At 55.6% G+C, this 139,679-nt stretch overlaps 4 protein-coding genes across 8 annotated transcripts; 2 read left to right on the forward strand and 2 right to left on the reverse strand.

The window, feature by feature from the left end:
• Positions 1-15,271: 15,271 nt before the first annotated feature.
• On the forward strand, positions 15,272-21,540 carry ANKRD9 (ankyrin repeat domain 9). Of its 2 annotated transcripts, none has more exons than XM_081104927.1 (4): positions 15,272-15,440; positions 16,335-16,388; positions 16,947-18,190; positions 20,466-21,540. In XM_081104927.1, exon 3 carries the CDS (start codon positions 16,997-16,999, stop codon positions 17,924-17,926), a length of 930 nt encoding a protein of 309 aa, XP_080961053.1. In that variant the 5' UTR covers positions 15,272-15,440; positions 16,335-16,388; positions 16,947-16,996; the 3' UTR covers positions 17,927-18,190; positions 20,466-21,540. The 2 variants fall into 2 exon arrangements, with proteins under 2 accessions (XP_080961053.1, XP_080961052.1); XM_081104926.1 differs by having other exon boundaries at positions 15,279-15,440; positions 16,947-18,004; positions 20,466-21,033.
• On the reverse strand, positions 21,482-88,624 carry TECPR2 (tectonin beta-propeller repeat containing 2). The gene is made up of 20 exons (XM_081104944.1): positions 88,585-88,624; positions 86,417-86,707; positions 77,850-77,978; positions 71,404-71,535; positions 66,921-67,078; positions 63,868-64,180; positions 62,870-63,002; positions 60,724-61,041; positions 58,314-59,305; positions 56,625-56,808; positions 54,773-54,946; positions 51,401-51,581; positions 50,122-50,263; positions 47,935-48,175; positions 47,187-47,276; positions 45,771-46,004; positions 39,038-39,186; positions 25,972-26,113; positions 24,901-25,050; positions 21,482-24,619 (listed from the first exon to the last, which is right to left on the reverse strand). Exons 2-20 carry the CDS (start codon positions 86,633-86,635, stop codon positions 24,468-24,470), a joined length of 4,233 nt encoding a protein of 1,410 aa, XP_080961070.1. The 5' UTR covers positions 86,636-86,707; positions 88,585-88,624; the 3' UTR covers positions 21,482-24,467.
• A 148-nt stretch (positions 88,625-88,772) lies between these two features.
• Positions 88,773-96,213, forward strand: CINP (cyclin dependent kinase 2 interacting protein). Of its 3 annotated transcripts, none has more exons than XM_081091156.1 (5): positions 88,773-88,821; positions 90,720-90,888; positions 92,665-92,794; positions 94,498-94,627; positions 95,579-96,213. In XM_081091156.1, exons 1-5 carry the CDS (start codon positions 88,815-88,817, stop codon positions 95,779-95,781), a joined length of 639 nt encoding a protein of 212 aa, XP_080947282.1. In that variant the 5' UTR covers positions 88,773-88,814; the 3' UTR covers positions 95,782-96,213. The 3 variants fall into 3 exon arrangements, with proteins under 3 accessions (XP_080947282.1, XP_080947284.1, XP_080947283.1); XM_081091158.1 differs by having other exon boundaries at positions 88,776-88,821; positions 94,498-94,653; XM_081091157.1 differs by lacking the exon at positions 88,773-88,821 and adding an exon at positions 89,880-89,956.
• A 6,949-nt stretch (positions 96,214-103,162) lies between these two features.
• Positions 103,163-114,774, reverse strand: ZNF839 (zinc finger protein 839). Of its 2 annotated transcripts, XM_081086036.1 has the most exons (8): positions 114,453-114,774; positions 110,187-111,044; positions 109,681-109,845; positions 107,105-107,197; positions 106,379-106,528; positions 105,010-105,135; positions 104,744-104,862; positions 103,163-104,019 (listed from the first exon to the last, which is right to left on the reverse strand). In XM_081086036.1, exons 1-8 carry the CDS (start codon positions 114,645-114,647, stop codon positions 103,917-103,919), a joined length of 1,809 nt encoding a protein of 602 aa, XP_080942162.1. In that variant the 5' UTR covers positions 114,648-114,774; the 3' UTR covers positions 103,163-103,916. The 2 variants fall into 2 exon arrangements, with proteins under 2 accessions (XP_080942162.1, XP_080942163.1); XM_081086037.1 differs by lacking the exon at positions 104,744-104,862.
• Between the last annotated feature and the right edge of the window lie 24,905 nt (positions 114,775-139,679).

A 139,679-nucleotide genomic window follows, 5' to 3' on the forward strand; every position in this document is an offset into this window, starting at 1 on the left:
CAGGACCTCCTGGGACAGCCTTCCTCCGTGCAGCCTGGGGGTGTGCACTGGGCAGATGTCGGAGGGCTGGGGGTGGGGCTCGCCTGCTGGGAGAATCTGGTAGGGATGGGGTTGCTGAGGAGGGGGCGCTGGTCTCTCCCGGCCCGGGCTCCTGCTGGGACCCCTGCCGATTCCCCTTCCACCTTCCCCCCACCCAGGCCTGGCAGCCTCCCTTCACAGCTCACAGTTGAAAATAAGTGGGGGGACCCCCTGAAGCACAGCCTCCAAAGTGTGTCAGAAACTCCTGTGAGCCCTTGGGGGCCTGGCGCCCTGAATCCCCCTGGCCTCAGTTTCTCCCAGGAAGGCAGGCCTAGAACCAAGAGGAACCCGTGCAGAAGGTGGCTCCTCAGGCATGTGTGCCCCGCAGGGGCCTGGCAGGCCATGGGCGATCTGGGCAGGAGCCAGCAGTCCCAGCCTGGAGACGACTGGGGGGGGCGGCGGGGAGGCAGCCAGCCCCGTGGAAGGAGAGCTGTCGGCTGCCCGAGGGCCTCCATTGGCGGGGCAGCAGGAAGGCCCTGCTCTCCCCATGCTCGGCGGGGCGCCTGGCTCCCCGAGGCCAGAGCCAGAGGAGGTGCCATCGCTGGGGCTTCTCCAGACTCTGACATGTGTTATCACAGTGACACCTGGGGCGGGGTTAGGAACAGAAACCCACAGGAAAAACAATAAAAATAAACAAATAAAAAACAACAAAATAAAATAGGAAACAAATACAAACCAAAGAAACCACAGAAGGGCTTGAGAAGAGCGGCCACCGGCCATCCAATCCCCCCTCCCCCCGCCCCGTCCCCCCAGAGCCATGTCAGCGCCCGTGGCGACGCCCCTCCCTCCCGCGGTCCCTCTTCACCAGCCCCAGTCCCTCCCCGAACCCATCCCGTGTTGGTTCTCTCTCCCTGGCACCTCCGTGACCCTGACAGAGACATCTGTCCCTCACTCCCTCCCGTCTCAGGAGGACCCAGGGGGTCCCCAGTGAACGCACCCCTGCCCGGCCCGCATGTCTTCAGGACTGACTGTCACTCTTCGCTCCTCCCGGGTGCGTTCCAGGCGCAGCTGCCCCCGCCCTCCAGGCCTCCATCAGCTGGAGGTAGGAAGTCAAAGCTCGGTGCTCTGTGGGCCCGGCGGCCTGGACCAGGGAGCTCTGGGGAGGAGCGGTTTTCTCCTTTTTGTTAACTCTCCGAGGACACTCTTCCATTGATTCTTAAGGAGCGGGGAAGGGAGGGGGAGAGACAGAGAGAAACATGGGTGTGAGAGAAACACATCAAGTGGTGCCTCCTGCACGTGCCCCGACCAGGGCCCAGGGCCGGGGAGGAGCCTGCAACCAAGGTGTGTGCCCTTGACCAGAATGGAACCCAGAGCCCATTGGTCCGCAGGCCGACGCTCTACCCACTGAGCCCAACGGGCCAGGGCGAGAGGAGCAGTCTCTATCCTTGCTCGCTGCCTCCCCGGACTCCCAGCTGCAGGGGCACAAGACGTGGGGGCAGGGCCTACACCCTCAGTTCACAGATGACAGGAGCTCAGCGAGGGGGCGGGCTTGTCCAGGGCACACAGCTCGCAGCTGGCACCTGGGTCAAGCCCAGTCCCCGCCAGGCTCCTTCCCCACTCTCCGCCTTTCCTTCACCTCCCCCTCCTGGGCTTCCTGCAGCGCCCTGCCCACCCGCCTCCCCCACGGATGAGCAGGACTCTGGGGCGAGGGGCCTGGGAGGCAGCCGCAAGCAACACCCTTGCTGGCCCGTTCCAGGGCCCAGTGAGTCACCAGGAGGCGTGTCACAACAGACACTGTGCTTTGTCCCCAGGTGGCAGATGTGACCGGCCTTCTCCAACCTCTCCTCCGCCGTTTCCTTCATCACGGCGGCCAGTGCTGACAGGCCCTGCTGCCGGCACAGAGCGCCTCGCTCCACTGGAAAGCCCGGGGCGCTGTGCTCTGTCCTGGAACACGGGGTGCTTGAGCCACACACCTTAGGCTCTGCATTCACCCCTTCCCCACCTCCCGCCCCAAATGCCGGTGCTGGCCTCTGGAAGCCGACCGTGTCTACACTGCAGCGACTGCCCTGCCCCACAGGCACCCACACTCTCCTCGCTGAGAGGCAGGCTCAGTGGGACCCACCCTCCAGGCCCAGCTCCTGGACCAGGAGCCTCCTTGAGGCCACTGGGCGGGTCCCTCTCCCGGCAGGAGGCGTCTCCTGGGCCCACCGGGAGAACCATCTGGCCCGGTCAGTGTGGCTCAGGGGCTGAGCCTCCACCATGGACCAGGAGGTCAGGGTTCGAGTCCCTCTCAGGGCGCACGTCCGGGTTGGGGATTCCATCCCAGTGGGACGTGCAGGAGGCAGCTGATCAATGACTCTTTCTCATCATTGATGTCTCTCTCTCTCTCTCTCTCTCCCTCTCCCTTCCTCTCTGAAATCAATAAAAATATATTTAAAATAAAATAGTGGTAAAACAGCCGAAACCGGTTTGGCTCAGTGGATAGAGCGTCAGCCTGCGGACTGAAAGGTCCCAGGTTCGATTCCGGTCGGGGGCATGTACCTGGGTTGCGGGCACATCCCCAGGGGGTGTGCAGGAGACAGCTGATCGATGTTTCTCTCTCATCGATGTTTCTAACTATCTCTCTCCCTTCCTCTCTGTGAGAAATCAATAAAATATATTTAAAAAAAAATAGTGGTAAAACACACATAACATAAAATCTACCATCTTGCTGGGCCAGCGTGGCTCAGTGGTTGAACGTCGACCCATGAACCTGGAGGTCAGGGCACAGGCCCAGACTGCAGGCTCGATCCCCAGTGTGGGGCGTGCAGGAGGCAGCCGACCCGTGATTCTCTCTCCTCGTTGATGTGCCTGTCTCTCCCTCTCCCGTCCTCTCTGACATCAATAAAGAGATATTTTTAAAATGAGAGGAGCATCGTTTGACGGTGGCGAATTCACTTCAGTGTTGGACCAAGCCAGTCACAGCGCAGTCAGACGTGAGCGCCTGGGGCACAACCACAGCAGCAAGGCCGGTTGAGGGTGTCCAACAGGGTGAGAGGCACCACTGGCCGCTGGTAAGACAGAGCTGGGTCAAGTGGAGGCGAAGCCCACCCTGCCCCCCAAGGCCCTCAGCCTCAGCCAATAGCACGCAGGGCCAGGGCGTGGCCCCACAGGCCCAAATCCCAGGGTGGCGTCGCTGGCTCTGCTGGCCCTGGCCACCCCTGGTAAGTCGCTGGTCACTTATGGACGGGCTCTCCTTGGTCAGCTGACCATGCCTGTCCACTCGGTGGTGGGGAAGGCTCCGTGGCGCCTGGGCACCTGCAGGTTTAATAATGCATCCCCCCTCCCCCCAGACCCCACCTGCCCTGGCCGGTCTGGCTCAGTGGATAGAGTGTTGGCCTGAGGACCGAAGGGTCTCAAGTTCAATTCTGGTCAAGGGCATGTACCTTGGTTGCAGGGTCCTCCCCGCCCAGGCCCTGGTCGGGGTGCATGCAGGAGGCAACCAAAAAAAATACAAATAAAGCCCCCACCTTGGTCTGAGGGGGGCTGCTGCAGGGAGGGGCCTGAGAGGAAGGTCAAGGTCTGAGCTGAAGGCCAAGGCCTGGGAGCCCCAAGCTTGAGGATACTGAGGGCTGGAGGGGTGTTGGGGGACGGTCCTGCCCCCACCCCCTGGGCTGAGACCTGCCCGCACCCCTTCTCCTAACTAGGCTCCTGGGTCTTGGAGCTTGGGGAGTCGGTTGGAGCCGGGTGTGTGGGGGGACCCAGGCGCTTCCCCTCATCAGTCAGGGCCTGAGCTTCCCTGTCCTGGCCTCCGTGGGGGCTGGGACCCTCCTCAGGGCTCTGTGGGCGCCTCTGGCCTCTGGTTCCAGGCTCTGGTCAGCCCAGCCCTGTCCCCACGGGGCACAGGAGGGGGTGCGTGGCAGGGCGTGGTGTGTGCCCGCTCCCTGCCAGGCACACACTCCACTTCTCCCGGGAAGCTCCCTCCTGGTGCCCAGGGCCCCGCCCCTGGCAGAGCAGGTCCCTAATCACCGGCTGCTAACTGCCTGGGGGGCCTCCCCTGGGCCCCAGCTTGTTATTGGAAGGAACCTGATTCCCCCAGTTTGGCAGAGTTCTGACTTGGGTGTTGAACGTGGAGTTGGAGCTTTTGTCATTCAAAACATGCCTCCGGGACCCTTCCCCTCCCCACCTGGGGGTCTGTGCTTGTTGTTCAACAAATCTCCACCTTTGCTGTGCAAACACCCCAAACAAAAAACAGAAAACACGCCTCCCTCCCTCCCAGCTTCTGCAAACAACTCACCAGGCACCCCCCATCCTCCGCTGGCGCCCCTGACCCGAGGGCACCCCAACACCACCCCGGCCCTGAGGGCTGGGAGGCTCGGGGCTGCCGGGCACCGGGGGTCTTCCCTTCTTTCCTGAGGCTGCGCTGGGGCCCAGCTTATACACCACGAAGTGCCCGGCGGGAAGGGCACAGCTCCCGCCTTTCAGCAGCTTCCCAGCCTGTGGGACGCCAGCCCTGCCACCCGCTCCCCGCGCCCACCCGCTCCCCGCGCCCGTGGCTTGTTCTGTAAAAGGGGGCAGGCAACCTGGGGTCACTGGTGTTTGTTTTTTTTCTTTTTTAAAAAAAGTCTCCCTGTGATGAGGACACAGCCGAGCCGCCTCCCACACGGGTTGCGGTGCAGGGCCTCCCGGGCGGCCGCAGGCCGTGGCTTCCTCCACGAGCGTCGCAGCATCGCGTCTGGGTGGAGTGCAGACCAGTCCGCGCTGCGTGGCTGTGCCACCGCCTCTGACCTGTCACCGTGGATGGACCCGTGTCTCCGCTTCCTCGTTGTCAGTAAAGCCGCTGGGAATGTCCGTGCACAGGCCTCCGGGCGAGCTTTCCTTTCTCCTGGGTAGAAACCTCGGCGTGGACCTGCGGGGTCACGGGGTATGTTCAAGAACCTACCAGGGGCTGAGCATCGACCTATGAGCCAGGAGGTCATGGTTCCATCCCCCGTCAGGGCACAGGCCGGGGCTGCGGGCTCGGGCCCCAGTGGGGGACGTGCAGGAGGCAGCCGACCCATGATTCTCTCTCATCACTGATGTTTCTCTCTCTCCCTCTCCCTCTCCCTTCCTCTCTGAAATCAATTTAAAAAACTAACAAAAAGAAAAGAAAAATAAAAGAAACGACCAAACTGTTTTCCAAAGTGGTCTCGGCCTTTGCCACCCGCCCTGTGTTCTTGCCCACAGAGCACAACCAGACACTGTCCCGTGTGTGTCCCTGTTCGTGGTTGGTTACCCTGCAGCCCCCGTGGGACGTGGGCAGGAGGTGGACAGGCTCCCAGCCCGTCTGGCCAAGTCCCTCCTCCTTCAGGGAACTTCCTTGGCTGTCATGCCCCTGAAGTCTCCTGCCGTGTTCATGCCTTCCCCGCTGTGGGAGCTGGAGCGCGGTGGTCCCCAGCCACCCATGCTTCCTGGTAGTCATGTGCTTCCACACTGACTCTGGGCTTGGCCATGTGACTTGTTCTGGCCAATAAAAAATCAGCAAGGGGCCCGGCCAGCGTGGCTCAGTGGTTGTCAGCCTATGAACCAGGTGGTCACAATGTGATTCCAGCCAAGGGCACAGGCCCGGGTTGTGGGCTCGATCCCCAGGGTGGGGTGTGCAGGAGGCAGCCGACCCATGATTCGCTCTCATTGTTGATGTTTCTCTCTCCCCCCCTCTCCCTTCCTCTCTGACATCAATAAAAGTATTTTTTTAAATGAGCAAATGTAAGAGAAGTGGAGGTTTGATTCGTTCGTGCACATCGGGCCTTGCTCTCCATGGACCCTGGCTGCCATGCTGCGAGGAAGCCCACGGCCGACAGTGGGCACCCATGGCAGCCGCGAGGGGGAGCCCCTGGAGCGGCCCCCACCTGAGCCTCCAGGAACTGGGGCGTAGACAAGTCTCAGCAGGGGCAGCGGCTGTTGCACTGCTCTGGCCCCTCAAAGAGGACTGTCCAGCCAGCCCGGAGAAGGGGGGAAGTAAGACACCACTGCGGTCCAAGCCCCTGTACACAGCAGCAGCCAGCAGACACGCGTGGGCATCTCATTCCTCCGGGGTTCACTGGCGTAACTGCAGCCCCACCCGCCTCCCGCCCTGTCCAATGCTCCTGGGAGCCACCCAGCCCCCCAGGCCTGCCTGTCTCCTCCCCCCCACTCCCTCCACTGGGCGTCAGGAGCTTAGGACTTTAGTGACGCCTGGCAGGGACCTGGGGCACCCATGGGGCCTCAGCTCCCCACTGGACAAGGGGTGCCGAGTGCGGTAAGGCTCCCCAGGGAGCTGACCCCCACGCAGACAGCACTGGATCCTCAGTGGCTCCACAGGGCATGTGCTTGGGGGTAGGTGGGGCGGTCCCTAAAGTGGAGATGAGGGCAGACTCGGGGCGCGGTGACACTGGGGTGTGCAGCAGCGGGTCACTGTGGAAAGCTAGGTTCCCACCGTGCCTGTGCCAGCTCCTCAGACCGCTTAGGACTTAGTGTCTGCATCTGTAAAATGGGCCCATAGATCGCACCCCGGGCCTGGCCAGCACTTAGGAGCCTCACAAACGGGCACCTGGGGAGGCGGGGGGGGGGGGCCCTGGGGGGGGCTCTTAGGCCGCTTGCCTCAGCAGCAGGCCCCGCGGGGCGGCCGGTGGGTGGCATTCCAGGCGGAGGAACAGCCAGTGCGAAGGCCTGTTCCCGGGGAAGGTGGGGCTGTGCAGAGGGCTGGGGGGCGGGGGGGGGGGCACCAGCGGGGGCACTGAGCCTGCAGGCGCGGGGTGGGGGGTGGGGGGGAGGCTGAGGCCAGGGGGAGGCCGGGAGGGGGGCTTGTGGCTGTTTCCCCGAAACTGAAGCTCCCCTCGGCCTCTTCCGCTCCGGAGAGCTGCCCTCCCGACCCTGCGCCCTGCGGGGGCCAGAGGACTTCCCCGGGGGTCACCGGGGAAGCGGGGTGTGGGAGCCGGAAACCCGCGGGCTTCCCGCCCCGCCCCGCCCCCTCCCCGCCGCGGGACTTCTGATTGGCTGATGGAAAGGCAGGGTCTGCTACCCAAGGGGGCTGAGGGGTGCGCGCAGGTCTGGGGCAGGTGGTGGCTGTTTCCCGGGGAGAAGGCGTGGCGAGCAGGGGGGCTGTTCCCGCGCAGACCAAGCCCGTGGACCCGGCGCCGGGCCAGGCCCGCACGCTCGCGGGGCCGTGACTCACCGCGGGTGCGAGGACGCGCGCGGCCGCCAGGGGGCGGTGTCGGCCCGCGCTGGGCGGCGGGAGGCGGTGGGGCGGGGCGGGGCTCCTGCGCTGGGGAAACTGAGGCCGCCCCCACCCGGCTCACGCGGGGTCCGATAAAGGGGCGCCTCAGGTCCAAGCCCTGGACCCTCCCGTCCCACACCTGCTCCGGCCCTTGCCGGGGAGTCCCGCCTCCCGGCACCTGCTTCCCTCCCGCCACCTGAGCGGTGGTCGGAGGGCGCAGGGCCTTGGGAAGGCGGAGTCCCTGCGGCTGCCAACTTCCCCTCCTGCCACCGAGGCCCAGGCGGCGGGGCTGGCCGCTCCCCACGAAGCTGGTCTGTGGTCCTGGGCTGGGGAGGGGGATGGGGGCAGGTCCTGGGCTGGGGAGGGGGATGGGGGGCAGGTCCTGGGCTGGGGAGGGGGATGGGGGCAGGTCCTGGGCTGGGGAGGGGGATGGGGGCAGGTCCTGGGCTGGGAAGGGGGATGGGGGCAGGTCCTGGGCTGGGGAGGGGGATGGGGGCAGGTCCTGGGCTGGGGAGGGGGATGGGGGCAGGTCCTGGGCTGGGGAGGGGGATGGGGGGCAGGTCCTGGGCTGGGGAGGGGGATGGGGGGCAGGTCCTGGGCTGGGAAGGGGGATGGGGGGCAGGTCCTGGGCTGGGAAGGGGGATGGGGGGCAGGTCCTGGGCTGGGAAGGGGGATGGGGGGCAGGTCCTGGGCTGGGAAGGGGGATGGGGGGCAGGTCCTGGGCTGGGAAGGGGGATGGGGGGCAGGTCCTGGGCTGGGGAGGGGGATGGGGGGCAGGTCCTGGGCTGGGAAGGGGGATGGGGGGCAGGTCCTGGGCTGGGGAGGGGGATGGGGGCAGGTCCTGGGCTGGGGAGGGGGATGGGGGCAGGTCCTGGGCTGGGGAGGGGGATGGGGGGCAGGTCCTGGGCTGGGAAGGGGATGGGGGGCAGGTCCTGGGCTGGGAAGGGGGATGGGGGGCAGGTCCTGGGCTGGGGAGGGGGATGGGGGCAGGTCCTGGACTGGGAAGGGGAATGGGGGGCAGGTCCTGGGCTGGGGAGGGGGATGGGGGGCAGGTCCTGGGCTGGGGAGGGGGATGGGGGGCTCTGACCCAGCCGGGAAGAATCATGGGTTCCCTGCCCTGCCCAGGGCACCCCTTTCTCCAGCACCGCCCACACCCCCAGGCTGACCAGGCCTGCCTGCCCTGCTCCCGCCTCCCCAGCCTGATGACTCCCCCACTTAGCCATCAGCTTTTATGGGCACCTGTTCTCCTGTAGGGACAGGTAGGCCCCCTCTGGGGGCTGACCCAGGAGGAACCCTCAGGAGCAGGGACACTGCTCCCCAGCTCTTTTAGGCAGGTGACCCTGAAATGAGGCCATGCAGACCTGGGGCGGGGGGCGGGAGTGGGGGGCGGGCAGGCAGAGGGAACAGCAAGCACAGGCCCCGAGGCCTAAGGCCAGGTTCCCAGTGAACGTGAAGGGTCTGGCCTTGAGGCTGAGAGGTGGGCAGGCAGCAGGTCTGAGCAGAGGAAGGGCCAAACTGATGGGTTTTGCCAGGACCCCTCAGGCTGCAGGCGGTGGGGGGGCGGGGGGGGGGGCCTGGGAGGTGGATGGAGCAGTGACAGGGGGGTGAGGGCGTTTGGACACAGAGCCTTCCGGACTCCATTTGAGGGGCGCAGGTGCCTCCTCTCCTGCCCACTCACCCCGGGTCCTCAGAACAGGCTCAGGGGCCAGTTTGTTGACTAAATTAATGGGTGAGGCTGCTCAGAGTGCTGGCTGACCCTACTTCCCTGTCGGGGATGGAGGGACCCACCCACCTGCAGCTGACCCCAGTCCTGAGAGTGGCGGTGATGCTAGGGGGCCTCACCAACTTGCACAAAGTGGTCTGAAACTCCAGAGCTCAGGAACTCCCGACACCAAAGCCTTCCCTCATAGGTTCCACCTCCGTGTGCAAAGCCATCTCTTCTCCCAGCCTCAGTTTCCCTACCTGTAAAGTGAGCTGACAGTCTGACCTACCGCACTGGGCAAACCAGCGAAGCAATGACCTTGAGGCAGCATTTTGCCAATGGGACCTGCCTCTTTAAAAACCCACCTTAGCCAAAAACCCACCTTAGCCAAAACCGGTTTGGCTCAGTGGATAGAGCATCGGCCTGCGGACTGAAGGGTCCCAGGTTCGATTCCGGTCAAGGGCATGTACCTGGGTTTCGGGCATATCCCCAGTGGGAGATGTGCAGGAGGCAGCTGATCGATGTTTCTCTCTCATCGATGTTTCTAACTATCTCTCTCCCTTCCTCTCTGTAAAAAATCAATAAAATATATTTTAAACAAAACAAAACAAAACAAAAACCCCACCTTAATTACACAAATAATATGTGAATATGTGTCCTTTGTCAAAGGTTCAGAATGAAAACTCCCAGGAACCCTCCCTCCTCTTGCTGACTCTCCCCCCAGGGGCACTGCTGTCAACAGGCCAGTGGGTGGCTTCCAGCATTTATAAGACAATATGGATGCTTTTCCTTTTAACATGTTCATGTTGAAATATTTAAAAACTAGAGGCCCGGTGCATGAAATTCATGCACAGATAGGGTCCCTAGGCGGGGCCGGCAATCAGGTCCAATCAGGGCCTTCCTTCCCCCTGCTGCCAGCTGCCAGCCAGGGCCTTCCTTCGTCCTGCGCCACCCCCTGGTAGTCAGCACACGTCATAGCAAGCGGTTGACCTCGATGTCAGTTGAACTCCCGAGGGACAATTTGCATATTATCCTTTTATTACATAGGATGAATCCCAGCAGCTCAGGCACGAAGGCCAGCCCTTGTGGGCACAGCAGGTCCCTAGAGAACTCCTTCGGTGGGTGGCTCTCTGGGGCAGGCGCCATTCTCATCTGCACCTGACAGACTGGAAGTGCCAGCTCTCTGACTTTGACCTTGATGGTGGCTGCATGAAACCTGTACATGCATGTCCCGCAGCTGCCATGTCATTTCCCTCATAAACCTGGACCTGCTGAGCAGGAAGGGGACATTATAATCCTGCTGGGAGGACAGGGCCTGCCCCAGGTGGATACTCGAATGAGTTAGGGCATTTTTAAAAAGAGAATTTTGCCCAGCCGGTGTTGCTCAGTGGTTGAACGTCGACCTAGGAGGTTATGGTTTGATTCCTGGTTGGGGCACATATCCGGGTTGTGGGCTCAATCCCCAGTGTGGGGTGTGCAGGAGGCAGCCAATCAATGATTCTCTCTCATTATTGATGTTTCTATCTCTCTCTCCCTCTCCCTTCCTCTCTGAAATCAATGAAATATATATTTTAAAAAATAAAAAAAAATTACCAGCTCCTTTAATGAGACAGTCCGAGTCCTCAGGCACAGCTGGATTCAGAGATCCTACAAGAACCCAGAGTTCCATGGAGACTGCCTCCCTTGGGTGGGGGGTGCGGAGGGCAGGTGAGGGGGTGGTACCAAGGCTCCAGGCTCACACAGTCCCCTCAGAAAGGCCTGCTGCTGAGGGACCAGATCCCACAGGGAAGGTGCGTCTGGTTACCTTCCGCACTCCCTTTGGATGGCCACCCAGCTGGCTTCTGGGTTTCACTAGTAAAAGCACAGCGCGAGCCCTGGCCAGGGCTGGGTTGGCTGGGCGTCCTCTCCTGCACCAGGAGGTGGCCGGTCTGATTCCAGTCAAGGGCACGTGCCCAGGTTGCAGGCTCGATCCCCAGGAGGGGGCGGACAGGAGGCAGCCGATTGATGTTACTACGCTCTTAAATCGATGTTTCTCTCTTGATCCTTCTCTCTCTAAAAATCAATAAACTATTATCAAAATAAAACCAAAACACAGCTTGACCCTACCTCCTTGGTAGCCACCTGAATTCTCTGCAAAGGTTTAATTTTGAAATAGTAATAAAACATAAAATCAGAGTGTACCTAGAGGTCAGAGTGGGACCATCCAGTTTGCAGCTCCGTGGAACCATAAAGGACACACTCAGGGGGCAGACTCAGTGACCACCAAAGCCCCACTGAAGCAAGTCTTGCCCCAGAAGGGTGTCTCCAGCACAGAAGTTCTCCCACTGCAGACACAGCTGATTCTCACAGCCAATTGGCCTGGAGGTCAATTCCTCCCAGTGATACCTACAACAATCAAGGCTTAACTACAACAAGACTGTGCACAAAGCCCACAAGGGGGTGCACCAAGAGTGTCCTCCTCAGGTAATTGGGGAGGCTGAACCACTGGGCCCTAGAGGACATGTAGCACAGAAACCACTTTATCAACACAGGTAAGCATAACAAATGTGGAGACAAAGAAAAAGGACACAAATGACAGAAATGGAGGAAAGCAAACTACTGGATATAGAGTTCAAAACCACACTTTTAAGGTTTTTCTTTTTTTATTATTAATTAAATCTTTATTGTTCAGATTATTACATTTGTTCCTCTTTTTTCCCCCATAACTCCCCTCCACCCAGTTCCCACCCCACCCTCCTCCCTCACTCCCCACCCACTGTCCTCATCCATAGGTGCACGATTTTTGTCGAGTCTCTTCCCGCATCCTCCTCACCCCTTGCCCCCCCAAGAATAGCCAGTCCACTCCCTTTCCATGCCCCTGATTCTATTATAATCACCAGTTCATTCTGTTCATCAGATTATTCACTTGATTTTCAGATTCACTTGCTGATAGATGTGTATTTGTTGTTCATAATTTGTATCTTTACCTTTTTCTTCTTCTTCCTCTTCTTAAAGGATACCTTTAAGCATTTCATATAATACTGGTTTGGTGGTGATGAACTCCTTTAGCTTTTTCAAGAACTTTCTAGAAACTGCTGATAAACTTAATGAGACCTACAAGAAATCTAATGAGACCCTCGAGGTTGTGATAAAGGACCAACTTGAAATTAAGCATACACTGACTGAAATAAAGAATATTATACAGACTCCCAACAGCAGACTAGAGCAGCCATGGGCAAACTACGGCCCACGGGCCGAAAATGAATAAAACTAAAAAAAAAAAAAAAGAAGACCGTACCCTTTTATGTAATGATATTTACTTTGAATTTATATTAGTTCACACAAACACTCCATCCATGCTTTTGTTCCGGCCCTCCGGTCCAGTTTAAGAACCCATTGTGGCCCTCGAGTCAAAAAGTTTGCCCACCCCTGGACTAGAGGATCACAAGAATCAAGTCAACGATTTGAAATACGAAGAAGCAAAAAACACTCAACTGGAAAAGCAAAATGAAAAAAGAATCCAAAAATACGAAGATAGTGTAAGGAGCCTCTGGGACAGCTTTAAGCGTACCAACATCTGAATTATAGGGGTGCCAGAAGAAGAGAGAGAGCAAGATATTGAAAACCTATTTGAAGAAATAATGACAGTAAACTTCCCCCACCTGGTGAAAGAAATAGACTTACAAGTCCAGGAAGCGCAGAGAACCCCAAACAAAAGGAATCCAAAGAGGACCACACCAAGACACATCATAATTAAAATGCCAAGAGCAAAAGACAAAGAGAGAATCTTAAAAGCAGCAAGAGAAAGACAGTCAGTTACCTACAAGGGAGTACCCATACTACTGTCAGCTGACTTCTCACCAGAAACTTTGCAGGCCAGAAGGGAGTGGCAAGAAATATTCAAAGTGATGAATGCCAAGAATTTACAACCAAGATTACTTTATCCAGCAAAGCTATCATTTGGAATTGAAGGTCAGATAAAGAGCTTCACACATAAGAAAAAGCTAAAGGTATCCTTTAAGAAGAGGAAGAAGAAGAAAAAGGTAAAGATACAAATTATGAACAACAAATACACATCTATCAACAAGTGAATCTGAAAATCAAGTGAATAATCTGATGAACAGAATGAACTGGTGATTATAATAGAATCAGGGGCATAGAAAGGGAGTGGACTGGCTATTCTCTGGGGCGGGGGGGGGGGAAAGGGTGTGGGGGATGCAGGAAGAGACTGAACAAAGATCGTGCACCTATGGATGAGGACAGTGTGGGGGGGGGGTGAGGGAGGAGGGTGGGGTGGGAACTGGGTGGAGGGGAGTTATGGGGGGGAAAAAGAGGAACAAATGTAATAATCTGAACAATAAAGATTTAATTAATAAAAAACAAAACAAAACAAAACAAAACAAAACAACATAAAATCAAGGCTGCCCTGGCTAGTGGGATCAGCTGCCTCCTGCACGCACGACCGGGAATCCGACCATGCCTCCTGGTTCCTAGGGTGACGCTCAAGCACTGAGCCACTCTGCTGGGCTATTTTTTGTGTCTGAAATAATTCAGACTTCCGAACGCTTCCTGCTTCAAGTCCTCAGGAGCTCCTTGCCCTGTGATTCACCCCATCGGACCTTTGCAGCCTCCCTCCGCCTCTCCCAGACCTTTGCTCCCTCCAGCTGGGTTCCCCCCTCTCCCCCCCAGAATGCCTTTCCCCTCCCCACCTGGTCTTTCTGGCTAAGTCCACTTCCTCGGCAAGCTCCTAAGCCAGTGGTTCTCAACCTTGGCTGCACATTAGAATCACCTGGGAATCTTTTTAAAATCCTGATTTCTGGGCCCCATCCTCCGGAAATTCTGTTTCTTTGTTCTGGGGTGGGGCCACAACATCAGTAAGAAAGAAACAGAATTTCCGGAGGAGGAGGCCCAGAAATCAGGATTTTAAAAAGATTCCCAGGTGATTCTAATGTGCAGCCAAGGTTGAGAACCACTGTCCTAAGCAGTAGAGAAATGGGGTCAGATATGACTTTTAGAAAGGGGCTTCTGGGAACCCCAGCAAGGAGGGCATGGAGGCACGGAGAGAGCTGCCTGGAAGCCAGCTGTATGCCAGGCACCCACAGCTGATGCCCTTTCACCCTCATTCCACTGCTGCCATGGAGACGCCTGAGGCCTCCACTCCAGCCCTTGTCTTCTTGGGGCCGAGGCAGCAGGGCGGCTGCAGGCCTGAGCCACCAGCTCCCGAGGCTGTCTCCCAGGACCTGGGGCTCCCAGAGGCCAAAGGTCAGCCCCAGGACCACCATTCCTTCGGACCCCATCCTATGCAGAGACACCTGGGACAGGGGAGGGGAGTGGGATAGGGAACGGGAGCTGAGAGAGGGGAGGAGGTCAAGGCTGAGGCCAGGCAAAGTGGAACCCAGATCCAGGCAAGTGAATTAGTGCTCCCCGGAGTGCGGCTGCCGCCTGCGACCCAGCTCCTGTGCATCTGGCTGCCATGGGCCCCGGGAGGCATGGGAGGGCCTGCAAGGCCACACGCACTGAGGCCAGGCAGGGCTTTGGGTGAGGGCGCCTGGGTGCGTCTCCGCGTGACCTGTGCGGTGCCCCAAACCTCGGGCCCCTTTTCCTTGTGGGAAAGCTGGGGCCCAACCCAGCACACGTCTGAAGAAAAGCAGGGGAAGCGCCTGGCTTGCGTCCTGGCTGCTGCTGGTTTGGAGGCCACCCTCTGTGAGCCCCAATTTCATCGCTCCCAGCACTACCGAATGTGAACATGGCACACAGCAGGTGCTCACGAATTGCTGTCTGCACCCGATCCTCCATTCCCTGGGAGCGTCCTCGGCGCCCCCAGCCTGAACCCGAGCCTCTGACCCCGAGGGCCCTACCCCAGCCGGCAGAGGCCCTTAGGGGTCACAGCTCCCGCCTCCTGACCCCTCCGCGTACAGATGTCTTCCCAAGGTCACAGGGTCATTGCAAAGGGGACCTCGACTACGACTCATGGGGCGACCAGGAAAGTCCCGGTCGATGGACCCGGGGCGTCCACGCGTGCGCCGCCCCGCACGCAGGAGCCGCCACCCCGCACGCAGGAGCCACCACCCCGCACGCAGGAGCCACCGCCCCGCACGCAGGAGCCGCCGCCCGGGGCCTCCACTCCCCGCGGCTCCGTTTCCCGAAGCCCCGCCCCGCCCCGCGCGCCCTCAAGTTTCTCCCAACTTTTCAGCAGGTCCCGCCGGGCGCCCCGCCCCCCGCCGGTGACGTAACAATGGTGCAGCGCGACGGCCAATGGGCGGCGGCGGGGGCCGGCAGGGCGGGCCAATGGCGGCGGCGGACGGCCCCGCGGTCCTGCCCGGCCCGGGCCGCACTGCGCCGCCCGCCGCCCGCCCGCCCGCCCGCCCGCCGCCGGCGCCCGCACCGCCTCCCAGCGTTGGGACGGACCGCGGGGCCCGGAGAGCGGCTGCGGCGGGCGCGGGCGGCGGCAGCTCCCCGTCTGTCCGTCCGCCCTGGGACCTTCGCCTCCGCACTCCCCGCGCAGGCCCGCGGCCACCGCCCCCCACGGTGAGTCCCCCGCCGCTCTCCCGGCCCGCAGCCCCTGCGCCGGGCGCTCCCCCCGGGCCGCCGCCCCCCTCACGCCCCCTGGACACACGCACACGCAGGTGCCGCCTTCGCTGCGCCAGCCGCCGGCCCGCAGCACCGGCCTCGCCCCCGGCGGGGTCCCCGCGTCCCCGGGAGGGGACCGGGAGGAGCTGGCGGACGGCCCGGGACGCGCCCCTGGGCTCTCTTCAGCCCCACCCCCCACTCACCCAGCCGCGGCCGTGACTCAATGCCCGGTGACGTGGGGCGGCCCAACTTTACGTAACCCGCCCGGCGCCCCACGCTGCCCACACAGGGTCCACCTGGGGCGCAGAGGCCCAGGCGTGGGGGGTGTCTAGTCGCAGTGCCCCCCAAAGGGCGCTGGGCCTGCAGGCCGCCCCCACCGTGCCCATCTCCGTAACTTAGTTCCCGGACCTTTTTGACTTTTGATCTTGGACTTAGCCCTGGGAGAAAGCAGTGGGGACCTTGGGCCGGGGTCAAAGGCTCAGGTGGAGGCTGGGGGCGCAGAGGGCAAGGTCAGGGCTCAGGCTGGGCCCCCTCAGGGGTTGGGACACCCCATGTATGGAAGGAGCCCCAAATGGGAGGCAGGAGATCCGGGCTGGAGGTTTGGCTCTGCCATGGCTTGCTGGCTGGTCCTTGCCTCGCCTGCCCCTTGCTGGAGAATGGCTGACAGCACCTGCTTCCCCTAGTGGCTGGGAGTGCACCCCAGGCTCCAGTTGGCTTCACCCTCCAGCCCCCTCCCAGGAGCCAGGGGTGTGGACACCCTGCAGACATCATGTTTGGGTGGAAGGTAGCGTCCCGCCCCGCCCCAGACTCACCCTGCTGGGCTCGCGGCCTGCATTCCCCTCTTCCTTACAGATGAAGGCGCAGTGACAGACCCGCGTCTGCTAGGGGATCCCGTGCAGGAACCAGGTAGGTCTGAGTCCAGAGCTCTGCCCCTGCCCTGCCTGGGGGTAGACTCTAGGGGTCAGGGGTCAGAGGGCAGGTCAAGGTTAGGACAGGGATTTGTCCTACCGAAAGGACTGGGCTACAGAAAGAGTTTGGCTCCTCTTGAGATGTGGGTCACTTTCCTACCCGCCACCTGGCCTTTTCTCTGTTGGGGGTGGGTGCGCCTGGCCCAGGGGGGCAGGCACTCTCCCCGTGGGGTCCCTGGGCTGGGGGGCGGGTAAGGTTTCACTGTGGTCATGGGGGTGGGAGGAGCTGCGGGCAGAGGCAGGTCTCCTAGAGATGCCAGAGAACGAGGGGATTTCAGGTCAGGCTCAGGTCAGGCGCAGCTGGAGCAGGAGGTGGGACATAGTGGGGTCTGGAGGGAAGGGAGCTGTGAGGAGAGCCTGGAAGGGCCGGTGAGGCCGGAGGTGGGTACAGTGTCGGCCCTGTGAGGGGTGATCAGATCCCCTCGTAGGCCCCCCGGTTTCCCCCGGCGGTGGGGACAGGGGCCCAGGCACCTCACCGTGTCCCCTCTGCCTGTAGGTGGTTGGCCGCGGAGCCCATGCCCTGAGGCCGGCGTGGCCCCTGCCAGCATGCCGTGGGACGCACAGCGGCCCGGGGGAGCGGACGGCGCCAGCGCAGCGCGCCTGCGGGCGCAGAAGCAGTGCCGCAAGTCCTCCTTCGCCTTCTACCAGGCGGTGCGCGACCAGCTGCCCGTGTGGCTGCTGGAGGACATGCGCGCCAGCGAGGCCTTCCACTGGGACGAGCGCGGGCTCGCCGCCGCCTACTCGCCGTCCGAGGCGCTGCTCTACGCGCTGGTGCACGACCACCAGGCCTACGCGCACTACCTGCTGGCCACCTTCCCCCGGCGCGCGCTCGCGCCGCCCAGCGCCGGCTTCCGCTGCTGCGCCGCGCCCGGGCCGCACGTGGCGCTGGCCGTGCGCTACAACCGCGTGGGCATCCTGCGCCGCATCCTGCGCGCCGTGCGGGACTTCCCGGCCGAGGAGCGCGCGCGCCTGCTGGACCGCCGGGGCTGCGGCCGCGTCGAGGGCGGGGGCACGGCGCTGCACGTGGCCTGCGAACTGGCGCGGCCCGAGTGCCTCTTCCTGCTGCTCGGCCACGGGGCCTCGCCCGGCCTGCGCGATGGCGGGGGCCTCACGCCGCTCGAGCTGCTGCTGCGCCACCTGGGCCTGGATTCCGGGGCCGCCCCTGCCCCCGGGGCGCCCGCTGCGCTCGGGGAGGCGCGCCAGCGCCGCCTGCTGCTGCTGGACCTGCTGGTGCTGTACACGCCCGCGGCCGCCCGCCTGGCCCGCCGTGAGCTGCTGGGCGACCGGCCGCGCTGGCAGCGGCTGCTGGGCGAAGACAAGTTCCTGTGCCTGGCGGGCCTGGCGCCGCCCTCGCTCTTCGTGCGCGCCATGCAGGTGCTGGTCACCGCCATCTCGCCCTGCCGCTTCCCCGAGGCCCTGGATGAGCTGCCGCTGCCGCCCTTCCTGCAGCCGCTGGACCTCACGGGCAAGGGCTAGCCCCGGGCGCCCTGGGACTGGACGTGGGAGAGCACTATTTTCGGAGGTTGTACTGGCACTTTACATACACTGACCGCTGTACGTTAGACTCTGCCTCGTCTGTCCCATCGTGGGGCCGGGAGGGTGGCAGCTGGGCTCCACGCCGCAGGTTTTCTGAGTCGGGCTGGGCTCAGTGCATGACCTCCCTGCGCAGAGCGGGGTTGAGGGATCACGTGGCTCCCAAGAGCAGGCCTTGACCTCAGCTCACTGCCCAGCCTGAGGAAGGTGAGAGCCAACCTTCCTCCCTCATCTCTCGATTCTAGAACCTCCTGGAAGGTTATCCCTCTGGGAGTGACCGCTAAGCTGAGCCGGGCTGTGGACTGACAGCAGGGGGCTGGGTCTGGAGGGCGAGGCGGCCAGGAAGGCTGCTACAGGGGGAGGTGTGACCCAAGCTGGTCCTCCCTATCCCACACTGGCACCTGCCCCCTCCCACACTGGGTGTCACTGTGACTTCCCCACCAAACCTGGTCTCCCCAGGCCTGGCCTCGTGCTGTCACCCCTTTTTTTCTCCCTGAGGATGAGCAGGCACCCAGCCTGGGCTCCTGGCCCAGCTCCACCCCCTCAGGTGGGTTGGCTGTGCCTTGACCCGCCCTCAGTCCCCCAAGGTGGGCCTCCCAGGGGGTGTTAGGTGGTGCCCAGGGTGGTGTGGCTGCATCGCCCAGTGGCAGCCTGCAATGTGGTGCCTCCCCTCTCACCCACGGGCGTCAGTCCCCAGTGAGGCTTGTGGAGGCCATGCCCAGCCAGTAGAGCTGGTTTCCGCAGGCAGGTTCTCAAGGTGCAGACTGGCCAGCAGATCTGTCACAGCCTTTCAGGGAAAGGGGCCCTGGCGGAAAAGCGGGGTCCATGCCCAGGCGCCTTGGACCAGGAGCACAGCCAGGCTGCAGGGCTCAGGAATTCTGGGCCGTGAAATTCAACCCGGGGGTGGCAGCCACGGTGTTCTGCCAGGAGCTGAGGGCTAAAGGTGTGCATGACGTGGTCACCAGCCTGGCGGGGCACCCACTGCCCACCCTGCCCCAGCCTCCCTGAGGGGGGCATGCCTGGGGGCCAAAGAGGCTTTGGTGGCCATAGGACGGGATACAGAAGGGGCCTGGGTGCAGGAAAGTCTTGCTTGTGGGACCTGGTTCTGGCCTGCACCTACCACTCACTCTCAGGGTGACCTGGGACACACCCCTGTATCCCGAACTTCTGTGCCCCATGTTTTCAAAGTGTTTTGGACCATCTCCAAGCTCTGCGTGCCCTGAAAAGGATGTGACCCCAGTTCTAGGATGTGTGGGGTGGGGGTGCACAGGCCTGGTGGGAAGGAGGGGGTAAGGGTGTGCAGCCAGTGGCTGATCCTGGGCTCCGGTGGGAGTGAGGGCCCCTCCCCCCCATGTGTCCTGGGCAGGTTGGGTAGCTTCTCTGAACCTTGACACGGGGCAGGGGGCGGGGGGTGTTGGATACTCACCTCTCCCAACTCAAAACGCCCTCAGGAGCCCCTGGTTCCTCTACACGGCCCCAGTCCTGCCGCTGTCAGGGAGGGGACATTTCCTGAGGGGAGACGGGACGGGGAGCCGAGTGTCTAGAACAGGTCACGGTGGCTCTGGAGGTGAAGGGGGAAGGGGCTTGGAGCCCTGATGCTGGGCACCTGGCGGGGGACCTGGGCCTGCAGACTTCCTCTTAGTTTCCCCAGCGCCAGCTCTGGCCTCCGAGGGGCTGGTCCAGGGCCCGGGCTGAGGTCCCCCCTCACTCCCCCTCTTCGGGGACAACCTCCTTTGTGCCCCCTGGGCTGGGACTGGGGTGAGGCAGGGGCAGGGGGAGCTGTCCCATCTCAGGGCTCCCTGAGGCCCTGCAAGGGGGATGCCTCTCATTGTCAGGCAAGCGGAGGTGGCACCTGGGCTGGTCCTGGAGTTTGGGGCAGGATCCCAGCAGGAGGATGTGGGTGGCACAGAGTGGAGAAGGCCAGGGCCCAAGTGGAGTGGTTTGGTTTGGGGTGAGCAGGGGATTGCACCCTCATTTCTTGGGTGACATTGGGGTTCCATCTCAGCACCCCTTGGAGGAGTGGACAAGGGGGGGGCAGCCCGGGCATCAGCCCAATGTCCTCGCTGAAGGGAGAGGGAGCCCAGGCCAGCTCACAGACCTGTGACAGCCCAGCGGGCAGGGCCTGGTTCTGGGCACAGCCTCCACAAGCATCACTGGGGACTGACGCCTGTGGGTGACAGGGGAGGTGCAGGGCAGATAAGGGTATCTGGTGGCCGCTGCTGGCCAGGAGGGGGGGAGGGTTGGAGGGGAGGGAGGGCAGGCCCAGCTTGGGCTTATCAGCTGGCTGAGCCCTCCAGCCCCCGGGAGGCAGCAAGCGCGGGGCCCTGCCCGTCACGTCACCATGACCTGTCACCATGACCGCCTGGTGATGAGCGTGGAGTCTGGGGACAAGGCGGCCAGGCCCAGCCAGGGCCCCGGGGTGGACAGCAGCTCCACTCTCGGCCCCTGGCCGCGGGCTCATTGGCTTCTCTGCCCACAACAGGCCCCTCTTCTCTGCAGTGAAGTGCTGGTTCGTTTGCCGAGTTCGTCCATTCCTCCAGCCTTTCACAAGAAAATCTGACTGTGGCCAACTCGGTCCCCCAGGCCCATCCAGGGGCCTAGTGAACCCAGCCAGGAGGCCGGAATCTGTACCCTGGACACCTGTTGGTATCATGATCTGCCCAGAGCCTGAAGGGACAGCACAGGACACTGCGTGCTGTCGGGTGGCCTGGGGGGATGCCAGGAGGGCAGGCTGCAAGGCCCTGGTGACGTGACCCTGTGCAGACCTCGCTGTGCCTCTGCAGCCTCGCTCACCCGAGGTTACTCTTTCCCCCATTTCCATCCCGCCCCCCCCCTTCTTCAACTTTCAAATACTGTATTGAGAGCAGTTTCCAGTCACCCCACATCCTGCTCAGAACAAGGCGTGTCCTGGACGTCGGGATGGAGGCTGTGTAGCCTCTGGACCCGATTCACAAGCAGTGACCGGACGGAGCCCGCCCCGCAGGGATTGGTTTTGGCTACATGTTAAATGGAGGCACAATCGATGGGTAATAAATGCAGACTTGGAGTGTATAGTCTGAGGGAGGACAATGTCTACACACCTGTATCCACCCCCCAGTCAGGACAGGGGAAGACAGATTTCTACCTTGGCCGAGTTGAAGGAATTTAGCTTACAGAATCACGCTCACGGCGGACCCCGTACTCTGCAGAGAAGCTGGGGCAGGGTGGGCGGGGCCCGCCTGGAGACACCCACTGCCCAGCCCAGCCCCCAATCAAGAGGCCAACCCACCCCCACGCCCCAGACACACTGCTAGCCTTCGGTGTCGTTCCTTCCTGTGTTTTCCATTGGTGTATATACGGGTATTTTTCCTATGCATGTTGTTACATACATGACACCATGTCACACTATTTTTAAACGCACGCAGCATAAGCTTCTATATCGTACACCCTGGGAACGTGAGTTGGACGAAGTCTTTGGTGGTTATTTCTGAGAGCACAGAGAGAATGCTAGCGAGGACTGCGCTTTAAAATGCAAGTTTTATTACTTTTGGAATAAAAATCTACACGGCTCGGAATTCAACACCTGCCCACAGGTTTGTGCGCAGCAGCCTGCGTGGTGGGCTCGCTCCTCAAGGGCCTCGGGCGCCCTGGAGCGGAGGTTCTCCACCCGCCAGTGAGCGCGCAGCCGCCCCACGAGTGGCCTCCTAGGGCACAGCAGCCGCCCCCAGGAGCCAGGCTGCCCAGTGGACGGGCTGCCGCGCCCGCCTTTCCGAGAGCCTGTGCCGTGGGCTCCAGTCCGACGCGGGCTGTGCTGCACGTCAGGCCGTTGGCCGGCCCAGGACTCGGACTGAGGGCAGTGTCCGGGGTGGAGTCCTGGGCGCGAAGGTTTCGAGGCCGCTGCTGGGCTGCCAGGGGCTCCCCCACCCTCGGCCCCTGCCCCGCCTTTGTCCATCGGGTCTGAGGCGTCCCTCCTCCCGGTGGAGCCAGTGCGAGGGTGTGTGCGCAACACCGCGCCCCGGGTGCCATTTCCCGTCAGTGCACGTGGCTTTAATCTGCACCATTTCCCCTGAAGAAATCAAATCCATTTCCTCTGCGCTTCCCCCGCAGAGGTCAGAGAGCCCTGGCCGCCCAGAAACCGGACACCATTTAATCCACCTCAGGTTTATTTTGTGCCAACAGCTGAGCAGTGGTCCACGGGCTGTGAAGTCTCTCGGCCCCCTCAGCCCGATGCCACCTGCATGGTGCAACCTCTGGGGGCCTGGCTGGGCTGCGGGGTGTCCCTGCCCCCCGCCCCATCCTCACTCCTCTTCCCAGGACAGTGAGAGTGCTGAGTGGGCGGCCGGGGCGCCAGAGCTGGGCTCCATGGCAGCAGAGCGAGTTCCGTGACAGTCTCACCTGACGGCCCGCGGAGGGCGGAGGGCGGAGGGCGGAGGCCGGCAGGGGCGTTCGAGGAGAACAGGCGTTATTTGGGAGCGCCTCCTGCCCCTCCCACGTAGAAACCACGCGGGGGTCCTGACAGGCTGATGGAGGCGTGAGGCCCTGTGGGAAGCCGAGGCCGCAGGGCCCCTCCCCCGCCGGGAATCCGCGGCCCTCCTGCTTCCAGCCCTCCGTCCTCCGTGTCTGCTGACGGATGTGACCTGTCAGCCTCCGGCCCAGGTGCCCTGCCGGCCGGCACGTGGTCTTTCTCCGTGTGCTGGTCCCAAAGGGCACTGCTCACCCTTGTTTCCTGGACGGAGGTTTAGCCCGGGCCTCAGTGCCTCCGTGAGCAGGCGGCCTGCACTCCGCCTCCCGGGACCGGGGCACAAGCCCCTGTGGGGTGACCCCTCCCGCAGGCCCGCCACCCTCGGCAGGCCGGTGTGCATGTCACGTGGGTCGGGGCAGGCGATCACATCCGCTGCACTCTGCGGGCAGTGGGGTGGGTGGGCAGGGACCCCAGCCCCAGCGGGAACATGACCTCCACGAGTGCCCAGGGGACACCTGGTCACGGCTCAGACACAGGCTTGACCCGGCGTGGAAAATGTCCAGTTCGTTGCACTGTCTCAAGCACAACCGAAAGTCAGAACCAGGGAGAAACCGTGCCCAGCACTGCAGCTCTGTGGTCAGCGCATCGAGGAGACGGGGTGACGCGTGGAAGCCCGCGGGCCTGGAGGAGCCTGCCGTCCGTGGAGCGGTGAGGCCCGAACTCGCTGCAGCCCCCGGGCGGCCTCTGCTGTCACCAAACCCTAAGGAAGGACCTACGACAACGAGGTGTGCAGCAGCATCGCCCCAGCTGCCGGTCCGCACTGGGCCCTGCAGGACCCTCTCCACCGCTGCCTGGTGCCCTCGGAGGACGTATCTCCCTGCTCGCCACCCAGGTCCTGGGGGCTTGACATGCTTGCGTTAGTAGGAAACAGGCCTCGAGTGCCTGGGCCCCGGGCAAAAGGCAGCTAAAACCAGCAGCGGCCAGAATGGGCAGCTGTGTCCAGGGGAGGGGGCTCAGGGTGGATGCAGGCTGGGCTCCAAGTCCTACAGCTCAGGTGCCAGCGAGGTGACTGGGCACTGCAGGCTGACCCATGAACTGACGTCTGACGGGGCCACAGCAGCCGACCACAGCGAGCACTAACCTAGGGATCAGCCCAAGTGCCGTGACAGTGCAGCTGCACTGGGAGCCGGCGGCCCAAGGGCTCCCCACACAAGGACGCACAGGCGACGCCCACTGCCGGACGCGGCAGCTGAGGCTGCGGGCTCGGGACAAACCACGGAAGGAGCGAGGCCTTCCGTGGGCTTCAGGGACTAGGTTTCTCTCCTAAATCTGACATTTCATTCCTAACGAGGTATCGTATGCAGGTTTGTACAACAAACAAAAAGGCGACAACTGAAGATTGCTCCTGAGGGTGCCCTAGTCTTGTGCCCTGCAGCACGAGCTGCACAGACTCCTGCTAGCGAGAGGGCGCTGCGCCCGCCCCCCCAACCCCTCCCACCTTCCTGCATCGACCTGCCTGGGTGCGTGCACGGCCAGGTCATCGCCTGCTGGCCTGTAGTGCTGTGGCTGGAGTGTCTCCAGGCAGTGAGCGCATTTTGGCCTGGGCGGCTGCGGCGTGGCCTCCATCCTGGCACGGCCAGCGCCTACCCCTCCAAAGCGGCCTTGGGTTCACATCTGGGCGCCTGGTGTGGAATGTGTGCGGGAACCTGTGTCCCTGGGAGGAGGTGCACCACGTGGGAGCGTGTCCAGTGGTGGGAGCACTGACCTTCGGCCTCGACGTGGCTGCTGTGGCAGCCCACAGGGTGTGGTCAGCGACGAGACCCTGACCACAGCCACTGCCCCACGCGGACGACCGCGCAGGCTCCAGTTACTCGGCTGAGGCTGTAGTTCTGGAACGAGAAGGAAACAAACATGGTGAAAGCAAGTGTGGGGCGTTCAACGTGCCCACATGTCCAGACGCGTGGATGTGGCGTGTCTGAGAGCGCGGCTCAGAACCGATGGGGCACGGCACATCCGGCCGCCCTGAGCGCCGCCCGAGCTCCTTCAGATGACCTCCCACTCGTCCTCCAGGTCCTCAGGGTGCGAGGTGGCGGCCGGGCTGCTCTGGGCACCGTGTGCGTGGCTGAAGGTCCGTGTGAGCCGCTGGAGGAGGTAGCCGGGCGGGCCCACCGCCCACAGCTCATCTGACGCGGTCACTGCAGGGACAAGAGCGGCCACAGTGAGCACCCAGAGCTCCACGTCCTGACGGGGCCCTTCTGGGTGTGGGGCCAGACGCCCCCCACCTGTGCCTCTGTTTCCTCAGGTTGCCCTGTCCCCTCCTGGAGGCCCTGGCAGAGCTGGGTGCAGCTCCCCTCCCTCAGGGTCACCCAGGGGCTGGCTTTGGGGAGAGGGAGTCCGCGGGAGCCGCCTGGACAGCCGCTGACACGGTCCAGAGCCTAGATTCGGAGAGGCCCGCGCAGCCCACACCCGGACCTGCCTGTGAGACACGTGGCGTGCCCGGGCACTTTCTTCCAGTAGTCCCCCGCGGGGTGCTTGTCGGTGACGCCGTAGCGCCGGGCGAGGTCCCCGTTGGGGCAGCGGGCCCACACGGTCCTGGTGCTGAGCGCCAGCTGGCAGGCCTGCAGCCCTGCAGGCAAAAAGGGCGTCCGTCTGTCCTCAGACCCCGGCTGTGGGCGGATGCACCAACCCTCCCAAGAGCCTGCTCTCTCCCGCCACTGCACCCGTCCCGCCACGTGCCCGTCCCATGTGCCCGTCCCGCCACTGCGCCCGTCCCACCATGTGCCCGTCCCGCCGCTGCACCCGTCCCGCCATGTGCCCGTCCCATGTGCCCGTCCCATGTGCCCGTCCCGCCACTGCACCCGTCCCGCCACGTGCCCGTCCCATGTGCCCGTCCCGCCGCTGCACCCGTCCCGCCACGTGCCCGTCCCATGTGCCCGTCCCGCCGCTGCGCCCATCCCGCCACGTGCCCGTCCCGCCGCTGCACCCGTCCCGCCACGTGCCCGTCCCATGTGCCCGTCCCGCCGCTGCGCCCGTCCCGCCATGTGCCCGTCCCATGTGCCCGTCCCATGTGCCCGTCCCGCCACTGCGCCCGTCCCGCCATGTGCCCGTCCCGCCATGTGCCCGTCCCGCCATGTGCCCGTCCCGCCACTGCGCCCGTCCCATGTGCCCGTCCCGCCACTGCGCCCATCCCGCCATGTGCCCGTCCCGCCGCTGCACCCATCCCGCCATGTGCCTGTCCCCACGTGACAGCTGAGGGAGAGGGGGCCCATCGGCAGAGCCACCGAGAGCCCGAGACGGAAGGACAGAGTGTCCGGCGGTGCCACTGAGCCCCGCTGGCCTGTGCACGGCGCCGGGGGCCAGGCTGCAGTGGCACCTCGGGGTGGCTGAGGGGCAAGAAGCAGCCAGGCGACGGAGAGCCAGGGTGCGGGCTGGGCCCTCACGCCAGCAGTCCTCAGGCACGAGGAGCCGGGTGTGAAACCTTGGCTGCCAGGCTAGGCTGATGGCCAGGGCCTGCCTGGGGGGACAGCGCCACGCCACCCACGCCCACCTGGCACGTGATCCCAGTTGGTCCCCACGGGCATCTCCTCGGTGATCCCGACGCGGACGTGCACGTTGCACCGGCTGTCGAGCGCCCACAGCATCTGGTCGTTGGGGCTGCAGTGGACGCTGACCAAGGTGACCCCGGCAGGCTGCGCGTGGGAGGGAAGGAGTGGGAGGGGGTCGTTATTTTTGGACAGAGCAAGGCGAGGTCAGTGACGCAGCAACAGGAGATTCTAGAAACTTTCGCTGATTCCTGCTTGCTAGCCTGCCAGCCACTCAGCCACACGTCACCACCCACACATCCACTCATGCCTCCACCACCCACCCAACAGGTGTACTTGAGCATCTACCACATGCCAGGCACTGTGCCAGGAGCTGGCAATCAATTTTCTTGTCTCCTGGATTTTGTGAAAAAATTTTTTAATGATTTCAGAGAGAGAGGGAGAGGGAGAGAGTGATAGAAACATCCATGATGACAGATAATCACTGATTGGCTGCCTCTTTTAAACTGTTACTGGGGATCAGCCCCGCAACCCGGGCATGTGCCACTGAGCCACACCAGCTGGGTGTCTCCTGGATGTCAAGTCCTGTGAGAGACAGTCATTACTCAAATAGTCACACAGAGACACAGGAGGCCGCCCCAGGCAAAAGCTGCCCAGGTGAACGAGGCGCCCAGACCACATAACTGGGTCAGACCCAGAGGTCAGGGAAGCCGGCCTAGATCCCACCCTATACCAAGATGACAGGATGAACAGGAATGACCCAGAGAGGAGGGCAGGGGAGAGTGTGCCAGGCGGGGGAAGTGTCTGCAAAGCAGGGGGCACGGGGGCACGAGGGGCTGAAAGCCCTGTGAACCACTGGAGGAGGTAGCCGGGGGCCCACTGCCCACCGCTCAGGCGGCTGGAATGGGCGGGGCTGGGCCGGGCAGCACTGTGCAAGGGGCATCTCCTCCATAAGCAGTGGAGGCCTGCTGGGCACTGGGGTCCGGGACGCCGGGGCTGACGGTTCAGGGAGCTCTGGAGACATGCCTGAGAGCAGATGCAGGAAACAAGATGCAACGTGCAAAACTGAGGACGCAGGGAGGTTAGGTGGGCGCACCCCTGCATCAGGGAGGTCAGAGGGCACACCTCATGCATCCGGGAGGTCAGAGGGAACACCACATGCATCGGGGAGGTCAGAGGGCACACTGCCTGCATCGGGGAGGTCAGAGGGCACACTGCCTGCATCGGGGAGGTCAGAGGGCGCACCACATGCATTGGGGAGGTCAGAGGGCACACCACATGCATCGGGGAGGTCAGAGGGCACACTGCCTGCATCGGGGAGGTCAGAGGGCACACCACCTAAATCGGGGAGGTCAGAGGGCACACCACATGCATCGGGGAGGTCAGAGGGCACACCACATGCATTGGGGAGGTCAGAGGGCACACTGCCTGCATCGGGGAGGTCAGAGGGCACACCACATGCATCGGGGAGGTCAGAGGGCATACCACATGCATCGGGGAGGTCAGAGGGCACACCGCCTGCATCAAGGAGGTCAGAGGGCGCATTGGGGAGGTCAGAGGGCGCACCACCTGCATCGGGGAGGTCAGAGGGCGCATTGGGGAGGTCAGAGGGCGCACCACCTGCATCGGGGAGGTCAGAGGGCGCATTGGGGAGGTCAGAGGGCGCACCACCTGCATCGGGGAGGTCAGAGGGCGCACCGCCTGGCACTTGGGAGAATGGGGTTAAGTGGAGGCAACAAGGAAAAGACTGCGGGTGATATGGCAGCAAAGGATCTCACAGATGTCACCCACTGTCTGCCACCCACCTGAGAGCGCCTGAACACGGCCCGAGACATACTGCCTCACAAATGTCACCTGGGAAAGTCCCAGGGCCCTTACTCCAGTGGCCAGGCAGGGCCAATCGGGTGAATAGCTGCAGTCTGTGCAGGCTGCTCTGTACACACACCGGCCATTTTCAAACTAGGAAACGCTCTTGAACCCAAGTCCCTCCAGAGTAAGAACGGCTAGTGGTTCTCAAACCTTGGAGTCCCTGGACATGTGTGGGGCTGTTAAAACGGCACATTCAGGCACTAGCCGGCCTGGCTCAGTGGTTAGTTTCAGCCCACAGTTTGAAGGGTTTGATTCCGGTTAAAGGCATGAATCTTGGTTGCAGGCTCGATCCCCAGCCCCAGGTCGGAGCTGCAGGAGGCAGCCAATCAATGTCTCTCTCTCAAATGATGTTTTTCTGTCTCTCCCCCTCCCTTCCACTCTCTCTAAAATCAATGAAAAAATATCCTCGGGGGAAGATTAACAAACAAACAGAGGCACACTGGGGGCTGGGGCCAACCCTTATGCATCAGACTTTGGGGCTGGGGCCCCGAAACAACCTTGTAGACAAACACCCGGGTGCTTCTGATTCAGGGGCCACTAGGCTCTCCACTCTGTCAAGCACAGGCAAGGCGAGACCACACACACGCACAGACACGCGTGCGCACACACACACATGCACACACGCAGACACACACAGCCCAGCCGGTATTGAGGCAGAAATGGAAAAGCTCATCCTAGAATTCATGTGGGGCTGCAAGGGATCCCGAAGGTCAGAACAGTCTTGAAAGAGAACCAATTTGGAAGACTCGCACTTCCTGCTTTCGGGACGACTCGGACGCTGCGGCGGTCACACAGCGAGGCCGGTCCCGAGACAGGCCCGCCCACGGAGCAGACCTGAGAGCCGTGCCACGCAGCCGAGAGGCGCTGCCCAGGCACCAAGGCTGCGAGTGAGAGAGCGTCTGCCCAGCAAATGGAGCCGGGACAGTCCTTGCCTCACGCCCCCTTCAGAACAACGCGAACGGGTCAGAGTCAGCGTGGGAGCTAGACCTGCCAACGGTCCTTACACGACACCAAAGGCAGCAGCGACACAAAGGTAAACTGGGCTTCATCAAAATTCACAACTTCCGCACCTCAAAGGGCACCACAAGGAAAGTGAAGAGACGCCCGCAGAAGGGGCGAGAACACTTCCAGATCACGTACTGAATAGGGTCTAGGGCAAGGGTGGGCAACCCCTGGCATGCGTGCCACGTTTGGCACGCCAGTAACTCTTGCTGGCACGCGAAACCTTCTCTTATAATCTTCCATTTATAATTTTTTTCTTAATACGACATTTTTATTTTTCAGATAAATTCAGTGTAGGTGCATCTTAGATAAATAAATAATTTTACATAACAAGTGATCTTAAAGACCACAGACATGGACTGACAAGAGAGGGGAAGAGCAATTTCTATGCCTCTGCCTTAACTCTCCCTGCCTTCCTAGATCTGACCAGTGTTTTGGTTTCATCCACATACGCTTGTGAGTCTTTGTTCTCAGTGATGAATTTTGTTAAGTCTCGTCATAGGAGTAGCCTGATGGATGAAAGTGGTAGCTCGTGCATATCTCTGAAGGTCACGAAATAGAAACCTGATGTAAAATCTCTGTCATCAGTGATGCAGCAGCAAAAGCCCCACTGATAATGTCAAAAGGAGTCATAAAGTTTTCTGTCGGACTATCAGTGTACATGTATACATTGAAAAATAAATGTATTTTTCATCATCATATACTGTGTTTTTGTCGCTCGAATAAATTTTATTATTTCTTCAAGGTTCTTCACATACGTACACCTTAAGAGATATCAGGTAGGCGTAACATGTTCTCAAAAAATTAGGGTTGGCACGCAGAAGAATTTTGAGTCAGAGATTTTGCTGGTTTTGGCACGCACTCACAAAAATGTTGCCCACCCCTGGTCTAGGACCCCGAATACAGAACTTTTAAAATCCAACAACAACAAGAAAAACAACCACATTTTTTAAAGGACAAAGGACTCGAAGAACCACTTCTCCAGCCCTGGCCGGTGTGGCTCGGTTGGTTGAGCATCATCCCAGGCACCAGGTGAGGGTTCAAGCCCTGGTAGGGCGAGTGCAGGAGGCAGCCGGCCCATGTTTCTCTCCCTGTCTCTCTTCCCTGCCTTCCTCTCTCTCTAAAAATCAACTAAAACATACATCTTAAAAAAGACATTTCTCCAAAGATATGCAAAGGCCAACAAGTGCGTGCAAAGGTGCTCGACATCATTCACTAGCCCGTGGGAATGCAAGTCAGAGCACAGTGCAGCCCTCCTCACACCCACAGGGCGTCTGGAGAAAGGAAACGGAAAAGAACAAGCTAGGGAGCCTGTGGAGAACAGGGACCCTCCCCCCTCCGATGGGGTGTGAAGTGGCGGGTGTGGAATGGAGAGCAGGCTGCAGGCCCAGGGGGTGAACAGCCCCACCCAGCAGTGCCACGCGGGAACATTTACCCAGAGCACTGGAGCGGACCTCAGACCACAGGCAGGAACGGCCACAGCAGTGGAATTCTTCACAACAGCCCCCATGCCTGCACCGGAGGCCCGGACACAGAAGGTGGCGCCTCGGCGTGCGCCCGGCCCGCCGCCAATCGACACGGCAACAGAGGGAGTCAAGTGAATTGTCGGCTCCCCAGTGGGTTTCACAGTGATGGTTACATTCACTGTAGTCTGTTAAGTGCAACAGCATTACTTAACAACAAACAACCGGTTTCATTCTAGGTTATCGTTACACACTGAGCAAGAAACACGTTACTGCCAAACAATGTTGAGCACCGCCTGAGCCTGGGGAGCGGAGCGTATTGTGCGGGGAGGTCACGCTTGCTGGACGGACACGCAGGCCTGCGAAGCACAGAGACAGAGCTCTGCCTGCAGCGGGATCTCGCTCAGGCCCGACCCTGACACAACATGGGCCTCAAAGCCCGGACAGTACGTGAGCAAAGCCCCCCTCAGGCCGCGTGTCTGAGCCGTTTCCAGGAAGAAAACCCACCGAGAGGAAGCGGGTTAGTGCTTCCAGGGGAAGAGAGGGGGTGGGGACTGACGCTGGGTACAGGGCTTCCTTCTGGGTGATGAGAATGTTCCGGAGCCCTGGCCAGTGCGCCAAGTGGTTAGTGCCGGCCCGTGCACCAGAGGGTCGCAGGTTCAATTCCCTACCAAGGGCATGTACCAGGGTTGCAGGTCCGATGATTTCCGCCCCTGCTCGGGGTACATGTGGACAGCAACCAATCGATGTGCCTCTCACATGGATGTGCCTCTCTCCCTCTCTCCCTTCCACTCTCTCTAAAAATCCAAGGGAAAATTATTCTCACTCGGGTGAGGATTACAAAAAAAAAGAGAGAGAGAATAAGGGACAGAAAAGCATCCCTGCAGATGGTCAGAGAGACATGCTTACAAAACAGACAGAAATGATCACATTAAAAAAAACAAAGCATGTTCTCAGCCTTTCTCATTGCGGGACATGCGGTGGGTCGGCGAGGCCTGTGGAGCAGTGGCAGGTCCCTGGGAAGAGCCCTGGAAACAAGGCGACCGGACGCCACGTACCTCCAGAGGCCCGTCCTCCCTTCCCCGTGTCATTGACCTTGAACCCACCTCCCGCCCGTGCAGGAGGACCGGTTTCCTCGCGGGTTCGGGCCTGCACCGCGCACCGCCAGGCTGAGTGGGGTGTGTCCCGTCCTGCCCCGTGGCCCTGCGGCGGCTGTACTTTCTGACCGTTGGGTCTTCCTGCAGAGCCCCTTCCTGCTCAGGTCTGTCACTTGCAGGCCAGGTGGGACTAGATTCCCCCGGCCAGGCCTGTCTCAGTGCAGGGGACCCTCAGGGCGAGGGGGCGGCGGGCAGGGAGCTGGGACACTTTTTCTCTGGTCAGCCTGTGACCTGGGCTGATCCCTCCCCCACCGTGTCCCCTGCCAGGCTGGGGCGGGTTCTGGCTGCCTGGCCTGCTGGCCGAGCCTCATGGCCGTGTGGACCACCTGGGGGTGAGCCCGCTCTGCGCGCGCTGGGTCCTGCAGGAGCCCCCGATTCCCGGAGCTGCTCCGCCGCCACTGTGGCACCCGCCTGGCTCAGGGCGCTTTCCTGGGAGAAGGGCCCGGCCCAGGGAGCCCCGCTGCGGGCTCGGAAGCGACAAGCTCTCGGCTTCTTTCCTCTCCTGACCGGCAGCTGCAGAGCCGGCGGCCCCTGTGACTGCCCCGCGCCGGGCCTGGGGGTGACTTCAGAGACTGCACCTGCCGCCTTTCCTGCGCGGCCGCCACATCCTGCTCCTCCCGCGTGGAGGCCGAGGCCTGTGACCCTTCTGCCCAGCACCTGAGCCCGTCACGCCGGCAGCACGGTGACCGTGACGCTGCAGAAACTCTCCCTGCGCACTGGCCCGCTGTCTCCGTGGCTGGGCACGCGGCAGCTGCTCAGATGGCCCCGGCGCCCAGGCCCTGCTGGCCGCCGCTGCACACGCAGGCCTGGGGCGGCCTCTGTGCGGGGAAGGCCCGGCTCTGCTCCTCCCCGACTGATGCAGACCCTTCCTGGGCTGGCAGCTTTGGGGAGCACTGGGTCACCCGATGGCAGCCCATCTGTGCCTGGTGGTCTTTGCTGGGAACCACGCCGTCCAGCGCAGGAGACAGGGGCTACGGACACACGCCCCTGGGAAGGGTGGTATTTCTTAGGACCAGGGTTGGAGAAGAGAGCCCCCAAACAACGGTGCTCTAGGAACAGAGGTAACGGGGGATAATGAAGGAAGTGGCAAACACAACCTCATTTTCCTCAAAACGGGGTTGTTGCATCAGCAGCATTGGCTGCCACGTGGGAGGCGGCAGCGCGTGGTCCTGAGCAGCTAACGTGCCGGGGAGCCCAGGAGCGGGGGGGTGACGGTGCCCGGCTCTCAGCACGCAGCCCACGCTCCTGCGCGCTCAAACACCAGCACTGCTTGGGAGACGACTCCAGAACCAACTCACACCTGCCCTTCCCCCCTCCCGAAACACGCTCCATGATGAGGGAGAGTTAAAAAGGTTGGGCCCAGCCAGTGTGGCGCAGTGGTTGAGTGTGCTCACGAGACAACCCCAAAGTGGGCAACACCTTCTAGAAAGTAGGATAAAAGCAGAAAGAGAGGGAAAGCAGGAGAGAAAAGGTAAGCAGAGGCCAGGTTAGGAAGCCAGGGACAGAGCATGACCCCGGAAAGAGCAAAGAGAGGAGCAGGAGGGCCGAGGCAGGAAGGAGGCTGCTACCAGCACAGGACGTGGCCCAGAACTAAGGCCATGGTCCCCTGGCACAAAGGACAGGCCTCCTGGGCACAGCGCCATTTGTCCTCAGAACACGGAACAAAGAGCTTACAAATGTCCAGAGGAGAAGCAGGTCAAATCTCAGGGATCAGCTACCAGAGCGGCTCAGGCCACGCTGGGCGCCAGGAGGCGGTGCAGGAGGACGTCCTGCTTCTCAGGAAACGACCCCCAGCCTGGACGGCCGTGTCCAGCATGGTCAGGGTGACGTGGGAGAGACTTTTCAGACATGCAATGTCTCCAAGAGGTACTTACCACGCACCTCCTCAGGAACGGACTGGAGGATAAACCCCCAAAACAAAGGAAGAGGAAGACGCGGGATCTAGGAGTGAGGGCGACCCCAGCTGGACAGGGTGACCAGGCCGGACCCGAGTGGCCAGAGCGTCCCAGAGGGATCCTCCAAGATGACGACCCGAAGTGTCCGAGGGACGGAGAGGAAACGGAGCTAAGCGCCCGCCCCACGGGAGCCGGAACCGGAGCCTGCTATCAGCAGCTGCGCTCTCCTCGCCCACAGCGGAGCGCTGGCTCCTGTGTCCCCCAGGTCTAAACCCGTGTGTGTGGTGGGCAGGGAGGGAAGACCGATGGGGAGGGGCCTGGAGCAGGGCTGCTGACCCACAAAGTTTGGGTCCTTTGTCAAATATGTTTTTCTCTCCGATTATAAAAAAATGTCCTGCCCATTATAGGTAAATACAGAAAACAGCAATGAGAGGTCATGATCCCTTAACCAAAAATAGTCACTTCGCTACTGATTCTTCGAGGAACGTAGTGGGACTTTCCTGTTTTGGTTTTGGTTTCTGTTTTTCAAAACAGGGAACCACACCACCTTCCTCTGAGCGCACTGTGGGCACAGTGAGAACAGATGCCACTGACCGTCCCCGAACCCTGTGTGCATGTCCCCGAACCCTGGCGGCAGCGCCGGCACAGGAAGCGGGGCAAAGGCCAGCTCCAAACCACTAACGCCCTCCTCCACTCGCAACAGTCCTCCGGATCCGTACTCGCCAGAGCACCATTTCAAAGTGCATCCTCAATTATTTGCATCAGCTGTTGTCAGACCTGCTAGGTGGGCTCCTCACACCAGGCAGGCCAGCGCGCTCACCAGGCGCCCTCTCTCTGGGCCAAGGGTCATGTTTACAGTGACCACAAACGGCTTTGGGAACATTCTGACCCTTTTCTAGGACGGGTTTGTGTTAGCAGGTGACTCAGAGCTATGGACTGCTTTTTCCATCACTGACGTGTGACCCGCAAGATATTCAGAAAAGAGGGGACGACTGAGGGAAGGAGGAGGGGCCTCAGACAGAGCTCCTTTTGTGTGTCGCTGCCTTCACACTTTTCCAACGTGTACGCTCTTAAATGCAAACACAGGCTCATCAAACGTGTTCTGTAGCTGATGCTTCTACCCCAGTGCTTCTGTGAGCACTTCTCCAGGGAACACAGCTCTCGCGCGAGGCCGTGCGCGGCTGCCGTGCGCGGCTGCAGCGGTTTCCCTGTGTGGGTGTCGTCCCTCAGCAAGGCCTCGATACATCCCCTTGAGGAGCAGTGGCCTCCCAGGCTCTGCCCATGCAGCCAGCATTTCTGCTCTCTCATTAAAAGCCAGGGCATCTTGCCCGGCTGGTGGGGCTTAGCATCGACCTATGAACCAGGAGGTCACAGTTCGATTCCCGGTCAGGGCACATGCCCAGGTTAAGGGTTCAATCCCCAGTGTGGGGCGGGCAGGAGGCAGCCAATCAATGATTCTCTCTCATCATTGATGTTTCTAGCTCTCACTCCCTCTCCCCTCCTCTCTGAAATCAATAAAAATAATATTAAAAAAGAAATAATTTTAAAAAAAACCATAAAACCAGGACATCTTGGTACCCTGGGGTGAGATCCCAGCACAGAGGGTGGAGTGACATCGAGGGTTAGGCGGCACTGCCTTAGATCGGGAGCAGAGAGTAGACTTCCCTTCACCTTGTTCTGCTCTGGTGCCGAGACGATGTTTCATTCTGACGGATCAATGGAAGGCCCAGCCCGGGGAAAGGGGTGCGGGGGGGGGGGGGGCACACTCTCTAACACCAGAGCTTCCCCAGCGTCTCCCTGTGGTCGGGCCTGAGCTTTTCTAAGGATCTGGACGTTGAAGTTCCATCGCGTTCCCTCCATCCCCACTAGCAGCACTGTGAGCGTGCGTCCTCAGGTGGTAGCTATGCCCTGTTTGCGTGCTTGTTTTATTTTGTTGCTCATATACTAAGCATAACCAAAGCAGCTGAATTTAAAATAAGTTTTAAGTGTTAGTTTGGCCATTTGCAGTCATATTTGTCTTGGTTTTCCAGGTTTCTGTCTTCCAGGAAAGCTGCAATCCAGGCAGAACCAAGGGCCCCAGAGAAACTGACAGAGCCAGTCCACACGGGGAGTTGGCAGGAGCCGACTAGGGGGCAGAGGGGACCAGGAGGCGGAGGGGACCAGGGGGCGGAGGGGACCAGGGGGCGGAGGTGAGCATAAGGGGCTAAGCAGATCCCTGTGAAAGAAGAGGGGGGCCTGCTGGGGTGTGGGAGCTGGACCACCTGCTGGACCGGCTTCCTTTATCCCCACCCAGCACCAGCAGCGCGGGAAATCCCATCAACTGTGCTCGCTTCAGAGCTAATTTTCAGGTGGACAGAAACTCTCCAACTGATGCAGCAAACTCCAAAGAGATGCTAAACACAATTGTAAATGTTTTCTCCGAATCTTTCTACACGTTAGCAAGTCTGAAAACTGGGTCATTTGTTTGAGTACTTTGTAAAACTTCACCCCAAACTGCTGCGGGAGGGAGGTCTCAGGGCCGAGACTAGGAAAGAGAAACGGAGAGACTGCGGTAACCAGTGTCTGTGGCTCACACGTCGTACCCTTCAGCATCCATCCATCACCTCTTCCATTTGCCCCAAATGCAAACGTCCTACATGCAGACCAGGAAGCGCAGGCAAAGAATAAATAAGACGCCGTAGAGAGGGGTGGGGCGCGGCTGAAACATGTGAACCTGTCTGCATTTGAACATCGGGACTCAACCAAGTCGTCCTGACGTTCTAAGTCCTCTCCATGGACTCAGAACGGGCAGGGGCAGGGATAAGCACACACTGGGAGGGGGGGAAGATGTGCTTCAAGCGCGAGCCTGGCACATGGGAGTGCCCAGCAAGGGTGCCCGTGGCCACTTCAGAACGCAGCAACGAAGTGCTCAGCCCGCTGCCCAGGAGCAGCGGCCCCGCAGACGGTGCTGGGAGAGCAGGCCTGGGGCCCGTCTCGCTCAGCTACTCATTAGGGCTGTGGCGCCCACACGGAGCTGTCCAAGTACCACGCTTCCACTGCCAGGTGGGAGCCACTCCTGCCCTCAGCCCTGGGGGAAGCAGGAGAGGGACAGAGAGCTGGGAGAGCCGCGCAGACAGGCTGGTGCAAGGGCAAAGCCTGGTTTCCCCACAGGAGCCCATTTCCCAGCACCCTGTGTGAGCACATCCCACGGCGCTGTGTACCGAGTGCGACATGGCTCGGCTCAGCAGGCACTCGGCACGGCCACTGCTTCCCACACCGTTAGCGGTCGGGCTTGCTCAGAGCACAGCCTGCAGGCCTCCCAGGAGCCTGTGCCACAGTGGCCACTTCACTGGGCAAGGCTGCTGGTCACTGCAGGCAGCAGCACACTCCAAGTTCAGCTTTCTCCCCCCAGTTTCAGCTCTGTTTCCGAGAGGTTATTCTAGAATCTAAGAGGAGGAAGGAAGAGGAGTGTGTGGTTTCACGGTCTCCCACACAGCCCCATGGATGAGCTGCGGGCCAGCCGAGGAGCAGCAGAGGCAGGCTGGCCTGGCCCTGTGGCCTCGGCTCACTGCCCGGCACGCCCACCCCACTCGGCAGCATCCTCACCACCACCCGCGCTCATCCACCCAGCAGCGCTCCCTGACCCTGGCAGGATTCCATGCTGGGGCCCCACACGCTTTCCAGTCCAAGGTTATTCCAGGTCGTCGACGGGCCTGGGAGCTGTCGGAGGATCACGAGCAAGCAACGCACAAGCAAGTGGGAAGCAAAAGGCTGACGTGACACAGAGGAACTAGAGGATAGAAAGAAAGAGGGAGAGAGGCCAACAAAACCAAAGGAGGGGTTTGAAAGGATCAACAAAATTATCAAAACTTTAGCTGGATTAAGTAAGAAAAAAAAGGAGAAACAAATGACTAAAATCAGGAAGGAAAGAAGGGACATAGCTGCCGACCTTACAGAAATAAAAAGGGTCATAAGGAAAAACACGAACAAGCGGATGCCAATAAACTAGACACGTAGGTGAAATGAACAACTTCCTAGAAAGACATACTGTTCATACTGAATGAAGAAGAAAACAGGAAGTTGTGAACAGACCTATAAGAAGTAGAGACTGAATCAGTAATTTAAAACATCCCTCCAAGAAAGGCCCAGGCCCACACTGATAAATTCTAGCAAATGCTTAACACCCACCCTTCAGAAACTCTTCCAAAAAACATAAGAGAAAAAAACACTCCTCATTTCATTTAAAAGGCCAGCAGCACCCTGATCCCAAAACCAGACACATGACAAGAAAAGAAAACCAAAGACTAACCGCCCTTAGGAATATGGACACAAAAATCTTCAACAAAATCCAGCAAACCAAATCCAGCAAGGTCCACCAAGGCCGCGGCCACGGCCAGCAGGGTCGTCCCAGAATAAAAGAAGGCCCACCGCACAAAGTCGGTCAAATTCGCGCATCACATTCATAAAGGAGAAACCCACACAATTATCTCAGTAGACGTAGAAAAAGTACCTGAAAAAATCCAACATCCTTTCGTGATAAAAACATTCAACAAAAATAGGAATAGAGCCCTAGCCAGTTTGGCGCAGTGGATAGAGCATCGGCCTGCGGACTGAAGGGTCCCAGGTTCAATTCCGGTCAAGGGCATGTACCTTGGTTGTGGGCACATCCCCAGTAGGAGGTGTGTAGGAGGCAGCTGATTGATGTTTCTAACTCTCTATCCCTCTCCCTTCCTCTCTATAAAAAAATCAACAAAATATATTTAAAAAAAATAGGATTGAGGGGAACTTCCTCAACTTGCAAAAGGGCATCTATGAGAACGCTCCCAGCTAGCAGCGTGCTTAACGTGACAGGCAGGATGCCTTCTCCTGAGGCCAGGCACAAGACAGGGATGTCCACTCCTGCCAGTGCCATTTGACACTGTACAGGCGGCTCCAGCCAGGACAATTAGGCAAGACAACAAAATAAAAGACATCCAGATAGGAAAGAAAAAAGAAAGATTATCTCTATTTGTAGACAACATGATCTTATATATAGGAAACCTTAAAGAACCTACAAATAAGTTATTAGAACTAATAAGCAAGTTTACCAAGATTTCCAGATACAAGATCAATATACAAAAACTTAACACTAGCAATGAATGATCTGAAAATACAATTAAATTCCATGTACAAAAGCATCCAAAAGAATTAAAAACATACTTTGAACATCCAGCAGCCCCTCACTACATTTTTCAACAGAAATCCACTAAGCATAGCAACCAGGCCCCTCAGATCTTTAGGGTAACCAGACAGGGCGCCGGAGTCAGACTTCTGCTTCTGACCCAGCGCGGGACAGCCACGGGCAAAGGCAAGCCATTGAGATCACACTGCAAACTGAAATGCGGAGTGTGGGGGCCAGTGGAGGGGGATTTCTTGTGTAAGCCAGGACAGGCTCTCACAGAATGCTGATACTGACAGATTACTTCCAGGACGAGACTTTAGGGGACTTTCACTTTCTTCTCTACACTTCTGGGCACTGGCTTTTAAAAACATGCTCATTTTGCAAAACCCGCGTTTGGGAGGTCAACAGATGTGGCCACCTTGTCCCCCGACACGTCCCTGCCCCGCTGTGGGAGGCCACCTGTGCAGCGAGCGCTTTTCTGACAGCCGCCCCTAGCAACGCCTGTCTCACGGAGGGGCATGTTGGGGCAGTTCCCTCGAGCTTACCTGGACGGGTGGCTCAATCGTTATCCAGGCCGGAAGCATGAGACTGGGGTTCAGAGGCTGGGTGCCCACGCGGAAGTACACGCCGCCCCTGGAATCACAGGCCCACACGTGCTGGTTTCCACACGCCAAGCTTGTCAGTTTTGCAGCTCCTGGAGACAAGGAAACACACAAACACGAGTTACTTCTGTAAAATGACTACTCTTTCACGGACTCTATCAACTTTTAATTTTATTTTGTAAAGGAAGAGATGAGGAGCGTGACCAAGACCACCTGCCAGGCGCCACACAGCAGCCCCTCTGTACCAGGCGAGGCCGTCCAGGTGCCGTCAGCCCGGGGCCCTGAGCCACTGAGCACGGGGACTCGTATCTCCACGTGGGCCTATGGCTAGCGCCTTCAGAGGCGATATTACCAGCAACAGCAATAGGGACGAGCAGAGAGGATGCTCCCTTCACTGCTGACCCAGCTGGAGGTAAGGTGAGCGAACACAGCCCCGGAACCTTCACTGTTCTGTTCCTTTCTCCTTGTGGATTAAGCTGATTTGAAGAGGGAGGGCGGTAGGAGGAGCCTTTAAAGAGAAACCACATTTGATTGACAGTCTCTCTGGCAACCACCAACAGCTGCTGTGGGGCTGGGTTGCAGTCAGGCCCTCACTTTGAACCTCATCCCAGCACCCAGTGTCCCGTCCACTTGAGGCCATCGGGACCAGACATGGAGGCGTGTGCCCAGGGTCCCACGGCGGGGACGTGGCTCAGCCAGGAGGCTGAGGGTGAACTGAGGGTGAAGCCAGGGTGGCCTGACCCCACACCAGCTACCTTGGCCCCTGGGAAACCACATCCAGAGCGCAGAACTCATGGTTCAGCTCCATCAGCTCTGACACATGGACCGACCTGGTCACCCCGTCCTGTCAAGTTATGGGCCATTTTACCACCCCAGAGGGTTGCCTCAGGCCCCTTCCCATCACTGCCAGGCCACGACCCCGTGGATTTCTACCACAGGGAGTCCGGCCTCACCTAGGCCTCCACGGAAGCAGTCCCAGGTGCATGCTGGGTGTGGCTTCTCCCGCTCAGGGCCCCTTTTTCATGGCCGAGGATGATTCCCCTGCAGCAAACACCACGCGAGGCCATCCATTCACCTGCGAGGCACCTTTGGGCCACCTCCGCGCCTTGCTGTTGGGAGGAAAGCTGCTCCGCGCATTGTGGCAGACCTCTGGGAGCAGTGGTTTCTCTGGAGTAACGCCCAGGAGTGGAGCTTCTGGGCCCCAGAACAGATGTTCACCTGGCCAGTGTCCCCAGTGACATGACACCCCCACCAGCATCCGCTGCGGCACCTCTTCTGTCACCCCTTCTAGGTGTGAGGGCATCTTGCCGCGTTTAACCTGCATGTGCCGAGAGCCCTGGTGCGGAGGCAACGATGCGCTTCCGGGGCACGGGTGTGTCTTCTCTTGAGAAGTGTCCATTCAGGTCTTTGCCCATTTTTCAAGCCGAGTGGTTTGTCATCGATGACGAAGCCAGAGGGCGGGTCATCTGGACTTTAAAACTGGGGAAGAGGTGGTGCAGCTGCCCTTGCTGGCAGCGCTGCCTTGGCACCCCACGCAGTTGCCCTGGCATCGGATGACTGCCACGTGTCTGCACCAATGGGCACGGGTCTTGCTGTAGCAATCCTGTCACGTGCCCTTAGTATGAGACAAGCTTAGAAGTAGAACTCCCACAACACCGAAGTCCTCAGCGCCTTTGTGCATTTCTCAAAGACGATGATTTCTCTTATGCTGAAATTAACTGCCTTTTCCTCTCAATATTTTATAGGATGGCTTACCAGGAGTTCAAGAGACTCCCCAGGGATCTAAGTTACGTATTAAAACATTTGCACCAATCAAAGTAAAGGAGCTTCAGCAGTTGCTGGGGTCTGCAGCCGCCCTGAGAGCAGCTCCAGGCAGCAGCTGCCTTGGGAGTCACCTGGGGGGAGGCACCTGGGGGAGAGGCACCTGGGGGGAGAGGCACCTGGGAGAGAGGCACCTGGGGGGAGAGGCACCTGGGGGGAGAGGCACCTGAGGGAGAGGCACCTGGGGGGAGAGGCACCTGGGGGGAGGCACCTGGGGGGAGGCACCTGGGGGGAGGCACCTGGGAGAGAGGCACACTGGAGGCCGCTCAGAGCGAGGGGACACACCATGCAGAGCACAGTCACAGTATCAGGGGCACATTCCTTTAGAACAAATACAGAAGCTGCTGGAACCTCAACGGCCTCAACCAGCTGATCCTGGACTGAAGAGCAGGGAAAAGCAGAGAACGGCCCACGGGGGCTCACTCCGCTCTCCCGGCTCCGGTCCGTCCACAGAGGGAGGGGGAGGTCGAGCAGGTGGCAGACACCCTGCCCTCTCACACACTCCATGGCTCCCAGTCCTGAGTTAAGCAGGGCCCCATCCGGCCAGCGGGCTACGAGCAGAAGTGACTGTCCCTCCTGAACGGAACCACTGGAGCTGGCGCAGGGCCCTCCAGCTGCAGTGCCTGAGGGGCCGGGGCGCAGAGCACCGGGGGGACCAGTGCTCCCACCCCGGGCACGACGGCCCTAAGAGACCGAGGCTGACAGCCAAGCTGGCGGGAGAGCAGGCGGCGTTCACCGTGAAGTCGCTGATACTGGGGCCTGTCGCTACACAGCCCAACCAACACACGCAATTTTCCTGCCACTTTCGGGTTTTTCTCTCCCATTAAAAAAAAGTTTTAATTACTTTATTCAACAGATCAGACTTCTTCCCTTAACAGCAAGTGGCACCTACTTGGTGTTTTACTGTATCGGGCTGCACACTTTCCTGCACACATTTCCAAAGGCATGACTGACACCAAGCACTCCCCATCCCGCGCCGAGACCCGTGACAGTCATCACAGAGCGCACTGTGCTGTCCTGTGCCTGACAGCGCACATGTGCCAGGGCTCTTTAACATCCACAAGGATGCCAACTGTGGGGAGCCGATATAGGGTTAAGCCTCCGACTGACCTGTTGGCAAAGTCACAAACAGGTCTTCCGAGTCTTAACCCAATCTGAGAGGTGGCCGCTGATTTACACGCGTTAGCATTTAATAAATAAAAAAGGGGGAATTTGCCAGAAGCTGGTCCATCCTTGCTGCTTGACAGTCACTGCAGGGAAGAAACATCTGCACAGCATATGTTCCAAGGGACCCGGGGTATATGGCATACTGTTCTTAATATGTTTGCTCCCCTTCTTAGCGCTACGTGTTCTAACCAGGGGTCACCTCTCTGGGAAAGGTTGTTTCCCCAGGTGGGGATTTTTCCCTGGAGTTAGGGATTAACAGGACTAGGGAATCAGTAAAACCCCTTAACTAAGTGCCAGGCGGGTAGTTAATCACCTTAACTACGAACAATCACGCTTAAGCTACATAATCTTTACTTAGGATAATCTCCTTCAGTTACTTCCTTGTAGTTTAACAGAACAATAGAGTAGTGACCTTGGAACGGAGATAAGAAACGCCCTAATCTTTGGAATAGAATGGATAGGATTAAAATCAAATGGTATAAATACAGATGTAATGGGAGAATAAAGGGAGAACCTCACTATGCTGATCAACTGAACGCTGCCTCCATCCACACCTTTGGGAACCTCTGGACCTGCTGGGGCTGGACCTCAACAGCCAATTTGCTTCCAAAAACTAAGGTTGTAATAAATTGCAAATTCCATGCTGTTGTTATAACTGGGCTCAATAGCGAAACATTTAATTTAAGAATTCTCTTCATTTCACCTAAAGCAGCAATTGATTTGGTAGTTTGCACAGGGGCAGAAGAGGGATGCTACCCCTTTAAGAAGAAATTGAAGGCAGAAACTGTGTTCATGACTTGACACTTTGCTCCTTAAAATTGCAACTTCTGTGTGCCATATGGGGAAGACCAGTGACATTCCAGACTTTACAATGACCTGGCACAGCCAAGGTCAATACCAGCACGAGGTAGCCCAGCTCTCATGGTCGGCACTGGGAAGACAGGCTTTCATTTGAAGGCTCTAAGGCCGGGGCACTAGTACCGAGAGGCCAGGACAGAGCAGGGGCCAGCCATCTCTGAGGCAGCTCACATTCCACAGGATGCTCCTGCCACCATCTCTCCGCGGTGGGCGCTGTTCCCCTTAGGAAGGTGAGGGACTGGGTTTAATGGGAAGACAGCAGCTTGCCAGGCCCAGCTCTGGGCACAGCCAGCACTGCCTCTGCTGTGAGTCCCGCTCCTCAGCCTGGCCTCCTGCCACCTGCTGTGTGACCCACTCTGGGCTTGGCTGGATCCTGGCACTGGTTTGCTAAGGATGAATTTTTTTTAAATTTTTTTTTTGCTAAGGATGAATTTGCAGGCAGGAGGCTGGGCGGCACCGTTCTCTGCGCCTGCACCACCGGCAGCAAGCACCCACTGCCTGTGCTCAGACGACCAAGCACATCCCGACTCAGATGCAGCTCCCCCTCAAATGGAGACTCACATCCCCCGAAGCTGTTTCTCCCCAGAAAGCATGGCCACCACCCCAGTGAAGCCCAAAGGCACCGCCAAGCCCTGCCCTGCTCCAGCGGCCAGCTACGCCAGGAGGAACAGGCTGAACATGCAGGGAGGCAGGGCTGTGGGCTGGAGCCTCGAGCAGGGAGGCCCCGGTGGAGCTGGTGCGCTGGGTGGAGCCAGGCACCATGCCCACTCCCTCTGCACCAAGCTCTCAGCGTGGCAGGACACAAACCGCACCTGGGCTTTGCGCCTCCACCAGGAACCTCGGCATCTCCCACACAGGTCTGGCTGGGGCTGTGGGGGTGGGCTGGGGCAGGCAGGAGGGCCACGGCCATCAGTGACAACTAACAACGGCTGGCAAATGCTCTCAAAGGCGGAACAGTGGCCCTGGTGCTGGGATTAGGTTCAAAAGACAGTGTGAGGACGTGTACCCGGGTTGCAGGTTCAATCCTGGCCCTAGTCAGGCTCCTACGGGAGGCAACCAATCGATGTGTCTCTCTCACATCTGTGTCTCTCTCTCTAAAAGTCAAGGAAAAAAATACCCGTCGGGTGAGGATTAACAAACAAGCACAAAAACATGACCCTGGGCGATGCCTAGCTCTGGCCAGAGCGAGCTTGCCTAGTGGAGGGCCGCCGGCTGCTGCAGCTGCAGCTGCGCTGGATGTGTGGGGCCTGGCTGGACAACAGATGAAGGTCTCTGCATGGCACCCTGTGGAGCCACCTGGGCCGAGACCTGCGGTGGGTGGTGAGCGGCCCCTGCATCAGGAGGTGCAGCCTTCTTGCTCTTCCCGCTCCATGTTTGTGTGGAGGACTTGTGGCTGAATTCTCAAACAGCAAGTGCTTGCACAGCAATGCTGGCTGTCAGTTTACCGGGAGACCATATGGCAGAGTATTTCTAGGGCCCATCTGGACCCTCTGGAGCCCCTGGCACACCCTCTGCCTCAGACCAGCCACACCTAAGCTGCCGTTCAATCAAGAATCTGCCTGTAGCCCTAACCGGTTTGGCTCAGTGGATAGAGCGTCGGCCTGCGGACTCAAGGGTCCCAGGTTCGATTCTGGTCAAGGGCCTGTACCTTGGTTGCGGGCACATTCCCAGTGGGGAGTGTACAGGAAGCAGCTGATCGATGTTTCTCTCTCATTGATGTTTCTAACTCTCTCTCCCTCTCCCTTACTCTCTGTAAAAAATCAGTAAAATATATTAAAAAAAAAAAAAAAAGAATCTGCCCGAATAACCTTGTTTGGGCTCATCCTATTACCTCATTTCTTAGAACACAAATGAATGATTTATCAAAGGCACCTGCTGTGTGGCCCGCCCTGTAACCAGAGGAGAGCGGTGGGAGGTGCAGTGTCAATCCCGTCTGACTGAGCACCGAGCCTTGCTAGCTGAGCACCGAGCCTTGCTAGCTGAGCACTGAGCCTTGCTGAGCACTGAGCCTTGCTAGCTGAGCACCGAGCCTTGCTAGCTGAGCACCGAGCCTTGCTAGCTGAGCACTGAGCCTTGCTAGCTGAGCACCAAGCCTTGCTAGCTGAGCACTGAGCCTTGCTAGCTGAGCACCGAGCCTTGCTAGCTGAGCACTGAGCCTTGCTGAGCACCGAGCCTTGCTAGCTGAGCACCGAGCCTTGCTGAGCACCGAGCCTTGCTAGCTGAGCACCGAGCCTTGCTGAGCACCGAGCCTTGCTAGCTGAGCACTGAGCCTTGCTAGCTGAGCACCGAGCCTTGCTAGCTGAGCACTGAGCCTTGCTAGCTGAGCACCGAGCCTTGCTGAGCACCGAGCCTTGCTAGCTGAGCACCGAGCCTTGCTAGCTGAGCACCGAGCCTTGCTAGCTGAGCACCGAGCCTTGCTGAGCACCGAGCCTTGCTAGCTGAGCACCGAGCCTTGCTAGCTGAGCAGCTATTCTATGCTGGGAGGAGACAGTAAACGGGTCACTGATCCTGGCGCAGGACACGCCATTTTTCAGGCTGTAAAGCACGAAGCTGCATGCCATATTCAGACTGGCAGAAGCAATGGCACCAATGGGATTACTTGAAGCAGTTCTTTGCGGCAGCTTCCTCTGAGTCTGCTCCTCCTGAGCCTGAAAACCCCCAAACAAGGTGGGAAGTGAAGCTCTTACAAAAGTAAGCAGCCCATTTAATCTGCAAGAGCAGCTAATCAACCTCCGAAAGCCAGCAGCTTACGAAGTGTCATACGAGAGTTCACACAAGTGGGACCCAGGGGCCCGTCACATCCACAGGCACGACACACAGGACGGCATACCTAGCTGGGCAAGGTCCAGTCGGGTCCAGTGCAGGCCGGTGGGGCAGCTGGTGGACAGCGTCCTGATGAACACCTGGCCCAGGCTGTCCAGCGCCCACAGAGCGTCCTGGCAGGCGGCGTAGGCTCTCATCTCGGTGTCAGGAGGCAGTTGCACCGTGGACGGGCGGGACTGCGCGTGCTGGGCGCCCACGCTGCAGAGGTCCTTGCTGCCCTGGCATAGCCACAAGGAGCTGCCTGCAGAAGAGTTCAGGGGTGTCACTGACAAAAGCAGCCGCTGCCTCTGGACAGCTGACACCAACGGCTCCCTTGCTCCCTCGTCACCGTGACAGAAGCTCCATGTGCTTTAAGGTAGCGTTGGAGGGCACACCACGACTGAGCAAGAAACAAGCCCAGATATTTTAAAGAAGTGAGGGAAAGCAGGGCTTATGGGGTTTTAGGAAGGCTACGATGTTGGCCCAGTGGCTCTGACCCAGGACGTGCTATGATGAAACACTTGGTGTGTTCCCTCCGCGCACTGGAGGGCGTGGGGTCAGAGGGCCTCAGAAGCACAGAACCCAGGGGCTGGCCTGCTCTGCAGGGGCTGGGGCTGGGCCTGCAGAAGCTGGAAAGCCTTCCCTTCCTGTCCCTCCACGATGATCAGATCCTTAGGTGAAGAAGATTCAGCTTAAAATGCGAATAACCCCCAGGAAGTGAAAAGCGTGGGCACATGCATTATCTAAAACACGATCTAAAACCTGTGGCCAGGATGTTTTGGAATTCAAGATTCCTTTGGTTTGAAGACCTAGGGCAGTGATGGCGAACCTATGACACGCGTGTCAGAGGTGACATGTGAACTCCTTTTTTTGGTTGATTTTTCTTTGTTAAATGGCATTTAAATATATAAAATAAATATCAAAAATATAAGTCTTGGTTTTACTATGGTTGCAAACATCAAAAAATTTCTCTATGTGACACGGCACCAGAGTAAAGTTAGGGCTTTTCAAATGCCGACACGCCGATCTCAGAAGGTTCGCCGTCACTGGCCTAGGGCAGTACCTCGGCCTGTGTTAAGTCCAGGCCGGCAGCGCCCCGGTAGCAGTAACACCGCTGCAGCGCGTCAGTCAGCGAGCGCAGGCCCCTGGCTGCTGCGCCATGGCCCGCTGAGATGGCTGAAGTCACTGCTGCCAGCCCCGGCGGCTACTGCATGTTCCCCTCCTCAGGACGTGCTGTCACGACTCACTCAGCTCCACTGCCCTGGATCCTGCTCTCCTGGTCAAGTGGGCCCAGCCCAGGGGCCCTCGGCTCAGCCCACAAGGGCTACTGGCCTGTGACACAAGCCACCTTGTCTCTGTTCACTCAGCCACGCCCTCACCCCAGCAAGGCCACAGGCAGACTGTGGCTTTCACTACCACGGCCACGGCACTGCTCTCCACCAACCTTCCTTTGTGGGAGCAGGGGAGGCCAACACAAAGGCCCATTTGGTAGCAGAAGCTGTCCCGCGGGGAACAACGTTGTTCCAGTGAGTGCCTGGAAAGAAGAAACAGAAGCAGGTGTTAGAGAAAGAAGGAACTAACCACCCCCCAGAGCGTGGGTGCTAGACCACAGCAGGCCCTGCAGCTCACTGCTGGCTCCAGCCTGTCCTTACATGGAGGGCTGAGCCAGCACTCGAGAGCCGGCCCGGACCTCTGTGGACACCGGCAAGCAGAGCCAGACTTGCCCAGGGACGAGGAGCTGGTGAAAACCCACAAAGCAGGGGTGCGTTTACAGGAAGGACGGGTGCGTGCGGACAGCACCGCATTACCGATCTGGCTAGAGCCTGGCATTTTCAACAGCATGATAATGTTCCTCCAGGAAATGGACTATTCTCTCTTCTTAGGCTCTTCAGGTTTTGGGTGGTTTTTTCATTTAAATAAAAAATTATTAATGTAAAACTGAGCTCCATTTGCTTTCTATCATAATAGGTCCCCAGTGGAGACTGGTCGCACACCACCAGACCCTGGGATCCAAGCGGCAGCAACGACAGATGAAGGAGGGAAACGGACAGGCACCAAGAATGCCTCCGTCCCGATCACCCCACACTGGCCTGTCGCCTTCGCAGGCTGAGCGCCTGACGCTTTCCTTGACGCGCCGCCCCTTCCTGAGGGAAGCTGCCTCAGGCGGCGTGAAGTCTAAGCAGTGCACCCACCGATGAGACTCCCCTTGGCGACGTGGAGGTCATTCTTGCCCGAGGAGATCCAGACGCCGCTGCTGTTGACCCCCAGGAGGCTGGGCTGGCACTGAAGCTGCTGAGACCAGAACGCCGTGCGCAGCTTGTCGGCCACCTTTTCCACGGGCGCCTGGGCCGCCGTAGCCACCGAGTGTGTGGCGTGCAGGATGGTCTGGAACAGGCTGCACTGGTCGAACACCACGTAGTCTGTGATGCTCACCTGCGGGGACGGGCAGACACGGTCAGGGCCGCCCTCCCGCCGCGTGCACGTGTGTCAGTGAGGACGGAGACGGTCAGGCCGGACACCACCGAGCTGCTGTCGTGACCCCGGGGGTTGGAGTTAGAGGCGGAAAATGTCACCTTTCATACACTTCTATCACGTGGATCTGTTACAAGCCTGTGCCTGAACATCACGCCCTTACACCTCCACGTCTTTTGTTCCAGTTAGTGAGAGAGAACTGTTTTGTTTTTAAATCTAGGTATTTCTCATGGGCACTCATGTACAATACTTAGACTATACAATAATAAGACTTAAGAAGGTAATATACGTAATAATTTATTATCTAAACCAGGCCTGTTAGTCCTTATGCCAGGCCAACAGCCTAAAGCCCCCTCTTGGATTGAAGGCAGCACCTGGCTCAGATGCCAGGCCCTTGCTTCTCCCACGTGACCTGAAAGGTGCTTTTCCAGGCGCCTCCTGAGGAGACCCCTCCTGCTCTTTCTAAAAGGCTTTCACGCACGTATCTGCCCTGCTGGGCTTGACCACAGGGGACTCGCTGCCCTATTCCTAGGATGGTCTCGTGCAGGTGACGGGCCCAAGTCTCGCACAAGGAACTGTTGAGTGAAAGGGACCTCCATTTACAAACACAGGGACGAAAAGGAGATTCCTGTCAAAGTCAGTACTGGGTGCAAACACTGCCCTTGGTTGGTATGAGCTGCCGCCCTAACCGAAGCAGAAGCGGAGGCTTCACCGTCCGGCCCCCGAGGCCCCGTTCTCAGCCCGAGCCCTCAGAATGCTGGGCCCGCACACGCTGGCGCTGTGACCACTCGGGGAGCCCGCGCTTCCCGGTGTCTGCACCTCGCCAAGGCCACACCAGGTCTGGGACAGACGCAGTCCCAGCACCCAGGACCTGCGGATGAGCAGGATGCATATGTAAATAAAGTTGAGCAGCCAAACAGTGCTGCTCTCATGCTACAAGAGTCTTTAGTAATTACACTAACTGCTTTCAAATACCTCAAAGGTGATTCTGCCGATTAAATTTCTCTAAAGATAATGATCTGAACATTATGATAAAACGTACCTGCTTTCCTCTTGGCTACTTAAAAACAGAATTTAGTACGCACGTACAGGTGAGCGTGTGTGTGTGCATGTGCGTGTGCAACCATGTAACATGGTGACGAGTAGAGAGAAGGTATTTTAAGGCCCTCGTGTAACTCTTTGAGTGGCACCTGGCGTGTAGATTAGAGATGCCTGTACACATACGCACACTCATCAAAGAGCAAACACACCGACTTCCCTGCATTCACACCTCAGGGACCCAGAGCAACAAGGCAGGCCTGAGGCGACAGTGAGACCTGAGGCCGTGGACACCACGCTGAAGCGACGCTGCGTGCTCACAGCTGCAAGGGCAGCGCAGCCTCACCTGCCCCACAGGGGAGTAGACGCCCCTTTGAGAACATCCCAGCCACCTGGCTGGCACCAAGTCACGAAAGGGGGCTGATGACACCCTCCCTTTCGGGAGCCAGCGGAGGGTTCCCCTGTTGAAGTGCCTCCCACTCAGAGGACTTCCGAACAAGCAGAGAGAGAGGGACTGTAATTGTGGGTTGGGTTTCCCAACCCTATTGTCTAGTCTCTTTTCTTGGCCCGTCTGTCAGAATTAAATATCATTATTGCCCAGGTCTTCGAATGGACGCCAAGGGTTTATTTCATGTAAAGTAGATTTCTAACACCCACAGAACCAGCCTGCGCTCTGAGCAGAGCTCCGCAAGGCCCCTCCTCAGGTGGGAAGTCTAGGAGTCTCCAGTTGCTGGGACCCAGCAGTCTGACTCAGTAAACTGAGCACTGTTACTCACCGCCCCCCGCCCAATCTCTTTAGGGCAAAGGGAGGGGCTGCAAGGGGGCAGCAGCCCCACCCCAGGGAGACCCGGGCCGACCGGAACACCCACTTGCCACCAGTGGTCGTCCTCCCCTTGGGGCTTCTTGGGAACAATGCCGGTTCTGAACCACAGGGTTCCGTGGATGTCCAGCGCCCACAGGGTTTGCTGGTCCCCGAGCGCCACACAAACAGGTTCCAAGGCCTGCCTTTCGCTGAAATGGAGGAGGACATGGGAGTCAGCATCCAGGCGAAGCCCCAGAGGGTCTAGGACTGCCAGCAGAGGGCGCCCTGGGGGGTCGGCCTGGGAGAAGACACCCCACCCACAAGACCCCAGGAAGGAAGCCGCATTTTGAGTTAAGTTACTGTGCAACATCAATTGTTCAAACGCATCGTAGCTTCTGAAAGACATACACAGACCCAGAATGACAGGAAAGCTCTTGGAAGAAAACAGCCTAAGAAAAAAGTGGGCAGAGGCCCAGCAGGAATCCAGGCCCCCAGGCGCCTCCCGCTCCCTGTCCCCCCTTCGCTGTGCCAGGCTGTGCCGGGCAGCTGCAGCTGGGCAGACGCCGCTCTCTCTGGGCTTCTGGTGCCATCTCACCAGCCTCCAGGCTCTGCTGGGCTCCACTCTGCGCGATGCCCTCGGCCTCCGCAGGTGGAGCCGGGGCCCAGTGCTTGCTCCGCTCCCTGGTTCAGGAGCATCGGCACTAACGGAGGGGTCAGTTCACACTCCCACTGGGAGCTCTGTGAGGCAGGGCAGGCTCAATGGTCTCCGCACATGCAGTGCAGCAGCTCTGGCTTACAATGGGGACTTGCTCAACTTTCCTGGGTTGCTAAATGCAAACCAATATCCTAATCTAATTTTCTAAGGGCTATTAATAATTTCATATTAGCAAGATGATTGGATAGTAATTCTGTAATTAAAATTTTGCAAGGCATAATGTAACCAATAAATTACAGTTCAGAGGTCAATTTCAATTGACTAGGAGGATAATAAAGAAAAGTATTTGGCTCTACAGCATCCGAGATTCTAAAGAGAACCACCCCCCCCGGCCCCCGACACTGGGCAGTTCTGAACAGACAGTCCTGAGAAACGGGTGGCGTGTGCGGCTCGGGGTTGCACAGGAGGCAGCAGCATTGACAAAGCTGCGCTCTGAGCCAACATGCAGTGCGTCAGAGGTAGACAGAATGTGTCTCCAAGGTCAGGCTGCTCAAACCGGTTCCGACAACTGCAGAGAACACCATTACCATGGAAACCCCCAGGGAACCAGCTCTTCCCGGGAAGGCTCCCCTGGACGCCTGAGGGGCACCCTGCTGACAAGGACCAGAGGAGAGACACACAGGCCCGGTACCTGACGATGTCACACTTCCACTGCTCCCCTTCAGGACAGAGGCTGCTCACACCCTCCCGGTACAGGAGGGCTCTCTGCTCCGTCAGCGCCCACACCACGCTGTTCCGGGCTGTCACCTGGGACAGTGGGTACGGGCAGTCGACCTTTATGGCTCTGGCACAGGGGCGATCCACGCTGAGACCTGCCGGAGAGATGGATAGGAAGCCCCAAGCACACACAATTGGGCTGTCACACCTCACTGTCACGTTTACTTACTATTCTTTTTGGTATTTTGCTATATTCCTTTGTAATAAGTGCTTTTTAAAAGATCTAGTCAGCCCCCGGTTGGGTGGCTCAATTGGTTGGAGCATCATCCACACACAGAGAGGACGCAGGTTTAATCTCTGGTTGGGGGTATGTACGGGAGGCAACCGGTCGGTTTCTCTCTCACATTGAAGTCCCCCCCCCCCCCACTCTCCCTCTCTCTCAAATCAACAAAAACAATCTCAGGTGAGGATGAAAAAAAAATAATAAAATAAAAGGTCTAGTCAATTACCCAAGGGGAGGGAGGTGGGGGGAGGTAAAAGAGGGTTATTGGGGGATAAATGGTGATGGAAGGAGACTTGATTTTGGATGGTGAACACACAATATAATATACAGGTGATGTATTATAGAATAATACCCAAAACCTATATAATTTTATTAACCAATGTTACCCCAGTAAGATCAATAAAAAAGGGAAAACAGGTATTGTCAACACACACGGGGAAATGGTGCTGAAATGTAACATCAGGTGCAGCATTTCAGACGCCCTTGGGAAACCCAGGAGTAACAACCGAGTCTGGTACGTAAGGTGTCCTGAAAGATGCGGGAAGCCCGTGCCAGAGCGAGATGCTAGCCTCTGGCTCCATCTAGTCGCCTGCTTTGTTCCCACGGCCTCTAGGATAACAGCTTCTTGCACACAGATGTGCGAATTGTCAGAGGAATTCTCCTTACCAGAAAGCGCCTCTCCCGAGGAGGTAAGTGAAGCATGTACAGAATTAACGACTATCACAGATTTGCAGGAACCGCATGACCAGACTCACATCATTTGGCACAATCTTCCTTGGACCCTGCTGGTGCCCAGATGTCTTCAGTCACCCATCACCTCTTGCCCCTCCCACTCCCCCTTCCCCAGACATAAAAGAAGCCTGAGCCTCCCATCTTCTAGGCTGGGGACTTCTCCGTAAATAAACCTTTCCTCACCCCAAATTCTGACATTGTGAGTTTGGCCTTTCGAAGCATCAGGCACATGGCCTTTGGACGGGTAACACCCAGAGCAAGAGAGCAGCCAGACCCCAAAGAACGGAGCCCAGGCCGAGAGCAGCCAGCTCTCAGAGATGCCCTTCCCTGTGGGCATTGTGCCCCTTGAGCCGCAGGGTGAGCAGAGGGGTCAGCAGCATCTGAGGCCTCCAGCCACCCTCTCAGAGCAGCTCCAACGAAGGGCCCCTCGCCCTGCTTTTACCTGGTGTGTGTGTGTGGAAGGGGCGCCCGTGTTAACATGAAGACCCCGTGTTTCCTAGGTGAACAGCATGGCCCATTGCTGGGGCAGTACCTGACTCCCCACGGGGCTCTCACCCTGCCTCCTGGCACCTCTGCCCAGCGAGCAGCAGGCCCTCCAGGAGAGCGGGCAGGACCTGCATCCCATATTGCGTGGTCTTCAATGTGCTCCCACTGGTCACACACACATCTTGCTCAATCGCAGGCCTTGGGGTGTACCTCCTCCCACACACTAGGTGTGACTCACCTGCAGGACTTCCTCCCTGAGACTGTAACCCAGTAGGGCTAGGGCAGTGATCGGCAAACTGCTGCTCACAAGCCACATGCGACTCTTTGGCCCCTTGAATGCGGCTCTTCCACAAAATGCCACGTGCGGGCCCTGACCGGTTTGGCTCAGTGGATAGAGCATCGGACTGCGGACTGAAGGGTCCCAGGTTCGATTCCGGTCAAGGGCATGTACCTTGGTTGCGGGCACATCCCCAGTGAGGGGTGTGCAGGAAGCAGCTGATCGATGTTTCTAACTCTCTATCCCTCTCCCTTCCTCTCTGTAAAAAATCAATAAAATATATTTTAAAAAAATACCACGTGTGGGCACACATGTACAGTGTGATTGAAACTTCGTGGCCCATGCGCAGAAATCGGTATTTTGTGGAAGAGCCACACTCAAGGGGCCAAAGAGCCGCATGTGGCTCGCGAACCGCAGTTTGCTGACCACTGGTCTAGGGGGTACAGAGCTCGTCTGAAACCACTGCCCTGGAGACTGCTGGTTATGAGGCCACCCACTCCTCACCCCCAGGCAGGAGCACCAGTTTCCCCACCAAGAACAAAACTCAAATCCCCAGAGCTCCTTCCACTGGAAGGAAGACACAGAAGTAGGCCAGGGGCCAGGGCTGGCCCATGACCCAGGAGCTGCCCCCAGGGCTCCAGCAGGCTTCTGGGATGCGCTGGCCCTCCCACAGGTGGGCTCTGAATCTCCAGGAATCAGCCCTGATAGTTCGTAAGACTGATCACAACATTTGGCGCCAGCAATACTGCTGGTTAGAAGACTGATCTTTATGGAAATCCAATATGGTCTCTTGACAACCAGAAAAGAGCTCCTGGCTCTGGCCGGTTGCTCAGTGGTTAGAGCACCAGCCTGCAGACTGAAGGGTCCCGGGTTCAATTTCCAGTCAAGGGCACATACCTGGGTTGCAGATACCTGGGCGCAAGGTCGGGGCCCATGCAGGAAGCAACCAATCGACGTGTCTCTCTCACATCGATGTTTCTCTCTCTTTTTCTCTCTACCACTCTCTAAAAATCAATGGAAAAATATCCTTGGGTGAGGATGAACAACAGTAAAGAGAATTCCAGCCCCCATCCTCCCCAGTCCCGTGAATCACTCTCTGGGACCCACATGGACACGGACTCTCATTAGACCCCTTTTAATAAACAAGTCCCCCTGCGTCTCCTCCAGCAGCGAAGGTTCCCTCTGGGCAGTTTCCGTGAACTGCCATTTGGAGCAGACGACTCCTCTTTTTTCCTGACCTACATGTGAGTGCGTGCAGGGAAGCGGGCTGCGGCCTGAGAAGCCCAGGCCCTTCTCTCAGACCCCACCCTGTGGGTAAGTGACACGCAGTGGCACGAGGAAGGAGAACAAGGTTCTGTTTCTGCTCCTCACTAAGTAATCCCGTTCGTTCTTGCCCTACATTTGTCCTGGTTGAATGAATCAGTAGCAGGAAATAGCGAGTATATCTGTTGGCAAGCACTCTCTTTTTAGAAGGTGTTAATTTAAATGGCTTTTCAGCCTCTCAGTCATCTGATCGTTCCCACAAAGCAGGGCGCAGACAGCAGCCATCCCACCGGGCGCGCCGTTACCTGTCTGCAGGTACAGGTCTCCGTTGGTCCTGATGACCCAGGCAGCGTCCTCACTCAGTGCCACAAACACGGCCTGGGGCAGCGCCTCGTACCAGTGCCGTTTGCCCTTGATGGTCACTTTGCCACAAGCAAAAGCCCGGTTAGACTTCTGCTCAATCTTCCAGAGGAGGGCTCCTGTGCAGATAAAGCGCCCGTCAGATCATGTGGGAGCCTTCCCCTGGGCGCTGGGGAGAGGGTTCTCAACGCCGCCCTGGCTGCAGCCTCACTGGGAAGAGCCCTCAGTGCCAGGTTGATCTGGGGCCTCCACCTGCCAGTGTGGCTCTGGGTGTCCTGTTATGTAGTGTCGCCCATCTGGTCTCATCTGTGATATGGCAAGACCACATCACCAACACAGCATGGGGCTGGCACCTCACGGCACTCATCACACTGAACAGGGGCGGGGCCTTCATCCCCAGGTGGCCGCGGTGAGCCCCCGTGAACACGGGAGTCGCAGTGGTGCCCTGCCACGGGCGGGAGTCCTGCAGGTGTCAGAGGGGAGTTGCTTCCAGACCAGCTCCATGGACGAGATGCAGAGAAGGAGGCATCTGACCAGGGCTGTGCTTTCTTCACTCAAGGGGTTCTGATGGACATGAAGAAGGGGAGGGACGGCAAAAGGGAAGATGGGGGACCTCGTAGACAGGGGTTGTGGCACAGGCTGGGCACCCAAGTGTGAGAAACCACTGCCCAGGAATGACGGAAAGCACAGCAGCTGGACTAGAGGGTGCGCCTGAGGAGAGGAAGCAGGACAGGCCCCAGCAAAGCTCCCCCTAAGTGCCATGGCTCAGGGCTCAGGTGCTGACACAGAACACCCACCTTCTGGAGGCAGAGCTCTCACTGGAGAACGAGGGACAGGAGGGTTGGAAACATAAGGCAATGAACAGGGTCAGGGAAGAACCGAAGTGTCTAAATGGCTGAGGAGATGAGCCCAAAGGGGAATGACAGAAAGAACTGACACACAATTGTAATGCCCACTGGTGGAGGAGGGGGTCTCAGTCAGCCTCTAAGGAAAAACACTTTTCAAACAAGCAAACCCGACAAGCTAGTATTTTAAACAGTGACAAAGCCCAGGGGGAGCTAAGGGAATCCACTGCGAAGGCACAGAGGACAGTCCAAGGTCAGACGCACTCTAGTAGGACTTCCTACCAGCACCCTAGCAACAAACCAGGTACTGCCGGCAGACACACAGAAACACCTCTGTTCTGCCTGCCCGCCCCCCAACAGGCGAGGTGGGAAACACCACGACTGAACAGCGAGCAGGCACTGCAGCCCAGCGGCTCCTCATTCAGGGATGCCGGCACCCGTTAGGTCAAAGTGGACGATCGTGGCAGCACACAATGGGTGCTTTTTCTTTCTACAGTCAGGGAGCACATCAGTCACCCAGAGAAAATATATACATAGCTCATTTAAAAATGATTTCTAAAAAGGAAACCAAATAGCCTGTACATATCCAACATATGCATCGGTCCATCTCCCTTAGTTCAGCTGCGTTAAAGCAACGCTGAGAAACAGAAATGCACTTTATTTTTATAAGGAGCATGTTAACATCTCCCTCCATATCCTCAAAATTCAAGTTATTCGTCTAGCCTACGAAAATGTTCACATGTTACCGCTGCCATGAATAAAAAACAAAAACTCAGGCCGAACATCCCTTCACGCTATTTAACTGACAGCAAACGAAGCATCTGTCTGGAGAAAGCCCTCCTCCTGGGGGAGGAGTGGGGGGGGGGAGGCCGAGAGAAGCTGGCTGTGGAATGGGCTGCAGGGACCCCCAGTGAGGGTGGTGACCCTGGGGCGGGAAGCAGAGCAAGCGAACCTGAGGGCGAGACTGCCACCTGCTGGACGGCATCTTCAAACTTCTGCCAGCGCAGCCCAGCGCCCCGCAAGGCACTGCAGAACAGGCCGCCTCTGTAGTCCAGGCACCAGACGTGCTTCTCGGAGACCCCCAGGCTGAGTATGCCGTGGCCGGGGCCAGAGTAGCCCATCCAGCTTTCTGCAAACTAAGGAGAGCGGTGAGTTCTGTGCAGAGCACGCGGCTGCGTTGCTGCAGTCACCCCGGGTGGCCCCGTGCTATGCCGTCCTTCCTGACATCATGCTTCCAGGGCAGACCTGGCCCTGCCCCACAGGAACAGCCCACCAACAGACGTGTCTGTGCAGCACCTCACCACCAGCATTAGCAGGAGCAGCTCCGCCACCATGTTGGTTGTGTGTGTTTTCATCAATTTTAAAGGTATTTATTGTTGGAAATATGACAGATATCCATTTCCCCCCACTGACCCCTTCCAGCCCACACTTTTAGTCACTGTCCCAATCCTCGCGCACAAGGCACGGGGTGTGGCTCGTAGCAATCTGGCCAGGATGCTCAGGGGCATGAAGGCAGGAGAAAGGTCCTCAAAGTGCCAGGCGCCCTCTCCTCTGGGGAAGGACTTTTCTAAGCTCTGGCCCGAATCCCCAGAGCCTGCCCCACACCGCGTCCGCCCGGCGATGCCGTTTGCTGTCACGTGCACTGTGGCATCCCCGGCTCCAAATAGCCGGCAGCCGAGGCACTAGAACAGACAGACACGCCAGAGACTGACGGAGGCCAGGCCCTTGGCATTTCGTCCCAGAACCAGGGAGCTGTGCGTCCCACTTTCGGGACAGCAGGTCGAGAGGGGTCTGGGACCAGCCTGGCCCTTCACTGGCTACGCGGAAGCCACTCAGCTGTCCCAAGGCTCAGTATCTCTCTCTGTGGAGTGGGACAACAGTGCCTACCTCCTGGCTTGTTCTGTTTTTAGAGAAGTAACAGGTTAACCTGTGATGCCTGGCATGGTGCCTGCCCAACGGCACCGTTACCAGCGCCGAGAACCAGGCGGGACGCGCAGGAAGCACAGGTGGCTGCCGCTCACACTCACAACCGCACTCACCCCCCTCGGTAGGAAAAGTCACCACACAGGGAGCATTCTGAAACCAAATACCTCTAACAGTAATTACCTGCTCAGGGAAGTGAACGCTAATTAAAAAGCACTTTTTAAATAAATGACCAAGGACGGTTCATAATCGTCTCCTGCTGCGTGGGCTCGGAGGCCCGAGGCACTGGACCCAGCCTGCGGGAGCCGTGGCGCCAGTGCTGCAGGCCGGGCCAGGGCCGGGCTCCTGCAGCCGGTGCCGTGGGCAGCCTGAGGCGGCGGCGAGGACAGTCCCTGCCTCCCCCTGCTCAGAGCCCTCTCCACCGCCAGTGCTGGTCCTCTGCCCACCGGTGTCTGGAATGGCTCGGCCGCGTCAGGCCTCCCCGAGGCGACCAAAACTAGTGCCTGTGCTGGCAGGACGCTGCTTCTGCGGAGACGCGGGTTATGGAGCAGGGACACAGGTCAGCACGAATCCAGGCCATCCGCAGGCCCTGCACCGGAAATGCCCCCACCCAGACTTCAAACACTTGCCCCGCAGGTTTTGCAGTAGAAATAGAACCTCTTTCCATAAAAAGGAACCCAGGTCGCCGATGACGTCCCTGAAGCTGAAGCCCACATACCTGATCGGACTTCAGCAGCCCAGCGTCGTCGTCGGCCGGCTGGCTCAGGTCCTGCAGGGAGCGGCTGCCTCCGAGCTCCGGCACACTCGTCTCCGAGGATGAAGAGGGCAGCCCTTGGGCATAGATGTCCTCCTCGTCGCTGGATGTCTGCACCTGATCCCGTGAGGAATGCTCGGGGCGAGGGTCCTGGGCGCTGGCCGCCAAGGCACAAACGGGAGGAGTCAGCCATCCGCCCACACTCCCCAGGTCACATTCGGAAGCAACCACTGCTCTCTGGCCCGTGCCATCATCAGTGACGGCATGCCAGGGGTCGGAACCGAGGTGGCCAGGAGCCGCCACGTGCATCAGCAGGCCCTGCTCTCCGCCGGTCCCCTTGGCGCTGCCTTTGTTCACTCTGGTCTCCAGCAGCCTGTCCCCAGCACTGGGGGCCCAGCTAGGGCTGGACGGCACGGGGGGCAAGTCCAGGAGAGAGGCTTCAGACACCGTGCACTGGGGATCCTCAGGCTCGCAGCCCCCCTCCTCCTGGGCCTCAGCAGGGCTGTCCTGGTCTTGGCAAGGTGACTGTCTGCTACTGGGTCCACTGTCCGCAGGATGAGGCTCCCCCTCGAGCTCTGTGACCTCGCCACCTTCCACGTCTCCCCTCGGGTGCAGGGGTAGGCGCAACCCGCAACCATGCAGCTCCATCTCGCCTGCCGAGCTCCATCGCGGTATCTCCAATCTGTCATCTTCGCTGAGTAAGTCAGGGGCAGGCTCAGGCGCCTCCAGGACACTGAATGCTTCCGGGTCATCGTTCTCCTGCAGGACACCATTCACCTCGCCACTGAGGCTGCTCTCCCAGTCGGGAGACTCTGTGCTCACCCGATCCACGATGCTGCCCAAACTTGAGGTCGTGGACAGCAGGTCTGTGTTCAGGGACTGGGGACTGTCATCAGGAAACTCACAGCAGGGAGTCGATTCAAGGGAACTGTGCCAGGTGCTCCTGCCTCCGCCTTCTAATTTAAAATAAGAATGTTTAAAATGAGGTATGGTCCTCCATAAAGACACGAATCAAAAACCACAATTTTAAGACCCTGGCCAGGTCACTCTGTTGGTTAGAGCATCATCCCCAATATGCCAAGGCTGTGGGTTTGACCCCGGTCAGGGCCCATAGAAGAAGTGATCCATGAATGCAGATGGAAGTGGGACAATACTTCTCTCTCTTCCCCTTTCTCTCTAAAAGAGTTCTGGCTCGCCCTGACCGGTTTGGCTCAGTGGATAGAGTGTCGGCCTGCGGACTCAAGGGTTCCAGGTTCGATTCCGGTCAAGGGCATGTACCTTGGTTGCGGGCACATCCCAGTGGGGGGTGTGGAGGAGGCAGCTGGTCGATGTTTCTCTCTCATCGATGTTTCTAACTCTCTTTCCCTCTCCCTTCCTCTCTCTAAAAAATCAATAAAATATATATTTTTTTAAAAAGGAGTTCTGGCTCAAGAAAAATATATTTTAAGAAAAAAATGTTTTAAACAAATGAAAAAATACTTTTTAAACTGGCAAAGAACAAACCTCTTTTTTTTTTTTAAAATATATTTTATTGATTTTTTACAGAGAGGAAGGGAGAGAGAGAGTTAGAAATATCGATGAGCGAGAAACATCGATCAGCTGCCTCCTGCACATCTCCCACTGGGGATGTGCCCGCAACCCAGGTACATGCCCTTGACCGGAATCGAACCTGGGACCTTTCAGTCCGCAGGCTGACGCTCTATCCACTGAGCCAAACCGGTTTCGGCAAGAACAAACCTCTTAAGTACAAGTGACACCAACGCAGGGATATTTAAATGGATGCAAACATCCCACATGCCATGGGCTCTGAGGCTTCCCTCAAGACATGTCACTCAGAAAAATAAAAGAACAAATGAACCACAGACCAACTTTTAGAAGTTATGAAAGTGCTGAGGAATCTGGTAAAATTCCCTTCAATACTGCAATGTCTTTAGCTAAGGGGAGTCTGAAGTTGAAGATATTCCATGTAAACCCCGTGTCTGGTAGCAAACACACCCGGCCCGGCGGTCAACATGAATGATCCACCTGGACACGGGGTCACTCTTGTCTCATGCCCTCCAGTGAGGTTCCCAATGTCTCTGTCTAGTAAGTGGTAGACACGAGTAAGCCAGACTTTTATTTAAAGACCAAAGAGCACAGAACCCGGCCGGGAGGCAGGGCGCCCCACGCACAGGTGGGCGCTACTATTTACCCTCACGGCGACGCTTCCCGCGTCAAGGGCAGAACTTGGCAGCGCGCCTCCTCTGGGGGAGGAACACTGTTTTGAGGACCCTCTCTGCTGACCTGTTCTGTGAAGGGCGAGTGCCCACTCAGCACCAGCACTCCCAAGGCCCCCGGGAGCGGAGGCACCAGCGTGTGCCCCACACAGACGTACCTGCCTTCTTCTTCCTCCTCTTCTTCTTCACTTTGAGAGGCTTCACAACGAGCTCCTGGTCGAAGTCTTCCGAGCTAATGACACTGAACCTCTGCGGGGCGGGCTGGCTGCCCCTGCCCAGCTCCAGGGCTGCCTGGGGCCCGGAGCCGCTGTCGGTGGAGTTGAGAGAGCTGCTCCTGCTCCTCGGCTCGCTGGCCACGGAGCTGGCCACGGAAGCGCCTCTGAGCCTCGGCTCCGAGACTGTGGCCCCTGGCGGCCTCTCTGTGTGCTGCGCGGGGACTTGCTCTGTGCATCCTGGCGTCTCCAGACTGTCTCGTACTGAGAAAGAAGAGTTCCGTTTTACCACCATGTATCCAGGAGTCGACGTGCTCTTATGTTAATTTATCCCACACACCAGCCTCTGAATGCAGAGAACTCACAAAACGCAAAGAATTGCACGAATTATTCCAATCAACGGTTCTTGTTCTCCAGGCAGCTCATCTATCAAAGTCTCCACCCCTGTCTCGTCAGTAACTGCACAGGAAGGGACCACCGAGGACAGAGCACCTCTCACTGACACACGAATAACGGACAGAGGAGGCCTGTCTGCAAAGGGCCTGTGCTGCCTGTGCTCACCCCGGGCCCTGGATATCCGTTCATGTGTCCAGGGGCTTTGAAAACATCTGCATGCCTGTCGTGACACTTCTCCACATCAGGGAGGAAAGGCAGGTGTCCACCAGAGCGAATTCAAGACCATGTTCATTAGCCCAGGCAGCGCCCGCTCCAGGCAGAGGCAGGGAGAGGAGCGGCCGGGAAAGCGCCCGGGCTCTGGCCCAGCACAGAGAACAGGCAAGTGTCCCCCTCCACGGCCTGCCCTTCTCTCACTCGACACCAGCAGGTCCCCACGGCCCGAGCGGCTCCAGTCACTCCTCAGCACAGGACCGGGGGCCACTTGGATCTACTGCGTGCCAGACACCGTTCCAAGTGCTGAGACGCGGCCGTCACCGGCAGCCGGCCCTCCTTTCCCGGGGTTGTCCGGCAGAGAGCGGCTCCTGGGGCTCACGGGACCGCAGAGCAGGCCCTGCTGCGTGAAGCCCAGGGCAGGGCGGTGCCTGTGCCAGGTCACACAGCGAATGGACGGCAGCGCTCGGTCTGGTGCTGCGCTGTCCGGCACAGAAGCCACCACCCATGGAGCTGTTTACATTCAGACGAATTAAAATGAAACATTGAAAGGCAGCTCCTCAGATGCACTTGCCACTCAGTCCTCAGCAGCCAGGTGTGGACAGGGCCACCTGCCGGAGAGTGCGGATACAGAGCAAGGGAGGGACAGAGTCACTCCAACCCCTGGGGTGGGGGGGAGGATGAGGAAGGCGGTGGGTGGAGGGGCAGGGGTCCTGCACTTCCTACAGGCTTGTTGTAAAAGACAACAGAACCCCGTGACACTGCTCTGTGACCTCAGAGGCCCCACAAATGCAGGGGCTCTGGGACCGGATGCCCCGTGTTTGGCTCATGCAGAGCAGAGGTGGTGTCTTTGGGCCCCTCGGGCACCTTGTTGAGACTCGGCACCTCCCATGCGGCTGTTCTGAGGGTCTGTAAGATCGGGAATGTTGAGCACTTAGCCGTTCTGGTTCCCACCAGGACCAGTTCCCTAAGCACCCGAGCATTAGTGCTGTGCCGTGTGCCCGAGAAGCCACAGTAAGGTCCTTTGCTTGTGAGAATCTGGGCTCGTGTGAATTACCAAACAAAAGTCAAAGGCACAGAGGATAACAGTTCTACAGGACGAGCTGTGGTAGGTGCATTATGTCCCAGACGACGGGTTAAATGTTGTAAAATCTTATGCAAATCTAGGTCTTTTGCAGCATTAGTCCCACATGCTACCTAGAGTATCAGCGGTCGGTCGAGTGGGCACTGAGTTCTCGCTCCCCCTCACCTGACCTCCCACCTTCCAGACCCATGGGAGCAACTCTCCCAAGGGGAGACCTGCCTGATGCAGGCCGCAAAGTAGGTAGCCTTCAAGGACAGCGGCATACAGAGTATTTTAAGAATCATAAGAAGCCTGCTAGATGCCTTCGTTGTTCAGATAAAGCCACAATCATTTAGCAAAATGGTCAGTGTCATAAATAAAAACTGCCACTGCACACACAGTACCTGCATTTCCAATACAAACCTACGGACGCTAGTCCCTCTGGCCTGCTCGAAATCCTTATGATGTTCCTATCTCCTTTTAGGAGAAATATTTCATTTTCTGTGCAGGAAACAGACACGATATCACCCGATCCTTCCAAACCAGCAATCGTGGCCTGTCCAGAAACAAAAACAAAATCACAACACCAGGCAAGACTGCTCTACTAGACCCGAGCACACCAGCAGCGTAGGGACCCAAGTACGTCCCCTGTGTTTTGTTATGAAACTACATGGAAGTTGGTAGGTGGTCCAACCCACAGTCAGGTGACACTGAGCGGGGTCTGACTTGGAGTCTACTCCTCACCAGTAAATTCACGTGCGTGAGGAGCAGTCTCCCACCTTCTGGCCGCTCTCTGGACCTTGTCTTCACCTGCTCCCCACTCCCTATGACACGGAGCTCCTCCTCCCTGCAGGACCTGCCTGGCGACCTCACACAGCTCTGCTCGTAAGATGAGAAACTGAAACTTTAAGTTTCTATATCCGACTCTAATAGTAATAATCTATTATCGCCATGATTTTTAAACAGAAATGGTAAAATGATGTGTCTCCATTTGGGCAGAGGGACCAAGGGTACGAGAACAGGGTGGAAAGGAAGCTGGAGAGAGCCCCATCGGCTCAGGCCGCCCTGGGGTGGCCGCGGGAGTCACTCTCTGCTACTGTTCCTGCCAAGCTGGCCTTCATTCACACACTCAGCCACTGGCAGTCAGGAGAAACATGACCCAAATAGACTACAAAGAACAAGTTTAATTTTGTGCTTAAGTGCAAAAAACCCCCACCATTTCCTGGCCGGGGGCAGGACTATGAATAGCAAACCAAGTATTTTTTCAAATCTACACAAATAATCAAACCTTCACCTGATTTCCTTGACTGGCCCAGAGGGACATGTAAAGCATGAGAACCTATTCCGCTCCCTCCAGCACCTGAGCGGCAGCCCCAGATAAGCCTCGAGACACCAGGATGGGGTGCAGCCGTGCCACCTACCTGGTTGACAGTGTCTAGAAGGTAAACACTATATTCGTTCCAACTCAGCACCCAGCCTTCCCGGAAGAAGCAGGAAACCAGCCCCAGGTGCCTCTCGGGTACGCTGCCACTTTCCGGGTCGAAGGAGTCCAGGCGCGGGTACAGCTCGAAGGGCTTGACTCCTCCAGCAAAGGCATCTTTTAAGATAAACGTGGCTTGCACAGTCCCCTGGACGTCAGCCCTCCACAGCCGGAGCCCTGGCCGGGATGCGTACAAGGTCAGATCGCTTTGCTTACAAAGTCCTGGTATAAAACAAGCACCAAATTTCCCGGTGCTGGAATTAAAGAAAGAAAGAAACAAGACACGGCTGATTGAAAGCGACCGCTGCTGCTCACTCCAACAGGCATGTTTCTAAGCCTAACAAACAAGACAGATTCCTGAGGACCCTTTCCCGTTTCTCTTGCTAACGGAACCAGCCAGCCCTGCACCCAGCCGACAGGTCTCTCCTCACATTCCTCACGACACCCAGGAGGGTGCACCCATGAGCGCACCTCCTGGTTCCCAGGCCACCGCGTCCTGGGTTCCCTGTGGCGCTGCACCCACTGCTTTAGCTGCACGCTCTTGTGTAATCCCCACGACCCTGCGAGGCAAATATTACGACTCCTGTTCGAGAGAGAACTGAAGCAGGAACTGGCAACTCCGGTCTGCCCGCCGCCCCGGCTGAGACCGCTCCGCCTGCTCACCGCCTCACGCCCACTCCCCACGAACAAGCTTCACGTCTGGAGTCCAGGCCGTCCTTCGGGAGTTTTTCTAATCTGTCAGAGGGACCAAATCTCCCTTCTGAAACCATGAACTATCGAACGCTAACAAAAGAACATGTGTCACACATGTGGCATATTGTTTATGACGCATATACCCAGGAGCCCTCCCTCATGCTCCCGGGCCCCACGAAGTCCCTGCTGCTCCACCCCCAGGGGTGACCGCTAGGCTAGTGCTCCCCGGGCCCTTCCTTTCACTGATGGGTGAGCCACAGCCCATGTTTCCTGAATGAGCACTGTGGCTGCTCTCTGCACACTTCTGACACTTGCTTTTAACATGACACAGGGGCATTTCTCAGATCCGTCCTTCCCGGTAAGGCTGTGGCTCATTCACCGCCACCGCCACACAGTACCCCACGCTGGCTCACATACTCCCATGTGGATGCGATTTGAATGATTTCCCCGTTTCCGTTCTGCACAGCGGCGCGAGGCATTTTTGCACGTGACCTCCAGTACACAGGTGCCAGTTTGGGGAGATCGCGGAAGCGGGACTGTGGGTTGCTGAGTGAGAGAAACTGAAGTCTGGAGACTTCAAACTTTCCCAGCGACCCTCCCGACGACACTCCCACCAGCAGTCTCTGCGTCCTCACTGTTCCACGTTGGCAAACCTCGGCCTTCACCAGCTCATGTGCTAAGAGGTTCAAATCAACCCTAAGTCCTGCTGATTCTCCTTCCAAAATATTCCTCTGGTTTTGAACAGTAGAAAGAGGACTGGCTTGCCCAGCGGCCGCTCAGTGGTTGAGTGTTGGCCCAGACACCAAGAAGTCACTGGCTCAATTCCCACTCACGGCCCATGCCTGGGTTGCAGGCTCGATTCCCAGCTGGGGTGTGCAGGGGGCAGCCTATCAATGTTTCTCTCTCTCTACCTTCTCCCTCTCCCTTCTTCTCTCTCTGAAAATCACTAAAAACTAATTAAAAAAGAGCACTGGCTTCACAGCGACACCTCCTAGCTGTGTGGTGTGCGGCCCTTTGAGACCTCGGTTTCCTGGTCTGTAAAAAGGGAGAGTAACTCCCATCTCCAAGGCTGAGGTGAGGACTGAGTCCCCACAGTCGCTCACCTGCATGCACGCAGCTGCAGGCGCTCACAGCTGGGAGCTGCCCCTTACTCTACCCACGCGCCCAGAGAGTGTCGGTCCTGTGTGCTGTGTCTCCCCACCGCACAGCACCGCAGCACACCCATCCCCGGAGGGGGCCCCAGGGGTCACAGATAAAGTATGTGGGTGCTTCTCTGCCCTTTGTGTCTCGCTAGGTCCCCACGGCACCTCAGTAACGACAACCCTCTGGACAGGGTCCAAGGAGGATACCATGGGTCAAATTCACTTTCAAACGAAGACTATTACCAACTGAGGGTGTCCACAGACACCTCTCTAACCAGCAACGCGTCTCATCACGGCCCTGAGACGCAAAGGAGTTCCAGCAGGGCGGCCACCCCTCCCCTGCCTTTTCTGTCAAATCAATTCTGCTTGGTGATCCCATGGGGCAATCTGCCTTTTCCAGGGCTGGCAGGAGGTCACTGCTATGAACAGACCAAGCTGCTGATGGAAGGGCTGCTCAGCAGGGGAGCGGGGGGGAAGAGGGGGGGGCTGCCCGAAGAACAGAGAATAAGCTCCCCCTGTGTGTGGGGCACAGAGATCAATGCTGGCTGCACCCGCTGACCTCAGCCGCCCTCCCCCGATGGCACCGGCACTACCAGCCTCCCCGGCCCTCACCAGCGCGTCGGTTCCACCACACTTCCAAGCCAGCCCGCTGCCCACTCACCACCCCCCACCCTCTCCTCCTTCCCAGCCCGGGCATCCTCTCCTGGGTACTCGTCCAGCTCCCGCCCACCCTCTCCCACTGTCCCTCCCTCCACCCCTCCTCAGTCCCCCCACCCCCACCCTGCACAGAGTCCTACCAGGGGCCTGGTCACCCACAGGCTGCTGCTGCCTTTTCCCACGGCAGGCAGGCAGGTGGACTTGGCCTAATCCTTCTTGTCACTTTTTCTTTCTGGCATCAGGTCAAAGGAGGGACAATCCCAGCCTAGAATCCTTCACCTCTTCCCCGTCTCCTCCCTCCCTCGCTGCCCCCCCAGACCCTGGCACCCCTGGCAGAGTGGCTGAGGGACAAGCTTCCTCAGAGGCCGGACAGAGGTGTCCAGGGCAGGCTGGGGGCCCTCCGGAACCCCAGGCTTAGAGCCGTGTGGGCTTGCACGTGGCACACCGGAACCCTGGGAAAATGTCAGCCCGTGACCAGCAGGCCGCACTCCGGGAAACTCACCTCTTCCTCGGCTGGGACCCGACCTGGCGGACAGACTGCTCCTCGGTGTGGAAGAGCAGGCTTCGCTGCAAGGTGGACACGAGCAGCACCTTCTGGCTGTAGTCCAGCTGCACGATGGAGGACGGCTCCTCCAGCACCAGGTGGGACTTGCAGACACCCTGGCAGAGGCAGGCCGGTTACCCCATGCAGGGCCCAGCCCCCCACCTCCCCCGACACTAGCAGGCCGGTTACCCCACACAGGGGCCCAGCACTCCACCTCCTCCATGACTAGGAAAGCACCCGCTCTGTTACTTTTATTTAGGCCAAGTTCCTCTTAAAATGCACACTTTAACTCGCATCACATGTGGTGTCAACCCATCTCCCTGAAATTATCTGGAAAAGTTCTTACTAAAGAGAAAACAGTCAATGTTAACATCTATCTCAGACTACCTCAAGCTTGACAGGAAACATTAAAAATTCTGTATATTTTAAAATGTCTCAGTAGATCATTCAAAGAAAAATTCATAAACACCTAAGCAGAAACATGTTGTACCACGAGTATTACTTATCCTACTAGAGGCCCGGTGCACAAAAATTTGTGCACTCGGGGAGAAGGGGGGGAGGGCCCTCAGTCCGGCCTGTGCCCTCTCGCAGTCTGGGACCCCTCTGGGACGACCTGCTGGCTTAGGCCTGCTCCCGGGTGGCAGAGGGCAGGCCTAATCCCTAGGTGCAGCCCCTGGTCGGGCTCAGAGCAGGGCCGATTGGGGAGTTGGGGCGCCGCCCCCTGTCATGCACAGAGCAGGGCGGATCGGGAGGTTGCGATGCCACCCTCAGTCACGCTCAGGGTAGGGCCGATTGGGGGGTTGGGGCACTGCCCCGTCACACTCAAGGCAGGGTCGATGGGGAGGTTGCAGCGTCACCCCCTGTCACGCACAGAGCAGGGTCGATCAGGGGGTTGGGGAGCTCCCCCCTGTCACGCACAGAGCAGGGCCCATCAGGGGGTTGAGGAGCTCCCCCCTGTCACTCACAGAGCAGGGCCCATCAGGGGGTTGGGGAGCTCCCCCCCTGTCACTCACAGAGTAGGGCCATTGGGGAGTTGGGGCACCGCCCCCTGTCACACACAGAGCAGGGCCCATCAGGGGGTTGGGGCGCCGCCACTGTCACACTCAGGGCAGGGCCGATGGGGAAGTTATGGCTCTACCCCATCACACACAGAGCAGGGCCCGTGGGGGGGGGGGTTGGGGCGCCTCCCTCTATCAGCCACAGAGCAGAGCTAATCAGGGGGTTGGGGTGCCGCCACTCTCACACTCAGGGCAGGGCCAATGGGGAGGTTATGGCTCTACCCCGTCACACACAGAGCAGGGTAGGGGGAGGTTGGGGCGCCGCACCCTGTCACACACAGAGCCGCAGGGCGATCAGGGGGTTTGGGCGCTGCCCCATCACGCTGATCCCGGTGCCGGGAGGCCTTGCGGCTCCACTGATCCTGGTGCTGGGAGGCATATTACCCTTTTACTATATAGAATAGAGGCCTGGTGCATGGGTGGGGGCTGGCTGGTTTGCCCTGAAGGGTGTCCTGGATCAGGGTGGCGGTCCCCACTGGGGTGCCTGGCCAGCCTGGATGAGTGGATGATGGCTGTTTGCAGCTGGTCACACACCCTTCTGGGTGGGGGTCCCCACTGGGGTGCCTGGCCAGCCTCGATGAGGGGATGATGGCTGTTTGCAGCTGGTCACACACCCTTCAGGGTGGGGGGGGTCCCCACTGGGATGCCTGGCCAGTCTGGGTGAGGGGCTGAGGGCTGTTTTCAGGCTGGGACTGAAGCTCCCAACTGCTTTTTTTCTTTTTCTTTTTTTTTTATTCTGGGCCAGCTTTAGCCTGGCTCCAGCTCTGAGGCTCAGCTGCTGAAAGCAGGTATCTGGTTTGTTTAGGTTCTATAATCAAAACTCTGTATCAACTCCAGCTCTGAGATCCCAGCTGGCTGAAAGCTGGTTTCTGGGGTTTTGTTTAGCTTCTATATTTGTTACAATGTTTCTTAAACTGCAGGCTCAGAGGCCGGCAAGGCAGGCGGGGAACGTTGCAGTCCTCCATCACTTAAGCAAGCAAGCCTCATGTTCAGTTTAAGCTGCCTGGCTGCCGGCCGCCATCTTTGCTGGCAGTTAATTTGCATATTGCCCTGATTAGCCAATGGGAAGGGTAGCGGTTGTACGCCAATTACCATGTTTCTCTTTTATTAGATAGGATTATAAAGGAGCACACGGTACTTTCCATAAAATTATTGTGATTACGACCAGCTAAGTTCATACTATACTCCCCCCCGCCCCCAGTTCAATGCAATTTTGGGGACATTTTATTCCTGCGGACTGAAAGGTCAGAGAAAACAGGAGGTTAGAAAGAAATTAAAATGGTATTAAATGTATTAAAGAACAAAAGTAATATCTAGAAGGCACTTTGCTGTTAACACAAACTACTTCTTGGTGGCAGAGATCTGCCTGCACCATCACTCCTCTCCTGAGCCAGTTTCTCCGGGAAGAAGTACTGCTGTGCTATCACAGGCCTTGAGGGCCGCGGAGCAGCACTCAGACTCAGACTCACCGACAGGTTTACAGGGGACAATTTGCCCTCCAGACACAGCTCCATGAACTGTGACAGGACCCAGCCGGGTAACCGTCACCACGATGAAGACACAGAAGCCCCGTTCCCTCAAGCTCCAAGGACTGTTGAGGCAGATTTCCCACCCACATTTGCAGTTATGCAAATGGCAGCTTTTTAGTTTCTCACTTACCTTGCAACGCAATGAAATTTACTGTACTGCATTTTACAAAAACCTACATCCTCCTACGGCTTTATTTTTATAAATCTCACAGAGTCTTTAAAAAACAATGATCAGAACCTCAATAAAGCCGGGGAAGAAAGGATCAGACTGCTCAGACACTGCTTCCTGCTGAGCAGTGTCCTGTGCGCTGCCCACAGGCCGGGCCGGCGAGTGGCGGCAGGAAAGGACACACGGGCACCCTCAGCAGTGTCACAGGACAGCTTCCCGCACAGCGGTTCTCCCAGTGCAGCCTGCAATAGGCCACACCAGGGTGTAAGGCTTTTCTGATCAGAATGGCGACACTAACAAAGCTGCTCTCCTCCGTACTACATAATCAAATGTGTCAACACTTGGAAGACTGCCCTCGCTCAAGGGCTCAATATGTTCTAAGTGACCTGTGCACGTTACAAAATCGCATGTGGATCAAAGAGCCATTCTGACAGAAAGACGGACCAGTGGATTTTATGGTAACAGCACAAAAAATTCACCCCACGGCTTCAGTTCCATACTGTAACTAACCTTTCAGGACACTGCCATTAGTCAGTTTGTGACAGAACTAAAGAAGAATACCCACAATTCTCTGGAAAGGCTATTAAAACACTCCTCCGTTTCTAACCACAGGCTGGAGTTTCCTTATGTCTTCCAAGCAAAACAATGTAATTGCGACAGACTGCGGGCCGTCTTCCCCAAGCCAGGTATGAAAGAGACTCGCAAGCATGTAAAGCAATGCCACTCTTTCTACTTGTTTTGAGAATATTTTCATAAGAATGTTATTTACGTTAACATATAACAGGTCTATTATTATTAAAAATAAATTTAATAAATATTTTTTCCTCTCTCAGGTCTGATTTCTAACAGGGTGCACTGAGCAGGTAGAACTCATACAGAAAACAGCACTTTGGGTCCCCACTGTAGGAGTGTGAAGGGGTCCTGAGACCAGACAGTCTGAGCTACTGCTGGAGAGGACCCATCAGAAGTCAGTCTTGGGTCGGAGGGGCAGAGCCACTCCGCTAGTAGCTGCTGAAGTCCTACCCCGCGCTCGGCGTGAAGGCTACCAATAAGAAAATGGAAGGGCCATGCCACCTCGGAGGGCAGACCAGCCGGGCAGGCCGGCACGAGGCCAATGTGCAGGGGGAAGGCAGGCTGGCGGTGGGAGCTCAGTCTGCAGCTGAGCTCTGCCAGGAGTTAGCTTGTGGTCCCGCCCTGCTGACTGTGGCTCTTGGAGTGGTTTCCTCCACTGACTGGGGTGAGAACACAGCTCAGGGGACTCGTGGAGGATTAAATGAAGTAAGAAACGTGAGGGTGGGGCTGGACCTGGTCATCTCACAGCGGCAGGGTTGGGCGAGGGGTGAGCTGTGCACCACTGGAAGCGCTGGCCTCTGTCCAGCTGATTAGGGAGGGCGTCACCTCGTTCCTACAAACCCTCAAGGAATTAGGAACAACGGTGGCTTCTTTTCTTAGTAGAAGAGACAAGAGAATGAAAAAGTGGACGTTCTAATACAAATAAAGGCCATGGCTCTTTTATCACCAAGTAGAGGCTCATGAAACATTAGAAAAGTCCTTGAAAGAAAATGTTCCTAACAATTGAGATAATAGGATGATGATGGAGAAGACATGCTGACTGACTAAAAATGCAATGATGAACATCATTTCCCCAAACACCAGGCCAGCGGTGCTTCTGAACAGAATTTTACCTGGTCTAGGTCCAGAGAGGAATAGACAATTCTCCCTCTGTCGTCTCCAGAGAACAGTTTCATCCCGTTGGGGCTCCATGCCAGGGCTGTGATGCTGTTTTTGTGAATCCCAGCGACATCAAATCTCCGGAGCTAGGAAGAAACAGTCACCGTCACACAAGAGACAGGAAGGATCAGCACGGGGGTGGAGCTTTGGGGACAAGGTGGACGGAACCATCCCATTTATGGGGAAGCTGGGTCCCATTTGCCTATGTGTAGGGAGCGGCTATAGGGTCAAGCCTCAGATTGACCTGTGGCAGGACCACAAACAAGTCCCAGCTTGGAGGGCATAGCCCTCCTAGGTAGCTAATGGGTGTGGGAGGTACAGCAAGTGCTGCTAAAACAAGGTGAAACTCACAAGAGCATTGTAAACATGTTGACCACTTCTCTTGTTTTGCTTTGTGTGCTCTGACTATAAAATAAAGCTTCAGCTTGCAGGCTGGGTCTCTCTGTGTCAGAGATCCACCTACTCCAGCTGTATTCTCTTTGTGTTTTCTGATCCTTCACTGTCCCCCGCTCAGGTTCACCCATGGCTGTGCTGGCATGGCACATATGGTGCCCGAACAGGGACCTGAGTTTGGGAGAACTGCAGTTGTCAGGTGCAAGGACGCTCCCGTGAGGCACCGTGCAGAAAGCAAAAGTAGGGTAGGGAGCGAGGTTTGGTAGCAGCTAGGTGTAAAACATGGGAAATTGAGGATCTCAGGAAAGGGACCTCTAAAACAATGCTCAATGAAGCAATTTTAAATTTCTTAAATTAAGACTGTCCAAATCTGAGGACTACAAAGACAGAGCAGATCCTGAACCCTAGCCGTGCTGAACACGGCATCTGGCACCCCAATAGGAATCTGGAGGAGAAGAGTCACCTAAGCAAAAAATGAAGTGAAAAAGGAAAAGTGGAAATTCACTGGAAAGGTGGGAAGTGGACCGGAAAGATGGGGAAATTCACCGCACACAAAGCCTATGCCAGCTTCGGAGTTGCGACCGTAAGTGAACAAGGAACGTTTAGATTTCAGCCAGGTTATAATGGGGCAGAATTCGAGTAAAAGGCAAAGACATCATTGTAAATTTTTAGCTTGCATGCTCAAGGATAAAGGAATTAAGGTGTCAAAAGGTACTCTCTTAAATCAGGCTCAAGGAAAATGAGTGCCCTGGTCATCTTTAACTAGGTGGGCTCTTGTTTGACTGCATTATGCCCACTTCGTATTGGGGATCAACAGTCTGTCACACCTAAGGCCCCGGACCCTCCACCTCTGGTGGGGGAGGCTCCCCAGCTGGAGAAAATGGGAAAACAGTCCTTTCACAAAAGGGCTCTGATGCTCTGTCTGACAATCATCACCTGACGCCTTGGGACGGGCAGGTTTTAGCTAAAACAACTCTAGATGCCAGTCAGTGCTGTGGAGAGCAGGACAGGGTGAGATCTGTGAACAACAGGCTGAGGTCTAGGCCGCATTCTGGCTGTAACAGGCCATATGAAACATCGGAAAGATCCATGAAAAGAGCTCTGATTTATTAAGTCTTGTCTATGTGTTATGCATGCTTGTCTATTGATTATTGTTTTATCTGTCTTTTTTGTTTGGTTGAATTTGTCTATTGTTAGTCTATTAAGCATGCCTTTATCTTCACAGAAAAGAAACAGTAGGTGGCCAGGCCATTACTAAATTTCTCCAGAGCAAACGGGATGTGGGGGGTGGGGAGAGAGAATATGAGCGATACGTGTGGCCCATAACACAGGACAGGTTCTAGGAAAATTCTCTAGACGAGTGGTTCTCAACCTTCCTAATGCCGCGACCCTTCAATACAGTTCCTCATGTTGTGGTGACCCCCAACCATAAAATTATTTTCGTTGCTACTTCATAACTGTAATTTTGCTACTGTTATGAATCGTAATGTAAATATCTGATATGCAGGATGTATTTTCATTGTTACAAATTGAACACAATTAAAGCATAGCACAAAAACAATATGTAATTATATGTGTGTTTTCCGATGGTCTTAGGCGACCCCTGGGAAAGGGTCGTTTGACCCGCAAGGGGGTTGAGACCCACAGGTTGAGAACCGCTGCTGCTCTAGACAAAGGGAGGTAACTAAAAAAGGCCCCAGCCATTAATTACTAGGTCTTTGGTGATCCTGTAAAATGGACGCCCACTCTCGGGAGTGTTATTAAAAGTCTCGTTTTCGCCATGTTTTTATTTCCCAGTCCGTCATTTGAAATTTGGATGAGACATTTCTCACAATTTAGGGATGCGTCTGGGATTTCTATATCCATGAAGAGAAAAAGGCTAGCTTAAGACAAGGCGCACCCCGCCCGATTTTGGTCGCCTCTTGGCCCAAGCCCCATCTCCACAGATGCTATAGAATAGGCCCCAGACTGTTTTTCTTTAAAAGATGACAAAGGTGACACAAAGAAAATATACAGGCTGGGTTTGGGCAATAAGATTAGTGTTTCCATAATAATGGGTAATTCTTGAATAATAATGGACCTCATTCCAAGTTTGCCTCACAGGTCCCAGGGGCACTCCTGTTTTTATAAAGGAAAATAAAATAAAATAATACTTTAACATTAAAGCCACTCAAAGTCAGTAAGTCATCTCTGTTACAGAATTTGCCAAAGAAAATGCCTTGAGTAATAATAATTAGCTTTAAAATCTCAAAGTAGTTAAGGCAAAATATACATAACTAAAATGAAAGGTATATGGTAAATGTTTTTTAAGTGGTAATTATATATGACTAAACATAGTTTTCAAAGTCTCTGGTAACTTAAAACTTCCGAGTTTGCTGAATTAAATAAAAAATATTAAAATCTAGGTATTTTGAAATAACAGAATACTGAAATATTAATCTGAGTTTTTTCATATGAAAATTCAAGAGGATAGATTTGAATCTATCAATTGAATATGTCTTGTATTTTATTTGAAATATATCCTTAAAAATATAAATATATTACTAATCTGAGAAATGCTAAGTATTTAACTTGCCACCTAAAATTTGAGGCTTCTAAAAGTTAAAAGTTTAATTAAGTTGGGAGAAATTAATATGGTTGTAATAATGAAATGCATAAAGTATAGAAATTCATTTTTAAGAAAAATAATTCTTGTGTGTTTTCTCTGGAGAAATTAGTAGTTCAAAATATATTGTAGTACATGTGGTAAAATTTCAACCTAGGATATAATATTTTATTGGCCTGATTGAAAAGGATTAATTCTATGGTCTAAACCAAATTTTTAATATTAAAACCAGTTTAAATTTAATTGATATCTTTTAAAAACAATTACAAAAAGTGTATAATACAATCTTTGGGTTATGTATATTTGATAATCTTTTCAAGTTAAATTTCAAGATTTTAACTGAGCGATAGCTCTGGGACATTTCAAGGGCCCTGGAATGAGTCAAGGATTTATTCTATCTTCTTAAAAGAAATATTTTTAAACTAAATTAGGCTGATCTAATATACTCGAAATCATGTGGGAAGCTTTATCAAATAAAAATTAATAACTGTGTTCTATTTATATACATATATTTTAAGTGTTATAAAGGTTTCAACCCCTAAGCTTGGCAGGACAAGGTTGCTGAATACTTCGTTGGCTTTTCACAATATAATCAAAGTCTTACATAAACTCAGTTATATAAGAAGCCAATATTTTATAAGCAATTGGTTCTAACAAAGTTCAAAGTAAAATTTGCATACATATGCAAATAAGCACTAGCCAAAAAGAATACAGTTTAAAAGTAAATTTAAGCTTAAAAAGAATAAATTTTAAAATCTGTTCCGCTACTATTTACAAAGTAAACTAAAAGTTATTATTCGGGCATTAAATCTCACCATTAATAAGACACCATAAGTAAAAAGAAAGTTACTTTTACTTGAGATGTACACATTGCAATATTGTCCAGCATGTTTCTCTCCTTCTTGTTTTTCTGAAAAGCAACCAAGTTGGTTGGTCTTTTTAAAAGAAAGTAAAAGTTTTTAAAAGAAATTCCCTAAATGTGGCTTAGAGAATGCTCTAAATACAGTGGGAAATGCCCTTCAAATACCTAGGAACTATACTTAAAAATCAATGTATTAGGCCTCCAAAGGTAAGAAATATGAAAGGATTGCCTCAAGGCCTTAAATGACTTTTAGAAATTATTAGAGGATATTAATTAGTTAAGACCTTATCTAAAAATCTCTAATTTCGTGGCGCGCATGTAACAGCAGTTTGCCAACTATCTAAAAAATATAAATGCCAATCGTTTTGGGGCCATCTGGTAAATCCTATCTTACCTAAACCAAGGACACTTAAAAGTAAGTAATTTGCATTTTGCCTCCTTAAACAAAGCTTATGTCTATATACTCAAAAAGACTGATAGCAGAAATCCAATTAGTGTCATTTACTGTCCACACCCAAGGACAAATGAAGTTAGAAGATAAACCTTACTTCAGACTGATTTAAATTGGCAAATTGAAATAAGTGAATATTCAGGGGAAATTAGTTGTCACCTACTAAAATATAAGTTACTACAGTTTTTATATTACATCCCTATTATTATACCAAAAAATACTAGGCAGGAACCTATTCCTAGAGCATTAACTGTTTACTGATGGTTCATCTAATGGTAAAGTGGCTTATCATGCAATGAATTCAGACCGAGTCATCCAGACTAGTCATACTTCTGTGCAAAGAATTGAATTAGAAGCTATCAAGGCTGCATTGCAGGATATCCAAGAGCCTCTTAATATTATTTCTGATTCTGCCTATGCTGCTGGCCTGGTAAACAGAATTGAGACTGCTCGATTAAAATGACTCAGTGACACAAGCTGTCATTTCCAACAATTCTGTAAAAAATAGAAAATTCAACACATTACAGGACTACCATACAATTCCCAAGGACAGGCAATTACAGAACGCCAACATCAGTGGCTAAAATCCCAACTTGAAAAACAAAAAGGGGGAACAGTGGTGAAATCTCCTGTAAGTAAACTACACCAAACCTTAGTAACTTTAAATTTTTTCACTTGTAAACGCTGATGGCAAGACACCTATGGAATTACACTGTTGTCATAACAAACCAAAGGAAAATGGTTTGGTTAAATGGAAAGATCCTGAGTCTGGTTTATGGAAGGGTCCCGACCCCTTGTTAACCTTTGGTCGAGGATGTGCTGGTGTATTTCCAGAAAACTCCTCCAAGCCCCTGTGGATTCCTGCCAGAAACATGAATCCGCGGAGAAGGACTAAACAAATGAATTAGGACCTTGCACCTGGAGCCTCAACCTGTATCTGTGGCTGCAGACAACTGACTACTACAGCCACAGATAGGAGTAGCCCCAAGCAACACACTGAAGGAATGGGAGGAGAAGGAGACAGAGGAGATGGAGAAGCGGCAACATCTCCTGGAGATGGCGGCTGGAGCAGGCGCAGGGTACCCAGAGAAGCTTCTTGTCCCTCCATTCAAAAGACTGAGAATTGCGATGTGGAGACACAAGGCACCGAGGTGTCAACATGGGGTCAGCTGAAGAAGTTAATGACTGAAGTCCAGCAGATAGTAGAAAAGCAAGAAGTGGAAGCTACTCGCTCAACCATGTTTCTGGCTATGCTAACATTGGTTAGCTGCCAGTCTTCTGTAAAGCCTTGCACAGCCAAGTCCGAGGACTCTGAGTAGATAACTTGCATTTTATAGCTGAAAATTTAACATGTCTGTAGTTTGGTTTTTGCATTGGCATTGTTTTGTTATTGTTTCAATATCCAGAGTTTTGTTCTTGATATTCAAGTTTTACTTTTATGGATATTATAGTAGGTTAAAAACAAAAAAATGGGGAGATGTAGGGAGCGGCTATTGGGCCAAGCCTTGGACTGACCTGTGGCAGGGCCACAAACAAGGCCCAGCTTGGAGGGCAGAGCCCTCCTAGCATAATTCAGCTTAACCTTATAGTCCTCCCTAATTTCTTCCTAAGCTGCTAATGGGCTGTGGGAGGTGCAGTAAGTGCTGCCAAAACAAGGTGAAACTCACAAGAGCATTGTAATCATGTTGACCACTTCTCTTGTTTTGCTTTGTGTGCTCTGACTATAAGATAAAGCTTTGGCTTGCAGGCTGGGTCTCTCTGTGTCGGAGATCCACTGAGCCCCAGCTGTATTCTCTTTGTCTGTCTTTTCTGATCCTTCACCGCCCCCCTGAGGTTCACCCATGGCCGTGCTGGCATGGCACACCTATGTACCTTCAAAACCCAGAGGACAGCCAGAGATTACCCAGTGGAATTTAAATCACCACATGTGCTTTTTGCCAAGTGTCCTACCAGAACAAACATGCTACCTGATGATCAAGAACACAGTGTGAGCTTTCCTGGCCATTGCTGTCTAGGCAGATGAGGATTTTCACTTAAAACCCTGGGGATTTGCCATGATGGTCAGAGATACTGAACCCTGTTGGCTCACCTGCTTGTTCCTCCCGGGCAGCAACGACACCAGCTGGAAGACGGCAACCCTCCCGGAGGCTGTGCCTGCGGCCACCAGGTCATCGAAGCAGCTCAGCAGCTTCACCACCGTGATGGCTTCTGTTTTCCCCTGAAAGAGGAAACATGCAACCACCTGTCAGCAGGCGGCTTCCGGAGAACATCCTGGCGGAGAGGACCCTGCAAAGGCAGCAGCTCTCTACCCCTGGGAAAGTGCACACGGTGCAGGGAGATGACGGAATCTGCTAAACCCTCCTTCCCAGTTCAGGTTTCTAATTGTTGAAATGACAACATGAAAAACTGCATTTCTGATGAAGGAAATGCTGATCACCCAAGTGTAACATACTGAGAGGTCTCCACCCAGACAGGGGTCAGGAGTCAGGACGAGAAGAGTCGCCCAGGCCGAGCTCTGCTTTTTCCTCTGCGTGGCCCCGTCTCTCACACTGTGGGGGCCCAGTCGGCGAGACAGCACCTCCGCAAGAGCTTTGGAAATGACTTCTGGTGCATTCTGGTTCTTAGATCAGTAATCAGCAAGTGACACTGATTCAGGCTTACCACCATGGTTACTACGCAGCATGTGTCCGGCCCTGCGCCAACCAGGCTTCCAGTCCACGTAAGTGATCATCTGTATCCTGAGACCATTCATTCAGAAAGTGACACCCGTTTTGACCTTGCTGCCATGGCGAGATCCCCAGTGTGCCACTGTGACCCCACCGTGGTGATTTAGTGGTGGTCAGCTGGTCAAATGGTACTGAGCCGGGTGCTATGGTAACATAAGCTAAAGCAGGTCGTGGTCACCCTTAAAGCTTTGCTGTGGCAACATGCAATGCCGCCCGCAGGCAGTGGGGAAGCTAATGACTAAGCTCAGCTCACGTTCCTCTGGCCCTTCAGGGCTTTCAGGGGTCCTGGGCTATAAATACCTTCATGGCACAGGGTGCGGGTTTGGGTTGGAAACTGAAGGAAAGAAAGGAGGAGCCCTCGAAAAGTCCCGATTTTGCCAATGCGTCAGTCAGAGGGGATTCGGAGTGGGGTGCAGAGGGGGAGGGCCAGTCAGGAAGACCAGTGGAGAGCCTTTGGGGTCCTTAGGCTGCAGGGAGTATTTGCCACCCCGAGAAGGGCAAACTGAAAGGGCAGAGGCAGTGCCCTTGGTGAAGACAGGAGACCCTCCACACCCACTGAGTGACAGCAGCAGTGAGAACCGCACAGGCCTCTCGTGGGCTGAGCGTGTCCCAGCTGGTGAAGCACATGCAGTGTTGCCGCCTGCAGTCCTCAACCTACCACGTGGGTAGGTGCTGTCCTCACTGCCCGGAGGGTCAAGGGCTTGTCAAAGGCCCTGTGGCCTTGGGGTGCCTCCCGGAGGCCCTGCTCGCCTCGCTGCCTGGGCTTTTTCTGCAAGCGAGTCCACAGGCCCAGCAGCCAAGGCCGGGAAGCTCGTGGGAAGGACCTGACCACCTGGAATGCGGGTGACATGACTGAGGTTCCATTAGCAGAATCCGTTGGTGCTGCTTCGAGGGGAGAAAGTGACAGGACGAGCCCCAATGTTTTAGACATTATGGTTATTTTTTCCATCTTCCTAGTAATTCACTGTAATTTACAAAACTACCAATCAATAATGGTTTGGAAATTAAAAACAGAAAATTGGTTTGAGAGGCACTTAGAGAATATAATTCATGTACTAAAAATATGAAGTAGATCCATATTTATAGATATGTTACATGAAAAAAAAGCAAATAACAGAACAATATAAAGATTTGATTCAATGTGTTTTTTATAAAAACACCAATCATAAATGTAATATTTTTTTTAAATTCTCTATTTTGGTTGTTAGTTCAGTTTGTTCACTGAATTCCACAAATGAGTGAGATCATAAGGTACTTGTCTTTCTCCGACTGGCTAATTCACTGAGCATCATGCTCTCCAGGGCCGTCACTGCTGTGCAAAGGAGAATGTTCCTTCCTTTTCACAGCTGAGTAGTGTTCCATGTGGAAACGTATCACAGCCGTGTTCTCCACTCACCCACTGATGAGCACTGGGCTGCTTTCATAGACATGACAGTCTCGACGTGGTAGCAGGATGCTGGAAAGGGGCTATTTTCCCTGGGAGTTTGTGATTATAAAAAGCGCCACCAGCCCTGGCCAGTGTGGTTCAGTTGTTTGGAGTGCCGTCCTGTACACCAAAAGGTTGCAGGTTCACTTCCAGGTCGGGGCGGGTATGAGAGGCAACTGATGAATGTTTCTCTTCCTCTCTCTCTCTCTTCCTCTCCCTCTCTTTAAAATAAAAATAAGAAACAAAACCACCACATCAGGAATCAAAATCATTTACTGGAAATCTTACCAGGTCTTAGCATAAATTTACAACAGTGTGCAATTTTTCCAAACGGTTTCAAAATAAAACTTGTCACACCTTTGGGCTGAAGCCTGAATATCTGTGTGTGGTGCTCAGATACCTGCTCTAGTAAACCAATGTGCTAAGTCTAAGTTAATATTATTTAATACAATCTTCTATATATATAAAAGGTTAATATGCAAAGTGTCTCCTCAGAGTTCGATTACTTGCTATGACGTGTGCTGACCACCAGGGGCGGCACAGAACATGGCGGGCGACCAGCAGCAGTGGCAGGTGCTGAGGGAGCAAGGGAAGGAGGAGGCGAGGAGGCGGGGAGGCGGGAGGCAGGGAACCTGATCAGCCCTGATCACCGGCCAGGCAGAGGGACCCTACCTGTGCATGAATTTTGTGCACCGGGCCTCTAGACATTAATAAGTGTTACAGTTCTTGACTCAATAACCAAAACATCCCAAGAATCAGATTATCCACATTTAACTACATTTCACACAGAAACAAAATATGAGGCTTCAACTTCTGATCGTATCATCTAGCTATTCCAAAAAACATTTCTCTCTAAATATCTAGAAATGCTGAGTAAGATACATAAAAACATCCTTCTAAATGCATAGCTGATCTCTAAAAAGTAAAAACATTTACAGGAGACAAAATCAAAGAGAATATTGCCAAACCAGGACAGAAGCCAGCCCTGAAGCTGCAGGCTTCCCTGGACTACCTGGCTGGCACCAGAACCTCAGGCTTCAGGTCAGATGAGGTAGAGACTGGAACCCATAACCCCTGCCAAAGCCAGAACCCCTGTGAATCCAGCCCTCAGAGGAAGGGTGGACGAGGGGAATGGACTTGCTGGCAAAGGAGGCTGACAATGAACTCGGCCTTATCTCAGGCACTGATGACAGTGAGTAAAGAATCTTCCCTAAGAATCTGCAGTCACGAGCCTGCCCCACTTGGCATCAGACTTTAAATTTTTCATTCTTTCCGCTAAAAAGAAACTCCGTGCCAGGCAATTTAACTGAAGCGCTTGCAGGTGAGGAGCACACGGAGGTGCTTGGCAGAGTGAATGTAAACCCCACCCGCGTCCCCAGGTCCCTCAGCATCTCGATGTGAGGATCAGCCATGTAATTAGGAATGGCCACAGGGAAACAGGCCCATGAAGAAGAGTCAACTCCGGGAACATCCACCCCAAAGCACCTGTCAGAGGGGAGCTTTGTTCCCAGGCAGGAGGTCGGCCCGCCTAGGTCCTGGCAGCACTGTCGCTGGCCGTGGTCTCAGAACGCGCATGTGGCGGACTGAGTGCCCGCTGACGACGCCCCCACAGCGGGAGAGGATCTGAGGTCAGGTCATTTCCATGCGACACACAAAGTCAGAAGACACTGACGAACACTCTATTTTATTTGAAGAGATCGAATATTTGAGGGTTACTTTTCATGACTGAAGCAGGATGCACAAACCCTTGCAGGGTATCCAAATACTAGGGCTAAAATCCACTATTAGTATCTCTTTCGGAAGTATTTCTGTTTCACAAAACCAATCTTTCACGTTAACACATTATTTAAAAATGGGAATTTCACTGCACTAAGTTCATTAAACTCCAAGCGAGTCTGGTCTCTCACACCAGGCTACAATGAGAGGTGGGCCTCAGCCGCATCACAGAGCTGCTGGTTCCGGTGAGATGGATAGTGAAGGGGTCAGCAGGAAGTGCTCACTATCGGCTTTGCTGTGCTTGTGCAGGGACACCAACAGCCGGGCTGCTCGCAGGGGCCTGACGGCCTGGGCAAAGGAGCAAGACCCACCAGCCGCGCCCAGCGTGTCGGCACCGACACCCGTGCAGGTGGTCTGGGAAGGATGTGGTCCACTCCACAGGGCAGAGCAGGGGAGGGCAAGCACGGTGCTGCCCGTAGGATGCCTCGTGCATGGGACTGTCCTCGTTTTCATTTGAAAATGAGGAAATACGATCACATGAAAAGACAATTTACAACATAACCATACACAGCAGCGTGAAGGGTTATCATAGAACAAGCACCGCAATCCCATCTCGCTTGGGAAAGGGAACATCCAGAACAACTCCGAAGCCCTCTGTGCCCCTGACTCACAACACCACTCCCGAGACTGGGCGAACCCGGCCTCCATGTCCTCACACACGGAGGTGTGGCCCCCAGCCTCCCTGCCTCAATGCCCAATCTCCTTAGTGTCCTGGTGTTGATCAGCCCAGGTAGGCTGCCTCTCCATCACCAAATGCACAAGAAGTGCAAGTTCAAGCCAAATTACATTTTCCAGTGAATGAAGTGGCGACCAAACCAGAATGCTCTGTAGGCACGAGCCATACATTCCTCCTCTACGCCAACGTACATGCGCAGCAAGTTTTAGTCCAAAAGCTGCCTGACAAGCATGGAGCCATTTCTGATGAAACCACTGAAGCGTTCGAGCCAGCACGCTCAGGGGGTCACGACTCCCAAAGGGCCCCACTCTCAGCCGCGGGAACCGGCCTATGCTGCAGCAGGCCGCTCACTTCCTGTCACAGCCTCTTTGCTTTCGGGAAGGGGACAGCTAGTCTTATCCTGGCCTGGGCGCTGCGCTTCCAGCTCGGTCAGGGGCCTGTCCCTCTCAGACCTCATCTACTGTGTCGCCAGCTCCTGTTTCCCTCTTTTGCAACTTCCTCAGGGCACTTGTTGCCTCATTGTGACAACTTAACTTCCTCAAATAAAAGCCAATAATCAAAAAATTTAACAAGTAATTCGACAGGAGCTGGGAATGGCTTCCCGGACAAACACGTCACCATTAGGAGAGCCGGCAGCCCACTTAGGCTCTGGGCAGGCAGCTTTCCCTCCATGCATGAGACAAAACTGCAGGGGGACAGACGTTCAGGGGGACAGCAGTGCAGGGGGACAGGAGTGCAGGGGGGACAGGAGTGTAGGGGGGACAGACGTGCAGGGGGACAGCAGTGCAGGGGGGACAGGAGTGCAGAGGTACAGCAGTGCAGGGGGACAGCAGTGCAGGGGGACAGCAGTGCAGGGGGGACAGGAGTGCAGGGGGGACAGGAGTGCAGGGGGGACAGACGTGCAGGGGGACAGCAGTGCAGGGGGGACAGGAGTGCAGAGGTACAGCAGTGCAGGGATACAGCAGTGCAGGGGACAGGAGTGCAGGGGGACAGCAGTGCAGGGGGATAGCAGTGCAGGGGGACAGGAGTGCAGGGGGTACAGCAGTGCAGGGGGACAGCAGTCCAGGGGGACAGGATTGCAGGGGGACAGGAGTACAGGGGGACAGCAGTGCAGGGGGACAGCAGTGCAGGTAGACAGCAGTGCAGGGGGTACAGCAGTGTAGGGGGTACAGCAGTGCAGGGGGACAGCAGTGCAGGGGGGCAGCAGTGCAGGGGGACAGGAGTGCAGGGGGACAGCAGTGCAGGGGGACAGCAGTGCAGGGGGGGCAGGAGTGCAGGGGGACAGGAGTGCAGGGGGACAGCAGTGCAGGGGGACAGCAGTGCAGGGGGGACAGGAGTGCAGGGGGACAGCAGTGCAGGGGGGACAGAGCGAGCGGAGGAAAGGACCGCTGGCACGTCCAATGACCAAAGGACCTGAATATTCTGAAATATTTAAGAAGACTCAAATAAGATACGAATTTCTTATATATATAAGAATTGTTTTACTGGTTTCCTTCTTTTACTAACAAGAACCACAGTTTAAAGTGTGAATACTTAGCCTGGCTGGCATGGCTCAGTGGTTGAGCATCCACCTATGAACCAGGAGGTCAGGGTTCGATTCCCAGTCAGGGCACATGCCCGGGTTGCGGGCTCGATCCTCAGTGTGGCGCATGCAGGAGGCAGCAGATCTAGGATTCTCTCTCATTATTGATGTTTCTATTCCTCTCTCCCTCTCCCTTCCTGAATTAATAAAAATATCTATACACTAGTATATAAAAGCCTAAGCGACTGGATGACCAGTAGCTATGATGTGCACTGACCACCAGGGGGCATATGCTCAACGCAGGAGTGGAAACCACAGGCATGGAAACATGGAACAAACTGATGAATCTCAGAGGGAAGGGGGGGGGGAGGAAGAGATTAGTCAAAGATCTTATATGCATACTAGAGCCCGGTGCACAGCCTGGCCTGCGGGGATCAGGCCGAAATTGGCTGACATCCCGAGGGGTCACGGATTGTGAGAGGGCACAGGCCAGGCCGAGGGACCCGACTGATGCATGGTATTAAAACAAATAAAACGAAAAACAGTGTGAATACTTACACAATGCTTAATGACCTAAAGCAGTGGTCGCCAACCAGTGGTCCGTGAGGTCCTAAAGGTTGGCGACCACTGACCTAAAGGGAAACAAAGGACCTGCTTTTCTGGACTAAAGCCCTTCACTTCACTCAGAGCTCAGTTCTGACTTATTAGACTCCCAGCTGGGTTCTGATCCAGTTAGACTCCCAGCTCGGTTCCGATCCCTGTTAGACTCCCAGCTAGGTTCTGACTCTCCTGTGAGCCTCCCAGCTCCATGTGGCAGGTACCTGGCCTGTTTTGCGCTCTCCTGCACCCCCAGGACCTCGGATGGGCCTGGCACAGTGAGTGCTGGACACATGCTTACTGATGTATGCACAGGACAGCAGGTGTGGCAAAGGGGCAGAAATGAGGACCAGCATGGCTGTGATGGGCAAAGAGTTATGAAGGCAAAGCCACGAAATCTCAACAACCTGCTGAGTGCTAACAAGGGAGATCATACATTTAATTCCAAAACAGAAAATCAGAAACTCAGGGCACGTTACCTTTCTAATCCATTCCTATGTATGTCACAGTATGTTTAACAAGTTTATAACACTTTTGTACTTATTATTAGCTCCTCACAGCATTTCTCCGTGCTTCTGGCACTCACTAGCAAGAATTTCTTGTGTCACCATCTGCTCTCTCTAACTAACTTGTGTAGAAAAAGAAAAGGTTTCCAAAAAGGATTATTCTTGAAAACACATGCCCACCTCTGCTTATCACGTAAAGGTCTGCTTTCTTCTTTAGGAACATACTTCATTTGAAAAAAGGCTCTTTCAGCCCAGCCAGTGTGGCTCTGAGGTTGAGCATCGTCCCATGAATCAAGAGGTCACCGGTTCAGTTCCCGGTCAGGGCACATGCTCGGGTCGCAGGCTTCATCCCCAGAAGGGGGAGTGCAGGAGGCAGCTGATTGATGTTTCTCTCACATCGATGTATCTATCTCTCTCTCCCTTCCTCTCTCTGAAATAAATAAAAATACGTTTTTAAAAATATATTTTAAAAAATATATTAATATAAACTCTAGAGCCAGTCTGCCCAAGTTCAGACAATATTGCCACCATTCACTAACTCCTGACCTTGGGCAAGTCCCTTAACCTCTGTGTCTCAGTGTCTCCCTGGTAAAATGGGGATCAAAATAACACCCACCTCATCGAATTTTTCTGAGCATATGATGAGTTAATACATATATGTAAAGGTTAAATGATGTCTGGCATATAGTAAGTGCTACATGCATGCTAACCATTTTTGTTAGTTCAAACTGAGTATAGCCCTAGCTGGTTTGGCTCAGTGAATAGAGCAGGCGTCCTCAAACTACGGCCCGCGGGCCACATGCGGCCCTCCGAAAACATTTATCCGGCCCACCGGGTGTTTTTGCCGCCTCTGCCTGTCCTGCTTAGCAGCCAACTCGTCCCGTGCCCGCAGTGCGCATGTGTGGAATGTCTGAGGGACAGTGAGCTGGCCCCCTGTTTAAAAAGTTTGAGGACCTCTGGAATACAGCATCAGCCTGTGGACTAAAGGGTCCCGGGTTCAGTTCTGGTGAAGGGCATAGGCCTGGGTTGCAGACTCGATCCCGATTAGGGGTGTGCAGGAGGAAGCTGACCAATGATTTTCTCTCGTTATTGATGTTTCTATTTCTCTTGCCCTCTCCCTTCCTCTCTGGAATCAATAAAAATATATTTTTAAAAAGCCCCTCCTTCCACAGTTTCCTGCTAAGTATTAAACACTAAAATATTCTCTTTTAAAATGATGCTAGATTTTTCTGGAGGAAGGAGAGAAAAAAACACAATGTTTTAATCTATAGCCCACCTCAACTAAAGATGATTTCAAAGTATTGTCTGGGTGAGAATCTAAGGCCATATGCCAGTAAATGGACAGTAAACTGTCCCACGTTGGAACTCACAAACAAGCAGACATCAGCCAGGGCTCAGGCACGGCGTGCAGAGGACAGCGGACTCACCTCGAAGTTGTACTTCTTCATCCGGCTGAGGCGCCGGCAGTACAGGTAGAGCATGCCGGTGCTGCTGCCCACCGCAATGTAGTCCCCGCTGGTGTCGAGGGCGGTCAGGTAGACCGCCACAGAGCGGAAGCCCTTCTGGATCTTCGTGGGAATGGCGTTGAGGAGATAATACAACGGGCAGAACTCCCTGAACGTAACAGGCTCCGATGGGGATGCCATGGCCACGGTTCCCACGGCTGATCTTCAGGGAGGGAAAGGAGTGTTGGCTTGGCATCTAGGGACACCTGGGGGCTAGAGAACAACGAGAAGTCACGTTGGGTAGTGAGAACAGGAACTTTCAGGCGGGTAGGAACCACCTGGAGCCGCACTAAACAGAGAAAGCATCCAGTGGTCATTCGGACCACTTGTTGTTTGGAGCATTTTAATTCAAAATGCACTTCATTATGTACTGACCCCTGTAATTTGCATTGTGATAAATACTGTGGAAGGGGTGGAAAGAATATTAAAAACAGTTCTTATTCCCAAGTAGCTTATGATCTAGCCAGGGAGCCAAAGAAACTGAAAATATGCAACTCCACACAGGCTCAGGTGTGCATCCGGGGGTCTTGATGAGAAGAGGGAGAGGGGTGCGGTCAGAATGGGACAGGCTTTGCGGAAAACACCCTGAAGGCTGATGTCTGCCAGGAGGATGGAAGGTGGAAGCAGCAGGGACACCTCTGCACTGGAACAGCGGACCAGCCCCATGCAGCAGGCTGGGCAGCCGGCGGGCGGGAAGCCTGCAGGGCCTCTCACCCGTTCCTCCCTGAGACCCACACCTCTTGGCACTTTGGATTCAAAGCTTCCTTAGATACCCAGTCCTTACACAGCGCATTACAACTGACAAAGTGACTCGTTTAATCCTCACCCTACCCTACAGGCCAGGTGCTGGCATCTTCCCCAACTTTATTTTTTATGTATTTTTAAAATTGATTTCAGAGAGGAAAGGAGAGAGACAGAAACATCAATGATGAGAGTGAATCATCGTTCAGCTGCCACCTGCAGGCCTCACACTGGGGATGGAGCCCACAACCCGGGCATGTGCCCTGACCGGGAATCCAACTGGGACCTCCTGGTTCAAAGGTCAACGCTCACCACCGAGCCACACTGGTGGGGCCGAACCCAACTGTAGAGGAAGGTACAGAAGGCCAGAGGCTCAAGACCAAGGGCTGGGACCGGAATCTAGGGCTGCCCTCCAAGTCCTTCCCTTCCCCAGGTCATAGGCACAGCTCTGACGGCAGCTACAGGTGGGCGCTGCGCACCTGACCAGGCTGGGGGGGCGCCTAACCCTTGGGCCCACGGAGACCTCAGGCCCTCGCCGAGGCGCCCGGGGTGCTGGGTCGCAGCCTGTTCCAGCGGTGGGTCCCTCCGTCTGCGGAGCTGACCTGACGGGCTGACCGCCAACCTTCTCCAGTGACACTCGCCAGGGGCCCTGCCGGCCCGCCTTCTCCCGGGATGCGCTCCCGGTCACTCAGCCGCTGCTCCTGCTGCCCAACCCCCGGTCTCTGCGGGAACGTCCCCTCCCGGCCCCCCGGCCCCCTCAAGCGGCTCCTGGGCGACAGAGTCCGTCCCGTGCAGCTCGCCCCCCAGCAGCCCGGGCGGTACCCCCTGCCGCCTGCAGAGCCCGAGGCAGCGGAACAAAGCCCGCAATCTGGCGAGAAAGCGGGGCAGAGCCGTCCTTCGGCACCGGCACACCGGCCGCCGGCGCCGGGCCAGCGCCTCGCCTCCCAGACCCGTCCCCCCGCCACCGGCGCAGCAGGAACGGGCCACCGGTTCCCGGGATGAACTGGGCTCCGCGCGGGGACGTCGCCGCCCGCGGACCTGCCCACCGCTCACCCGCACGGCCCGTCCTGCTCGGCCTGAGCCCGGGACAGAGGCGTCGCTGTGCGCACCCCCGGGACGTGCCGGGGCTGCGGCCCACGAGGGTCCATCCCGGGCCCGGGCGGGGGCGGCGGGGGCGGAGCCGGGAGGGGGGCGGGCGACAGCTGCTGCCAGGCGGCGCTCCGTGTGCGGACACTCAGCCTCGGCGGCCGCGCGGTCGCCACGGGAGCGGGAGAGCGAGGCGACCCCGAGGCGCGGGGCGGCGGGGAGGAGCGCGGGGCGCGGGGCGCCGGCCGCGTCGCAGGACTCACCTCCCGCGGCGGCCCCTCGGGCACTCGGACGCTCGGCGCCGCCGGCGGAAGGGGCGGGTGGAGGCCGGGCCGCGGGGGCTGCCGGGAGCCCGCTCCCTGGGCCGCCGGGCCCGCCCCACCGAGGGACAGCCCGCTCCTCTAGGGCTAGAGCGGCGACGGGAGGAAGTGACGTAACTTCCGGCGGCGTGGGCGGGGCCCCGGCCTCCTTCCTGGGATATCAGCAGGCTCCCATGGAAGGTGCGTGAAACGGGCCGCTGTCCGGGGCGGGTGGGAGGCGGGAGCCGCCCGTGGGACGGGATCCGTGCATGGCCCCAGCCCCGGCCCGCGTGGGCTCCGCATCGGCCTGGGGGCCGTCAGCCTGGCCGAGCCCCGGTTTCCCCTGCGTGGGCTCCGCATCGGCCTGGGGGCCGTCAGCCTGGCCGAGCCCCGGTTTCCCCTGCGTGGGGCGGGACAGTGTCTGCGAGAGGCGCAGGTCCCGACGCTCCCATTGCAATCGTCCTTCCAAATGAGCGTCGCGGAGCCGGTGCCCCGACCTCCCCGGTCCGTGCGGGCTCAGTCCCCGCGCTTGCACCAAAAGCTGCCATTCGCGAGCGTGGTGCTGCGACTACGGGTCCCCCCAGATGCGTACACACACTGTCAGCTGGTCTAGTCACCAGAATGCTTTCCTGAGTCCCGTGAGCCTCTCTAGCAACTGAACTAGCCAAGGGAGGGGTCTTGGGAGCTCCCATCCATAGCAGGTAGGTCGCAAGCACAGGGAACAGCCAACCTGGGCTTGCTGTTGGCATGTGAAGTGGAAGGTTGGGGGAAGGGACAGGCTTGTAGGACTGAGCCCTGAACCTGCGGGATCCGAGGCCCTCTTCGGTGAGTGTCAGAATTGAGGTTACTGCTCGGTGGTGATGGAAAGCCGCATTGGAGAGGTCCTTGCCAGTGCCAGGCCCTCACAGCTTGACATACGTCATCTAATCTTTACATCCACTCTCTGAAGTAGCTGTATGGCATCCCCGTTTTACAGATGAAAACATTGAGGCCCCTCGAGGTTAACTAAGGCGCCCAAGATTGCACCGCTGGCAAGGGCAGAGTTGGGATTCTAACCAGTCAGTATGGTCTTCAGCATCTAGACTCCAAACTGTACCGCTGTGTGTGCTGGACTCCTTAAGGGGCCTCCCACAGAATGTGGACTTTATCCTGTGGACCAGAACCCTTTGAAGGGTTCTAAGGAGGGAGGGAGGGAGGGCACGGGAGGTCTGGAAGAGAGCTGGCTTTTGCCGGTCTGAGGGTTGCTTCCCGCAGGCGCTGGGATGCGGGTGAGTCTTGGAGCATGGGCAGCACTGGCCCAGGAAAGGACAGAACTTTCCAGCAGAAAGGACTGCAGGTGACTCCACTTTCCAGGCGCTGCCAGGAGCTCATTTTAGCTGTAGGGTAAGGGGTTGCGGTGGAGAGGAAGCCAGGTCCCGAAGGACTTGGGACTGCCTCCTGCGTCCTCCGCACCGAGGTGGCCTCTGCATCTCTAGGGCCAGCCTGGCCAGTGTCTGGAGAAGCACGAAGCTCTGATCAAATGTGAGGCAGCAGTGCCTGAGGCAGGTGATGGGAGCCCTGGCTGGGGCCTGGAGGGCTTGGGCAGGAAGTCACACTCTGCCTTATCCCCAGCCTTTGAAAATGGTCCAAGTGCCCTGGCTCGGTTGGAGCATCGTCCCACACCCCAAAAGGTGGTGGGTTCAAATCTCGGTTGGGGTACCTACCCAGGTTTCGGGTTTGATCCCCAGTCGGGGTGTGTGCGGGAGGCAACCAATCGATGTTTTTCTGTTTCCCTTTTCCTCTCTCTAAAAAAAAATCAATTAAAAAATAAGAATAAAGACATTCATTGAAAGTGGTCAAAGTGCTTAAGGCAAAACTTTGTGGAGCCATTAAGTTGGGAAAGGGTCCAGCCATCTCCGGAGAGTCTTAAAATGTAAAAACAATTGTTCTTTTTTGTTGTTCTGGGACCTTCCCCAGTCACCCATTCTTCTGTTTCCACGCTGTCTGTCCAGAAGATGTCGCGTGTCAGGTCGGCTTACAGTTGAGATTTATGAGGGCATTTGCCCTCCAACTACGATCAAGAATTTCACAATAACTGTGTTTCTTTTACTGCCTGTCAGCAAAGACCCTGGGAAGTGCAACGTCCCGGAAACCTGTCTTATCCGTTAGTGCGAGAAAAATTAAGGACAATGCAGCCGATTGGCATAATTTAATCATGAAGTGGGAAACCCTCAATGATGCAGGCTTTGCGACTGCAAACAACATTGCCAACATGAAAATCAGTTTACTGTAAGTACTGCCCGTGCTCCTCCGAGCTCCGCAGCCTTACTGCATGGGCACACGTTTTCAGGGAGGTCTCTATGGACATGGACAAATTAAATTCTATTAAGAAAGTGGTAAAGCAGTCTATGCAAGTGTGAACTATATGTGTACTTAAGTACAGATGACACTACATGCTGACCATGGTTGCATCTGTGCATGAAAGTATTGGAATGGATTGGTAGGACACAGGCTCAGCTCAGGACATGGGTCTCTTCTAGGAAGAATGAGTATTGGGGGTGGGGGTAGGTAAAGGGGACTTTGTCTTCATGAGGTTGCATTTTATCTTGTGCTATTGTGATTTATAAGAAAACCATACTTGGTCTTCCTCCCTATTCCTGATACACAGCTCCGAAAATCCTTATAATTTCCTAGTTGCTAAGAGCAATGGGAGAATGTTTTGTTATAATGTTTGGTATTTTGTCCTCGAATAGTCCCCGTTCCTGAACTAGCTTCAGAGCGATAAGAGTGTCCGCTCATTCGGAACAAGCCCCTTCCCACCACATCTGAGTTTATGTAACTTTTGGTGACTTTTGGAAAGCCCCCAAGGAAGGAGGTGGTTGCCAAGGGAACCAACCAGGCCATTAGAGGGTTGCACTTTCAGCATCACCCCTCCGGGAGGTGAGGGGCTGGAAGTTGAATTAATCACCAGCGGCCAGTGGTCCAGTCCATCCTGCCTGCATCATGCAGCCTCTATAAAGCCCCAAGAGCTTTAGAACTTCCGTGTTGTAAACAGGGTTACCTTGGTGTGTGGGAAGGGTGTCCCAAACCCCAAGGGACAGGAGCTCCCGTTTGGGGCCCCTCTGGACCTTGCCCCATGCGCCCCTTCATCTGGCTGTTCTTTAATACCCTTTGTCATAAGCCTGGAATCTATTGAGTAACCTGTTTTCCTGAGTCCCGTGAGTTACTCTAGCAAATGACTTGAACTGGAGGACAGGGTTGTGGGAGCCCTTGATTTATAGCCTGTCAGTCAGAAGTACAGGTAACAACTTGGACCCCTGGGAGGGTCACTCATGGGGACTGAGCCCTTCACCTGTGGGATCTGTTGCTGTCTCCAGGTTAGATTGTATATATAGATGGTGTCACCAAAAAAGTATACACACACTTTGAACAATTATAAAGGCAGTGTTTTTCATTCTCAAAATTAAGCTATCAGCTGTTCAGTGTGTATGCACTTTTGGGGACAGCCTGTATATATGTTTTCTTAACCTCCTCAACGTCCTAATTACATACGTTTGTTCTCCAGCTCACCTGTGTCCACAGGCGCGTCTAGGCTTCCCTTGCTGGCCAGGCCGCTGGCGCCACCGGAGGCGCTTGGAGCCTCCGCTGTGTTTTCCTGGAGCCGGCTCAGCCGGTCCCAGTGCCCCGCATTCTCCATTCTCTTTCATGTGGAATTTTCTCCTTCCGAGTTGCTTGTGACTCCCTAGGTCAGGGTCCTGCCCCGTGGGCCACAGCCTCAGGCTACACAGGCATCCCCAGCTTGTGAACTCATCTTCCTCACCAGCACCCCACCCTCCACCGAGGAGCCACAGGCTGAGTGTAATTGGCTTGTTCTCCTGGAAATTGAGTCACTGACGGATGTATTCATGGCATATGCCAATGAGTGGAACATGTTGAACGACATGCAACACCTTTGCCGACCATCTGACATTACATGGATATTGAGTGTGCGCGAGTTTACCCTGACGTCTGAGGCGAGCTTAGCTTACGGACTGTGTTTTGTTGCCGCTCTTCCATTTCGTCCAGGAGTAAAGACAAGATCGAGTTGGAGAGCCGCAGCCCGGCTTGCGATGAGAATGCAGAGCAGAGGCCGCGGGAATACAGCGCGGAGCTGGAGGCGCTGTGTGAGGAGCTGCGGGCCACCTTAGACGGCTTGGTAAGACCCGAGGCCCCGGGGCGTGTCAGAGCTGCCTGGCTCTCAGGACACCGAGGGCGGTCTTCCCTGCTCACAAGTTGGATTTTCCCTCCTCGGCCTCCTCTGTTGGTGTCTTCCTCTGCCTGCCCTTTAAGTCTTGACGTCCCAAGATGCTGTCCTAGACCTTTGTTCTCTTGGTCCTATGTGCTGTCCGCTGCCAGGCCGCCCCCTCGCTGGGCTCCACAGTAAACATGCCAAGGCTTGGGGGCCCCCAGCGTCTCTGGTCACCTCTCAGCTCTGTCTGGAGGCAAATGGCGGTAGCTGTGCTGCAGCGAAACCTTATTTATGGGCTCGGAAATTTCAATTTTATGTAATTCTCATCTCTCTCATGTATTCCTCTTGATTTGTTTTCAACCATCTAAAAGGCCCATTCTTGCCCTAACCAGTTTGGCTCAGTGGATAGAGCGTCAGCCTGCGGACTGAAAGGTCCCAGGTTCGATTCCGGTCAAGGGCATGTACCTGGGTTGCGGGCACATCCCCAGTAGGGGGTGTGCAGGAGGCAGCTGATAGATGTTTCTCTCTCATCGATGTTTCTAACTCTTATCCCTCTCTCTTCCTCTCTAAAAAATCAATAAAATATATTTTTAAAAAAACTTTTTAAAAAATAAAAGGCCCATTCTTAGCTGGCAGCTGGTACAGAAGTAGGCTCCATGGGTGGTGGCCAAGGGTCCTGGTTGGCACACAAGAACCGCTTGCAGGGGTTAATGGACTGATGTCCGAAGGTCAGTGTCCCCCATACTGGCCACCAAACGTGGACAAGACACGTCGCCTCTTTGCAGGGCACAGCAATAGGGGTTTGCACGTTTGAACTTGGATAACTATCACTCACCCGTTAACATGAAGTCTTTACGTTTTAACTTCTCCTGATGTGAATGTTTTTTGGTGTGTTGGGGACTTAGCCTTTTCTTTCTTTTCTTTTTTAAAATATATTTTTATTGATATCAGAGAGGAAGAGAGAAACATCAATGATGAGAATCATTAATCAGCTGCCTCCTGCACGCCCCCTACTGGGGAATGAGCCTGCAACGCAAGCATGTGTCCTTGACCAGAATCAAACCCAGGACCCTTCAGTTCACAGGTGGACGCTCTATCCACTGAGCAACACGAGTGAGGACCAGCCTTTTCTGTAGATTGAAATGCAGTACCGACTTCAGACGATGTGCGGACTACTTGTCTCCTCTCAAGGATTAGGTTTTTGTAATTATCTCGTCCTTGGGACTCAGCCTTCCCTCTCGCCTGGAGCTGTACTGTGTTAGGAGACAGAGCAGGTATCCCCCCTCCACCCTCCTCTTCCTCCAAGAGGTTCCAGTAAACTCAGAGGCAGCTGATGAAAGAATCAGAAATGAAATCATTTACTGGCTCCCCCTCGCCTTCCACAAAAGCAGGAACCTGCGTGGGGATTGGTTCCTGCCGGTCTTTGGAATCGGAGTGAATTGGGGCTGGAAATGGGGTAGTTACTGAAGTGATCCAGATGAGTGGCGTCATAGCAGCCATCTGCCTCAGTTGCCTGGATTTGCTGTACACGGAGCCAACAGGGTGGAATTCCTGGACTTTTGGTCTCAACAGATTTACATGTCTTAGCTTTGAAATCTTAAGGAGCTGTTGAATCTGAGACTGGAGTAGATTTCAAATCTTATTCTCATTCCAAATTAATATCGTTTCAGACCAAAATACAGGTGAAAATGGAAAAGCTGTCTTCAACTACCAAGGGAGTCTGTGAGCTGGAAAACTACCATTACGGGCAGGACAGCAGCCGGCCGCCCCTGTTTCACACGTGGCCCACCGCCCACTTCTGTGAGTCCTCTCTGCCTGGCTGTCGGGTGCGTTCGGAGAGCCTTTGTGCCATTTGGACCTGGCGTGCCGAGACGCTGGCAGGCGTTCGGAGGAAGGAGCCTGGGGGTATCTCAAATAAATAGAGCATTTATTCTTGGCTTAATCATTAATCACCTAATCCAGTGGTCGGCAAACTGCGGCTCTCGAGCCACATGCGGCTCTTTGGCCCCTTGAGTGTGGCTCTTCCACAAAATACCACGTGCGGGCACTCACGTACAGTGCGATTGAAACTTCATGGCCCTTGCGTAGAAATCGATATTTTGTGGAAGAGCCACACTCAAGGGGCCAAAGAGCTGCATGTGGCTCGTGAGCCGCAGTTTGCCGACCACTGAAATCAAAGAATAATAAAACACAATTAGAGACCCATGAAGCAGGTTGCCATTAATGGCCCTTTAAACCAGTGGGTAGAATGAAGAAAAAAAAATGTTTTTAAGATGGTTCTTTTGCCTTTTGTTTGGTTTGAATAAGGATAATACTTCAGTGAACCTCATGGGAGAAGACTGCTTGGGCAATGGAACCCTTTGCTTTCATAAGTCCTATGAAGTAAGGTTATTTTTAGCTTTATTAGTTAAGAGAAGGGATAAGCTACTTTATATCGACTGAGATCTCACTTTTCAGTGAGAAGTGGGTAAAACCAGCTAACTGGTGTGTATTGCATGCAGTGTTGTCAGTTTGAGGTTAACCTACCATTTTAGCCTTGCAGGTTCCCAGTAGTTGGGAGGTTACAGTTAGTCTTTGTATCGTGTACTTGCTGCGTGCTCCTGCTGAGGGCCGCAGCCAGGCGTGCACACCTGCCGGTCCTTGACCTCTTGACCTCTGCGCCGGAGCTGAATCTGGCGTTTAGCCAGCAGCTTCCTGCCCAGGTGGTTCCTTGTGTGGCTGCCATTAAAGGGAGACTCGCATTTCTTACAGACGAGGCTTCCCGCCGCCTCTCAGACATGTACGGGGCGGAGCTCCTCCTGAAGCGTACCATCGTGGATGGGCTGGCGCACACCACGGACCACGACCTCTCCCTTACCTACTTGTCGCTGTGGCTGCACCAGCCCTACATACAGAGCAACAGCAGGCTGCTTCTTGAGAGCATGCTGCTCGAGACGGGGCACCGCACCCTGTGACTCCAGGCTTCCCGCTGCTCTCCCGGCCCGCCTGCTCCACTGGCCCCTGCAGCGCCCACGGTGGATTGTCTTGCATGTCATGCCCTGGCCTCTGGCCTGGCCACCTTCTAAGGGTCGTCCAGACTGGACCGGTTCACCAGCGCCCCACGGCCTATGCAAATGCACTGTGTCTGCTGCATACTGTCTGCCGCACAGTGTCACCGGTCGACCCACGGTGAACCCAACACCCCTGAGGACCTCGGCACAAAATAAATGAGTTCAACGGAAGGATGGCGTGATCCTGTTTCTGTAAATCAGGTGTATTTTACACAGGTTGCATTTTGTAGAAAATTCCTAGTTGTAGTGTTTTTACTTTATATTTATCTGTATTGTTTGAGTTTTTGAGTTTTGTAATTACAGCTAATGTTCAAAATAATATAGAGTTTTCCCAGCTGGCAGGGCTCAATGGTTGAGCATCAACCCATGAACCAGGAGGTCAAAGTTTGATTCCTGGTCAGGGCACATGCCCAGGTTGCCAGCTCAATCCCTAGTGGGGATATGCAGGAGGCAGCTAATCAGTTATTCTCTCTCATCATTGATGTTTCTCTCTCTCCCTTTCCCTTGCTCTCTGAAATCTCTAAAAATATATTGCCCTGGCCTGCTTGGCTCAATGGATAGAGTGTTGGCCTACAGACTGAAGGGTCCTGAGTTTGATTCTGGTCAAGGGCATGCATCTGGGTTGCAGGCTCAATCCCTGGCCCTGGTCGGGGCATGTGCAGGAGTCAACCAATCGATATGTCTCTCTCACATCTATGTTACTTTGTCTCTCCCCATCCCTTCCACTCTCTAAAAACCAGTGGAAAAATATCCTTGGGTGAGGATTAACAAAAAAATAATATTTTAAAAAATACCATAGAGACCAAGATGGAGGCATAGGTAAACACCTGAACTTGCTGCCTTGCACAACTACGTCAAAACTACAATTAAAAGACAAAACAGACATCATCAAGAACCACGGGAAGGCTGGCTGAGGGGAAGTTCAACAACTAGAGGGAAAGAAAAATGCATCTAGACAGGTAGGAGATGCAGAGGTGCAGAAGCGCAGAGGTCCAGAGGCGAGTGAAACGGGCTGGCAACTCGGTATGCTGTGGTCTTTTTCAAGCGGGAGATACAAACTCCCTACTACTCTTAACTCCAGTTCCGGGCAAGACTCTGGGGACCCAGACTCATACAGGGAGAAAATGGACTGTCTGGCATCCGGCTGGAACGTGAGGGCAGCTTTCTCTCAGAGGTGTTTGCAGCATACATTGTTCCTGCACGGTGCCGAGGGACACAGAGACCCAAGGACCTATTGGGGCAGGGCCGACGGCAACCATTGCTGTTTGAACCACCCCGTGATTCCCTGAGACCCCACCCCACCAATTTACAATCCCACCCAAGCTCTGGAGCAGAGGCTTTTGCATGTGAATGGCCTGGCATTTTGCAATCTAAAATCTAACAAACTGCAGCTGGGTCAAAGAATCCCAGAGCTTCCAAAAGAAGGCCCAAGGCTTGTCAGCAGCTTGCATTACTTCACAGCTGGGTCTCATCTGGGCACCTCCAAACCCCAAACAAAGAGGAAGAATCTGAAGATCTCTCTGTAGCTCCTGCTGGGTGGCCTCAGGCAGTGGCTGACTTTGCACCTCCTTGGAGATCCAAGAGCCAGTGTACTCTGTTCAGAGTGAGACCACACCAGATTACAACTCTTCACATCCATAATAGACACACTTAAGGAGCAGACTCGGTGATCCCCAAAGCCCCACTGAAGCAAGTCCTGTCCCATAAGGGTGTCTCCAGCACAGCAGTTCTCCCATTGTATACATAGCTGGTCCTCACAGCCAATTGGCCTGGTGGTCAATTTCTCCCAGTGATACCAACAGCATTTAAGACTTAACTACAACAAGACTGTGAACACAGCCCACAAAGGGGTGCACCAAGAGTGTCAACCTCAGGTAATAAGGAAGGCTGAGCCATTGGGCCCTATAGGACACCTAGCACACAAAGCCACTCTGTCAACACAGGGAAGCAGCCAAAATGCGGAGACAAAGAAACAGGTCACAAATGAAAGAAATGGAGGAAAGCAAACTACTGGATATAGAGTTCAAAACCACGGTTATAAGGTTATTCAAGAGTCTTCTAGAAACCTCCAAGAAATTTAGTGAGATCCTCACGGATATGAAAAAGGACCAATTAGAACTTAAGCATACACTGACTGAAATACAGAGATCCAACAGCAGACTAGAGGACCCCAAGAACTAAGTCAAAGATTTGAAATATGAAGATAGTATAAGGAGCCTCTGGGACAACTTCAAGTGTACCAACATCAGAATTATGGGGGTGCCAGAAGAAGAGAGAGAGCAAGATATTGAAAACCTCTTTGAAGAAATAATGACAGAAAACTTCCCCTATCTGATGAAAGAAATAGACTTACAAGTTCAGGAAGCACAGAGAACCCCTAACAAAAGGAATCCAAAGAGGACCACACCAAGACACATCATAATTAAAATGCCAAGGGCAAAAGACAGAGAACCTTAAAAGCAGCAAGAGAAAAACAGTTACCTACAAGGGAGTACCCATATGACTGTCAGCTGATTTCTCAACAGAAACCATTCAGGCCAGAAGGGAGTGGCAAGAAATATTCAAAGTGAAGAATAGCAAGAACCTACAACCAAGATTACTCTACCCAGCAAAGCTATCATTTAGAATTGAAGGTCAGATAAAGAGCTTCACAGGTAAGAACAAGCTAAAGGAATTCATTACTGCCATACCAGTATTATATGAAATGCTGAAGAGTATTCTTTAAGAAGAAGAAGAAAAAGGTAAAGATAAAAATTATGAACAACAAAGTGACAACAAATATATATCTATCAACAAGTGAATCTAAAAATCAAGTGAATAAAAAAATCTGATAAACAATAAAGTGGTGACTATAATAGAATCAGGGGCATAGAAAGGGAGTGGACTGAATTCTCGGTGGGAAGAGGGCGTGGGGGGTGCGGGAAGACTGGACAAATATCGAATACCTATGGATGAGGACATTAGGGGGGGTGGTAAGGGCATGGGATTGGGTGGGAACCGGTGGAGGGGAGCTATGGGAAGAAAAAAGAGGAACAACTAATCTGAACAATAAAGACTGATTTAAAAAAAATACCATAGAGATAATTGCGCAAAGATGGGATCATGAAATGAAAACTTCCTACAAAAAATTTGCCTGTTTGCATACTGAGGATGCCACTAGCTGAGCGAGGTTTCTTCCACATCATTCTTCTGGCGGAAATCCTACAGTTTGGCAATATTTGCAACTGAACTTTGGAGGGGGTCGCTTCTGCCATGCTCCCAGACACAGGTCTGTGGAGCTTTGTGCTATGGGAAGTGGGCTGTAACCTCATGAAACTAAAGTTCGAGGTCCCAGGAGCAAGTGCTTCCTGGGCAAGGAAAGAAAAGTGCCCCAAAGAAACGGCTTCATACGTGACAGGGACTGTCCCGAGAGAGTCATGCCCGTGCTGTGCCGTGGCCCCGTGCTGTGCTGTGGCCTATCAGAGCATTAAAAGTGACAGTGATTAGAGGTTCCCTTGCCTCTACCTGTGCAGTATTTGCTAAAATCTAATCTCACAAAAGCAGGATGCTGCAGCCAGGCCTCTGGCAGGAATGACGTCCTGCTGCCTCAGGGCAGGTTGTGGTCCCAGCCCAGGGCCACGGGCAGGGCCCAGAAATGGGGAGTGAAGGGGACTTAGAGAATAAATGCTCTTCAGTGGAGACATAGAGCAACTTCTAGGCTTTTCTAGGACATTTCATGTCCTGTGATGCCTCATCCCTGGACACCCAACTCGCCCAGAATGAATGGAAAGGATCGATACTTTCCATTAACAAACAGAAGTAAAAGAGGGAAATGAGAAACACATAATCTGGAGGCATTTGCCTGGAGATCTGTCACAAAGCAGAGAGGGATCAAAGGAATGGATGAGCTCTCCAGTGGTTGTTTGCTGATTCCAAAGTCATTGCACAATCCTATCTAATAAAGACAGAATATGCAAATTGACTGTAACTTTGCAACAAAGATGGTGCGCCCACAGCCAATAAGGAGGGAATATGCAAATTGACACAAGGCGAGAGGCAGAAAGGCAGCTCTGGGCTGGAGTGAAGGCGGTGCTGGCAGCCAGGGGAAGGAAGGCTTATTCTTGCACGAATCTTCATGCATTGGGCCTCTAGCTGTAAAATAATCTACAGATCACTTCCTATTGGAAAGAGCAGTGATGTCACGTGAGAACAGTGCTCTCCTCTGCCTCCAGAAATCTGCCCAGTGGACAGTAAAGGAATAGAAAAGGACCAGCAAAACAGAGAATGGTGTTGGGAATGAAGTCATGATAAGTACCTCTGAAGAAAACTAACTCCTGGGAACACAGAAACATACACAAAAGCATAAAAATAACACAACGTACTACACAGAGCTCAGCTGTGGACATTGTGTGTCATATTGAAGGAGGGCTGCTTTTACAAAAATAAGTCTTAGCCCGGCTGGTGTGGCCCCATGGTGGAGTGTCAACCTATGAACCTGGAGGTCACAGTTCAACTCCCTATCAGAGTACATGCCAAGGTTGTGGGTTCCATCACTAGTAGGAGGCAGCCGATCTATGATTCTCTTTCATCATTGATGTTTCTATTTTTCTCTCTTTTCCTCTCTCTGAAATCAATTAAAACAAAACAAAAAACAAAAGTCCTAGAAAGTAGACACTATCTATATGCAGATATGATTTTGTTAAAAAACAAATAGCAAAAAAGAAAGAAAACTAAGCAAATGAAAAAAAAAAACAAGGCAATAATCTCTAGGAAAAACAAAACTCTTACAAGAAAATGTTACAGTAGTGCTCAGGCTCACATGACCCATAGTTACAATTCAGTGCGCGAAGCAGACGCGAACACAGTGTGTGAGGGGCACCTGTGCCGGGGGTGTGGGGGGGAAGGCACACGCCCCAGGTCCCCATGTCTCAGTGGTTTGTCCATGGCTAACATCTAACATGAGTCAGTCAAGCAGCAAGGCAGCCAGGTTCAGACACGAGGAGAAAGGGGGCGGGTACCTCGGCTGGGGGAACCGAGGGCTGAGGTTGGGGCCGCACTGCTCATCAAGGCCCTTCGGTAATGCTTGACATTTATCAACTATGGCCGTGCTATTCCCTGGATGAAAACAAGGATTCATCTTAAAAATAAGGAGCCCTGCCCAGCCAGTGTTGGCTCAGTGGTTGAGCATCTATCTGTCTTTTGGACCAGGAGGTCATGGTTTATTTAATTCCTGGTCAGGGCACATGACTGGGTTGCTGGCTAGATCCTCAGTGTGGGGTGTGTAGGAGGCAGCCGATCAATTATTCTCATCATTGACGTTTCTCTCTCTCCCTCCCTCCCTCTCTGAAATCAATAAAAATATATATGGAGCCGTGGCTCAGTGGATACAGTGTCAATTCCCAGTTGAGTGCACCTACCTGGGTTGCAGGTTCAATCCTCAGTCAGGGCACATGCAGGAGGCAGCTAATAGGTGAGGAGGCAGCTAATGGGTGTGTCTCACATCGATGTGTCTCTCCTGTTCCTCCCCTCACTTCCACACTCTCTAAAAAACATCAGTGGAGCCCTGGCTGGTTTTCTCAGTGGTTAGAGTGTCAGCCTACAGACTAAAGGGTCAGGGGTTTGATTTACAGTCAAGGGCATGTACCTTGGTTGCAGGCTAATCCCCAGCCCTGGTCAGGGCATGTATAGGAAGCATCCAATGGATGAGTCTCTCTCACATCAATGTTTCTCTCTCTCTCCATCCCTTCTATTATGTCTCATAAAAAAGGAAAAAAATATCCTTAGGAGAGGATTATACATACATACATACATACATACATACATACATAACATGGACCTCATCCTTGCCTGGGTGGCTCAGTTGGTGGGAGCATTGTCCCCTGCAACCAAAGGTCACCAGTTCAATGCCCGGTAAGGGCACATGCCCAGGTGGCAGGTTTGGTCCCCGGTTGGGGCGTGTGTGGGAGGCAACAGATGGATGTTTCTCTCTCACATTGAAGTTTCCCTCTGTCTCCCCTTCCTCCCTAAGATCAATAAAATAAGTTAAATAAATAAAAGGACCTCAACTCTCCCAGGACCCTCTTCTTCCCATTCAGCTGTCCCCAACCCAAGACTTCGGAGGTGGGGTGGGGAGGGGAGGGGGCCTGTGCCTCAGGGCCTGCAGGGGTGCAGTGCTGACCACAGCCGGGCACCATGAGAAGTGCTGGAAACAGTCCCTCGAGGCCCACGGGCCCCTACGCAGCACTCAGGGGCATGTGTACAGTCTGTGCTCTGAGGCCTCCATGCCCACTCCTAATTTCAGCCTCTAAACTGTAAGCATGCCCTAACTGGTTTGGCTCAGTGGATAGAGCACCGGCCTGCGGATTGAAGGGTCCCAGGTTCGATTCCGGTCACGGGCATGTACCTTGGTTGCGGGCACATCCCCAGTAGGGGGTGTGCAGGAGGCAGCTGATCGACGTTTCTCTCTCATCGATGTTTCTAGCTCTCTATCCCTCTCCCTTCCTCTCTGTAAAAAACCAAAAAATGTATTTAAAATAAATAAATAAATAAACTGTAAGCACTAGGTAGACAGGAGACAGTTCCTGATGAGGAGGGAATTCCGCTCCCTCTGCCCGCGTGGTGCTGTGAGGATGAAGCAGTGTAAAAGCTGGCTCGGGTTCGGGCCCGCCAACGCTGCCCGAGGAGCGACACAGGCTCCCCGAGCAGAGGCCTGTGGCTGCTGCCAGGGCCTCCTGTGCTTTCAACTACACGATGCAGCCAGGGCACTTTCATTCCATCGTGAAATTCACTGCCCACTTACATCCACAGTGAGGCTCATGCCCGGGTGACGTGAAGACGCACTGGGACATGCAGCAGAGCACCGTCCTATAAGTGGAAAGTAAGTGCGTGTCTGACCTGCTGTTGTGTGAGTTGCCCGACGGGCATCACAGGACGAGGGGCTCCACCTTTTCCGCTCACTCACCTCCATAAAACCAAGCAGAGACCCCTGCCCTCCTGCTTCCCAGCACAGTGCCGCCCGCCAGGAGGGCTCCTTTCCCGCCTGCTGGGGCTGGGGGGGAGGGGCTTTGCCGCCTGCTGGGGCCAGGGGGGGCTTTCCTGCCTGCTGGGGTGGGGGAAGCTGCGGATGGGCCCCTGCTGGGGAAAAGCAGCACATGGCCCTGGGGAAGGGCAGGCGTTGGGGAGCAGGGAGGGCACCCAGGGACGGTGAGTGGTGCTGAGAGGCAGATGGACCGCCCGGAGGAATTCATCACCAATACGCTGCGGCCACCACTGTGATGAGAAGGTAGAGAAAAAGGTAGGCGTGGGGTGGAAAGACATCATTCTTTATAAATAAAAGGCTCCTCGGTGTCAGTATTCACATTAGAAAAATAAACACGCCTTGAAATAGACCCTCTGCATAAAATCAGTCGGCTGTGTTCTGACTCCCTCTCGCCGGGAGGGCTCTGCGCCTCGGTCTCCGGAGGAAGCCCTCCCGGTGGGCCGGCTGCAGGGCAGGCTGCTCCGCTCAGGGCCGGTGGACAATGCCCGCCTCCCAGACACTACGGCGCCCGGAGGGGCCAGGACAGTCACGTGGGAAGACAACAGCTCCTGGCACCCGCTGGTGATCTCAAAGCCACGGCCTCACCCTCGGCGACGACGCTCTCCGGTTCCCTCTGGTCAGTGTGTGGCCGGGTCCTAAGGGCGACTGGTCCAAGCCCCGCACGGGGCCCGAGACCCACCGAGCAGACAGCGGAGGCCCGGCTGGGACACGGGCTGCAGGGACAAGACTCTCCGGCGGAGGGACCGCAGCCGCGTGAGCAGGGCCTCACCGGCCCTCCGGGGCTCCAGCCCCGCCAGGCAGCAGGGACGCACCCCTCCCGCGGACATGCAGCCTCCACGGAGTCCCCGCCGCCCAGGTCTGAAGAGGGTCCCTGCGCAGCCTCGGTGGGGCTCCCTGCGGCCGGCTCCGGGTCAGCACCCCGGCTGGGCTGTCCAGGCTGAGCGTGAAGGCCCGGCCCACTGACATCCCACGCAAGGGGGGGCTCCACACAGGCTCCTGGCTGCTACCCCGGCAAGCGCTCTCAGCTGCTGGCCCAGCCCGTGCTGCTGTCGCCCGCAGATCTCGGTGTGGTCTGGCCTTCCTCACGCCCGGGACAGGCGGTCCCATTGACTCCAGGGGCAAACCTTACGGCGAGGGAAACAGGAAGTCACCCGCGTGCTGTGTCATGGCCTGTGCGCTGCACTCATTGTCCAAACAGGCTGCCACGCGCATGTGCAGCAAAAGGAAAACATAAACTCCTGCTGCCTGGACGGGAGCTTCCCGGGACGGGCGGACGGACGGAGCCACGGGAGGAAGTGCAGCCCCGCGGGCAGGGAAGCTGGGTCCCGGGTCAGAGTTTTCCCTGTTCTCATGAATAAACCTGCCCACCCCCCTGCAGGATTAAGCAATGAGTTAGGAATGGAGAGGCCTCTTTAAATCAGACCGCACCAGCGGGCGGCCCTGCGAAGCTGGCTTGTAAGAGAGTTTCCCATGGTTCTCAACATGCCCAGGTTCAAGGTGCCCAACTAGGGCAGGACTGAAAGCCAGAATACGTCATGTTTGCAAGTGCTACATCTCGGCGGGCACTCGGAGCCCAGTCTCCGGAAAGCCTAGCCAGACTCGGGGGAGCCCTGGGCCCCTCCTGGCACACCACCCACCACCACACGGCGGCTCTTCATTTCAACACGGGACCCAAGAAAACCTCCAAGACCTCGAGATTCCTGGGGACGCATATGAGCAACAGAACGTGGGGAAGCCGAGATAAAGCTCTTGAGAAACCGGAGGGCAGGGCTCTCTTAAATGTGGCCACAGGGGCTCCGGCTGAAAAGCAGGCCTTTGAGTCACAGCCGTAACCACACAGCCTCTCACCCTTGCTGGCCGCCCGGGGACGTCCTCTGGCCGCCACTGCAGGCAGAAGCCTCGGGGGGCTCCTGGGGCAGAGCTGCCCTTCTGGGCCTTTTCGCTGAAGTCAGCGTCTCCCCTGTGGTCTAGGGAGAGCGGACAGTCAGCGGAAGGAAGGTGCAGGCGGCCGGTACCTCCCCTCCTGGAGCGGCGCAGGGAGTGAAGGCAAACCCAGCCGTCCGCACGCACGCCAGGCAGGCCCCGCCCCGCCCCGCCCCGCCCCACCGGCCCACCTCGTTCTCCCTCTTCGCCGGGCTGGCCTCCCGGCCGCTGCCCATGTGTCGGATGCCGTCGTCGTCGTCGGTGTGTGTTTCTTCCTTGCGCAGGAATTCCTCCGTGATTCCCAAGGACTCAGCCACCTGAGGAGCACAGGGTGTAGGACTGAAAGCCTGCCTCTGAGTCTGCGAAGTCCCTCTGTACAGCGAGGCGCCTTCTGAACAGGGAAAGTGAAGGTCAGTGTGAGGTGGAAGAGCTAGTGGTGAAATGCTGCTCCCAGAGCCAGAGCCGCTGGGTTAGCAGGTCAGGAGACACCAGCAAGGTTTTTAGTAAAATTTAAAATACTCTCTTTCGTGTCACCACAAGCTTAATAACGTTAGTCTGCTACCACGGCCGCTGTCTCACCACTGTGCCTCCTTTTCTGAATTCTCCCTGGTACTTCAGAAAAAGAATCCTAAAATAATAATAATAATAATAATAATAATAATAATCCTGCCTATTCCAGAACCACGTCTCCTTTCCCAGTCGGTGGACGGGACGTGGATTTGGGAGGCTGGGAACCCCTGGCTGGCCCTGGCAGCTGCCCATGTGGGACCACAGCCGCTGGAGGGGTGGGGGGATGAAGCCAGGTTCCACGTGAAGCAGCAGGTGTGAAGGTCATCGTGGACATCGGTCGGCATTTACGCACGGACCGTGGAGAGAACACCAAGAGCATGAGGGGGCGGCAGGGAAGCAAGGGCAGATCAAGGTCAGAGGAGAGGCCAGGGGTCGGCGAGTTTAGCATCCAGCGACCTGACAGTGTCCCCTGGCTAACAGTGTGGGACTTTGCGGGCCAGAGAACTGCTCCGGGGCATGGCAGTGGGATGAGGCGATTCTCCCTGACCACGTGGCACACGTCCTCGCAGCAAAGGCTTGTATCCACAAGAAAGCAAACCAGGGCATTTTCAAAAACATTTCTATCAGAAACAAACAAGCAAAAAACACACACAAAAAAGAAGTAAAAAACAAAACAAAAAACTGCATTTCTGTCAAGGACCCAAGATTGCTAAAGGCAATTTGATGACAATGACATTGAAATGAGAAATTTGTCAAAACAACCACAAGCAAGACCGTTGGGCTGTGTGTAACCCAAAAATCTACATAATGAAGGACCCTATTAACCGTGGCAGTGACTCTGACTCCGATCAGCGGGAGGAGAATCGCGATGGTGTGGACTTCCTGGAGCTTATCTGCATTTCCGAGTTCCCTGAAGACAGCATTCACCGCCTTCACGTGAAGAGAAAGAGTGACAGCGCGGCCGACAGTGCCCACGTCACCACGGAAATGCACGTTCTCCTGCAGAACCGCTCGTCCTCCGAGCAGAGCGCTTCCCAGCGGGACCCTTACCTCTGGATCCTTTATTTCCAGGGGCTCCTGAGATCGCGGGCTGGGGCCACGGAGGTAATCCTGACACATTTTTTTAACCATCTGATGCAACTCTTCAAACTCCTTGTACACGGCTGGGAACAAAGGCTGTGCTAGATGACCTTTCTCAACCTTAATGAAGATAAAAAGGAAGACGTTGAGACCGGAGGCAATGAGAGGGAAAATACAGAAGGACGTGTCGAGGGAAGGAGATGGGTTCCTCGGCCCTCGCCGAGGCGTCCCCCGTAGGCGTTCCCTTCCCTGCCCAGGGCTGCACGAGTGGGCCTGGAGCAAAGGGGACATAGAAAGGCCTGCGGGGGGCCTCCTCTCCCTGGCACTGCTGGGAGGTGTGCGGTGTGGGTGCAGGAGCCCAGGCGCAGCATCAGAGTGGGCTCGCCAGGGCCCAGAGCCCGGCTTGGAGGTACCCAGCGTGGGGGAGTCCAGAGTGGAGGAAGCCAGGGAGGGAGGGTGGGTAGGTGGGTAGGTGGGTGCTGGGGCCGTGTGCCGCCAGGGTTTGCTGCTACCCCCTCGGTGCCTCCCGCAGAAGCTAAAGCTGCCCGGGGAGACCAGGGCCTCCGGCAGCACCAGCAGCCTCACCAGCTCTGTCCAGAGGGAAAGGACCACAGAAGGCCTGGCTCCTAACCTAACGTGAAGGACACCTTTCTAAATGGCCCCTGGTCATCCCCTGGACCGTGCAGGAACACTCGCCTTCGTCAGCAGAAATTCATACACGGTCACGGCCTGGGCCAGCCGGGGCAGAGCCAACTCCATGAGGTCCTCGAGCGCACACTGCTGCAGAACCTACCAGAAGAGAGCGACTGACATCTTTGAAAGCCCACAAGAATCTCCCATTAGCCAACAAGCTGCTGCAACAAAGAACATAGAAGGCAGAAAGGTCCCTCAAATCTCAGTGATGAAGCCACTCTACACTACGAACACTCTGCTTTGTTAACTCTCTCGCTTGTTCCCCATGAACAAAATCCTGAGATCCACCTGGATTCAGAGCCTGACTCCCCGACAGCCCTGAGTGCGGAGTGGATACGAGTTCTGGATAACGACATGGTGACGGGGAGACGCGCTCCCTTCTCTCCAGGGCTCCAGGCTCACCAGCCTGAGAAGAACAGGCACAGAAATCCCAAGGCAGCCAGTCAGGGCCCCACCAAAGCACAGGTGGGAGAGGAAGAGGACCAGGTGACAGGCAGGCAGGGCGGGGGTGGTGGCGGGGGGGGGGGGGGGGGGGCGCGGTATCTGGGAGGCAGCAGGGAGGGTGCAGTCCGCAGGGCTGAGTGACCGCTGGAAGAGGAGGGGTGCGTGAGGGGGAAAGGAGAGCCATGGGTGCTCTGGGTGCCCGGCTGAGCTCTGGGCAGACCTGGCTAGGTGGGTGGGACAGGAACCAGCTGTGGGACATTTGGAATCGAGGCTGAAGCGCCAGAGAGGTCTGAACAGGAGGAACCGACATGGGAGCCAGCAGGGGAGCGCGGGTCGAGACACAGGGGGATGGACAAGGGCAGCCAGGGCAGCAATACGGTGGCGGAAGCGGAGAGCCCTAGAGACAGGAAGGCCCCGAGGCTCAGGGAGGACATGGGCTCAGGGAGGCTGGGGAGCCATCAGCGGAGCCAGTGGCTCAGGAAAGTCACAAAAGCAAAAGGAAGACCTTCCTCTGCGGGACCGGGTGTTTAACTATGACTAAGCCCTTTGGTGACAATGACATTGTACACGGCTGGGAACAGAGGCCGTGCAAAGCCCTTAGAGAAATGACCAGCTGGTTTCCAGCACTCGGGAGGTGTGGGTGGAGGGAAAGTGGGCGTCGTCTCGCCACACCTGGCCAACAGCAGCCAGGCACCTCCTCCTTCTCTGGCAACTGTCCCAGGCCGGTGTGGCTGTCATCTTTCCCCGAGTGGGGTGTCTCTCGCGCACACTGTCCCCCCCACACCCAGGACAGGCCTGGTTCGTGCAGGCAGCAGCGTGTGCTCGAGCGCCCGGTTCAGAGGGCCTCTCTGCGAGTCAGGGTGCGGTCAGCAGTCCTCAGCGTCCGTGCCACCTCGCTAACGTGAAGGACCACCGTGTTCGAGTCCCCATCACACGGAGCAGACAGGCCGTGCGTGGACACCAAACACCCTAGATCCAGGTTCCAGACCTGCCACCCCAGGGGACCTGTGCGCGGTGCAGCCTCTGCAGTCTCAGCTCCTCACTGTTAAGCGAGGTAACCACCGTCAGGGACCGTGAGGGGAGCGCACAGGAACTCCGCACGGGCCGGGGCCGCGGCTGGGCTGTGCAGAGGGCCTAACCCGGTGGTGGAGGCTAATTGACGCTAACGAGTGAGTCAAGCCAAGGACTACCTCACCTCCTACTCCTGGACATGTCACCCGGATTAATGAACAAGCCCCCACCCCCACCCCCCCCAAGCCAGTTCACCAGGGCTCGCATTTCCCGCTAGAACCGTAACCTCACGGAGCTCTCTAGGAAGCCACTTCCTGTGAAACCACTTCCTCCCCTGTGTGTGGAGACGGTGTCTCGCTGACTGGCCTCGCGCTCTCTTGCTGGCTCTCACTTCCCTTAAGACATCCATCCATCCGCCGTGACCAGGCAAATACATGCGTCCTGGCCAAAGGCAACTTGAGTGAGTCCCACTTTTCCCAGTTAGTCCAGCTAGATTCAGTGCACTGCCCTGGCTGGTGTGGCTCAGTGGACAGAGCGTTGGCCTGCGGACTGAAGGCTCCCAGGTTTGATTCTGGTCAGGGCACATGCCCGGGTTGCGGGCTCCATCCCCAGTGGGGGGCGTGCAGGAGGCAGCTGATCAATGATTCTCTATCATCATTGATGTTTCTACCTCGCCCTCTCCCTTCCTCTCTGAAATCAATAAAAATATTTTTTAAAAAGAAGATAAATAAATAAGTTCCGTACACCTTCTTTCCGGGCTGGGTTGGAGATTCCCGGACTCAAAACCTGAAACATGCTTTTATATCTTGCAACTTATGACAGTAACAACCGCAAAAACTCCTTCTGTTGTTTTCTGAATGGCTTCCATGAAAACACGGGTATAATTTTCCAAAACGTATAAAGACAAACAGCCCTTGCTGTAGGTAAGACCCTCTGGTCCGTTCAGACAGGTAAACCTGAATGGTTCTAAGTGAACAGCCTGGAATTAACTGCGGGCTCCAGTCAAGTGCACTCCAGGTGAACTGCCTACCGACCTGGGTACTTTACGTTCCAATTCAGGAGCCCAATAGCGAACGGCCACATTCCACGCCAAACAGGTCTCACCGCATGTGAGAGCGACGTACCTCCTGGAGCCGGGCTCTGCTCCTGGCAGCTCGGCTCTGGCCCGCGGGGGCGGGGGCGTAGCCCCTTTCAGGTCCGGGGCGTCTCTCTGATTCCCAAAGGGCTGAGTAACGTCCATCTGCTGGTTCCGTCACCAGCGCTGCTTCCCCTTCCATAGGCTGACCGTTCTAGAGGGTGTTGGGAGGGGCAACAAGGGGAGAGGAGGCGCCCAGGTGTCACTGCCAATGTCCCAGGAGGCACCGTGGGCCGCTGCCCCCAATCCCGACCTTTCCCAAGACGCGCTGTCAGCTGGAGTGCGCTGCACGCAGCCCGATGACCACGCCGAGGACCTGGCTGTGCCGGACAGACACCTCCCTTCCCCGGCAGCAGGCCCACAAGGTGGGTCTCAGATCTCCCAACAAGAGGACTTGGTTCTGCTTGAGCCTCTGCCTGAACCCCTCGAACACCATGAAGGCTACTTTAAGGGTGACGGCAGCAACAGGACACTGCCACCAGACAGAAAGCTCACCTGCAGGCCTCCCCGAGCTGACGGGGCCCCTTCCGCACTCAGAGGAGCTGGTGTGGACGGTCCCGGGGGCGTGGGGCCACGGGGCCTGCCCTCCGCACAGCCCCGGGCCATGCTCCCCTTGGCTTCCTCAGACAGCAACGGCTCCGGCTGGGGCTGGCCGTGGCCCGGCTGGAGTTTAAAGTGCCGGGCCAGTCCCCCCTTCCCTATGTACGACTTCCCACACGTCTGACACCTGAAGGCTCTGGGCCGCAGGGAGCTGCTCGGCAAGTCAAAGAGCGCCTGCTTGTCCCTCTGCTCCTCCTCCTCTTCCACACCCAGTTCTGAATAATCGTCTGAGTCGGACGGGTGGCTGTCGGCCAAATCCTCCATCCGTATGAATTTATAATCTTTGGCTTTATACCTGGGAGGTCGAGATATCCGCCCAGAACGTGTTTTCACTTTGAAAGGTTTTTTTAGTTTCTCAGTGTGTTTTGTATCCAAGTTGGAAATAAATAAATTTGCTGAACTGGATGAAACAGATGTTACTGCTGGCTGGTCGGAGGTTGACTGAGGGGCCGACGTGGCGCCGAGTCCATTTGGCGCCTGGGGGGCCACAAGTCTCACCGCAGGGACCGGCTGGAGGGCGGGCAGTGGCCTCTGGAGCAGCACCTGGACAGGAGGCTGCAGCCGGGCGCTCAGGAGGGGCTGTGCCCTGGGCAGCCGAGGGCTGGCGACGCTGAGCCCCAACACGCGGCAGTGCCTCCCGGGCGGCTGGCTCGGCCAGGCTGTCCTGGGATGGACGGTGGCCAGCTGGGGCTTCGGCCCTTCCTGACCTTTCGTTTCTCCAGACGTTACCGTGACACAGATGGTTTCCAGTTGCTTTAAAAAGAAAAGAAGCATTTAGCTTATCAATGTTTCTGCAATTTTGCTCTCATCTTAAATCCACCATGGACATTTTTTCTACGTTATAAAATGCACCCCGGCCGCCGTGGCCGAGTTGTTGGGCATCGTCCCGTGCACCGAAAGGCTGCCGGTTCAATTCCCGGTCAGGGTGCACGCCAGGTGCTGGGCTCGATCCCTGGTCGGGGGTGTGCAAGCAGCAACCAATCAATGTTTTAGTCTCACATTGATGTTTCTCTCTTTCTCTTTCCCTCCCTCTCTAATTATCAATAAAAAATCTTCAAAAAAATAAAATTATGCCCGACCAGCATGGCTCAGTGGTTGAGTGGTAACCTATAAACCAGGAGGTCACGGTTCAATGCCTGGTCAGGGCACATGCCCGGGTTGCGGGCTCCATTCCCAGGTTGCAGGCCCCATTCCCAGTGTGGGGCAGGAGGCAGCCAATCAATGATTCTCTCTAGTCATTGCCGTTTCGATCTCTCTCCCTTTTCCTTCCTCTCTGAAATCAATAAAAATGTATGAAAAAATAAAATTATAAAATGCATCTCAAAAATCTATGTAATAAAAAAAAAGTCTATGTAATATAGGGTGTCCCAAAAAACGTATACACACACTTTGAATAATTATAAAAGCAGTGCTTATTCAAATACATTTCATTCTTGAAATGGAGCCGTCACCTGTTAAAATGTGTAGTTTTGGGGACAGGCTGCATAGCTGTACCGTTTATAGTGATGTTTCTGAACCTTTCTCACCAAGTGATACATTTTGTCACATCCACAGGTTAGTGTGGAAGCATTTGCACACTAAGAAATAGAAGTGCGTGCGCCAAACCCTATTGTTTTAGAACGACCACAGCACAAACATGGCCTAAATTTTTGATCTGCTATGGCCACTGGTTTCCCATGTGGTTGTCACGTTCATTTCATCGAGCAGACTTTCTGAGTCCCTCTGGGCGCCAGCGTACACATCGGCAAAGCCCTGCCTCCCCGGAGGAGGCGGGTAGTTAGTCCCCTGCCTGCCCCAGTCGCCTGCAGACGAGCTGAGCGGGACCTCCTGCCCTGTTATCTGTACTTTCAACAGCTCCACTGATTCTGAAGGCAGAGAGGTTCCCTAAGGAATGCAGACAGGAAAGCAATGCCACCCGCCACCGTGGGGCAACTGGGGCAGTGACTCCCAGGAGTGGGTGGCTTCCCAGAAGAGATGACCTCTGGGGTGGGGGGTGGGGATGGGGGGCCCTGGAGGCTGAGTAGAATTTTTGCAGGTGGGAAGGTATTCCAGGTGTAAGAAAAACAGGGCGCGGCTATTAGAGGAAGCTAGCAGTGTTTCTGCGGGGCAGGAACGGGAGGGCCGGGAACAGCCCGACCCGTGGGTGTGTGTCCACTGGGGCTGTGCCTTCCGATCCGCACCACCCCACAGAGAACCCCCTTCTCTAAATGCACCCCCCGGCATGCGCTCCTCTTCCGCACGTTCACCGGCACCCCCTCCCAATCTAGTGCGGACACCACCTCTTCCTCTAATGCATTTGGCCCTTCCCCTGTGCCTACAGCTTTCTTTTCTTTAAATATGTTTTTATTGCTTTTAGAGAGAGAGGGGAAGGGAGAAGGATAGAGAGAGAACCATGTGCCCTGGCCGGGAATCGATCCAGTGACCTCTTGGTTCATGGGTTGATGCTCAGCCACTGAGCATCACCGGCAGTGTCCTCTAGCTCTCCGACTGTGATCAGAAGTTTGAGTCCCGTTTTACCTCCCTGGTTAGATTATTGCCTCCTTAGGGGCCAGGGGCACATCTTGTTTGCCTCTGTGGCCTCCGTGGCGCAGCTGGTGCTCCAAGAGTATTAGCTGAACAGGCCGCACAATTCCATTATTGTGATTCCAGGTAGAATTTATATCCTCCCTTGAAATATTAATGTTTATTGCATATAACATTATTATATTTAAAATAATTTTTCTTGAAATATGAAAAAATATTTTTTAAAAACCACACACACACACACACACAAAGAATTTATATCCTTCCAATTAGAGGAGCTACAGAACACAATCGCGCCTCCTAACTGCAGTTTGCTTTCATGTGGTGGGAAATGCCATTTCTGGACTCTTTCCTAAGCTGTCACACCAAACCCAAAAGGCTGTGGCCACATTCAACAGGCCCTGGAGGGCAGCCACACGCAGGGGACCCTGGGCACAGTCACCGAACCTCTCTGAGCCTGTTGCTGGTCTGTACACGCTGTTACAAACCCTTGCGTGCGGCTGCTGAGCGCCACACTGTGCGCAGCACGGGGCCAGGCAGGGAGCGGTGTGTGCAGGCGACAGCCACCCTCACCCTCTGACTGCTCAGACGTGCTGTGTCCCGCGCATGCAGGAGGAAGCAGTTTGGGCAGAATCGTCCTTGTCTTCTCCAACTTTAGCTAGACAACTCTCCAGGGTCGATGCGGAAGTGGGTACAGCTCCAAGAAGCCGAAATCACCGGGTGCGGGGAGGGGACCTCGACCATGAGGACTGTCCATTCTGTTCTCTGCCCACCTGGAGGAAGAAGCGCCTGGGGAAGCTGGGATGAGGGGCGGCTGTCATTCACGGCCCAGTGCTGAAAGGGGACCTGGGCTTCAGGGGCTACAAGACCCTGTTTCATTCCCCACCTCCCTACTAACCAAGAGCCTGGCACCCTGGAAAGGATGCCGCTGGGAAAGGCGGTTTTGTGGTATATTTTTTGCATATTTCATGCATGAAGGGTATGGCAGGCGCTGTGCTGAGCACTGAGTTACAAATCCAGGCGCTACTACTGCAGGGCGCCAAGTCCGCACCCCCCATCACCACGCACCTAACTCTGCCGGCCAGAGGTTGAGCATCGACCTAGGAGCCTGGAGGTCACGGTTCCAGCCCCAGAAAGGGGCCGATCAATGATTCTCTCTCATTACTGATGCTTCTATCTCTCCCCCGCCTCTGCCTTCCTCTCCGAAATCAATAAAAAATATACTTTTTAACAAAAAAATGTACTTAATTCTGTCCTGAGTCTCAGCAGCTGCCACCGGAAAAGTTCTCGGCGTTGGCTCCTGGGAATCCACCCGGGTCTCTCGCTACCGCGGCCCCTGCGGCTCCCCCAGCACCTGCCGGGGAGCGCCCGCCGGGTGTCCCGGTGACGCTCGTCCGCGGAAGCGCCCGTAAGAGCGCAGTGAACGGCGAGGCCTGCGGCGGCGCTGGCGGCCGGGCGGCGGGAGGGCCCGGCGCGGGCGAGGCTCCCGGCCAGGCGCGTCGGGAGCTGCCAACCCCGGCGGAGACGGCGGGGGGTGGGGGCGAGCCGTCCCCGGGAGGCCAGCGCGGGGACCCTGAGTCTGGCCAGGCGGACGTGGCCTCCCCGGCCCCGTTCCCCACGTCCCTCCCGGCGCCTCACCTGGGGCGGCAGCGGGCGCGGCGGGCGCGCGAGCTGGGCGCGGGGACCCGGCTGCGGGGCGGCCCGCGGGACGGAGGGCGGCGGCTGCGCCTGGGCCACCTGCTCCAGGACCTGCCGCAGCTGATCGGGGCCCAGCGGGGCCAGGCGCGCGGCGCTGCCGCTCCGGCCCGGGGCCCCGGGCTCGGACCCCGCCATGGCGTCCGACGCGGGGACTCGAACCGGGGTCGCCGGGCGACGGCGGCTCAGACTCGCCTCACGGGAAAGGAGCGGCTACGAGTGCCGGGCGGGCCCAGAAGCCTCGGAAGGCGACCGCGAAGGGATACGTCGGTGGGCGGGGCGTAGGGTCGCTCCGCCCCCTCTGGTGGCCCCGCCCCCTCACCACGACAGAACCAGCCGGCCACGCCTGTCTGTCAAGGACTGACCTCACCTTCAGGGGTCACGTCCGGCAGCTTTTGAAACCTGTCGGGCAAGAAAAACTTTTCCTCTTCCCATTTTGGTTCGGCTTTTAAGGGCCTGCAAATTAAACCGACAAAAGACAAGTTAATTAGAGAAAAGACAAAATGCAACCGTGTTTTTATTCATGTACCTGCCAGAATTCACAGGAAAATAAAAGTGACTCAAAGAGGCAGTTAGAGTGTGGGCTGTACACTCTTACCAGAGGAAGGAGGGAGAGGGGGCGCCCGGGGAAATGGGGCTGTTGGGAAGGTGAATAGGCCCTTCCCTGCAGTAGGTGGGGCGATGATAGCTTGTGAAATGCGTTTAGGTGTCCTGAGTTAGTCTTTCCTGATTGCTCCCAGGGAAGGCGGTTTATGACAGTCGCATTCTTCTGCGTTCTTTTTGGAAGGCTCTGCTTTTTTAGGCAGAAAGGACTGCTCAGGAATTCAAATGCCTTTTGCTCAAAATGTTTTTTATGTCACAGAGGCATATTCTGGACCCCTTCAGGCCTCGTTCAGGAAAGTGTGCGCTCTGAGGGCAGCAGTCTCAGCTGCCTCCTCTGTGTGTCCCTGCATCTAGCGAGGAGCCTGACACAGACATCCAAGATGCGACATGCAGCTCATGGGCCGGAGTCCATGCCTGGTGTCCGCAGCCCCAGATTCTTCTAACTGACTCCCCTAGGCCAGGCCCTCTTCTGGTTACAGATGTTCTCACTGAAGGTTTTATTTTAAAATATATTTTTATTTATTTCAGAGAGGAAGGGAGGGGGAGAGAGAGAAACATCAGAGATGAAAGAGAATCATTGATTGGCTGCCTCCTGGATGCCCCTTGAGCTCACAGCCCCAGCATCTGCCATTGACCTGAATCCAACCGGAACCCTTCAGTCCGACCCTCTATCCACTGAGCCAAGCCAGCAACCGCCCCACTGGAGATTTTTCAAAGATGTCTGGAACCCTTGCTCAGGACCCTGATATAAAAGGACATTGGCTGCTCTAGCCAGTTTGGCCCAGTGGATAGAGCATTGGCCTGCGGACTAAAAGGCCCCAGGTTCGATTCCAGTCAAGGGCATGTACCTTGGTTGCAGGCACATCCCCAGTAGGGAGTGTGCAGGAGGCAGCTGATCAATGTTTTGCTCTCATCCATGTTTCTAACTCTATCCCTCCCCCATCCTCTCTGTAAAAAATCAATAAAATATATATATATATATTTTAAAAGGATATTGACCTTAAAAGCTGGTGGGCCGGTGTTGCTCAATGGTTGAGCATCGATTGACCTATGAACCAGGAGGTCATGGTTCAATTCTCAGTCTGGGCACATTCCCTGGTTGTGGGCTTAATCTCCAGTAGGGGGAGTTCAGGAGGCAGCAGAGCAATGATTTTCTCTCATCGTTGATGTTTCTATCTCTCTCTGCCTCTCAACTTCCTCTCTGAAATCAATAAAAATATGTTTTGGGGTGTCTTGTGTTTTGTTTTGTTTTGTTTTGTTTTTTAAAGATGGCTTTTGCTAATCTAAACACTCCTGACTATACACCTGCAGACTTAAGCCATGAGTGAGAAATAAATTCCGTTGCCATCTGGCTGCAAACTGCAGAACCAAGAGGGAGAAATGTGAAGCCTAAGAGCTCTCTGAAAAAGCACAAAAGTGGCAAGAAGCCCTGGGCCTGGAGGCTCAGCTGGCTGGATCGTCGTCCCGATACCTCCAGGTCGATTCCCAGGTCAGGGCACATGTAAGCTCTCTAACAATCACTAACAACATGAAAGACAGGCTTCCACACCAGACCGCCTCCTCAAAACACGGCCGTCGGGTCTGGTCACTGTCTCCAGAGCGGCTGGCATTTGCGTCTTTCGCTTTCTGTGCGGGACGCGCCCCAGGCTCTCTCCATAAACATCCGTGGAATGAATGAATTACAAGCCGGGATTTCAACTCTAAGAACTCCGGGAAACTGGGGTCTCCACCCAGGGCCCTGGAAGCTCTGCATGGGGAAGCCACTGTCGGTAGCCTCTGAGAGCGTCCTAAGAAAGACCCTCAGGGTGGCCGCGGGGTGCGGCGCCCGGGGCCTCCGGGGGACAGGCACTGGCAGCCGTGCGCGGGATCCTGCTCTCCCTCCACAATGGCCGCTGCGACAGGTTTGAGGCGGAGTCCGGAATGATCGCGCGACCGTCTCCTGTTTGCACCCGGTTTACAGATCTCAAAAGCCGTATTTGAAAAGCATATTTTTAAATATGCTGTAAAAGAATTGGCAAGTGGATTTTGCTAAAAGAGCACTCTGGCCCGTACGGGGATCGAACCCGCGACCTTGGCGTTATTAGCACCACGCTCTAACCAACTGAGCTAACCGGCCAGCCAGGGCCTGGGCTTCGCCGCGATGCCTATGAGGGTTCTACGCCTGCGCTCGCCGCCAGCGGGCCCAGCGCCCCCGGGCGACTCCGGGATGCCGGCTCCTTCCCGCGGCGCCTGGCGTCATTCCTTCGGGCGAGGAAAAACCTGAGGCCCTGGGGCTTCCCGGAGAAGGTAGGCGGCCTCTTGGAGCGAATGGGAGTTTTTCACGGGGAAAATGCAAAGGGCCTCCGCTCCGGAGAAAGGTTTTCAGATACCGCAGCTCAATGCTGACTTCATCTCGGAGAATCCTTGCCGCTTGGAAACTTCCTCTACCCAGAGCTTTCGCTTTGGCTAAATAAAGCTTAGAAAATAACAGAAAACCCGAGAAATGACGAAAGAACCACCGAATTTCCCACCGCCCATCACAACCACGCTGGGATCTTGGCATCCTTCCTGCCATTGTTTTTTAATTTTCAGACATATTCAGGGTGTCCCCCCAAAATGTATACGCACTTTAACAGCTCATAGCTCAATGGATGTTTCTTTCTTTTCAGATTTAACCCACAGGAATATATCATTATTCAAAGTGTGTATACATTTTTGGGACACCCTGTATCTATATCTATATATCTACATCTTTCTCTATCTCTATCTCGATATATCTATATCTGTATCTGTACCTATATCTATATCTATAATTCAATCTAACCTTGCTTAAGATACCATTTTAATCTTGCATTTCTTAGTATTCTATCATAAGTCTATCCCGAATAATTGCAAATACCATTTTAAACGGTTCCTCCATGTCTGCTCCCCCTTTTATCTGGAAAACGTCTGCATTCGCCCTCTGACTAACGAGCACAGGAATAAATCCTGGACTAGCTGCTGGGTGGGCAACTGACAAGATTCACTCCAAAGGGCCAGGGTCTGCATGCAGTGAAATAAAGCAGAGAGAGAGAAAGCGCCGGGAAGACAACACTCGAACGAACGTGTGGGTTCCCCCAACGCGGGTGTCCCAGGGGCCGCTGGCGCTCTGAGGGGTCCCTCCTCTGGTCTGGGTGCTCAACAAGCTGCTCCCAAGCCCAGGCTCCATCAGGGTTCTCTGTTGCGAGCAGGAAATCCAAGTCTCGCTCATCTCGCAGAACAGAGTTAGCTGAAAGGATGTTAGGCAGGGCACCAGGAAGGTAGAGACCCAGGCGTAGACAAAGGACCACTCAGTCAAAAATAGTCACTAAGCCTGAGAGTGCCCTGAACCCGCTCCACCAGCCGTGAGTAAAATACATGCCCAGTCCCCTGGGAGTTAGCAGTGGCAGGGGACAGAGCGAGTGGAGTGCTCGGGCTGTGCTCAGTGCCCCGTCAAGAAAGCCTACTGGTCGTGGAGGGCTGGGCCGACTCCTGAGACGGGGACATTTGACAGTGTTCTGAAGGGCAGCAGTGGGTAGGTGTAGACCAAAGTGGGTAGAGCCTGTGGGCAGAGGGAATTGCTGGTGATGGCAGGCATCCTCTCCATTTGCTTACACCTGAATGCCCGGAGCCTGGCACAGTCTGCAACAGTACGTGTTGAGGATCAGGAGGCAGATGGATGAATGATATAATTTAAAAAGCTTATATTTTAAAACATAGTCATTTCACTGTTCACACTCTCCACTTCTGGCCAGGCCCTGATAGGATGGCCAGATTTTGCAAATAATTTCGTATAAGTACATGTTATGCAATATTCGGGACGAACTTATACTAAATTGGTAGTTGTGTATCTGAAGTTCAACTTTAACTGGAAGTTCTGTGCTTTCTCTGGCAACCCTACACCAGAGGAGCAGCCTTTGGAAAGAACCCCTCTAAGAGGGCGGTGCCCAGCATGGTCTGGGGGAAGGGGACGGAGGGGATGAGAGGAGGAGCACAGAGGCTTCGGTGGGGGAGGAGCGTGAACGGTGTGCTGAGCATTGTGGGGTGGAGGTGTCTTTGGGACCTCCAAGCTGGGAACAGATCTGGGGGTTCCCAGGAGAGGCCTGGGCTAGCGGTGCTGGGAGCCTTCTGGGAAGATGGCAGTGAAAGCTGTGGGTATGACCAGCTTGTCTGGGGCTGGAGGAGGGTGAGAGCGGGTGGGGAGCACCCCGCAGTGAGTCACACGGAACACATGGTCCGCAGAAGGACGGGTGTAGCTGGTGTGGAGGCTGAGGGAGGGAGGTGCACAAAGGTAGGTCAGCGGGGTGGATGCCAGAGGTGCCAGGGGCCTGAGAAGGTGTGGGAGGCAGGCAGACCAGTTGGCCAGGCCCTGCCAAGACCCAGGGACAGGGGTGTCGGGGGGACCTGGGATGAGAACAGTCAGCTAAGAGGGGCGGGCACATTCCAGATCCATTCCAGACCCAGGTTCAGGGGAGCGATCACCTGTGGGAAGTGGAGAGAGGAGGGGTCCAGCCCGCACCCCAGGTTTTGGCTTCTGTGATTGACAGCTGGTGGCCTTGGATAAGCAGGGAGCCCAGAGGAGCCAGGGAGAGTGGGGGAGCCCGCAGCCCGGGCAGGGGGTCTAAGGCAGCGACCTTAGGCCTGAAGCTCAGGAGTGGTCAGTGCTGGGGAGCAGGTGGCTCAGCCCTGCAGAGGGGCAGGGAGGGGGCTGCCTCCACGGTGGGACCCGGGAGCGGGCACACAGGGAGCTTCAATGAGTGTTTGTGGAAAGGATGAGGGGGGACCCAGGGACCGGCCAGTGTGCGCCCTGAAGAGCTGTCCCAGACGGGAGAGAATCAGGGGACAGAGGCTGAGAGCTCCCAGGGGGACCGGTCAGGTGCAGACCCTGCAACAGCCAATGGTGCCGGGGAGGCGGCCTGCAGGGGTCCACACGCTCAGTTTGGCTCCCATCTTTGGGGAGGGCAGCTCGCAGAGGGGGCGGCTCCCCCAGGGGCAGGGCCTTGGAAAGAAGGGGAAAGGAGGCCACAGGAGGCACCTTACAGAAGAGGCTGGTGAGGGAGGAGGGACACGCAGGCGGCAGCTGGACGGGCCGCCATGAGGTCAGGTCAGGGGGGATCTTCACCTGCAGGCCTCCTCCCTCCTCGGCCTCTTCCTGGCTGAGTGGCCTCGGAAAACCCAAGGATCAGTTTAAGCTGAGCTCCTGCTGTGATAGAAATCCCAAATCAAAATGGGATTCCACTTAGAGGGACTTAAAATACACCAAGGCCTGGGAAGAGCGGCTGCCTGGGAAACAGGAAACCTGGCTTCCCCTTCTCTGGCCTCCTGGCCCAGGGAGGTCTGCATTCCAGGGGCCCAGGCCCCGGGGGCGGACGCGGGGAGCCCGGAGCCCGGGCATCGCTGCCAGTGACGAGCGGTGAGGAAATCCAGGACTCAATTCTACTCCAACTCATTTTATTACAAACCCATCCTTGTGTTCCAGCATCAATGGCTAATTCGTACACCTCACAGCACTCCGAGGCAGAACACATTTGCACACCCAGTTCTTTCTCAGCACATCAACTCCAAAGGAAAACCTCTTTCGAGAACCCCATCCCCAGGCCAAGCCCATCCCAGGAGAGCACCTTGGTAAACCGGAAACCATGTGTCAGGAAACCGGCCATAGACACACTTGAGGTGCGACTCCCAAGGAGAAAGATTGAGGCCAACTGATGTCAATACAGGCTGTCCCCCAAAAAGGTAAAGAGCTCAGGCTGCTGATGGACAATGACAGCATAGGAATGTAACTATAAGGTGTCCCCCCAAAAGGTAGAGAGAGCTCAGGCTGCTGATGGACAATGACAGCATAGGAATGTAACTATAAGGTGTCCCCCAAAAGGTAAAGAGCGCTCAGGCTGCTGATGACAAATGACAGCATAGGAATGTAAATATAAGGTGTCCCCCCAAAAGGTAGAGAGAGCTCAGGCTGCTGTGGACAATGTCACCATAGGAATGTAACTATAAGGTGTCCCCCAAAAAGGTAAAGAGAGCTCAGGCTGCTGATGACAAATGACACCATAGGAATGTAACTATAAGGTGTCCCCCCAAAAATGGTACAGAGAGTTCAGGCTGCTGTGGACAATGAGTCCCCATTGAATGTAAATACAGGCTGTCCCCCAAAACAGGTACAAAGAGGTCAGACAAGTGATGGAAAATTCCCTCCATGGAAAGTACGTGTAGTATCCCCCCAAAATGTACACACGTTAACAGCTGATAACGCACTTAATTTTCACTTCTTTTCAGTTTGAACAGATTTGAAGAAATGGGTGAAGACAGTAAGATTTGAACGAAGACCATGTCTCCACGAGGCTTTTTATGGGGACACAGAAAGTTCAAGTTGAGGGGACCCAACACCCAGCAGTCGAGGAATCGAGGGCAGCTATTGAGAGAGGTGCGCACAAACACCAACCCGAAGGAACGGTTCTTGGTTTTTGCGGCTCCGTGGCTGCGTCAGTTCTGGTCCAGGCGCTGCTGCTGCTGAAGCCACGGAACCGCAAACACCGAGAATCGCTGCGTTCGGTGTTTCTGCGCCTCTGTCCACAGCGGCCCTGGACGCCTGGACTGGGGCCCGTTCGGGACCAGACACTTCATCCTGGATGTGTCCCCGTAACAACGTCCAGAGGATACATCTTCTTGGTTCCAAGCTCAGTCTGGCTTCACCCATTCCGTCAAATCCGCTAACCCTGAAAAGGAGGGAAAATTGAGTTATCAGCTGTTAAAGGGCGTGTACATTTGGTGGACAGCCTGTGGTACATCCATTAGGGGGACACCTCAAAACACATATATTTCATGAGGGCCTACACTGGGTATGGAATGTATTAAATTGGGTTTCTATCCCGGGAAGTAACGCAGAAACAAAGAATCGAGGTGTCATCCTCGATGGCGGACACCGGGGGCTACAGCCGCGTTACCAATCAGGCCGCACCCGCTCTCGCACACACTCCCCTCTGCACACTGTGGCCTCTGCTGGGAGGGGGCGGGCAAGGCTTCTCTGCGCCACGCGGGGCAGAGCCCATGATGGTAGAAAAGTGAACCCGGGGGCAGGTCCGGGGCCCCAGGAGCCAGCTGGAGAGAGGCACAGCCTGAGGCCACCTGCCTGGAAGGCCGCGGGCCCCGGGCTCAGGAGTGTGGGGCCCAGGCCTGGCTCGGCAATGCTCTGGGGAAACAGTGAGCCTGACTCCAAGGTCCACCCAGGGCCGCGAGGTCTTGGTCGTCTGGCCGGTCTGGGCTTCTCCTGGGAGCCCCAGGCTTCTGGAGATGGAGTCAAGTTTCCGGACCACAGGGCCCAGCCTGAGAGCGTGCCTGCGTGTACCTGCTCACCCGCACCCGCACACACACGGACGCTTTCATGGAGGTCAGGTTGCTGACACGTGTTCTAAGGGGCACAGCGTCAGCCTCAGGGGGTGTGTGTGTCACTGCACTGTGAGCATCCCCGGGCCAACGTGGGTTTGTTCCAAAGATACCAGTTTCTGGAGGGTCAGACGCGTGCAGCCATCGTGGGAGTGTGACCCTGGGGTCCGGCACAGCCCGTTCACTAACCGAAAGGTGGGAGCAGCGGGGGGAACCCTTCCTCGTTACAAAGTCGCTCCCGGCCCCTCAGGCCGATGGGAGAGGGGGCCCTGGTGGTCAGAAGGGGCGTCAGGAGTTTGAAGGCTCAGGGGCTGTGGGTCCAAGAGTGGAGTCACCCACGGCCACGCTCCATCCTCTGAGCTCCACCTGCTAGTCCCATGCAGCTGTGGCAATGCCCGCCTGCTCTCTAAGTTGTTCCTGTGACTGATGTTCTCAGGGGCCCGTTGGCGTGGGAGCCACGTCGGGTGACTTGCGTGGGCTCTTGGCAGGGAGCCCCTCTCTGTGGTCCTGCCCTGGACCCATCGGGCTCTGAGAAGCTTACACCCGCCGGGACAGGGGCCACGGTGGCCACCTGCCCTGAATGTCCGGGGCTGAGGCCTCGTCCTGGCAGCCGGGGCTGCAGTCACTGCGCGGTGCTGGGGCTGGAGCTGCTGCAGCCGCCACCTCCCGTGGCCGTGGCGGGGCCGTGGCGGAGGCTGCAGGGGAGCCAGCCTCTCCTCCTTTGGGGGAGCCAGTGAGAAGCGCCTCCTGTCCAGTGGTTGGCACTGGGGACCCAGGCGGTGAAGGAGCTGGGGCAGAGGGTGTGGCTGGCTGTTTCTGCCCCTCGAGTCCTCAGAACCCCCGCCTTCAGGTGACTCCTGTTTGCCGGCCTGCGGCCTGCGGGTCCCAAGCAGCTGGGCTGAGGCTAGGCTGACCGCCCTATTTAGGGACAGGCACCAGCGGGCAGCTGTGTGGGAGGTGGGGGGGCAAGGGGCGAATGGGGTGGCCTGGCTCTGCCCAGAGAAAGGCTCTGGGGAGGCAGGGCTGCCTCAGGGCGCACTGGGTGGGCCTCGGGCTCAGCAGGTCTCAAGTTGGGCTTCACATACCGCCCCGCCTTCAGCAGCTTCCGCCGGAGGGGCTGACAGTCCTGCGGGCACAGAGAGGGAGGCATCCTCCCTTTGCTCCTGGCAGGTGCGCCTGCCTGGCCCCTGGTGGTCAGGAGATGAAGGTGTTTCTGAGCAGGTACCTTGGCAGGTCATCGGGCACCTGGGAGTGTCCTACAGAGAAGAGAGGAAGGATGGAGAGGACGGAGTGAGGGCAGGAGGGTTCTCGGAGAGCCCTCCCCTCCCAGGGCGTGCCCCGCACAGGCCACATGGCCGGGACCAAAGTTTCCGCTCCTGCTTGGCCTGTTGACAGCCTAGCGTCGCCCCAGCTCCCTCAGCGCCCTTGGTCAGGACGCCAGGCCCGGGTGCTGGGTCAGCAGAGGCATCTGAGTGGTCAAGGCTGCCTCCGTGGAGGGCCCCTCCCTTCAGTATCGGGTCCCCAGGGCCTGGGGCAGGAAGGACAGTGGGACATGGGGCTGCAGCACCCCAGGCCAAGGGGGGCGACCACACCGAGGCCTAGCAGCAGAGGCAGAGGGGCCCCCGGAGCCCAGGGACAGAGGTGGGGCTGCGCCTCGCGGGCTGTGGTCTGAGTGGGCGGCCCTGGCCGCAGGCCTGAGCGGAGGCCTCCACTCTACCCATCGCTCACAGGGCGGGCCCGGAGCAGCTGGGAGAACTTGGGGGACCAACTCACGAGGCTGCACCAAATGTTGGCACAAGTCCAACACATAGCTCCTGGGCACACCTGCTGTGAGACACTGTCCTCAGATCCCTGATTTCAAAGCACCCTGACCCGAGTCTGCCTAGGACCACTCCACACCTGTGGTCCGGGCCTCACGGTCCAGGAGGGCACCCTTAGGATTTGAGAACCAAGTCGGTTGCCACCCTAACAACCGTCTGTTTAAGAAGTCCTCCTCTCCACATGGTGACTTTGACTGCACCATGGGTTTACCTTGTATTTTGTGCTTTCTGCAATCTCTGAATTTTCTACCATGAACGTATACTCTTGTCAAAGCTAAACAGAATCCTAATTTAAAAAAACATGAGGGCAAAACCCCTAAAAGACCTGCAACTACCTCATCGTGGGACAGGCGATGGGCTCTCCAATCCCAGTGGCACAGGCGTGCGGTGGAGCTCCGGGAGCACGAGGACAGGCTGTTTGCACAGCGTCAGGCTCCAGGCAGCCCCGGGGCTGTGGGCCCGGAGCCACACCCACTGTCGGGATTGCGGGCCCCTCCTCACTCTCCCAGGACCTGCCCCCCTGCCCCTCAGCCACTCAATGTCACACCCACCGTGAAGTCTGAAGCACCCAAATCTTACCCCTTGACATCAGGCCTCCACTGTGTGACGTCACCTGGAGGAGCAGAGCGGCAGACACAGCCAAGCCAGAGAGACCTCGGGTTTCCAACTGCGCCCCCAGGAGACAGGCCGAGGGAGGACCAGGCCATGGCAGCCCAGGAGTTAGTGCCGGTGCAAGAGTTCCAGTAGGGGACACATCAAGCGAATAAGTCAGGGCGATGGTGACTCCTGCTTTGGCATGGCCTTGTTGTCATGGCGACTGAGGTTTCCATTAGGTTCAGGATTTTTCTTTTTTCAAGCGAACTGGTTTTCTTGGGCTTTGTTGTTCTTGTTGTTGTTGTTGTTGGAGTTTTTTTGTTCTTTTAAAGGAAATTTAAAAAATTTTCAGAAATAAAGGGTATATGATCAAGACAGGGATAAAGGGAAAGGATTATAAATCTTCGGGGTCGGAAAAAAGGGAGAGGCCAGTTAGGGAGGGGAGGGCGGGTGCATTAAATGCAGCATTTCATGACGTTAGACCAAGCAGAGCTGGCCACTGGAGGCTTGTCTTTGACCTCGACATGCTTCTTTCTGCTCCAAAAGGCACTCTTTCGTTGTTCCGTCGCTAAATTGTCATCCGGATAACCAAGGGAGGAAGGATGAAAACACAGAAAACAGCAAGTAAATGAATTGAATAATGGACAAATGACGCTACATTCGCCAAATGTACTTGGGAAATCAGAATCCAGTCCAGCCCGGGAGAGACGGCCACATCCCCCCCAGCACAACCAGCATCAGGGCCCGGTGAACCCTTTCTGCTCGGACGCCAGTCAAGTGTTGGAGTGGCAGCTGGAGCCAGGGCTCCACATAGCACGAGAGGAGCATTCTGTACTGCTCAAGGAGTCGACGCCTTAGACTGTTTTTCCATTTCCATGGGTTAAATTATTAAGCAGGGGTGTTTATTGATGTAGGGGGCAGCTTTCCTTACTCATCCACTTTTTTGTCCAATGTGTTTTCATTGATTTTCAGAGAGGGGGAGGGAGAGGGAGATAGAAACATCAATGATGAGAAAGATGGATCGGCCATCTTCTGCACGCCCATACTAGTGTGCCCTGACAGGGAATCAGAAGGTGATCTCCTGGTTCATGGGACGATGCTCACCCAACTGAGCCACACCAGCTGCGCTTACTCATCCATTTTAATGACAGGCTCCCTGACATCCTGTCTCACACACAACTAACTCCTGCTCCTCTCCAAACACTTCGTGCCATGTTTCTGGCCTGCTGCAGGCAGTGAAACAGTCCACCTGAACTACTCAGTAATAATACCTCTTTTTAAAAAGTCCTCACGGGAGGATTTTTTTTCATTGGTCTTTAGAGAGAGAGTGGATGGGAGGATGTAGGTGAAGGGAGGGAGAGAGCAAGAGAGGGAAACATCGATGGGAGAGAGATACATCCACTGGTTGCCTCTCTCACAAACCCCAACCGTGGCCAGGATCAACCCTGCGACCGAGGTATGTGCGCTTGACCGGAAATCTAAGTTGCGCCCCTTCGTTCCTTCGATGCTCTAACCACTGAGACAGACGGGCAGGCTCACTAAGAATTCTGGTACATCTCACAGCCTCTGATGGCAGGATGACTTTGCACATAACGAAAATACCTACCTCTATCTGATACCCAAACACCCTCAAACTCAAGCATTGTTCCAGGTTAGATCGCGCGCATCCTCTCCTCTTGGTTTAGCCCTCACAGCCTTTAAGTTCTAGTCTTACGAGAGCAGACAATTGGTCTAGTGACTTCCTCAGCACGTCAGTCCGTGAACAGAAGGGATTTCTCCAGTCCTGATGGAGGATTCAAGGGCACAGCGGCACCTCTGCTATTTCTTCCCCCGCAGCGCCACCTGCTGGCACGGCTCACACCACAGAGAAGGGACCCACTCCTCAGTGCTGGGGCCCCAAGTTGGTTGAGCATCTTCAAGGACCAAAGCAGCTTGAAGGGCAGGCAGTGCTCACAGCGGGTAAGAGCTCGGGCCCCGGAACCTGTCAGACGCGGGTTCGGGTCCCAGCTCCAACACTGACTCTCTGGGCCAGTGCTGAGCCTGGTCAAGCATCCCTGAGCTCCCCTCCCAGCTCTGAACGGGGGACAGGAATGCAGCCGACCTCCCACGGCAGCTAGAACTCAAGGAGACGGACAAAGTGGGTCAACTTCTGAAAGGCTGCTGAGCCCAGAAAGCCCCCTCGCACGGCTGCCGTGACTAACTGCAGCCCCTGACCTGCTCACTCACGGATCCAAACCACAGCGGGGATCTGTCAAGCAGTCTTTGCTCAGAAGGTTTTGCTAACTCAATTGGGCTGACTATAGCTCATTCATCAACTTAGCCAATCACACAAGTGGACGTGATACATGTCCAAAAGTGTGAGGAGCCAGTATGAAAACCTGAGGCCACAGAACCCTCTGGAGAAAACCAATGCTAACAAGGCAATAAGCTTCATGATCATTTACCTGCACGTGAGCGTTTCCCCCACTTTACCTCCTGTGAGACCGGGAACGCAGGCAGCAGCCCCCAGACAGTGTGTCTGCGTGCGCACACTTCATTTCTGCACCTCGAGTGACACAGCAGGACTTGCAGTGGTGACTGCCACCCGGAACGGCTGGTGCACCCGTCACACTCACAGGCGCCTTGTCACGGCCCCGGGTCCTGTCAGGTCCTGGCATCCCAGCCCCTGGGAGCCCACGAGTCTTGGGCCTGGCCCCATCTTCAGAAGGTCCTAATGTCCTTCATCAAATTTTTAACTTCCTCAGGGGGCATGTTTGGCAGGTTTATAGGCAAATAATCAATAAAATGATATTTCAAAGTGAATGTGAAAACTAAACCACCTTTCAGTCGATGGCTTTGTTTAATTGGTTCTAAGACGACCACCCCCCCCCAACCTTCCATCTCTGAAATCAGGGTGCAGCTTGGAGCATCCCTCCCAGTCTCTGTCGGCTGGTGGCGATTCTGACAAAACCCTCACTGCCACCACCCGATCACTTTCTTTCTATGAGCACAAAATCGGGCAGCTGACAGCTGACAGCCTCTTAGATCCCAGGAAACACAGGCAGCACATGCGGCTACAAATCCACTGTGGACCCAATGGCTCCCTCCCATCACAGCCCTCAATGTGAGGGCAGGTCCAGCGCCCCCTGGTGGGAGGACTCAGGGCCAGGTCAGGTGGGAGAAGAGAACCACACCTGCTTCTCAGAGCAACAGAGAGAGCAGAGCCCGAGCCTGGCTGAAGGCTGGCAGATGTCCAGGACGTGGTACATGGGGGCTCTCCCTACGGAAATGGCTACTCCGAGGCCTGGCAGAGACAAGGAGCCCCAAACACATCCTCTCCTGAGCGTGTCTCTGCGGTAACTGTCTGGAGATCCGCTCTGGATATTCCAGGACCCACCACAGTGTACGTGATGGGGAGGCTCCTCATGCTGAAGGAGCTAAATGGTTCTGGATGAAACTGCCACCACAGTGACGTGGGCTTCCATGTTCTGCTTGGGTGTTCACACACCTCAGGGGGTAGACGGGGGCGTGCGGAGCCCCCTTCAGGCTCCAAGCACACGTGTGCACACCCAGCTCGCATCTCGTCGGTTCTGCCCTGACCTCGAGGAAGGCCTGAGATCCTCCCCTTCACGGCCCTCCTGCAGCCAGGCCAGCCCCTCCTACCTTTTGGTGGGGGCCCACTGCGGGCGTCTCCCTTCTCCGCCCAGTATGAGCACGAGGGGGTGGCCTCCGGGGGCCCAGGAAGGCTGTCTGCGGGTGACCTGGCTTGTCCTCGTGAGCCGTCTCTCTGGCGTTGGAAGAATTTGAGGAAGGCTCTGGCTCGACTCCAGCGCTTTGTCCTATTAGGAGTAGAGAGTTAGGGCACTGCCAACCCCCACTGCCCCTCCAGCCGGGGAAGCGGCCGTTCACTTGGGGTTCAGCACCAGGTTCCCCGCGAATCTGCATCGCCAGCACCAGGATCATCGCATGCGGCCTCAGGGCGTGGAGCACCATTGGCAGTTCATTCGCACGGACCCAGGGACGGGAGAAGCGTTCCTTGGGGCAGAAACCCGGACTAGCCTCTCGGGAAACAGAACCTCACATGCAGCCTCCACTCTGCGTCACCGGGAGGCACCGGGAGAGGTGCTGTGCTCATCTAGGGGTGCTGGCCATTGTGCATCCCAGGGCCATGTCAGGGAGAGTCAGGGCCTCCTCATTTCCCGCTGGAGCTCCCAATAGGTGAGACAGGCGGGCAGACTTAGCCCCTTCAGGGCACTGAGGAATCTGGGTGAGGGGGGAACAGGGTGGGCCCAGTGGGCCATGTGGATGGAAAAGAGTGGACACTGGCTGGTGTGCCCCAGGGGTTAGACCAGTGGCCCAAGCACTGAAGGGTCAAGGGTTTGATTCTGGGTCAAGGGCTTGTACCTGGGTTGCAGTTTTATCCCTGGGCCCACTGGGGGCGTGTGCTGGATGGCAACCAATCAATGTGTCTCTCATATTGATGTCTCTCTCATTGATGTCTCTCTCTCTTCCCCCCAACCCTTTGTTCCCCTCTACTCTCTCCAAAAATCAATGAAAAAAAATCCTCAGGTGAGGATTAAGCAAAATTAAAATAGCCCTAGCCGGTTGGACTCAGTGGGTAGAGCATCACTCTATGGACTGAAGGGTTCTGGGCTCCATTCTGGTCAAGGGCACATACCCGGGTTACAGACTCAATTCCTGGTGGTGGGCGTGCAGGAAGCAGCCAATTAATGATTCTCTTTCATCACTGATGTTTCTCTCTCTCACCCTCAGCCCTCTTCTCTGAATTCAGTTAAAATATACTATATATTTATATATATAGTAAAATAAAAAATTAATAAATGAAAACAGTGAACTTAAAGGGTAATACAGTGCAGCTAACCGGAAATGGAGGCATTCTAATGTCACAAGAAGAACCGCAGCTGGTTCTAATCCTGGCTCTGCCACAGAGCGACACTGTGCTGACTCAACTCGAGTACTTTTCTCATCGAGGCCTCAATGTCCCCGCCAACACAAGGGACAGGAGGAGGGTGGGAAATTATGTGGTTTTGTGATGTCAACAGAGAGCCCTTGCAGGATTCATGGTGATTTGCCCGCAAGGCTGGGCTGGGGCAGGACAATCTGAAGGCCCAGCTCCTGGGGCTCAGGCCCGGACGCAGGGGAAGGCCTGCTGGACGGAAGCCCGCAGCCTCGGGGACCGAGCCGCCCACCACCGGGGCTGCTGCTCTGCAGAAGGGAACGTGTTTGAGAACCACCCTGGGGTCCAGAGACTCCACAGGAATGTAGGGAAGACGAGGAGGTTCCTGTGACTGAAGACCATGGGTGCTGGCCCAGGTGTCCGGCCCACGCTTCCTTCCCAAAACAGAAACATGGCTTTCTAGGTCCTGAAACCTGGAGACACAGCCTGATAGTCCTGCTTCAGTGGCTCTAATCCAGACTCTCTGCGCCTTCAACCGGACATGGCAGCTGGCATTCGCCACCCTCAGAGGATAACCCCGAGGAAGGCCGGAAAGAAACTCTAAATTCTTTCAGAGCTGGGAGGGAGGTGCGCACAGGGGACCTGCCGTAGAGGGGAAGGTGCGGGCCCCACACACTGGTCACTGCTCCACATGGCTTTCCCCACTCGTGAAAGAGCAGCTTCCTGTTCTGTGTTGAAGTTCCTGCTGCTGAAATCAACTCACTTCCTAGGAGCAGGACACTGAGCCTTCTTTGGCTCCCCAATTCGGTCCTCTTCCGCCTCTCCTGTAGGCATCGTCTTCCGGCTGTCGCTGTAAACAGAGGAGAAAGGAAGAACAGTCTGGTTTTATATAAAACATGTAAATGGACTCATCGGCCCCGGCTGGGACCTGGCCCAGAAGGGCCGGCATTTTCCTGGGACTCGTGACCGGCAAGCTCGCCGAGTGGGGAAGATGGGGAGGGGAGCTTGTGGCGTGGGTCCGGGAAGCCTAACACGTGAGGAGACCTGCTGCAGCACCAAGGAGCAGGCTGGACCTCATCTCAGGAGAGCAAGCCCCGAACCACGTGCAACTCAGGATGGCAAACCCGTGGGCCTTGACGGCAGAGACCCTGGTTTCCTTGCTTGAACATGAGTCCCCTGGATCGAGGCAGCAGCTCAGGCTCCTTTGGCCATGAGGCTGCCGAGGTCCCACCTAAGACGCGGGCTTTTCTGAGGGTTCACCGTGAAGTGAGCAGCTGTGAAAAGCGATGACTCGCAAACCGCTGGGCCCAGGACCACCGACCCTGACCTGCTCCCAGCGGCCTTGGCTCGGCACCTGTTCTTCTGTCTGTGTTCCTCTCTTCCCTCAGCCGTGCTGCTGGGCCTTATGCTAGAGCGCTTTCCTGTCTGGCTCTGACCGACCCCCACCACTAGGCGCACATTCACAGAAGACAGGCCCCCAACCCGCCCTGGGCTGGGAAGACTCCACTCGGAGCAGCTCAGGAAGCCTGCCCACTCCCTGGCCTCCTGCACACACTGTTTAATGCAAAACCTTCATCAGATCATCCCCCTGGGTACCAGGCCCCGATGCTTCTAGTTGGCACCTACCCAACCTCTGCTGGTCATTGGTACCCACTGCGCTATAGAGAGCCAACTCAGGCCACGGTCATTTCCACCCCAAACTACAGTGTGGCTTTCCCTGGAAACCATCCTGGGTAGGTGGCGAGCCAGCTGTAGACGAGCAGAAGAATCCGGGAGAAAAGTGAAGCAGCACCGTGACCCCGGGGGGCTGGGTCAGTGCCCCTGTGGCCACTGTGACCATGTCCCTCTGTCCCTCATGGCCAGCCGCTCCCCATCACCAGGAAGGACAGTCCCGCAGCTCAGCACCGCGGGGTGAAGACCACCCTGGGCCCACCAGATGCATCTCAGGTCACTTGACTTCTAACCCCAAGGTTTCCAGCACCAAGCCTCTTCCTCCTGCCTCCTTTCTGGCAGCTCTCTCGGCCCTTAGACCAGCCTCCCATAAACACTCACTCCCAGGGAATCTCACTCCTTAGCAAGGCATGGAGGCCTTCCACATCTGAGTGCCCCCTGCTCCAGCCTTCCCTCCTGCCACTGCCTGCACCTTCCCTGCACCCCGACCACCCGTGCTCCACCTTCACGTTCCCCCAACTCCCGCCCCCCCGGCTAGCCCTGTCCCCATCCGGGTCAGCTGCAGAACCCCGACTCCCACCACCACCACGCTTCCTTCTCCGCCTCCTTGGAGCTCCTCAACATCTGTCTGCTGGGCACACAGCTCTGCTCACATGCCATCACCCCTGCCGGTTCGTGGCCACCAGGTCACTGGTTCCGTGCACCTCGCAGGGCCTCCGCCACAGCCAGGTCCGTGTCGTGTCAGCAGAGGGAGGACAACCGCGGTGCACCCACAACCCTCTCTCCAGCCCCTCAAGGGGAAATCAGGCAGAGAACGGGCTCAACCCGCGACCTGGATTGCTTCCCTAGGTACCTCTCTTTACCTCTGTCATAATTTTTAAACTGAGCGTAATTCCAAAAGCAGATTAAGAAGCGGCTGGCAGTGGGCCATGTCGGTGAAGCCAGCAAAATCCAACCACCCCTCCTTGCAGAATTCTAGAGCCATTCCGGGGAAAGGAGAGCAGGGTGCGCTGGGAAGATGGTCTGTTCCTTTGCCCTGGGTACACCAGTTCGCCGGCGGGCTCTCTGCCCAGAATGTGGAGGCCTGGGCTCAGAGCTGGAAGCCCGCAGCCCTGTGAGGACAGGTGTCGGTCACCCCTCCCCCTTACATGTTCTCAGTGCAGTGCTGGTCACTTGCGGCCAGGAGGCTCTGGTTCAGCTCTTTCAAGGTGTCTATCTCCCTCCTCAGGCGACGTTTCTCCTCTTGCCAGTCCTTCTTCGCACGGTTGAGCGACTGAAACACAGATCAACAATGTCCTCAACACCACGGGCCCCTGTGACTCCACTGCCTCGCCTATGCCCTCTCGCAATCCGGGACTCCTCAGGGGCTGTCAGAGAGCCAGTTTCGGCCGAATTCCCACAGGCCAGGCCAAGGGACCCCAATGGTGCACGAATTCGTGCACTGGGCCGCTAGTATATATATATATTTCTTTTAAATATACTCTTATTGATCTCAGAGAGGAAAGGAGAGGGAGAGATAGACACATCAGTGATGAGAGAGAATCATTGATTGCCTGCTTCCCACAAGCCACCCCTGGGCATGGAGCCCACGACCTGGGCATTGGCCCAGCCGGGCAGGCCCTGTCTCTTTTGAGGGCCTTCACTGCTGCCCACTTAAGCCACTGAGCTTAGCATATGACTCTTCGCTGGCAGCAGGTCACTGTGTCGGCAGCAGCCCCAGCCCAGTAGCGGAAAATCAGAGAAGGGCACCATATAAACTGAAAGCTGCCCCCATCTGTTGTACACAGGATGCGAGAGTGCCTGACATGTACAGCCTCGTCTGGTTGGATGAGCGCTCCTGCTGACAGGTGCGGGACTTCCCTGAGCCCGTTTCCCTAACAAGGAAGGGGTGGGGCTAAGATCTATCCCGGGTGTGAGGGCTGAGCCTCGGCCTCTCAATTCCACGGTCACTCCGCTGATCTGGGAGCTGGAAATAAATGGCTGTTCATTCCGGTGAGTTTCTGTTCAACACCCAGTCGCCATGTGAACAGGTCACACACAGCCTCTTGGAAAACCAACAGCTCTGGGCAGTTTCCCGGAAATGAGGGCTAAGGCACAGCAAACAGCACTGTGGGCCCCTGGGTGTCAGGCACATGCTGGGTGCGGGACGCATGGCTGGTCCCTCGCAGGCCCCCTCAGGGGAGGAGTCCGCGGGGCCTATTCCGGTCCCAGGGCCCAGCACACACGCGGAGCCGGTCAGCTCTTTCCCCTCATCTCTGCTCCCGCCCAGGAGCCCTCCCCGAACCACTGGTGTCCTAGGGCTGAGTCTGCCCCCAGCGCCTTCACAGTTTGGGAACACACATGCACCCGACGTGTCCCTTGCTCTCGGTGGCAGTTTCCCAAGGCCGGCCCCACGCACGGTTCTAACAACTGGGAGTGGGCGGTCGCTCCTGCTTTTCCATCTCGTGTTCCCTTTCCCGCACCGGCCAGAACCCAAGGTTCTTGGTAGAAGGGAAGCCGTGGACCTGCCGCCAGTGGACACAGTTCTGGTCAAAGCCTGGCAGCGGGAAGGGTTTGCTCACAGACTCGGGAGTCACCTGGGCACCGTCTCTCTGCCCATCCCCGGCCCTGCGCCAGGTGCCCTCTGTCCTTGCACATTCACTCCTCACAGGAGCCCCGAGGGGGAGGCAGGGACAGTCCCTTCTCACACAGGAAGAGGCTCTGCACTCACCGACTCTACGACCACCGACTCTTCTCACTCCAACTCTTCACACCGACTCTTCACACACTGACAGTTCACACCGACTCCGCACCACCAACTCCGCACCACCAACCTCGCACCCACCGACTCCACACCCTCCAACTCCACGCCCACCGACTCCGCACCACCAACTCCTCACCAAACATTCCACTGTCTCCATGGCCCCCCAACCAAAGTGCTCAGGCCCCGCATTCTAACCGTCTCTGCCAGAGGCTCATGCCCCATGCTAACTGCTTTGGAATACACAAAAATTAGGACACCCCTCCCCATGAAGCTTAAGATCTAGCTGGCACATAAAATATAAAGAAACATAAAGGTTATATGTATTGATCCTATACCACTGTAAATGGAAATTAACCACTTCATTCTGATATGTCTGTCTACGTTTCAAAAAATTATTTTTTCCCATCTGCCACATTACAGAAATTTGACTCGTTCCTTTCAGGGAACAACACAATCATTTTAATTTGTGAAGTCTTACCTACAGAGCACAGCTCGGAAATTCTCCCCATCGACTGTCAATAGTTCATACATAAGAACCCCTGAAGTCCACCACTCAATTGCCTAAAAAACAATTTGACAGACCACTCACTAATGTGTAGTTTATAAGAAAAATGAACAAAGTAAAGCTATATATTTGAAAAATATTTTATATATATATATGTATATATATATATTTAAATATATATTTTATTGATTTTTTACAGAGACGAAGGGAGAGGGATAGAGAGTTAGAAACACAGATGAGAGAGAAACATCGATCAGCTGCCTCCTGCACACTCCCCACTGGGGATGTGCCCGCAACCAAGGTACATGCTCTTGACCAGAATCCAACCTGGGTCCCTTCGATCCCCAGGTCAACAACCCTCTATCCAGTGAGCCAAACTGGCTAGGGCTATACTTTATATATTTTTAAAAAATATAACTTTATTGAGTTCCGAGGGGAAAGGAGAGGTAGAGAGAGAGAGAAACATCAATGATGAGAGAGAAGCATTGATCAATTGCCTCCTGCACGCCCCATAATGGGGATCGAGCCCCCAACCCGGGCATGTGCCCTGACTGGGTATTAAACGGTGACCTCCTGGTTCATAGTGATACACTCAATCACTGAGCCGTGCCGGCCGGACTGGAAAATATTTTAACAAAAGGACTTTGTACATAGCTTTCTGTGCAAGGAATACTAAATTAGCACATGCAAGAAAGACTTTTAGAGAACAAATATACAGGCACCCTCAGAACAGAATTTAAACATTTAGGCTGCCAATCAATTATTTCTAAACTAGTAATGGTTTACGTGGGTTAATTAAAAAATTCATTCTTAATTTAAGATAAATTTAAACTGTTTAAAGTAGATGAAATCTTTGGACTTAGATTGGGGTGGGAGGAGAGTACTGATTAGCATTTAGATTAATTATCCAGCTCCAATGACTGTTATAAAATTACTGAAAGTGAATCTGGACAAGCAATGGGTCCAGGCTGCTGGTCACTCCTTGAGCCAATAAAGCAGAGACAGGGTTGACTCATATATGAGCGTTTATTCCATGAATGCAGCAGAAGGGGAGAGCAGCAGGTCACCCACAAACGTCTGCTCTACCCCCTGCCCCCCGGCGCACATAAGCCAGCTGCTTATCTTGGGTAGAAAGACAAAGATCCCATGGGAAAGCAGACATTTCAGGCCTGGGAAAGTAGGAAGGTATAGTGGTTACAGGCTACAGGCAACTCGGGCTGGGGTTTGGCAGAGGCCGGGTGGGTCCTGGACCAGATTACAGGCAACGAGGTTGCTGATCTAGGCCTTTCTCGGAAAGGAGGGTGGCCTGCATTCCCTTGTTAGCTCCCATGTCCCAGGGCGGACAACTCTCCACCAGATCAGAACGTGCTTTCCCTCATTAGAACAGAACAATCACGGTTAACAGAGGACCATTAATATTCCTTGTAATCATAGCGAGTCCCCAACAGTCTATTCCTGCCCCGAACAAAAGAACAAAAATGAAAAAAAAATTCCACCTAAAGGGGTTACTTTTTCATAACTATCTCAATCAATTCCTCGTATAGAAGCTATTCCATAAATCTAACCGCCTTCATTTGTGGGAAGTATGATGAGATTTCAATTAATGTCCAACGAAATGTGATCTAACCTGGAAACAAATTTATAGATGCAGTGACCTGAAGTGAGAACACAGCAAATAACATATACTTTAAGGAATCTTGAGATAATGAAAATTATTTATCATTACGCAAATCAAGATTTCAAGAACAGTTGAATTGATGAGCTTATGCCAAAGAGATACAAACTGGATGATAAAATTTCAAACTTTCTGCTCCTAATTTTCAGGGCCAACATTTTAGAGAAACGATGCAAAATTTATGAACCTAGCGCTATTTTTAAGGAAAATACATAAGAATGACACAGAAAACAGGATGAGGCCGACTGAAACCACAAAAGAGTGAGCACAAGCCTGGCACAGTGATGAGCACATTGCACACATTGCATCTCATTCAATCAACTCAAAGTCATCAAGGTGTTCCATGAACTCCCATGGACTGAGCTGTATTTTGGACCACGGGTATGCACAAAGGTTAGGAGTCACATAAAGTTTGCTTTCCTAAAACTTGGTTCCATGACATGGCCTGTGTGGATCAGTTTGTTGGAGCATCATTCTCTACACGGAAAGGCGGTGGGTTGAATTCCTGGTCAGGGCACATACCTAGGTTGGGCGTTCAGTCTCCAGTGGGAGTGTGTATGAAAGGCAACCAATTGATGCTTTTCTCTCACATCAATGATATTCTCTCTCTCTCTCTCTCTCTCTCTCTCTCTCTCTCTCTCTCTCTCTCTCTCTCATCAGTAAGCACATCCATGGCATAGGATTTAAAGAAAAAATGGGTTCCATTAGGTCGTAGAAAGTCACTCTCAAATTTTCAGTTATAAATTCTTAGCATCTTCCCCCAAAGTTGCAAAGAATACCTTGAAGCTAACTAAACCAGCAATACCATTCTTTTCTTTATACAAGCAGTTTTACTGGCACCCGAGCCTGGTTGGCCTGGTTGGCCTGGTTCAGTGGTTGAGTGTCAACCTCCCACCACCGACTCTGACCCCCTCCGTCTTCTACGTTGTAGCCAAGGTGACCGTTAGCACGAACCCTTCCAGGCCATTTTCCCACTCAGAACCCTTCAGGTGCCTCCAGGATCAAAGCCCAAGTCCTTGCACCGGCCTCTGCCCTGCTCCCCTGTGGGCCCCACACGCACCCTCTCCCTGCTCCTCACACATCCCTAGGGGCTCCCCCGCCCTCCCCTATCTCTGATCTGCACAAAAGGAAACGAGGTAGGGACTCTGCTCAGCCCTGTGTTCTACAAAGGGAAACTGAGGCTTGGAAGACTCAGGTCACATTGCTGTCCACTGCTGAGCCAGAAGTCCAGGTCGGCTGACACCTGAGCCCCGAGCCACACGGCCTTCCTCAGTGAACATTTTTTGAACAGATGCGTTTTAAATAAATCGATTCTTAAACTCACAAAATACCCGAGTTTTAGTAAAGGAAGAAGGTTTGCTCACACACTCACGATAAAAACATCTTCATCCCAGGAGCAGACGATAACCGATGGCTAGGGCATCACACAGCATTTCCCCACTTATTTCACCTGCTGCTCAGCATCTGCGCACTTAGGCACTTAGGAGGCAGGTCGAGGGACCCATCGTCCCTGGTCTGGTCCTGGAACGTGCTGCCTGCCCCGCTGGCTTTGCCCTGGTCTCTCTGATCATTGCCAGGGACATAGCATCGTGTTTTCTCAATGAAAATCCCCATTTCTCAGCCTGAACAGGATCAGTTCCTTATCTTTCTCTGTGAAAGTTCCAGTCAGTTTTTCCAACATGTAGGAGAGGCGGAGAGACTGTACCAGCTGGAAGTCATACAAAAGGGCAAGGGTGGTGAGCCGGCTGCCACCCTCTGTGCCTCCGCTTCCCTTTCTATAGACGTCATCGAACTTCCTCAGCGCGGCCTCCAGAGAGGGAGCTCCGACCTGCACGAGTGAAGCAGACCCAGCCTCATCGCACACACCTGACAATCGTGGCAGCGCGCTCCTCTCAGGGACCCTTCTGTTCAGCCAGCTGAGGCGATTATGCTGAAAGAGTCAGTCCTTTTAACCAGCGCATGGACACACACCTGGTAGGACACTCACGGCCACAGGACACACCCTGTAAGACCCGGTCTGAGTGTGCAGGATTGGCACAGGGCCACGCGGACTGCTGGCTGCAGCCCAGAGCAACCCGCCACAGCACTGGGACCTGCCTGTGAGCCACCCTCTCGCCTTCTCAGTCCAGGGGGACCGCCTCGGCCAGCAGCCGTCTGGCTCCTTGGAAACAGAGCACCGCACATCTGTCTGCAGCGCTGCACATCCCACAGCCCTCATTCTGAAGCGCGGCTGAGCCTGGAGGAGGGGGCGGGAGCAGCACCAGGTGGGGGCGTGGAGCCCTGTGGAAGGGGAAGGCGGGAAGAGATTCACCAAAGATCTTATATGCATACTAGAGGCCCCAGGTGGGGTCCCTCAGCCTACCTGCAGGGATTGGGTTGAAACCAGCAGTCCGACTTGCCCTGAGGGGTCCTGGATTGTGAGAGGGCCCAGGCCAGGCTGAAGGACTCCACTGGTGCACGGGCCTCTAATTATAGTTCAATTTTTTTTCTTGAAATATTAATGTTTATTGCACATAACATGCAAAGATATAAAAGCCTAAGTGACAGTTGGACCAGTGCTATGATGCACAGTGACCACCAGGGGGCAGAGGCTCAACCCACAGGCATGGAAACATGGAACAGGCTGATGAATCTCAGAGGGAAGAGATTCACTGAAGATCTTATATGCATACTAATGGCCCTGTGGGGTCCCTCACTTGGCCTGTGGGGATTGGACATGGCCTGAGGGGTCCCAGATGGTGAGCGGGTGCAAGCCAGGCTGAGGGACCCCACTGGTGCACAAATCTGGGCACCAGGCCTCTAGTTATATTTAAAATTGTTTTTCTTGAAAAAGAGAAAGAAAATGCCAAAGAAATAGAAAATGAAAATAAATAAAATAGAGCTTTGTACATATGTAAAACGAGCAATAGCATTCATGTGGCTGGAGTTACTCGAGCACCTGCAGTGATTCCGACGGGACGTGCACACAGGTCTGCAGACCTGCTATCTGTGGATCCAGGAGCCGAGAGCAGCTCGGGGTGGCCCACGGGCTCGGGACACACTCCGGGCCCCACGAGGACGCCCCTGTCGCCACAGGCCTTGAGCTGAAGGCGGTCCCTGAGTGCGTCATGGCCGGTGTCCGTCCTGCCGCGCGGAGGGCTGCAGCACCAAGCGCACAGTGACCTCCTGGGCCGCGTCCCGTGGATGCCCCACCGGCAGCAGGAGGTCGGGGTCCGTGGCTCTCACTCCCGGTCGGGACTTTCTGTCTGAGCCGAACCCTGTGGCTGAGGAGGATGCGGG

The sequence above is a fragment of the Myotis nattereri genome, assembly GCF_964212035.1.
Source record: "Myotis nattereri genome assembly, chromosome: 1".
Lineage (NCBI taxonomy): Eukaryota > Metazoa > Chordata > Mammalia > Chiroptera > Vespertilionidae > Myotis > Myotis nattereri.

What these genes read in the sequence shown, in the direction of transcription:
- ANKRD9 (XM_081104927.1), top strand. Translation starts at nt 16,997, where the DNA reads ATGCCGTGGGACGCACAGCGGCCCGGGGGAGCGGACGGCGCCAGCGCA.
- TECPR2 (XM_081104944.1), bottom strand. Translation starts at nt 86,635, where the DNA reads ATGGCATCCCCATCGGAGCCTGTTACGTTCAGGGAGTTCTGCCCGTTG. An exon ending in AGACCTGTACCTGCAGACAG is followed by an intron (nt 51,582 to 54,772) that starts GTAACGGCGCGC and finishes TCTCTCCGGCAG; the next exon opens with GTCTCAGCGTGGATCGCCCC. An exon ending in AGGACGACCACTGGTGGCAA is followed by an intron (nt 48,176 to 50,121) that starts GTGGGTGTTCCG and finishes CCGTCCCCGCAG; the next exon opens with GTGAGCATCACAGACTACGT.
- CINP (XM_081091156.1), top strand. An exon ending in GGGCCACCTTAGACGGCTTG is followed by an intron (nt 92,795 to 94,497) that starts GTAAGACCCGAG and finishes ATATCGTTTCAG; the next exon opens with ACCAAAATACAGGTGAAAAT. An exon ending in GTGGCCCACCGCCCACTTCT is followed by an intron (nt 94,628 to 95,578) that starts GTGAGTCCTCTC and finishes CATTTCTTACAG; the next exon opens with ACGAGGCTTCCCGCCGCCTC.
- ZNF839 (XM_081086036.1), bottom strand. Translation starts at nt 114,647, where the DNA reads ATGGCGGGGTCCGAGCCCGGGGCCCCGGGCCGGAGCGGCAGCGCCGCG. An exon ending in TGGAAATAAAGGATCCAGAG is followed by an intron (nt 105,136 to 106,378) that starts GTAAGGGTCCCG and finishes TGTGCTCCTCAG; the next exon opens with GTGGCTGAGTCCTTGGGAAT. An exon ending in CGGCGAAGAGGGAGAACGAG is followed by an intron (nt 104,863 to 105,009) that starts GTGGGCCGGTGG and finishes CGCTCTCCCTAG; the next exon opens with ACCACAGGGGAGACGCTGAC.